Source organism: Phocoena phocoena, chromosome 8 (genome assembly GCF_963924675.1).
Source record: "Phocoena phocoena chromosome 8, mPhoPho1.1, whole genome shotgun sequence".
Classification (NCBI taxonomy): domain Eukaryota; kingdom Metazoa; phylum Chordata; class Mammalia; order Artiodactyla; family Phocoenidae; genus Phocoena; species Phocoena phocoena.
The window spans coordinates 109,449,507-109,560,014 of NC_089226.1; the positions used below are offsets into that span (position 1 = coordinate 109,449,507).

The following is a 110,508-nucleotide window of genomic DNA, read 5'->3' on the forward strand; positions in this document are numbered from 1 at the left end:
CACACTGTGGCGCTTCCGGGCCCCCGTGCGGGCCGCCACTTCGTGCCCCCACCTGCGCCCTCTGGCCAGCGAGTGGCCCTGGGGCTGCGGGCAAGCTGCAGGGAGGGAACAGGGTCCTGGGGGGGAATCCCCACAGACTCAGGCGGAGCCTTAGTCTAGGGTGCAGGGGCGGGGGCTGCTGCCAGCCTGGGGGTCTGCAGGGACCTGGCGGTGGACGGGGGTCAGCTCTGAAACCGCACATCACCCTGGGGGGCCATGAGCAGCGCGGGCAGGGAACCGGCCTCCTGTGTCTGCAGTCTGGTTGGCAGCTGCCCCTTCTGCACTTCCAAAAGCAAGGGCGGTTCGGCACAGCCATGGGGAACTTGGGACCCCCTGGAGCCCGACACAGGGCCCGCCAGGCCCGGAGGTCCCCGGAGCCGGGCGGTCCCTTGCCCCCCAACCCCGATGCCACCTCGTCTGCCCATCTCAGTGCTTCCTCTGGGCACTGGGTGCTCCTGCGGCCACACGTGCAGGGAGCTCAACCCCCCTCCCAGTCCCGGGTGTGCAGGAAGGGTCTCAGCATCCGGGAAGGCCCACACCTCGGCCAGCGCGACCGGCCCATGGAAGGTTCCGGAGGCAGGAGGCACGCGGGATGCCGATGTGAAGCAGGCGGCGCCTAGTGCCCGCACATCTTCCAGGCGGAGAGCTGCCCGAGCGCCCTCGTGTGCCGGAGCGTGGGCGGGCCCGAGCGTGTGTGGGTGTGGCTGTGAGTGAACGGGTTACGCCCACTTGGACGGACCTTCGTGGGCGTGGCTTGAGTGGACCACGCCCACTCGGAGGTTCCTTGCGTCTGCTTCTGGGCCTCAGCGGCCCTGGAACGGAGTGGGGGGCGCTCGGTCAGAGGGCATCCCGCGGTCACCTGACCCCATCTGTCTCTGTACCGCGGCCCCTGTGACAAGTGGGCGCCGTCTGCTGCCGGGTCTGCATCCTGCATGCGAGGCAGGCACACAGGCTGGGCCGGAGGGAGTCGGCCCCTCCGCTTCCTCCTGCCCGACCTTGGCCTCTCTCATCCGCAGTGATGGTCAGGAAGCATCAGTCACTCTAAGCATTACACCCGATGGGGACCCTTCCCCAGCTGGGCAGCCCTGCTCGTCCTGGCCCCGAGGCCTCCCTGCCCGGCCCTGCCCCACAGAGGGCCGCCCATCTCTGACCCTGTGCTTGGGGAACTGGGCAGCAGCGAGCAGGTGCAGGGGAAACTCCTGACGTTTGGCCAGATGTGCGCACGGAAGGCCATTGGGCATCCTGGCGACCTCCCTCCTCCAGAGGGGAGCCCTACTCCACCCGGAGGCCCTGGGGCTCTGCCTACAGCCGCCTGGGGATAGTCAGGGCTCTGAGGCCTCAGCCCACACCCTAGAAGGCCCTTCATGACCAGGCTGCCTGGGGCCCACCTGGCCTGAGCCCCTCCCTGGGAAGCCAGGGGGCAGGATGCAGGCAGAAGGGCCACGCCGGTGGCCAGCCCCTGGGGCCGGGGACGTGGGAGGGTTCAGAAGTGCCCGGAATGATGGCCCCAGCTCTGGGGGTGGGAAGAGGTGGGACCCTGCCTGGAGTCGGCCACAGCGCCACCCCCGCCCGTGGGCTGTGAAGCTTGGATGACTAGAATCTGCCCCTCCCTCCCTCAGAAAGGGGGTCTGTCCTCCCCAGGCATGGCCACGTCTGGCCTCGGCACAGCGACCGTACGGAGAGCCTCTGGTGTCCCAACTTCCTATGATGGGGAGTGCAGCTGTGAGCGGTGACCCCCCAGGAGGGGCCAGAGCCCCACACAGCAGGCCCAGAGCTGGACCTGGAGCCAGGCCTAGTGACACAGCACCGCGGGAGCAGGGACATTCCTTGTGCGCAGGCCTCGAGGAAGCGGATGTGGCCTCTGCTCTAGCCGATTACAGAGCTGGCAAGGGGTAGAGTCAACAGAAACCTCTCAAGGAGCAGCTGGGGGGAACTGCCCTACCCCGTCACCTGTGGGCCAGAGTCACTCCGGGGGCAGCAGCACGGGAACGGGGCCCAGCGGGCAGGGCCGGACTCCAGGTGCCCCCACCAGCCACAAACACTCAAAGGGCAGAGCCCGGCACAGGGCTGTAAGCATGGACTGCAGTAGCAGCCATTGCCATGTTTCTTGTTATTATTGCTGGGAAGCCTACCCTTGTTCTACAAGCCGTGTGTGCCCAGTGAGGCTACGGCCAGAGGGCTGGGGGCTGACTCAGGACAGCAAGGCCCAGACCTGGGGGCACCGCATTCATCTCAGTGATACCCAGGAGGAGGTGAGGGGAGACTCCTACCCTGCGTGGTCCCCCAGCGGGTGGGGAGGCCTGAGGGAGAGAGGTCCAGCTCAGAGGGTGTATCCATGGCCCTCTGGAGGCCCCACAGCAACATCGGGTAGGACCCCCTGAGATGGGCATCTCCTTCGGGAGAGTGGTCCAAGATATCTGCAGGATGGAGCGTACGGGCAGAGCCTTGGGAAGAATGGGCCTGCCCCACCCGCTCCCCACAGAGATGAACAAGGTGCACAAGGTAGCCCCCAAAACAGTCTCCAAAGGAGAGAGGAGTCCCTGTACGTGGCCTCCTGTGGAAATGCACAAATTTCCAGGTCGAAGTCCTGACCCCCAGCACCTCAGAAAGGGACCTGACGTGGAGGTAGCGTCCTTGCAGATGCAACTGCTTAAGATGAGGTCACATTGGAACAGGTGGGCCCTAATCTATACGAGTGGTGTCCTTATAAAAAGAGTGAGCATTTTAGTCAGACACGCACACAGGGAGAAGGCCACGTGAAGATGCAGGCAGAGATGGGGGTGATGTGTCCACAGGCCATGGAACCCCAAAGGTGACCAGGAAGCGGCAGCAGCAAGAGCAGGGTTGTGGACCAGATGCCCCTCCCAGCCTCAGGGGAGCCAAATCTGTTGACACTGGGTCTCAGACTTCAGCCTCTAGAACCGGGAGACGATAAATTCCAGGCATGAAGGCGCCCTGGAAAAGTAAGAGGTGTCACAACAGTATTGCCCGATGTCTCACACAGAAAACAGCCAGGAGGAGACACTGCAAAGGGCTAATGGCTGACAGGGTGTGGGTTTGGGCAGAGGGACTCCGCGGAGCAGCGCTTATCTTCCGGCTACTTTTCCGCATTTGCCCACATTCTGTTAGTGACCATGAACCACATTATAAGGTTTTTAGATTCCATCTCATCAAGTGCTTCCAGCTCCAACTTCCAAAAAGAGTAACACAGGCTGGATTCAGTCCCGCCTGAAACAACTAAAAGATGGGACAAAATATGTGAAACAACAGTGGTCAAGATGCTGGACATCAGGCAATGAAGAGCAGGGATCCCAGGGGAGGTGGGGCATGCACCAGGGGGCCCTACAGCTTCCCGGGCCACGCCCTGAGATCGCTTCCAGGACAAGGTGCAGGGAGGGGGCCAGGAGGAGCTCAGCTGAGTCCCCTGGACACCAAGGTAGCTGGAGTTCAGGGGATGCCAGAGAGGACAGGGCCGCAGAGAGTGAGCCCTGGGTGGGCAGAAGCTGCCCGAGACCCACGGGGCAGGACACACAAGGGAGGATATGCCCAGGCTGGGAGGAGCCACTTGCGAGGACCGGAGAGAGCAGTGGCCAGGGCTCCCACAGGCAGGGAGCAGCCTCCCCGCCCCCGCGCCCAACCAGGCAATGCTGGAAAGCCTCAGGATCACAATGCAGCGGGTAGACACTCCCCAGCCCTGCCTGGACAGAGCACTGCTCCAGCCCCATCTGATGGTTCACAAAAGTAAGACCCGAAAGACCGAACTGCATCCACGTACCTTAACCGTGTCCCAGAGCAAAGCTCAAGAAGACAAAACTATCCACAGCCCCCACGAGGTAAAATGCACAATGTCTGGCATCCGACCAAAAAGTACCAGGAAGGCACAGAAAAAGGACAATTCAACCCGCAATCAGGAGAAAAATCAGTCATTGGAAACCAGCCTAAATCTGACATGGATGTTGGAATGAGCAAAGACATTAAAAGTTATTATAACTGTATTCCCTGTGTTGAAAAAGCCATAGAAAAGACTGACCATGTTAAGCAGAGACCAGGAAGATATATAGATAGATAGATGGATGGATAGATAGGTGGATGGATAGATGGATGGATAGATAGATAGATGGATGGATAGATAGGTGGATGGATAGATAGGTGGATGGATAGATGGATGGATAGATAGATGGATGGATAGATAGGTGGATGGATGGATAGGTGGATGGATGGATAGATAGGTGGGTGGATAGATGGATGGGATAGATAGATGGATGGATAGATAGGTGGATGGATGGATAGGTGGATGGATGGATAGATAGGTGGGTGGATAGATAGGTGGGTGGATAGATAGATGGATGGATAGATAGGTGGATGGATGGATAGATAGATGGATGGATAGATGGATGGATACATAGATAGGTAGACAGATAGATAGAGATATATTTTAAAGATACAAATTACAGTTCTAGGGATGAAAACCATGACCACGTATGAGATGAAAAATGCACTGGAGGGGTTAACATCCAATTAGACCTGACAGAAGAAAAGATTAGTGAACCTGAAGACACAGCAACAGAAACTACCCAAAATGAAACAGAAAGACAAGAGAGTCCAAAAACAAACAGCTCGTGAGTAAACAGTGGGGCAGCTTTAGGCAGTTTAATTTACATGTAACTGGCTCCACAAAGGAGAGAGACAGAAAACAGACTGCAGAAATAATGGCCAAAATTTGTCCAAAATAACGAAACACAGACGTGAGACGCTCAACACCCCCAAGTACAGGAAACGTGAAGAAAACTACACGAGACAAATCACCAGATCGCTCAAAACCAGTGATGAAAAGAGACTCTTAAAAGAATCCAGAGGGGGGAGCACAAAGAAGGTGACGACAGAAACGAGCAGAGAAAAGGACAAAGAAGCAACCATCCTGAAAAGTATCTTCCAAAAACAGAGGCAAGGTGACAGTGTTCTCAGATGTGCCACCATCGCACAGGAGAGGTTCAGGCAGAAGCGAACAACACCCGATGGTTGCGTGGGTTCGGGAGGGAGAAGGGGGCACAGCACTGCGGGTTCTCATCCCACATGCTGTGTCTCTAAAGGTGGGATCTGACAAGTCAAGGCAAAAACACTATAACCCTGAAGGCGACAAAAATAACAAGACAAAGGATTCCAGCAAAGAAGGCAGCAAAGGAGGTAAAAACCAAATTGTGAAAAACTATACTCAGTGGATCCGAAACAAGGCAGAAGAGATGGAAGAAATAGAAAACAAACAGCAAGATGGTGGGTTTTAACTGAACTGTGTCAATAAGAAGGTATGGGTTGTCAGGCTGCATAAAAAAAGCAAGGCTCCTCTATTAGTTGCTCACTAGTCGTTCAAAGTAAAAGGATAGGAAAAAGACATGCAAACAGATGGGAGGGAAACGGAGGGACAACTGTTAACATCAGACAAGGCCGATTTCAGAGCAAAGAGTATCACCAGGGATAATGGAGGTCACTTCATGATAAAATCCGATTTCTTAGACGCAACACTGGAAAAGCACAATCCGTAGAAGAAAACTTGGTACATTGGGTTTGTCAAGATTAACAATGTCTGCTCTTTGAAAGATACTTTTCAGGATAAAAAGACAAGCCACAGACTAGGAGAAAAATCTTTGCAAAGCCTCTATCCGGTAAAGGACTTCTATCCAGAATAGATAAAGAACCCTCAAAGCTGAATAACAAGTAAATAATCCAATTTTTCTAATGTGGAAAGATTTGAAGGACACGTGACCAAAGAAGACATAGGGATGGTGAGTAAGCACGTGTGTACGAGACGCCACTACCTGTAAGAATGGCTAAAGTTTGAAAGACTGAGGGTGTCAAGTGCTGACGAACGCGGAGGAACCAGAAATCTCATCCGTGGCTGGCAGAGATGCAGGCGGTGGGGATGCAGGTGGTGGGGTCACCCTGGAAAACAGTTTGGCTTAAAAACTCCAACAGATGCCAAACGTGCAATCTCGCCATGCCACCCCCAGGTATTTACCCGAGAGAAACAGGAGCGTATGCCCAAGTGAGACCAGACACACCTGTTCCAGCAGCTCTATTTGTAACGGCCCCAAACTGGAAACATCCCAGTGGCCACCAGTGTGGGACAGAGAAGCAGGCCGGCTCACACAAACCATTAAGTACTGCTCAGTGATAAAATGGAGCCAACGATTGGATCAAACTACGACATGGATGAATCTCAACATAATTTCTCTCAAAAAGCTGAGTGAAAGAAGCCAGACCAAAAAGGTACATATTGTATGATTCTATTTACAAGAAAATCTAGAAAATGCAAACAACTCTGCAGGGACAGAGAGCAGGGCCGCAGCTGCTGCGGGTTTCGGACGGGTCGCTCCCAAAGGGGCACTGGACGCTTCTGGGGGTGGAGGAGGTGACTGCTGTCCTGGTGGTGGTGATGCTTTCGCGGGTGTGTGCTTGGGTCGAAGCTGATCAAACGGAACTCTTCAAGGACAGGCAGACCCATTTTATTGCGTTTGGCAAATATCACGCTTTTTTTTTTTTTTTTTTTTTTTTTTGCGGTACGCGGGCCTCTCACTGTTGTGGCCTCTCCCGTTGCGGAACACAGGCTCCGGAAGCGCAGGCTCAGCAGCCATGGCTCACGGGCCTTTTTTTTTTTTTTTTAAACAAACTGAAGGTTTGAGGCAACCCTGCGCCAAGCAAGCCTCTTGGCGCCATTTTTCCAACAGCATTTGCTCACTTTGTTTCTCCATGTCACATCCTGGTAATTCTCGCAGGATGTCAGTCTTTTTCATTATTATATGTGTTGCGGTGACCTGTGATTAACGATCTTTGCTAAGGGATCCGATGATGGTTAGCATTTTTTATCAGTAAAGCACTTTTTCATTAAGGTATGTGTAGTGTGTGTGTGTTAGAAATCACGCTGTTGCACACTTAACAAACTACAGTAGACCATCCCTAGACGCTAAGATCACAGGGTCACAGGGACCCAGCGTCAAGCCTGGAGCAGACGGGGCAGCAGCTGGGGGGTGTCGTGCCCCTGCAGCTGGCCTGGGACTGGGGCCCCGGCAGCCCCTGAGCCCTCCTGCGCCTGCCTCCCATCTGAAACGCTGTGGAGTGAGGCCACGGAGGCCACGGCTTGTATACAGCAGGTGCTAGAGCCCCGAGCCAGGCTCCCAGGTGAACCGGCCCCCCCGGTCCCAGGGCCGGGCCATGGGGCTGCCTTCCCTGCGACCCAGGCTAGGCCCTCCAGTCCCGCGAGCTCTGGAGCCCCTGGCAACTGCCTCCGTGCCCACAGCCCAGCGGCCACTCGCTGTCTGAGGCCTGCAGGTACCTGCATGACACCTCCCCCAGGTGACCAGAGCGACACCATGGCCGCTGGACAGCAAGTCTGGGCCCCAGGGCTCCCCTGGGCCAGTGCCCGGCATGAGAGGCCCCGGACGTCCACCTGGTCCCGTATGGCACGTGCTGAATCCCCGTGACCAGCCAGGCAGACTGGCCATTGTAAGCCTGGGAGCCTGGCCCTGGGCCCCTCCCGACCCGGCCCTGCCCGCCCTCCCTGCTTCCCGCCGGGTACCTGGATCGCTGCCCCACCACTTCGTGCAGGACCCCCACCCTGCCGCCCATCTGCAGTTTGCCCACTTCTCCCAGCTCACGCTAGGCCCAGGACACCCTCTGGCCTGGCCCCGGCCCCCTCACCAGTGTCCCCACAACTAAGCAGGCACTTCCGGCCTCGGCAGGGCCTCTCCCCACCCCAGCTCCAACCCCGGGCTTTGAGGGCCTGGTTGTCCCTCCTCTAGCCCACCTCCTCCAGGAAGCCTTCCTGGGCTGCTCAGGGCCCTCCAACCTGACAGCCCCCCACAACCTGGTACCACCTGTTTGGGGCTGCGCGTTTGTGTTTCCCCAAAATTCATACGTTGAGGCCCTGACCCCAGGGTGATGGAATCGGGCCTTTGGGAGGCGATAAGGTCGTGAGCGTGGGGCCCCACGATGGCATCAATGCCCTCCCCCCTCTTCCCACCAGGCACAGGAGGAGCCCCCACCAAAGCCCGGCCCCGGGGGGACTGCGAGAAGAAGTGTGTGTGGGCGAGCCACCCGGTCCGGGGCTCTGCTCAGCTGCCCGACCCGGACACCCTGCTGAGAACACCCCCCATGTGCTCCCCGCCACCCTCCCACCCCCCAATGGAGGGACGGATCGTGTGCACCACCCACACCACCACCTGGCCACCAGCTCCCGGGTCACACCCACGGCGGCCGGCAGCCCCTCACGGCCACCGGCGGAGAGCAAACACTCAGTACCCGCCACGTCCGCACCTGGAGCCACAAGCAGCCCGATAACCCCTGGCCTGGGGTGAGGCTCCCGGCCCGCTGCTCCTGACCAGCCTTATCTGTTTGCTTTCCACCCAGCATCCGCTGGCACCCAGCTCAGCACAGCAACGGGCGGGGGCCGGGGACGCGCGCTGAGCCGGCCCGCAGCTGAGGGGCAGAGCGGGCACAGGGCTCTGGCCAGAAGCTGAAGACATCAGAGTCGCCTCCAGCACCTTTGGAGGTGGTGGAGACTTCGGGACCCTCAGCTCAGGGCTGGAGGCCGGGGGTTGGGGGGGAGACAGGCCCAGGAGAAACGTGACTCGGAGCCCCTGAGGGGCAGCCCCAGGTCCCGAGTGGGGTGGGAGTGGGAGTGGGTGCCGGTCGGGAGGGGCCGCTCCACCCCGTGGGGTCAGAGGTGCCCAGACTCAGGGTGGGGGAGGGTCGTTCAGAGCACCGGGGCCAGGGGGCACCCCAGGTGCTGCTCAAAGAGCTGGGCCGAGCACTGCCTCCTGGGAGCACGTCTCCCCGACCCCAGCTACGCCCCCCCGGTGGGAGGAGCAGGTGGCCAGGCCCCCATCCCGCCCGAGCTGCCTGGGCAGCAGGTGGGCATCCAGCCCCAGGCCTGCTTTCCCAGCCCACCATGGCTCAACCTGCCCCTCAGCCCCCTTGTTGTCCCCCCATCAGGCCCCAGCACAGGGCCAGGCACCTAAAATATACACAAAGGACCAGAGGCCCTGGACAGGAGAGGGGTGGAGCTGAGCCTGTCCATGAGCACGGTTCCACCAAGCCTGCGGCAGTGACTCCCCCAACCCGGACCCCCTAACCTGTCCCAGGTCCAGTCCTATGCCTCAGCCCCCTCCTGCAGCCACAGCCATGAAGTTCTGACAGCTACTCGATGGGGCTGTGGGCAGCAGTCAGCACTGGGGCTGCCCTGCAGGGGTGGGGGGCCGCACACACCCCAAATCCAGGCCCAGGAATTTTGGGGGAGAGCTGGGACCCAGGGGTAGGCGCTGGGGCTGGCAGGGAAGCCCTGGGCCCCCAGAGAAATGGCCCGCCCCAGCCCCTTGCAGCACCCTCCCTGGCTGCCCAGGCCCCTCGCCTGTGTCCCTGGCTCAGTGGCTTCACTTCTGCCCGGCAGCGTTGATCCCAGCAGCTCAGGATGGGGGTCTAGAAGGGCCAGCGAGAAGCAGGAGTTGGCCAAGGAATGGACAGGAGGCCAGGGAGCTGCGGGTAAGGTGGCTGGGATGTGGCGGGGAGAGCCTGGGTCTCCCTCTCAGCCCTCACGTGGCCGGTCCCAGCTGGCTCCAGGGTGGGGGTCTCGAGGAAGGGGCTGTAGGAAGCTGGAAGCGGTGTGTAGGGCCCTCTTCCTGGACACTAGGCTCTGGGGCTGGGGGTAGGCTCAGAGCAGGCTTCGGCCAGGGCTCAGGCCCCCTCGGGCTCCCTGCCTCACGGCACTGGCCACACAGGCGGAGGGAGCGAGGGCAGACAATCACCCGTGTGTCCGGGGTTCCGCTCCCTGAGGCCGGCCAGCGGGACCGCTCCTGTCGCCCAGCCTGCAAGGGGACAATGGCGAACGAGGGCCACACACATGCTTATCTCCCTGCCACCATTTGCTCAGCGCATTCCAGCACCCCCAGGTCAGCAGACAACAATGCCATGCTCTGTGGTTTCCCGCCAAACCACTGTGTAGAAAGGGAAAAGCGGCCTCAGCCCCGCCTTGCTGGGAGGGAACAGGACCCGGGTGCCAGCAACGCTGAAAGGTCAGAGCTGTCCGCTAATTTCAGGACCTGGGCCGCCTGCGGTGACAGATCCTGGACCGCACGGCACAACTTTCCCAGGAAACTCAAACCAAGTCACACGCACACATACATGGGCCTCTGATCCAGGCCCCGGGGGCAGCCGATTGCAATCCAGTGACATCCCACACCAGCCAGGGCCACCCCTGCAACCCTCAGGCTGCTGGGAGGTGAGCCTGGGCCCCAACGAGGGAGCCCCTTGCCTGCCACAAGCCCCACCCCACCCAGGACACAGGAGTGTCCGGAGACCACAGTCTGCCCCACCTGTCCCCTGATGTGTCCCGAGGCGTGGGCCCCCTGCAGGTGCTGGGACACACGGAGAACAGTTGGACGGGCCCGTGGGGGGAGGACCTGCTGGGAGACACCACAGCACCCAACGTGCAGGGCGCAGTCTGGAGAAGGGGACGGGGGAGGCTGTCAGAGGGAAGGGGAGGAGCCAGGGGACACCTGGGGGCCGTGTGCGGGACACCAAGGGCAGCCGACGCCAAGGCCCTGCGGTCGGGCGCCTGCCGGGCAGGGGCTAAAGCAGCTGGGGGCCCGGAAGGGTCAGGGCAGAGGGATGGAACGGGGGCCATGAGAGAGAAAGGCTTGGGGCTTGATCCCACAGCCGGTCCCGGTGGCAGGGGACCTCTGGGGGACAGCCCCACCCGGCCCCTTCTGGAGCCTCGAACTGCCCACCATGGGCTGCACCCAGGCCCTGGGGATGGCTGTGTCTGGTGGGAGACGGCCCGGGTGGCCTGTCGGAGCGCCTGCCTCCCTGCTTGTCCCAAGGTCCGAGGGGCCGTCTCCCTGCAGGCCTACAGTGTGCTCACCCTCCCGGGGCTCTGGCCAGGGCTGAGGGCCCCACCCACCAGCCTTCCCTGGCCCTCCGTCTGGAGCTGCACGAGTCCCGCTGTGAGCAGGAGCTCCCCGAGGGCAGGGGGAGCCTCCACGGAGGCCCCTCGGCAACGCCCAGGCAGACGGCCACGTGAGCCCACTCACGCCCAGACCACAGGCCCCTTTCAGCACCATCCCTCCTGCAGGGACCCCGGCTGGGAGGGTCCGGGGTAGGGGCACCCAGGGGGGCCTCCCTGGGACGCCCTCTGCCCAGCCCTGCATTCCTAGGCCTGGGGTTCTCCGAACGGGGTGCCAAGAGCATCGTGGAGAAATGACAGAGAACAGGGTGCCCAGAACATCCCACCTGCCTGCCCGCCCCCCAGGGCTGAGGCACCCGCAGGCCAGCAGCTCGCCGAAAGCTGTTTCCTGTTAAAACAACTTTCTATTAAAACTAACATTTATTTAAGGTAAACACACAGCATCTTCTGTACCTCTGAGCCGGGAGCGGGTGGCCCCGCGGAGCTGGACGGTCTGTGAGGTATGGGGAGGCCCCAGACACAGTCTCTGTGGAAGGAGCCCAGGTCCATGTGGGGCAGAACCGCCTCAAGAAGGCAGAAGCTCCCTGTGCCAGGCCCCCGGGGCTCCTACTCAGGGCCAGGATGCCCTGGGGAGGTCGGACCCGCCCTGCCCCCTGACTGCGAGACAGTCCCGTGGAAAATTCGAAACACCTGTGCCCCGACCCGCGCCTCACCCTGACCCTGACCCTGACCCTCGCCCTGACCCCTCGCATTGCGGGCGTGTGAGCTGCCCGTGGACAAGTGCCCACCGGCCTCACCGGCCTCCCGCTCCCCAGGGTGCCTCCCCCAGGAGCCATGTCCTTCTGTCCTTCTCCCAGGGGGGTGTGGGCACAGCCCCTGCTTCTCTGCCTGAGCGGGCCGGGCACCCTGAGGCTGCACAGGAGATGCCCCCCCAAGGCTGCCCCATTCCTGCCGTGCCTGAAGCAAGTAGCTCAGAGCCATGTGGGTTCAGACAACCGTTAATTAGGGGCCCCGGGGCCCAGCAGGACCGCTCCGCCCCTCCCACGACCCGAAGTCCCAGGCGGCCAGCTGAGAAGGTGGTCTCCAACAACGAGCTGGCCAGCCAAGGCCCTGCACCCCAGGGATGTGCTGTCAGCCCCACAAGCTCCTCAGGCCTCCAGGGAGGCCTCCATCTGAGCCACAGGGCCAGTGGCCCATGCGTGAGCGCCCCCCAGCCGGGACCCCACCCCGAGGGGCTTGCCCTCCTCTGGAGAGTCCCTGCCACTGGGCAGTCTTTCCTCCCAAGGCGGGGGTGGGGGCCAGTGTGCGGGCACCTTGTAGGGGTCCTGGGTCCAGGTGAGGATGAAGCACCCCCCAGAAGCTCTCTGTGTAGCACCCTAGAGGGGGTGCCCAGGCGTCTCCCCCCACGTCCTGGACAAGCCCCCTCTCAGTCCCCAGGTGCCCACGCTGACTCGCTGGACCGACCCCCAGGGAGACCCCTGGCAATTGAGGTTTCACCGGAGATGTGTGCAGGGCCCCGGAGGGTGTGTGCCAGCCCCCTGCTCAGAGGTGAGTGACAACGGGGCCGCTGCCCGCTGAAGAATTTTCCGAAGGCCAGGTCCTGATAAAGCAGCGCCCCAGATCCTGTTTGGCCACCACTGGACTGGCTGGCCGTGGCAATTACCGGACGGGAGCGTGGGGCACAAGCAGGCGGGGTGGGGCAGGGCCCCTGGCCCCTATATAAGGCGTCGGGGGAGGCCACTCGGGCCGCACAGGTGCAGCAGCCTGCCCAGTGCCCCGTGGTGGCCGCTGTCCTCTCCGCGCCATGCTCGGGCCCCAGCTGCTGCTGCTTCTCTCCTGCGGGGGTGCCCTGCTCAGCGCCGGTGAGTGGGGGGCTGCAGGCCGTGCACCAGGGTCGGCCAGACACCCTCAGAGGGCTCCCGCACGTGGGATGTCCTCCCAGGCCTTCTCGCCTCTGCGGCTTGGCCGTGGGGACACTGATGAATGGGAATGGGAGGCGAAGCCAGGCCCGGGAGGCTTCTCCTCGCTCTGTGGCTGCCCCACACTTGCCGAGGCCCAGGTCTCCGCCGGCGGCCTCGGAGCCTGGCCCAGCCCGTGGGAATCAGAGGGGACGGGCAGTCTCCTCCACAGTAGTGGGTGTGGCAGACGTGGGCGTGCGAGGCAGGGACAGTGCTGGGGCCTCAGCACTCAGAGCCTGGCCCTGTCGCTCTCCCCACTGGGCCCTGGGTCCCGAGATGCCTCTGGGGGTCCCCAAGGGGCAGCCAGAGGGCGTGAAGGGGTCCTTGTGGGCCTTGAAGTCCAAAAACTCAGGGAGAGACCCCGGCTCCACTGGGTCCTGGCTGCGAACAGACACACCACGAAGTGGGCTCTGGGCCTCAGTTTCTAGGTCTGTACGAGTGCGGGCGATGCCTCCCTTTCGTGTGGCTGCCGTGAGGACTGAAGACCTGGGAGGCTGGAAGGGGCCACCCCACCCATCGGGCTGTTGGGACGGGGGTCCCCTTCCACCTCCCCCAGGTCCCTTCGGCCAAACAACCCAGGCACGGGAGATGCCGCAGGTCTAGGAGGCTCTCACCCCAGCCCCGCCCCACAGGAGGGGCCGGCCCCAAGGGGTGTCCAATGGCCCAGGGGAAGCCCCTTCCTGCCCACCGCAGGCACCCACCCCAGAGCTCCGGTCTCCAAGCCAGCGGGACTCCTCCTGCCTGCCTCCTAGGTCCTTGCCCCACTGCCCGCTCCTTGGCGGCCCCAGAGCCCCACCAGCCTCAGCTAGCAGCCAGGGAGAAGCGCCAGGCCTGCCGTCTGGCCATGGCCCAGGCACTGGGGGCAGACTGGGGGCTCCGAGTAGAGCAGGCCTCCCCTGGGCCCGTTCCACCCCTTGCCTCCCACGAAGCCCCTTCCCCACCCCCCAGACCCCAGCTTTCCCACGAGGGGTGGTTCTGAGCACTCAGGACCCCTGCCCATCCAAGGCCGCCTCCCTGGGCCCATCCCTCGCCCTGGGGACCCCCAGACCTGGACCCAGAACCAGGGCGAGAAGGGAGGTGTTCGGGAGCCAGTGGGGCAGGGTGTAGGCCAGCAGGTGTAGTGAGGGGCATGGCTTTGGGGAGCCATGGGGGTCCAGGCTGTGAACGCTGCACGGGGCAGGGGTGGGGCCTCTCCACGTTTCAGCAAATACTCTTTGAGCACCGATTCCGTGCTGGCGTGGGGAGGCGGGGAGCGAGAGACAGGCCCTGCCCTCCTGGACCAGAGGCCTCAAAGCACAAGTTCAGACATCAGGATCTTGGGGGCTGGGGATTAAGGGACAGAGGCCCCTGAGCCGGGCCAGGGTTGACCCAGAACGGGCAGGGCAGGCAGGGCTGCCAAACGTGCAGAAGGAACAAACAGCGTGTGCCCCAGCCACCACAGGGCGCATCCAGGGGCTGAGAAAGGCCAGGGGCGGCGGACCGGCCCACCCTGCAGGCCCCGCAGGTCCCAGCCAGGGAGCTGAGCGCGGTGGGAAGCTCAGACAGTCCTAGGCGAGGAGCAGTGACGCCGCTGGGGGGCTGTCGTTCAGCCAGTGGGGCCGCAGGGCCGGGCGGGGACCAGGCAGAGCCGAGGGCCGGAGCGCAGCGAGCCCGGGAGGCTGGTGCTGGGTGACAAGGCGAAGCACGGGAGGAGCCGCTGCGAGTGGGCACCTGGGAGTGGCCCTCGGGGAACAGTGGGCGCGACTCTAGGCATCGGGGGGCCAGTGGTGAGGCGAGGAGGGGCCCCAGGCGTGGACGGGCGTGGTGGGCACTGCAGAGGAAGGCGGCCAGGTGTCACCTCCCGCCCGGCCTGGGGACCCTGTGCCTGCTCCCTGGCGTCACCCAGAGAAACAACACCAGCAGCGACCAGCACCGTGACTCGGGAGGTCAGTGTCACCCAGGAAGGCACAGACCCCGGGGAAAAGGGGGCGAGGCGGGGAGCAGCAGGGACGGGACCCCGGGGGCCGCATTCAGCAATGACTCTGCCACCCGCCGGCGCTGGGCCTCATCTCCCACGGGGCCCACGGGGCCCACGGGGCCGCAGGGAGGACTGCAGCAGGGCAGGGAGAGGGGAGGTGAGGCTGGGCCCGTGCCTCCTGCCCCGACAGTCGCCGCAAGCAGCGTCACCGGGCATTTCTCCGGCAACGGCCAGAGCACCGGGAAGCTGACAGGGAGGAAGGAAGCAAAGAAACAGCCTCTTTTAGGGCCCAGAAGAGGGAGGAGTCCTCCGCGGGCCTCAGCCTCACTCAGGCTCTGAGCTGGTGGCAGAACGCGCACAGACCCCAGAGGGAGTGGACCCGAGGGGGGCTGGGCTGGGAACTCGGCGGGTGTAGCCGGACAGCGGCACGCCGCTGGCCAAGTCACCCACAGACGCCCGGGCACCCCTGCCCAGCTCTCCCTGGCCCTCCTGCCACTTGCAGACCACCGAACCCCTCTGGGCTCAGGGCTCCTCACCCCCACCTGCAGCTACTACCCCCCATGAGGCCCACACGGGAGCCCACTGGGAGCCAGCGCAGCCAGGAGCCCCTTTATCACACGCCACCTGTGTGCACGGTGCCCGGGCTTCTCTGGGGAGCGAGCCAGTGCCTGGAGCCCGGCGGGCAGACCTGCAGGTGCCGCGGGACAGACGACGCCACGGACAGCCGGGGCCCAGCTCGCCCAGCCCTGAGCCCCACTCTCGGGACCCCATCTCCGCAGGGACCTCCCGGCTCCCAGCGCCTGCGGCCGCCGCCCACTCACTGCCCTTCCACGCGTGCGTGTGCCTGGGGGCGGGGCCTCATCCCCACCGTGTCCCCAGCCCCAGCAGGTGACAGCTCAGAGAGGTCCCTCTGAGGCAACCAAAGGAAAGGACGGCGGGGACGGCGGAGCTCGTACAGCCCAGGAGCAGCCCTGCTGGCACTCCCCGCACTCCCTGCCGTGCCCCGGGCCTGGCTCACCCGAAACACGCTGCCGGCCACAGCCCTCAAGCAGAGCTGGGCAGCCCCACACTGACCGCGGGCTCTGTCCACGCAGGTCTGGACGACAGCTCCTTGGTGCCCCCAGGCCTCCGGAGGCTGAAGGACTCCCCGCAGACAGGTGAGGGTCACGGCAGCCCACTGTCCCCGTGTCCACCGGCCATGGCCCTGCTACAGGGTAGCCGTGTCTGGTGTTTCCACAAGGGCCCCCAGCTATGGAAGAGCCTCAGACCACCCTCCCCTGGGGGAGACAAGCCCCTGCTGCCCCCTGCTGGATGGGGGCTAAGCTGCAGCTTCAGCGCCACAGACCCCAACCACAACAGAGGCCTGCGCTCCCGTAGGCAGGGGGTGGGTGTGGGGCGCGGGACCCTTCTCCCGCCCACCCCAGGAGGGCCTGGAAATTGGGAGGCCTCTTGTCTGCCAGTGTGGGCTCCCCGGGGCCCCAGACCTGCCCCACCCGAGACCCCGCCCGCTCCCTCCACAGCTCCAGACAGGGGCTGGTGCTCCACGTGGGGGCCCGGCCACTTCACCACCTTCGACGGCCACACATATGACTTCTCGGGGACCTGCAACTACATCTTTGCGGCCATGTGCAAGGATGCCTCGTCCACCTTCGGCGTGCAGCTACGGCGAGGGCCCAGCGGGAACATCTCCCGGGTCATCGTGGAGCTGGGGGCCTCTGTGGTCACTGTGCGGAAGGCGGTCATCTCCATCAAGGACGTGGGGTAGGCTGCAGAGTCGGGCCGGGCGGCTGGGGCCCCGAGGGGCGGCCGCTGACTGCTGTCACCCTGCAGGGTCGTCAGCCTGCCCTACACCAGCAACAGGCTCCAGATCACACCCTTCGGCCAGAGCGTGCGGCTGGTGGCCAAGCAGCTGGAGTTGGAGCTGGTGGTCATGTGGGGTCCAGGCGCCCACCTCATGGTGAGGACGCGTCAGGGGACTGGGCGGTGGAGCTGCCCTCCTGGGGATTGGGGCCCTGAGCCCGGCCAGGAGCCTGGGCTTTTTGTTGGCTCAGTTCCCTCCAGCGAGCACGAATGGAGGTCCCCTGGGAGGAGCCGGGCGGACAGACCCTGGGGTGGCATGGCGCCAGGACCCTCCCCGTGAGGGGTGCTCTGGGCCCCTGGAGCAGGCGTGAGCAGCTTCCGAGGGGTCCTGGGGCCCTGGGAGTCCTGTGCGCCTCCCCGCCCACCCGACGGCGGTGCCTGACCCCTCCAGGTCCTGGTGGAGAAGAAGCACATGGGCAAGATGTGTGGGCTGTGTGGGAACTTCGACGGCAACGAGGCCAATGAGTTTCTGAGCGAGGACGGTAGGTGGGCGGAAGTGGTGGGGAGACCCCTCTGTGGCCCAGCAACCATGGTGCTGACCCTGCCCCACCCCTCACCCCAGGGCAACTCCTGGAACCCCCTAAGTACGCCGCCCTCCAGAAGCTGGATGACCCCAACGAGATCTGTGCCTATGAGGCCATCCCCAGCCCCCGGGTCCCGCAGGCAGAGAACGTACGTGAGGCGGTCGGGCTCCCCGGGGCCAAGGGGGCCCTTCAGCCAGGGTGGGGCTGGCTCACGGGATCTGGCAGGGTCCCGAGGCCAACGACACCCCCAGACTGCCAAGTCACACGCGTGGTGTGGGATGTGGCCTTGACCCCTATGACCCTGAGTGTCCCTGTGCCCAGGCCCAGACCTGCATCCAGTTGCTGACCCTGGTGTCCCGCGAGTGCAACGTGCCCAAGGAGCCCTTCCTGCTGAGCTGCCAGGCGGACATGGCCACGTGTGCCCAGCCCGGCCGGCACCACTGCAGCTGTGCCACGCTATCCGAGTACTCGCGCCAGTGCAGCATGGCTGGCCAGCCCGTCAACAGCTGGCGGGGCCCTGGCCTCTGTTGTGAGTCCTGGGGAGGGTCGGGGGGAGGGCCAGGGCCCCAGACACGATGCCCCCAATCTCCCCTTGTTTGAGAGACAGAGAAGACCCAGGTGGAGGAGGGGCTGGCCTGAGTCCTCGGCCAGGGTCGGGTGGGTGGCCAGGCCCTGGGCGCCCGACCCCTCTCACGAGGGCCACATGGGCCTGCAGCTGTGGGCCAGTGCCCAGCCAACCAGGTGTACCGGGAGTGCGGTGAGACCTGCGTGCAGACCTGCTCCAACCCGCGGCACAGCTGCTCCAGCTTCTGCACCTTCGGCTGCTTCTGCCCGGAAGGTGAGGACAGCTGCTCTCCCAGGACCCTTGGAAAGGAGCCTGGAGACAGGGCATCCGCTCCGCCCACACCCATGCTCGGAAACCCCAGACACTCTGCGGGTACTTGGCCCAGGGAGGGCTCTGCCTTCACGGTGTTCACAGACGCCCCGGGCCAAGGCCGCATGTGCCAGTCAGCAGGGAGTAAGGTGGTGGGCAGAGGCGGGGTTTGCGCTGGACAGGGCCCACTGCCCAATGAGGAGCGGCACCTAGCACGAGAGGGCGGGAGGCGGCGAGGCAGGCGGGGCTGAAGGCGGAGGCTCTCCTGGGGCACCCCCAGCCCCCTCCCCCCGGGCGGGACAGGGTGGGGGAGGGGCTGCCCAGCAGGAGGGCGGGAGGGGTCTCCGCGCCCCGCAGCCCCAGGAAGCCCCTCTCCCGCAGGTATGGTTCTGGACGACATCTCCAAAAACCACAGCTGCGTGCCTGTCCCCCAGTGCCCCTGCATGCTCAGTGGGGTAGTCTTCGCCCCTGGGGAGGTCACGACAGCCGCCTGCCAGACCTGGTGAGCGCAGGGCAGCAGGAGAGGCGTGCAGGCAGGCTGGGGGCAGGGAGGGGGATGCTGCGGCCTCAGCCCTGGGGGCCATCTGGGTCACGCCTCCTCGCCCACAGCCGGTGCTCTGGGGGCCGCTGGGAGTGCGTGGAGCAGCCCTGCCCCAGGCGCTGCGCCCTGGAGGGCGGCTCCTTCGTCACCACATTCGACGCCAGGCCCTACCGCTTCCACGGCACCTGCACCTACATCCTCCTCCAGGTAGGAAGCAGCCTCCGCCTGGGGGCCGCCACGGCGGGTCGCCGTTGACAGCCCGGGCCCCCTGTGCTGAGCCGCCCCTCCTCCCAGAGCCCCCAGCTCCCCGACGGGGGCTCGCTCATGGCCGTGTACGACAAGTCTGGGTACTCGCACTCGGAGACATCGCTGGTCGCTGTCATCTACGTGTCCAGCCAGGTGAGGCCACCCCGCCTGCCACCTGCGCCCACCCGGGGCCCCAAGCAGATGCGTCCCAGCTCCCCCTCCACCCTGCCTGGCCCCAACTCCCAGCCCCCCGTAACTCGGCCACCCTCCCCGCAGGACAAAATTGTGATTTCTCAGGACGAGGTGATCACCAACAACGGAGACACCAAGTGGCTGCCGTATGCGACTCGTACGTCCTCAGCTCCCCCCCCCCGCCCCCCGCACCCGGGGCCTCACGAGCCCGCTCCCAAAGCAGGCCGCCTGCTGAGGCCCCTATCCCCTCAGGCAACATCACGGTCTTCAGACAGACATCCACCCACTTGCAAATGGTCACCACCTTCGGGCTGGAGCTCGTGATCCAGCTGTGGCCGTTGTTCCAAGTGTACATCACTGTCGGGCCCCAGTTCAGAGGCCAGACCAGAGGTGAGTCCCTCCCCCGGCTGCCCCGTCCCTGCCCAGCTCAGCCACTCCAGAAGAGGAGGGGCCCAGCAGAGCCCTGCACTGACCCAGGGTGTCGGGCACTCACGGCCCAGGCCAGCTCCACCTGGCCGGCTGGTCCTCCCTGGGGTGTAGCCAGCCATGGCCTCTCGCCCGGGGTGTGGTTAGGGGAGAAGATGGGCTTTGGGGAGGGCGGGGCAGGACAGGGGCCTGGGCCGGTCCACCCTCACGTCCGGCCGGCCCAGGGCTCTGCGGCAACTTCAACGGGGACACGACGGACGACTTCACGACCAGCGTGGGCATCACCGAGGGCACCGCCTCGCTCTTCGTGGACTCCTGGCGGGCAGGGAACTGCCCAGCCGCGCGCGAGCGTGAGACCGACCCCTGCTCCATGAGCCAGCTCAACAGTGAGTGCCGTCCAGGAGGGCCGCGGGGTGGGCGGGAGGCCCCGGCGGACGGCTGACCCACGCCGGCCTGCCCCCCAGAGGTGTGCGCGGAGACCCACTGCGCGGTGCTGGTGAAGAAGGGCACGGTGTTCGAGAAGTGCCATGCCGCCGTGGACCCCAAGCCCTTCTACAAGGTGGGCGGCCCCGTGGGCAGCGGGGGCGGGGGGGTGGCGCAGGGGGCACCCTCGGGGTCCTGGGTGGGCACCCACGGCCCCTGTCTGCCCACAGAGGTGTGTGTACCAGGCCTGCAACTACGAGGAGACCTTCCCGCACATCTGCGCCGCCCTGGGCGACTACGCCCTCGCGTGCGCCTCACGGGGCGTCCTGCTCCAGGGCTGGAGGAGCCGCGTGGACAACTGCAGTGCGTATGGGCCGGCGGGGCTGGTGCCACCCACCACACCCCCGCACCGGGCCTGACTCCGGGTCCCCCGCAGGCACCCCTTGCACAGGCAACCAGACGTTCAGCTACGACAGCCAGGCCTGTGACCGCACGTGCCTGTCTCTGTCCGACCGCGAGGTCGAGTGCCACCCCAGCGCCGTGCCCGTGGACGGCTGCAACTGCCCCGAGGGCACCTACCTGAACCACAAGGCTGAGTGTGTGCGTGAGGCCCAGTGTCCCTGCCTCCTGGACAGCTCCAAGTTCATCCTGGCCGACCAGTCCACCATGGTCAATGGCGTCATCTGGTGAGCGAGGGGTCCAGAGGGTGGCCGCCCGCCCTGCAGCCCAGCCCAGGCGGCGCTCACGGGCCTCTCTCCTGCAGCTACTGCGCCAACGGGCGGCTGAGCTGCCCGGCACCGCCTCAGATGCTCTTGGGTACGTAGCTGTAGCCGAGGCTGGCGGAGCTGGACTGTGGGTGCCTCGGCCCCTCTGGGCCCACCTCACCCCATGCCCCTTGTCTCTGCAGCTACCTGCTCGGCCCCCAAGACGTTCCAGTCCTGCAACCAGTCCTCGGAGGACAAGTTCGGGGCAGCCTGCGCTCCCACCTGCCAGATGCTAGCCACCGGCACCCCCTGTGTAAGACCAGGTGGAGCGAGGGCAAGAGTGCTCCGCGGAGGGCAGGCTCCACTGCCCGGGGTGCCGGGGACACCCTGGCTTAGACGTTCCCACGGCGGACGCCCCGACATCTTCTCCTTGGCCCACAAGAAGAGTCCCACAGACCCCTCACGAAAGGCGGGCCATGCTCCATCCCCACCGTCCCGTGATGCGCGTGACCGGTGGCGTGGCCGCCGGCTGTGCTCCTTTGTGGGCTCCCTGAGGACCGTGGGCCCTGCCAGCTTGGGGTGAGGGTACACCAGCCCAGCCATGCCGCAGAGGTGATGCCCCTCAGAGAGGGGCAGCTGTGCTAAGGGAAGTCCCAGAGCAGGACGGACGCAGGGAGCAGGTCTGGGGAGAACGCTGGGGAGTCTCAGAAGGTCCCAGGGCTGCAGCGGCAGCAAGCAGGGCCACCCTCCAGGGGCCACTGACCCTCCTCCCTGCAGGTGCCCACCAAGTGTGAGCCTGGCTGTGTCTGTGCCAAGGGGCTCTACGAGAACGCCGGCGGACAGTGTGTGCCCCCCGAGGAGTGCCCGTGCGAGTTTGCAGGTGTCTCCTATCCCCAGGGCGCCGAGCTCCACACGGACTGCAAGAGCTGGTGAGCCACAGCCCTACCCACAGACCTGGTGGCCCAACTGTCCTTAAGCCCTTGGGGCGGGCAGGGGCCCCTACCAACCCATGAGGTCAGGGTCCTACGGGGGTGCGTGTGCCCCAGTCACCCCAGAATGCCCTGCTCCTCCCACAGCATCTGCTCTAGGGGGACGTGGACGTGCCAGCAGAGTGCCCACTGCCCATCCACCTGCACCCTCTACGGGGAGGGCCACGTGGTCACCTTCGATGGGCAGCGCTTTGTGTTCGATGGCAACTGCGAGTATATCCTGGCCACAGTGAGTGCTGGCCTGGGCCACAGGGGGGCCATGGGGGGCCCAGGGGTCCACAGGGCCGGCTCCTCCTCGGCGCCATCTCCCCACAGGACAGCTGTGGTGCCAGCGACTCGCAGCCCACCTTCAAGATCCTTACAGAGAATGTCGTGTGTGGGAAGTCGGGTGTCACCTGCTCACGGGCCATCAAGATCTTCCTGGGGGTGAGCAGGCGGGTGGCCTTCCCAACCTCCCCCCAGGGCCCCAGGGCCTGGCCTCTCGGGGCCCTCACGGCCCTGTGCCCTGGCCTCCACGCCCACATCACGGGCAGCAGTGTCCCCGGAACTGGACAACCGTACAGCAGGTAGGGGTTCTCCCACAAGCCTGACCCTCAGTCCTCGACACAGTTTCCAGCATGTTCTGGAACCTTCTGCCGACAGAAGGCTCTAGAGGGCAGACCCCCCCAGGCCAGGGCTGGCCCTGCCATGGAGAGCTCAGGCCGGGAGGCAGAGCCCAGCGGCATTTACTGGCCACCCAGGACGTGGGCAGGCATCCTGTGACAGCCGCACCCCACAGGGCCTGTCCATCATGCTGGCGGATAGGAACTACACAGTCAGCGGGGAGGACCCCAGCGTGCACTTCCGGGTCAAGGCCAGCTCCATGCACCTGGTGCTGGACGCCACCATCAGCAGCACGTACAACCTGACCCTCACCTGGAACAAGCACATGACCGTCTTCATCAAGATCGCCCGTGCCTCCCAGGTACCGCCGCCCCTGCCCCGCAGCCCCAGCGAGTGCTGAGGCCCTGCCCGCGGCCGCCTGACACCAGCCCCCGCAGGGCACCCTCTGCGGCCTGTGCGGCAACTACAACGGGAACATGAAGGACGACTTCCAGACACGCAGCAAGTACCTGGCGTCCAGCGAGCTGGAGTTCGTGAACTCCTGGAAGGAGAGCCCGCTGTGCGGGGACACCACCTTCACGCAGGACCCCTGCAGCCTCAACACCTTCCGTCGCTCCTGGGCGGAGCGCAAGTGCAGCATCATCAACAGCCAGACGTTCGCTGCCTGCCACGGCCAGGTGCCCCCCCCCGTGCCCGTCCTCCCCTGGCCGGCGCCCCGGGCTCAGCGGCCAAGCCGTCAGGGCCAGGTGCCCCCCCCCCGTGCCCGTCCTACCCTGGCCGGCGCCCCGGGCTCAGCGGCCAAGCCACCAGGGGAGGGCTAGCCGGGAGGAGCCTGGCCCCGCCCTGACGCTGAGGGCCGGCCCCCGCAGGTGTACCACCTGCCTTACTATGAGGCCTGCGTGCGCGACACGTGTGGGTGTGACACCGGCGGGGACTGCGAGTGCCTGTGTGACGCTGTGGCCGCCTACGCCAAGGCCTGCGTGGACAAGGGCGTGTGCGTGGACTGGCGGTCCCCAGACTTCTGCCGTGAGTCCCACTCCTGCCCAAAGGCCTCCACAGGGCCACAGGCGGAATGTCCGGCTGCAGCGCTTCCCCAGGGCAGGGGGCGGGGGGCGGGCAGCACCCCCAGGGAGGCAGAGGCACCCTGAGCCCACTGGCAGGTGCGGGCTCCCGGGCCAGCTCTGCCGCCTGACGGTGCCCTTCCCCACAGCCATCTACTGCGACTTCTACAACACCCACACGCAGGTGGGCGGCGGCAAGTACCAGTACGCCCAGGAGGCCAACTGTACATGGCACTACCAGCCGTGCCTCTGCCCCGCGTCACTGCGGAGCTTCCCGGGGACCAACATCGAAGGTACTGGGCGCAGAGAAGGAGATGGGAGGAGGGGAAGGCCTGGAGGGATTGGGACTGCTGGCGGGTGGGATGTGGGGGTGTGTCTGACAGTGCGGACCCAGGCAGGCACCTGCGCCTGGGGATCGGGGGAGAGGCCAGGAGAGCCGGGGCTGGGGGGGCGACCAGGCCTGGGGAAGAGGGGCTTCTGGCTCTGGACACTGAGGTCTGGCTGTTCTCTGCACACCCCCCTCAGGCTGCTACAACTGCTCCCAGAATGAGTACTTCGATCACGACAAGGGGATGTGCTTGCCATGCAGTAAGCTCAGTCCACTGCCCAAGAGCCCCCCACGCCCCCGCCCAGAGTTCACAGCTCCTGCCCAAACCTCTGGCCAGCCTCCCAGCACCCCCACTCCCCAGGGGCACAGCCAGAGACCAGGGCAGCCAGAGACACAGGAAAAGGGATTGGCCCTCGCCTCCCTTCCCCTCCCCAAACATCCACTCACCCAGCCTGCGGCCACAGGGCACACCCAGGCCCCGCCAGCCTGCTGGGGTGTGTGGGTGCAGAGCAGGGACCTCCTGGGAGTTCAGCAGCAGGCAGCCCAGTGGGCACTGGACACCACCTGCAGCTACCCTTGGGCAGCACCCCGGCTGGCCCCTCCACTCCCTGCCAGGCCATCGGTGCAGAGGTGGGAGGAGGGGAGAGAAGACGGGGAGCAGGGGTCCCAGCACTTCTGCGGTAGCTCCATCCCCCGTGTCCTCTGCCTCACACCCTGGGGACACAGCCGAAGGCTCTGAAGGGCCCAGGCAGGCGGAGACGGGGCCGGGAGGCAGCACCGCCAACCGCCCCTCCTCTTGCGGCGTCATCACCCACCGTGCCACTGCCCACGGCAGGTGACTGCACACATGCAAGGTGCCGAGGTGAAGCAGGCTCTCTCCCGGGGCTCCTTCCCGGCTCCACCAGCCAGGCTGCAGCCAGCCCAGCCTGTGTCTGTCCGCCCAGCGGCCGCAGCCAGGCTTGCAGGTGTGGGGCGGGGCAGGGTGTAGCTGCGCTGGCCCTGGGCTGCTCGGCACATTGGGGGCGGCAGATGCTGACCAGGAAGTCAGACGGGAGGGGCTCGGTAGGCCCCACTGGGCCCTGCTGCCTGGCCACCAAGCACAGCAGGGCCAAAGGATACACGCCCTGCCGGGAGCCCCCACTGCCATGAGGGCCGCTGCCCGGCCCGCGTGGCTTGGGGGCCCAGCAGGGAAGTGAAGGGCTCCTCCCAAAGGGTGTGCCAGAGCAGCTCCCTACCCAACAACAACAGCATGTGTGCCACACTCAGGCTCCCACAGCACGGAAACCAGGCCCACCACAGCCGCGGCCAGCACCACAGTGACCCCCAGCACCACTGGGCTGAGCTCCACCAGACCCTCGCCAAGCTCCCCGGCCACACCTGAGGCCCCGATCCAGACACCCAGCCTTCCGGCCACGCCAACGGCCACAGCCACAGCCCCCACCACCCAGACACAACCAACAGTCTTCTCAGGAGGTAGGGCCCCCGGGCCAGGGCCCCGGGGTGGGTGAGGAAGCACCCGTGGCAGTGCGGACGGGGCTGAAGGGGATGTCGGGCGCTGTTCCCTGCAGATTCACCTCGAACCACCTCCACCGTCACCACACGGGCCACATCGGTGCCGGCCACCACGGCCACTCGAAGGCCAACAGCCACGGCACCCACCGTGACCCAAGCCACAACACAGCCCACAGGATCCTCCCACGACACAGCCACACGGTCCACAGCTCGGTCCACAGCGCGAACCACAGCAGCCCCGCCAACCCCGGCAACATCAGGGACCTCCACAGTGTCGCCCGCAAGTAAGCATGCCACCACTGCCTGTCCCCACAGAGGGGCCTCAGCGGGGCAGCCCCAGTGCCCAGCCCAAGCTGTCAGGGGCCGCGTGGAAGACAGCAGCCTTGGGCCACCCCCACGACCACACAGGACCAGCTCAGGCCCGAGGGAGGCAGCAGCTGGCCTGACTCAGCACGCTCCTCTTTGCACATCTCCCCCGCCACGGTACCCAAGCGCCCATCCACCACGGCCACCCCCACCAAGGGAATCCACAGGCCCCAGAGGATGCCGGGGCTCCAAAAGTCCCCTGACCCAAGTGCAGGTCCCAACTCTGGGGCAGGGCCCCAAACCTCCGATTACCCTGACAGCAGGCGAGAAGAGAAGCCCTTTCCCAAGGCCAGCAGCAGGGGAGCCACGCAGGGATAGCCGAGCCCACCTGAACAACGGCCGTCCTGAGAGTAGCGTTGGGGGACAGAGCCATGCAGGGCTGCCGGGGAGGGACCCCAGAGCCCACTACAAGCAGCTAAGGGCAACAAGGGTCCACAGAGAATGCCGGGGTGGGGCTTGGGAAAGGAACGAGACAGTCATTCAGAAAACTCCTGGACACACCACCAGGGACACACAGAAGCCACACGGGAGGAGGACGATGTGGAAGGTGTGGGTGATGAATGAGTCACACCCAAAGGCAGGGTAACGAGGAGGAGTGAACTGACCACCACTGTTTTCTACAGCGTTCTCAACACACCGTTGGACCCCTAAAAGCTCTGTCAGCCAGGAGACACAGCAGACGGACCTCCCACGACCCCCGGAGAGCACCACAAGCCACAGCACAATGCACACCAGTCCACTGTCAAGAGCCACCACTGCTAGGGTCGAGGCAAACACCAGTCACACCACACACTCTGCATCCAACCCCCTAACACACACCGCCACAGCCACACCCCCCATGCCACACACCCCTATCACCACTCACTCCACCCCCATCCTTTCTGTCCCCACTACCACCCACACAACAGGTCCGCCCACGGGAACACCCTTCTGGACTGCCACCACCTACCCCACCCCATCACACCCACAGACGCTTCCCACCAACGTGTCACCATCTGCCACCTCCTTGGTGGCTCCAACCTCTCACCGAGTCACCACGTCAACAGAGTCCCACGCTACCTCCTCCAGCCCAAAGCCAACTGGCACCCCACCCACATCGACACATGTCCCTGTCACAGAAACAGAGCCTACACCCACAGCCCCACCACTGACAAAGACCACGACAGGTACCGCCACACCCACAGCCCCACCACTGACAAAGACCACAACAGGGACGGCCACACCCACAGCCCCGCCACTGACAAAGACCACAACAGGGACCGCCATACGCACAGCCCAGACCACAACAGGGACCACCACACCCACAGCCCTGCCACTGACAAAGACCACAACAGGGAGCACCACACCCACAGCCCCGCCACTGACAAAGACCACAGCAGGGACCGCCACACCCCCAGCCCCACCACCGACAAAGACCACAACAGAGACCACCACACCCCCAGCCCCACCACTGACAAAGACCACAACAGGTACCACCACACCCAGAATATCACCACTGACAAAGACCACAACAGGGACCGCTACATCCAGAACATCACCACTGACAAAGACCACAACAGGTACCACCACACCCAGAATATCACCACTGACAAAGACCACAACAGAGACCACTGCACCCCCAGCCCCACCACTGACAAAGACCACAACAGAGACCGCTGCACCCACAGCCCCACCACTGACAAAGACCACAACAGGGACCGCCACACCCACAGCCCCGCCACTGACAAAGACAACAGGAACCGCCATACGCACAGCCCAGACCACAACAGGGACCACCACACCCACAGCCCTGCCACTGACAAAGACCACAACAGGGAGCACCACACCCACAGCCCCGCCACTGACAAAGACCACAGCAGGGACCGCCACACCCCCAGCCCCACCACCGACAAAGACCACAACAGAGACCACCACACCCCCAGCCCCACCACTGACAAAGACCACAACAGGTACCACCACACCCAGAATATCACCACTGACAAAGACCACAACAGGGACCGCTACATCCAGAACATCACCACTGACAAAGACCACAACAGGTACCACCACACCCAGAATATCACCACTGACAAAGACCACAACAGAGACCGCTGCACCCCCAGCCCCACCACTGACAAAGACCACAACAGGGACCGCCACACCCACAGCCCCGCCACTGACAGAGACCACAACAGGAACCGCCATACGCACAGCCCAGACCACAACAGGGACCACCACACCCACAGCCCTGCCACCGACAAAGACCACAACAGGGACCACCACACCCACAGCCCCGCCACCAACCAAGACCACGATAGGGACTGCCACATCCACAGCCCCGCCACTGACAAAGACCACAACAGGTACTGCCACACCCAGAACATCACCACTGACAAAGACCACAACAGGGACCGCCACACCCACAGCCCCACCACTGACAAAGACCACAACAGAGACCGCCACACCCACAGCCCCGCCACTGACAAAGACCACAACAGGGACCATCACACCCACAGCCCCACCACTGACAAAGACCACAACAGAGACCGCTGCACCCCCAGCCCCGCTACTGACAAAGACCACAAGAGGGACCGCCGCACCCACAGCCCCGCCACTGACAAAGACTACAACAGGGACCGCAATACGCACAGCGCAGACCACAACAGGGACCACCACACCCACAGCCCTGCCACTGACAAAGACCACAACAGGGACCACCACACCCCCAGCCCCGCCACTGACAAAGACCACAACAGGGACGGCCACACCCACAGCCCCACCACTGACAAAGACCACAACAGGGACCGCCACACCCACAGCCCCGCCACTGACAAAGACCACAACAGGGACGGCCACACCCACAGCCCCGCCACTGACAAAGACCACAACAGAGACCACCACACCCACAGCCCCGCCACTGACAAAGACCACAACAGAGACCGCGACACCCACAGCCCCGCCACTGACAAAGACCACAACAGAGACCACCACACCCACAGCCCCGCCACTGACAAAGACCACAACAGAGACCGCCACACCCACAGCCCCGCCACTGACAAAGACCACAACAGGGACCACCACACCCAGAACCCCACCACTGACAAAGACCACAACAGGAACTGCCACACCCAGAACCCCGCCACTGACAAAGACCACGACAGGGAGCACCACACCCACAACCCTGCCACTGACAAAGACCACAACAGAGACCGCCACACCCACAGCCCGGCCACTGACCAAGACCACATCAGGGACCGCCACACCCACAGCCCCGCCACTGACAAAGACCACAACAGAGACCGCCGCACCCACAGCCCCGCCACTGACAAAGACCACAAGAGGGACCACCACACCCAGAACCCCACCACTGACAAAGACCACAACAGAGACCGCTGCACCACCAGCCTCACCACTGACAAAGACCACAACAGGGACCGCCGCACCCACAGCCCCACCACTGACAAAGACCACAACAGAGACCGCTGCACCCCCAGCCCCGCTACTGACAAAGACCACAAGAGGGACCGCCGCACCCACAGCCCCGCCACTGACAAAGACTACAACAGGGACCGCAATACGCACAGCGCAGACCACAACAGGGACCACCACACCCACAGCCCTGCCACTGACAAAGACCACAACAGGGACCACCACACCCCCAGCCCCGCCACTGACAAAGACCACAACAGGGACGGCCACACCCACAGCCCCACCACTGACAAAGACCACAACAGGGACCGCCACACCCACAGCCCCGCCACTGACAAAGACCACAACAGGGACGGCCACACCCACAGCCCCGCCACTGACAAAGACCACAACAGAGACCACCACACCCACAGCCCCGCCACTGACAAAGACCACAACAGAGACCGCGACACCCACAGCCCCGCCACTGACAAAGACCACAACAGAGACCACCACACCCACAGCCCCGCCACTGACAAAGACCACAACAGAGACCGCCACACCCACAGCCCCGCCACTGACAAAGACCACAACAGGGACCACCACACCCAGAACCCCACCACTGACAAAGACCACAACAGGAACTGCCACACCCAGAACCCCGCCACTGACAAAGACCACGACAGGGAGCACCACACCCACAACCCTGCCACTGACAAAGACCACAACAGAGACCGCCACACCCACAGCCCGGCCACTGACCAAGACCACATCAGGGACCGCCACACCCACAGCCCCGCCACTGACAAAGACCACAACAGAGACCGCCGCACCCACAGCCCCGCCACTGACAAAGACCACAAGAGGGACCACCACACCCAGAACCCCACCACTGACAAAGACCACAACAGAGACCGCTGCACCACCAGCCTCACCACTGACAAAGACCACAACAGGGACCGCCGCACCCACAGCCCCACCACTGACAAAGACCACAACAGAGACCGCTGCACCCCCAGCCCCGCTACTGACAAAGACCACAAGAGGGACCGCCGCACCCACAGCCCCGCCACTGACAAAGACCACAACAGAGACCACCACACCCACAGCCCCGCCACTGACAAAGACCACAACAGAGACCGCCACACCCACAGCCCCGCCACTGACAAAGACCACAACAGGGACCACCACACCCAGAACCCCACCACTGACAAAGACCACAACAGGAACTGCCACACCCAGAACCCCGCCACTGACAAAGACCACGACAGGGAGCACCACACCCACAACCCTGCCACTGACAAAGACCACAACAGAGACCGCCACACCCACAGCCCGGCCACTGACCAAGACCACATCAGGGACCGCCACACCCACAGCCCCGCCACTGACAAAGACCACAACAGAGACCGCCGCACCCACAGCCCCGCCACTGACAAAGACCACAAGAGGGACCACCACACCCAGAACCCCACCACTGACAAAGACCACAACAGAGACCGCCACACCCACAGCCCTGCCACTGACAAAAACCACAACAGGGACCGCCACACCCACAGCCCTGCCACTGACAAAGACCACAACAGAGACCGCCACACCCACAGCCCCGCCACTGACAAAGACCACAAGAGGGACCACCACACCCAGAACCCCGCCACTGACAAAGACCACAACAGAGACCACCACACCCACAGCCCCGCCACTGACAAAGACCACAACACAGACCTCCACACCCACAGCCCCGCCACTGACCAAGACCACAACTGGGACCGCCACACCCAGAACCCCGCCACTGACAAAGACCACAACAGTGACCGCCGCACCCACAGCCCCGCCACTGACAAAGACCACAAGAGGGACCGCCACACCCACAGCCCCACCACTGACAAAGACCACAACAGGGACCGCCACACCCAGAATATCACCACTGACAAAGACCACAACAGAGACCGCCGCACCCCCAGCCCCGCCACTGACAAAGACCACAAGAGGGACCACCACACCCACAGCCCCACCACTGACAAAGACCACAACAGAGACCGGCACACCCACAGCCCCACCACTGACAAAGACCACAACAGGGACCGCCACACCCACAGCCCCACCACTGACAAAGACCACGACAGGGACCGCCACACCCACAGCCCCGCCACTGACAAAGACCACAACAGAGACCGCCACACCCACAGCCCCGCCACTGACAAAGACCACAACACAGACCTCCACACCCACAGCCCCGCCACTGACCAAGACCACAACTGGGACCACCACACCCAGAACCCCGCCACTGACAAAGACCACAACAGAGACCGCCGCACCCACAGCCCCGCCACTGACAAAGACCACAAGAGGGACCGCCACACCCACAGCCCCACCACTGACAAAGACCACAACAGGGACCGCCACACCCACAGCCCCGCCACTGACAAAGACCACAACAGAGACCGCCACACCCACAGCCCCGCCACTGACAAAGACCACAAGAGGGACCGCCACACCCACAGCCCCACCACTGACAAAGACCACAACAGGGACCGCCACACCCAGAATATCACCACTGACAAAGACCACAACAGAGACCGCCGCACCCCCAGCCCCGCCACTGACAAAGACCACAAGAGGGACCACCACACCCACAGCCCCACCACGGACAAAGACCACAACAGAGACCGCCACACCCACAGCCCCACCACTGACAAAGACCACAACAGGGACCGCCACACCCACAGCCCCACCACTGACAAAGACCACGACAGGGACCGCCACACCCACAGCCCCGCCACTGACAAAGACCACAACAGAGACCACCACACCCACAGCCCCACCACTGACAAAGACCACAACAGAGACCACCCGAGCCCAGAACTCAGTCAGCACAGCACTACCACAAAGCTCTAGCTTTAGCTCTACATTATCTTCTCCATCTCCTCTAAACCCAAGCCAAAGTCCTTTCACCACTTCTGTTTCTGTGTCAAACCTTCCACATTACCCCTCGTCTTCATCCAGCACCTCCACTCTCTCCTCCCTGCCCACTACTTCCTCTCTTCCTTCTCACACGTCCTCACACACCACTCCTCCTTTTATATCATATTCCCCATCACCTTCGGCAGTTTCCACTTCACAGAGCATCCCAACCGCTAGTTCAGCTCCGCACAGCCCTTCCCCCTCTACACCCGTGACCATATCACATACAGCCCCCCTGTCTGCCAGCCGCTTTTCCCCAGCCACCATTGTGTCCGTCAGGCCCTCCCTCTCACCCCCATCCTCTCCCACGCTGTCCCCTCTCCCCACTCCCAGTACCATGGTCCTGTCTACATCCCAGACCACAGCCAGCAAGCCCGCCTCCTCAGCTCTGTCCTCTCGGTCCACTACCTCAAAGTTCACCTCTCTCACGACCCGAGTCCCCACGCAGGGCCTCCTGTCTTCTACCCTGGGAGTGACAGCCATCCCAAATTCCCCAGCCACCAACCTCACCACCAGACAGCCAAGTACCACCAGGCTGCCGGCCAGCGTATTCCTGACCGGTTCCATCACTGCGCATGGAAGCGCCTCCTTTCCCACTGCCGGGTCCTCTTCCACCAGGGGCCAATCCATCTCCTCTCTCGTCACATCTCTACCCAGCTCTCCAGGTGAGTGACGTCTCTGCAGCCACCTCACGACCCGTGGCGCACGCTTCTTCTCAGTCTTGCCTCTCCACTCTGGACAATACTCTGGGTCACTCCCATGGGATCTCCGCCTTTGCTCGTCCCCTCACATTTCCTGATGACCCTACGGGCACTGCCTCTCGGCCTCTGCTCCCACCTCTACTGCACCCCATCATGACCTGCACACACCCACAGAGGCTGGCCCAGCCCTTGCAGCAGGTGTGTCTCCTTTCCTCCCCCTAAAGCCTTCACTTCCCTTGCCTGGGGATGGCCAGGCAGTGCAGGGCACTGAGCAGACTCGGGGTCGGGCACAGCCTGGGGGAGCCGCAGCTTGGCCTCTGACCAGCCCTGGAGTGCCATTCCAGGCCTCTGAGCTTTGGTGCTTCAGCTGTGTCCTGGGGGTGTCTAGAAGGACAGGGCCCCCACCAGCAGGCAGTGGCCAAGTCACATCTCCCCCAACCCCCTCTCCAGCCTGTCCTCTGCTGTATGTTGCTTACGTGTTCTCGGGGTCTCTCCTCAGCCTTTCTTGGCCAGGTCCCAGATCCTTTCTCCCCTCTTCTCAGGGCACAGCTCCAGTGAATTCCAGTCTGGCCTAAATGGGCACCTGGCCTCTCCCAGGTGGCCCCCTTCCCCACCTCAGGGCCTGACTGTCCTGCACCTGCCTCCCTCAGCCTCCCACCCCTCCACGTCCCTGCTGCAGTCCTGGCCTCCCTTTGAGGTGACCCTCCCTCAGCAGCCTTCCACGGCAACCCTCTGCAGAGCTCAGAAGGACCTTGAGTTTCAACTCTCGCAACCCTCCCCCCAGTTGCAGAAAGCAGGCACGCGCCTCACCCCAGGTGATCGTCGGGGCCCGAGCTGGGACTAGCGGCCGGGGCGCCTGCACTCCAGGGTTGGCGCCCACCCAGGTCTCAGTGCTGCAGATGCCTCCGGCTCTGCTCTACCTTCCTGCCCCAGGCCTGCCTAAGCCCACCCTGTCCTCCAAGGACACCCCCTCCCCTGCACGGCACCCGTCCCCTGAAGCGGGCTCCCCTCTCACACCCCCAGCCTTCCCCCAGCAGGACTGTCCACCACTGCAGGACAGTATTGAAAAAAAATGTGTTTTTTCTTGTGGGACAAGGACTGGGTGGAGACTACCCAGGAAGAGGCGACCCAGGGCGTGGGGCAAGGGAGCAGGAGAGCAGGAGGGGAGGAGGGCTGGGGGCAGTGGGAGCCACAGGGAAGACCCCCGTGCCCGCCAGGCCTCTCGTCCCACCTCCAGTGGAAAAGCAGGGCAGGCTCGAGGCCACAGGGAGGCCTTGGAAGGGGGCAGGTGGGAAGGCAGGAGAGACCGCGCAGGCTTTGCTTTCTCACTCAAGTCCCACTGGCAGTTTCTAACGGCAGCAATGCTCTGCCAGCTGTCAGGGCGCCCGCTACAGTCTGTCCACTGGGACAGATGCAGGACGGAGCTCACAGCCAGGCCCACAGCCCTGCAGGGAGCTCTTGTGATGCCAAACGTGCCCTCAGGGGATGCTGACATCCTACCCCATCCCTACCGCAGGTACTGAGCCCAGCAGACCAGAAACACCTGTGCCCACAGGTTGGTGTCAGGGCAGGAGGGGAGGTGGAGAGGGAGGCCGGGGCCAGTGCTGGGAATCTGCCTCGTCCTCTGAGAAAACCCTTGACCCTGGGGGACTCCCAGTGTAGCCAACTTTCAGGAAGAAAACACACAGTGAGAGACTTGCTATCAGGCTTTGTTCCCATGCAAAGCCGTGAGGTCTGAGCTCAGCGGGGCTCGGACAACGGGAGACGGCCTGGGGCAGGGGCTCGAGTGCAGGGTGGGGACCCAGGGAAGACGCCACGGTGGGCACTAACGTGCTGGCGGCGCCCACACGGCCGCACCCAGATCATCTAAGCTGTCAGGCAGCTGGCAGCCTTCCCTTGGTGGCGCCGGCACTATCCACCGTGCCACAGGAAAAGGGGTTTAAAAACCCGAGGCCCAGAGCCGTGTGTGTCAGCTCCTGCCCTCGAGAGGGCCAGGTGTGGCGCCCCCAGAGGCCACACCTGTCCTCCAGCCCCACCACAGGGCCACCATCTGATGCCTGCCTCTCGGCTCCCAGGGACCTGCAGCGTGAGGGAGTTTGAGGAAGAGGTCACTTACCAGGGGTGCACGGCCAACGTGACGGTGACCCGCTGCGAGGGCGTCTGCGCCTCCTCGGCCAGGTGAGCCGTCGGCCCCGTGCAGCCCTTGTCCAGCTCCCGGACTTGGAACCCGCCCTGCTCGACAGAGGCGCTCCCGGTGGGAGCTGGGGAAGATCCCCTGAGAGGTCCCGGCCCAGGCAGCATGCTGCCCCATCGGGTGGCCCCGGCCCGCACCCACCTCCACCACACCTGCCGGGAGCCGGGGAGGTCAGCGACGCAAGGCCAGCCCCTCCGCGAAGGCGCAGCGACCGGGGAGGGGCAGGAGCGCTCCCGAGGCCGCCGGCCTGACCTGCGCTCCCCGCCACCGCCCCTCCGCAGCTTCAACACTGACACCATGCGAGTGGACGCCAAGTGTAGCTGCTGCCGCCCCCTCAGCTCCCACGAGAAGCAGCTCGTGCTGCCCTGCCCGGACCCCAGGGTGAGGGGGCGGCGGCTGACGCTCACGCTGCAGCTGTTCAGCGGCTGCGCGTGCCGCTCCCAGCGCTGCGGAGACTAGAGACCTGGCCCCGGGAGCGAGGACCGAGCCGCGCCGCCGGCACCCGCTCACCCCGACCCACTGTGCCCAGCAGCCCCTTTCCTAGGCACAGGGCATGGCCTCAAAGAGCCCTCAGACGCAGCTCACCCGGGCACCTGAAGAGAAAGGGGCTGCAGGCGGGGGTCCCGCAGACCCTGACCAAACCCAGCCGGCTGCGCTGGACTGCCAGCCTCGGGATTGCACAGGGCACTGCCCACCGCCCAGCCACACAGCCTCCCGGCCTCCGAAGGCAGCCTTCCCGTCCTGCTGGGACCAGAACCCCACCCCCAGTGGCAGGAGTGAGGAAGGCTGCTGCAGAGGGGATTCCTGGGGAGACGGGGGCCGCCCAAGCAGAGAAGGGTTGGGGAGAGGCTCGGGTCACAGTGAGGAGAGGGGCCCTGCAGTCGGGGAAGGGAAGGGAGAGGCAAGCGTCACCGCCTGCCCACCAGCAAAGCTCACCCTAGGGAGGGGGCACCAGGCACTGTGCACCGTGAGCCCACCATGAACAGACGACAAATAAACTGGCACTTGTCAAGGCACAAAGGCTCCTGAGCTCTGCTCCTGCCATCTCCCGCGCCCCTCGGGCATTTGTGAGTCCCCAGACCCACGTCCAGCTCACGGGGTCGGACCCGCACAAGTATGGGCCAAGAAGGGGTGCCATTGTGGGCCCCCGGCCTCCCCTCTCCCCCTTCCCAGCTCAGGACTACTCTCCTGTGAGGCCCTCCGTCCCATGGGACCCTGTACCCTGCCTGTGGCTGGGGTCACCCCGCCTGAACTCGGCAGGCTCGCCCCCCAGGAAGGAACCCCTGGGCCCACTTGCCCCCTAGATGCAGGCCCCCAGAAGGCAGGCCCCCGACGCGCACCACGGAGTTGGGGGAGCCAAGTCCAGGCCGCAGGCCTCACCAGCATGAGTCCCACAGGCTCAGCCCACGTCCTGAACCCAAGTGCAGAGCAAAAGGCATGTCACCTCGACACGCCTCAGCTTCCACCCCCGTGACTGGGGAACAGGTTCCGGACGACGGGCCCGCGTCATCGGTTCTCAGCGCCCCACAGGGCCCCACGGGACGGGACCTTGAGCTGTATGCCGGGCGCCTTTCCCTCCAAAGACTACACACGTTCCAATCGCCACCCCAGCATTTGTTCTTCTTTGCTGATGGACGCGCGCCCAGAATGGTGGGTGGAGGGCGGGCGTCGGCTGACATAAGAAACCAGCCCCGGGCTGGCAGTCCAAACACTGGAGCCCAAGAACCGTGTACCGTCCCGCACCTTGAACAAAAGCACGACGGCCACGCCATCCATCTGCAGTGCACAGCGGTGCCACCAGCGGCCATGCTGCCACCACATGCGCAAAGCCTCAACCTCCACCACTGCGCGCTGCAGGGGCTGCACAGGGTGGTGGGTGTGGGAACCTTGAGTGGGGCGTCCGCAGTGTGGGGGGCCCCAGTACCCACATGGCGACTCCCAGAAGCTGCCTCCCCGCGACCCGCACCACGGCACAGGGCCACCGTGTTCCCCTGCCCCACGTGGTTCTCCCCACCGCGCGGCGGGGAGCCCAGTCCCTGCTGGAAAACCAGGGTAACCAACAAGGGCCCCAGCTCTTCCTGGGCCCCTCAGTGTCGAAAGCAGACGTGCCTGTCGAGGACAAACCTGCAGCCTGTGCCTGCCGCCCACCTGGCGCATCTGCCGCTAACAGGACACAGGCCTCGCCTCGGCATCTCGAGGCGCAGGGGACGGCACGTGAGAGCCGCGCACACGGAGGGGTGGGGGGACAGGTGCCAGCTCATCCCCACTCTGCTCTCTGCTTCCCGACCACACGCAGGCCCCCCTCCTCCCACTGCACCGGCCAAGGTCCACAGCACCCTGGCCTGCAATCATGACCCCGGCACATTTAGGTCACTGCACGGGGAAGAGACCAGCTCGCCTTCCAGAAATCTTCTCTGTTGGCCCACGACAAACCCTGCCATCACAATCGGGAACCAGTCCTGGGCCACTGCGGTGACAGTGCACTCATTTGAAACCCAAAGATGCATGAGGTTAGGTACACCCCCTCCAGAGCCACCAGGAACCCCCCACCCCCCGGCACTGCACACATAAGGTCTCAGTCAAATGGCTTTACAAATCTCGCTTTGAGAACACAGTGCTGGGAAAAAGGAAAATAGAATTAAATCCAGCCAGGATACGTGTTTTTGTTGATCGTCATTGAGAACACAACCCTGTCTAACTTCTAGATTCAGAACCCGGCCCCAGCAAGCCCCCAGGCACTGTGCTCTCACCCTGGCCGAGGTCGGCGCTTGGGTCCCGTGTGGACATACCCATCAGCCCTTGGGCTGCCTCCCCGTCTCCCATCCAAGTAGCCAAGATCTATTGCCATGGCAGACAGAACGCTGCCTCTCCTCTCGGAGCATCAGAGATGAACTGTCAGTAAGACAGCATTGGCATCTTGATAAAATTTCAAACAGCTTTCCATTTTCATTCAAACTTCTACATTCCCTTTAATTTGAAGACTTAGCCACAGAACTGTCTTGATTTCTATAAGAGTTGATCCCGCGATCCACGCCCCTCTCCTCCTGACTTGGCAGGACGGCTGGGTCCAGGCTGAGCCTTTTCTTCCTCAACGGCACACAGGCTCCCCATCCATCCCCACAAGGGACGAGGCCAGAGAAGCAGGGCTGGGAGGCACCCGGGGCTGCGACACTAGACAGGGCATGGACTTGCAGCGTGGCAACGAAGACGATAGTGGAGATGAAGAAAAACGCAGACACAGGAGCCTGACCCTCCGTCCTTGTTGATTAAAACTGTTCCGAAAGCAATTCACACAATCTCTGAGAGACGGTTTCTCTACTCGTCCGCAGCGTGAGTCGGTACATCTGAAACAGAGGACACAGAAGGTCAGTGGCGGTGCCAGGGCAGACACTGCGGGGCCAGCCCCGCCCAGCGGCCCCTCAAGGCCCCCTGCTCAGCCCTTCCCTGGAGGTGCCACTGTCGACGGGCTCAAGCGACGAACGTGCTCTCAGTGGCAAAAATAAAACAGTTTGACATCAGCAAGTGCTCGCGTGCACGTGGACCAACTGGAAACTTCGTGCGCAGCCGGTGGGCGTCTGAGACCCGCATCGCGGTCAGAACAGCAACGCTGACCGTGCCCAGACCCCACGAGCCGGCAATCCCACCGAGTGTTCCCCACGTGAAATGAAAACGTGCCCACACAAAGGCATGTCCGGATGTCTGCGGCAGCCGTATTCAATGCCTCCTGAAACAGGGGCAGCCTGATGCCCATCGACAGGAGGGCTGGGCAAAGCAGAGTGGCAACTCCCCACAAAGGAGGGCTGTGTGCTCCACGAGGGCCCACCGTGGGTACAGCAGCAACACGGTGACTGCTGGAGCTGGGGCCAGGCGGGTCCCACGCTGGCCACACGGCACTGCCTCCTAGGGAGGCCGGGGCTGATGCGGGCGTGCCAGAGGACTTTCTGGGGCGATGGAAATGCTACACACACCAACGGGTGGTGGTGGTTACACAGGTGTACACATCTGTCGAAATACATCAAACTATCACATCTGGGATCTATCTGCATATCTCACTGTGTGTGAATTACACCACAGTTAAAAAAAAAAAAAAAAGTAAGCGTATTCAGCGATTCCCTCAAGGGGCTTGACCTGGGCTTGCAGATTCGGCTCCAAACGCAGTAAGCATCCAATCTGGGTGGTTTTGGTGTGTATGATACCGGCTCCCACGAAGTTTGCAGGATTAGGATCGACTTCCTCTAGGAGTGCAGAACCAAAGCCAATAATCTGTGGGAAGAACCAGGAGAAACAGGAGCCCCTTGCATCGGCGCCAGCAGAGGTGGAGGGTTCTCCGAGGGGAGAAGCCGCCAGCCTCCTCTGAGGGCTCCGGTCGTGTCCCGACCCTGGGAACGTCCACAGCAAGACCTTTACCTTGGCTTTGGTGATCTCTGTGTCCATTGGATGCTTCGCCTTGAAGATATTCTGCACTTCCTGCTGGGGACTGTGGGAAACCGAGGCCAGCGCGAGTGCCGTCAGCTGAGCCAGAGCCGAGGCCCCCCATCCACCCGGTGTGGGGGGACAGGGCGCCACTCACTTGCTCAGCTGCTTCCAGCGCTGGAAGAAATCCTGAGAAGCCATCTCCGTGGGCTGGAAAAACTTGTTGAGTGTGATAGGCAGCTTCACAGACACATTCTGAAAGGTTCCCCCATACCTGTGAGCAACACAGAGGCACGCTGGGAAGAGTCCACGTCCCGAGCGTGCCACCTCCAGGGCACAGAGGGGCTGCGTGCAAAAGGCGGGGCGGAGAGATCTGGACGGGCGGCCCAGGGCTCCAGGGAAGCTGGTCCATCTCCGGCGCACCGTCATCGATGGCCAAGGACGTCGGGGAACGTGCCCCCGCCACCCCCGGCCGAGGCTGCTGGGCCGGTCGCAGCGCCGGGGACAGGCGCCGCCTCTTCCCGTTCCCCAGCAGTCCGTGTCCTACAACTCCAAGTTTAAATCGTGTGGGTTTTTTCTTTTTTCCATGAAAAGACTAAAAGAAAACGGTGTGCCTACGGAATGAAAGAAAAATTCTGCACGTCTATTTCCCTAAATTTTACAAAGTACACCATCTGCAGGTCTCTGTATACTTCGTATTTGGAAAGGTGCTTTTTCAAAATTTAACCTTACAAATACCCAACAGGGAAGGCTGAGATGCACACTCTACCACAGTCGCTGAAAGATGGCAGAAACGAGCCGAGAAGCAACACAGACACGTCAGAAAAAACAGTCAAGCCGGCGTGTACGCTCAGAGTACAACACACAGGCGCTCACACACCAGACGAGGCCCTGGTAGGCCCAGCGCCGGGCGGCTGGCCTCTGGAGCCGCAGGCTGCGCAGCGCCCGCAGCGGGACAGGCCCCTCGGTCTCTCGCCTGAAAGCCCCGGGCCTTGGGAAGAAGGCCCTGCCCACCCGGCGCCCCAGACCCCAGGCACCCTCTCCCTCCCCCACTTCCCACACCCCCCTGTAGCAGACGCCTCTGGAGTGTGTACGGCAGGTCACCCCTCGGTCCTCACCACACCCTCTGAAGGAAGGATGCAGAGGTCCCGCGTCACAGCCACGTGCCGGCCCAGCCTGACACCCCCACGTCCAGCAAGAGCGGCTGCTGCCTCGGCCGGGGCTCCCACCTGAACTGGATGTTGAGGACGGGCGCCTCGGTGAAGTCGGACACGCACTCTATGTTGACAGCCTGCTGCACCTGTGCGCCTCCGTCCACGGTGGGGTCCACAGGCTTGGTCTGCAGGCTCAGATGTACATGTGTCAAGGAAGCTGCGGCGACGCTGGGAACATGGGCTGAGCCCAGTGAGCCCCGAGTTCAGAGAGGCTCCAGAAGGGGCCCGGCAGGAGTCGGAGCTCACATCCTGACCTCGGACGAAACCTGCCACACGTGTGTCTTTAATGACTTAAACATTTAGCTTTAACGGTCCACGTTTAAAGCGTGTTTATCTTAAAATAAAAATAGATCTGGCCTGTAGTAAGGAGGTTCCTGCTTCACGGCTTTTCCAGGGAAGGCGGCATCCTCGGTGGCCAAGCTGGGCCTCCTTCGCCCTCACTTTACCCGGGCAGCCCATCATCGCGGGAACAGGACACCTGGATGGCAAGGCTGACGGGCTGGAGAAGCTCACGTCCCAGTTCTGTCATTTATATGGGACCGTCTCCGGTCGCAGCTCGTCCCAGGTGGCCCATCACTCGCTCTGCCTGGGCAGCAGCTCCCTGGGAGACTCCCCAAGGAGACCAGAGCCCCAGCGGATGTGGAGGCCGGAACAGGCCTGCATGTACTTCACCAGCGTTATAAACAAGCAACCTGAGTGTGGGAAGGTACCCCGAGGCCGCGTTAACAGCACCTGGAAACGCCCTCCTAGTCTATCCTCCACCCGCTTCTGCCAGGGGCCTAGGGGCAACGGAACCAAGGATATTGGCCTGGAGGTCGTCCGAACAGATGAGCGTAGGAGTAAAGCTCAGGAACTGCGTGGAGGTCTTATTACCGTAAAATATGAACATCCGCCCTAGAAGGAAGCAAAGTAGCTTGTTCCCACGACACGCCACAGCCTCCTGAGCTACACGGAGGAAAGCAGAGCCCCCGGCCCACACAAGTGACGCCCAAGCCCTCGGCCTCGGCACCTGGGGGGCTCGGAGCCAGCACAGCAGAAACCGCCACACAGACTTCTGTGAACGTCTTTACACCCTCAGAATTCAGAATGGAATGTGAACTTCACATCTCCTGAAGAGGACGCACAGGTAGGCAGGCCTCCCCGACAGCTTAAGAAACACCACGGCTCCCGGGTGACGCCACCGTGGCCTGGAGTCTAACCCCTTCATCCAATGAGAAACGAACACCTCCGTCCATCCTCAGTGAGAAGGAGTCTGAGGGGCCCCGCGGGGCAGACACGCTGCCTTCCCACCCTCCACTCGTTTCTGCAGACAAGGCTCCACGATGGTGCCAAGAGGGAGGCGGGGCCAGCAGCCCACAGGGCCCCTCGGCAACGGCCCCAGTAGCCAGTGGGCATAATTTGGGGGGGCTGGGGGGAACAGAAAGCTTTTTTAAAAAATGTGGTAAAACATACACTATATACCCTGCAATTTACTGTCTCAGCATCTCTAGGCGCACAGGGCGGGGCACGAAGCACATTCACGTGGTCGCGTTACCTTCCCCACCTTCATCCCCAGAACGTTCCATCTTCCCGAACGGACGCTCTGTCCCCATGAACACTCACTCCCCTCCCCTCCCCCAGCCCTGGGCCCCACCGTCTACTTTTCTGTCTCTGTGGATGTGACTCCTCCAGGGACCCCTAGGGAGTGGAATCAGACAGGATTAGTCCTTCTGTAACTGGATTATTTCACTGAGTGTGATGTCCTCACGGTTCACCCTGTGTAGCCTGTGTCACAAGTTCCTTCCTTTTTAAGGCTGAGTAATGTTCCATTGTGTGTTTAAACCACATTTTGTGTATCCACTCAAATGGATGGACACTTGGGTTGCCTCCACCTTTTTGGTGACTGTGAACGTGGGCGTGTGAGTACCTGTTCCAGTCCCTGCTTTCCTTTCAATTCTTTTGGGTAAATACCCAGAAGTGGTATTGCTAAGTCATATATATGAGAGTTCTATTTTTAGCTTTTTAAGAAACCTCCAGACTGTTTGCCACAGCAGCAAATACATCCCGCCAGCGCACAAGCTTCCAATTTCTCTGCGTCCTCGCCAACCCTCGTTTTGTTTTTTATAGCAGCCGTGCCGATGCGTATGAGGTGGTACCTCGATGGGTCTGACTGCATTTCTCAGACTATTGGTGACGGAGGGCGCCTTTGCATGCTCTTTTGGACGCCTGCATGTCTTCCTTAGAGAAACGTCTGAGACTTCTGCCCATTTTCTAACTGGGTTGTTTTTCTGTTGTTGATTTGGAGTCCTCTATATATTCTAGAAACTAGACCCTTTTGAGATTTGTGATTTGGAAATACTTTCTCCTCATAACTTCTAAGAGAAGTTTTCATTAAGTGAAGTAAAATACATACCTAAATTCTGCCGAAACTCAGACTTCAGTCCAATCTGAAGAAGCTGGTTTTCAAACAACACACCATTATTTTTACAGACAAACCTGGGGGACAAGGGACAGCATGTGAGTCACTCAAAGCCACCCACCCACCGAAAATACCAAGATCAGTTTCGAAAAAGGGTTTAAAGAACACTAAGACCAGGAAAACCTCTCTGGGACAGGAGGGAAGGGAAAAGCAGCAAATATTCCGACGAACACCATTAAAAGCGCCCACCAGAGATGGGAGGTAAGTCGAGAGGGTGACACGGCACAAGCAAGGAACGACCACAGGAGCAGGTCGTCTGCCTTCCACGAAGGTGCTGCTCAAGCGTGAACAGCTTCCACTGACGCAGGACACGCGCGCCACGGCAAAAGCACACACGTTTGTTCAGGTGGGCCCACAGGCTCGGCCACTTGACACGCGGCACTGGCCTCCAAACGGCCTCCACCGGGGCTGTCCGCAGGCCACGTACACCCACGCCCACACCCAGGCGGCCCTCCCTGCCCCTCCTGTCCTCCCCTCCCCTCTCCCCTGCTCTCCCTTCCCCTGGTGCTGGGAAAACTGGACAGCTACATGGAAAAGCATGAAACTAGAACATCTCACACTGCATATAAAAATAAACTCAAACTGGATTAAAGACCTAAATGTAAGACCTGAAACCACAAAACTCCTAGAAGAGAACATAGGCAGAGCACTCTTTGACACAAACCACAGCAAATATTTTCTTGGATCTGCTCCTAAGGCAAAGGACACAAATGCAAAGATAAACGAGATCTAATTAAACTTAAAAGCTTTTGCACAGCAAAGGAAATCATCAACAAAACAAAAACACAACCTACTGAATGGGAGAAAATATTTGCAAATGGTAAGACCAATAAGAGGTTTAATTTCCAAAACATATAAACAGCTCATACAACCCAATATCGAAAAACCAAATGACCCAATTAAAAAACGGGCAGAAGACCTGAACAGACATTTTTCCAAAGAAGACATACAGATGCCAACAGGCACATGAAAGATACCGAACATCACTCACCGTCAGGGAAACGGGGATCAAAACCACAAAGAGACAACACCTCACACCTGTCAGAACGGCCATCATCAAAAAGACCACATATAACAAATGCTGATGAGAGCGTGAAGAAAAGGGAGCCCTTGCACACTGTTGGTGGGGATGTACATTGGTGAAACACTGGAAAACAGTATGGCGGTTCCTCAAAAGACTAAACATACAGCTACCACATGATCCAGCAATTCCAGTCCTGGGTATATTCAAGGAGAATGAAAACACTAATTTGAAAAGATACATGCACCCCAATATTCACAGCAGCATTATTTACAAAAGTGAAGATACGAAAGCAACCTAAGTGTCGGTCAGCGGATGAGTCGATAAAGTTGTGGTATAATATACGATGAAACACACACACACACACACACACACACACACTCAGCCAATACAAAAATGAAATTCTGTCATTTGCAACATGAATGGACTTGGAGAGCGTCATGCTAAGTGCAATAAGTCAGACAGAGAAGACACATACTGTATATGCTGCCATTCACATGTGGAATCGGAAACATAAACGAACGTCACGAAACAGACACAGACTCGCAGATACAGAGAACAAACCAGTGGTCACCAGCAGGGAGAAGGAAGCGGGGAGAGGGAAGACAGGGTACGGGAGTAAGAGGTACAAACTGCTACGCATAAGATAGATAAGCCACAAGGATATATTGTACAGCACAGGGAAATACAGCCACTATTTTGTGATAACTTTAAACGGAATATAACCTAAAAGAGTTGAGTCCCTACGTTGTACACCTGACACTAATATGATGTTGTAAACCAACTAACTATACCTCAGTTTAAGAAAAAGAGTCTGTTTTCCGCCACAGACGGACAACTGGCGGCACTGCAAACCCGCCCTTCCCCAAGTCACTTCCAACAAGCGACAGGAAATACGAGTCAGTGTGCGGGGCGAACGGAGAGAGACTGGAGAAACCAGAAAACCACAAGAATTCTTCCGCAGTCACAAAGACCAAGACGAGCAGCCGCTCCTTGGAGACAACAGAACTCACACCCGCTCTCCTCTCGGAGGGGGAGCCCCCCACCTCCTGGCTGGATCTAGATCAGCAGAGACAGAGGGGCAGACAGCAAGCAGGGAAAAGGGGCAGGATCCACGCAGCGAAGCGCGGGGAAGAGCAGCCTGGGATTTCGCCTTCAAAGTGGGGGAACAGGGCCAAGTCGACCGCACGCAGGACTCTGCTGGCCCACAGCAGGGGTGTGAACATCGGGACACCGGTCAGACAGAGGTGACAAGGACGGAACAGGTCAGCGGAGGAGCAGGAAGCAGGCTTGGAAGCAGACCCCACAGGACAAAGCAGTGACTGTGAACTGAAGAGCGTTTCTTCAAGAAAAAGCTAGGTGCCTGGAGGGCAGACACGGGGCGTGATTAGAGAGCCCAGGGGCACAGCACGGAGAGCAGAGCACAAGCGTCCTGCAGGGCAAGCGCAGCCCACGGGAGCAGACAGCACACAGGGCGCCCACCACTCCGTCACCTGCCCAGCACCTGAGCCTCCTCCCTCCCTGGGCGCCCAGGGTGCAGGCCTGGCCGGGCGGGGGGAGCCCCTGTCCTCCGGATGCAGGAGGCAGACTACCTGGCGAAGTTGTCCTCGGAGCCGGGAGCCAGGGGAGCGACCGCGGAGGGTGAGTCTGAGAAAACGTCCACGAGCAGCCCGCCGGAGGAGGGTGGAGGTCCCGTGGGGACGGGGGGCGCAGCCCCGAGCCCCAGCAGGTCTGCCGACGGAGAGGGCGTGGACTGGAAGACAGGGAAGGAGAAGGTCAGCGCAGACCCTTCTGGGCACCACGCCAGGCAAGCGCAAGGGCCTGCGCCCCACCCACACCCCGAAAAGAAGTGTCTGGTTTCAGAGACAAGACTGTGCGTGTCACTGTCAACCATGTGAAGAAGTCTGGAAAGATGAAAGAAGTACAAGCCAGCAGCTTACTAGGGCGCAGCCTTAGTCATCTATGTTCTACTTCGTTACAGAGGAAGAGCAGACAAAATGCCTGCAGAACAGGGTATTTTTTAAATAATTGCTTTTTTCGTTGTTTTGTTTTGTCTTTATTTTTTTTTATCGAAGTGTAGCTGATGTAGAACGTTGTACCTGAACAGCTGCTTTCTGATCCTAGGCAAAGACAAAGAACACGAGCCAAAGCCCTTCCGAAATCTCTCCAAGCTCACAGGACACACAACAGTGCAGCGCATCATACGCTCACTCCCCAGGTGTCCCCCCACCAGCTGCACAGAGAGCTGGCGCTGCCCCTGCACGGGTGCACGAGTCCAGAAACGCGCAAGGTCCTGAGGACCGAGAGGTCCCTGTCGCAGCAAGAACCAGGCCTGTGAGAACTCATCTGGAATGACTCTTAAATGTCCCACTGGACCCTCCCGAGGGCAAATATCCACTTACAGTCACCTGAGACTACATCCGAGAGCTGCTTTTCGTCACTGCAGTGAACACCTTGCTCGGATTTACTGAGCACTCACTCATCTTTCCAGGAACGCAGCCACGCCGGCAGCCACGCTGAGAGCCAAAGGAGGCCAACGCCCCTTCTTTCTCAGGAGTGTGGATGCACCCACCCCGGGCACTGGCCAGTCCGCCCTCAGGCCATGCGGAGGACGTCCACGTGGGAATCACTACATTAGCATAAATAACTACTTGTTTCCCTTTCATATTTAGAGCATTGCACTGAATTTCTAAAACATTACACGCGTAGGCAGATATCTTCTGTATGGATTCCACGTTGAGACAAAAGAGGCGTTACAGAACACGTGTCCCGTCCCGCAGAGAGGACGTGGGCCTGAGCGCCGGGCCCTCCTTCCTGGGGCTCCAGGGCAGGCAGCGCGCCAGGCCCACCCTGCGGCCGGAAGCAGCCCGGAAGCGGACGGCTCCGGGTGAAAGGGGCTCCTGGGTAGAGCTGACAGGCCAGGCCGGGCTCCCCAGAGGAGCTGTCAAGCTTCCTCAGAAGCTTCTGCGCCATTGGGGAGAGTCGATGAAATGGCCACGGGGGCTCCTGGCCCTGCACCTGGGATGACACTCCCGCACACACAGCCCCTCACAACAGCCTCCCGCCAGCGAGGCCATCTTCGGGAGCCCGCCCACCCAAGGTTAGGAGCTGCTCCCGAGGCGGGGGGGCCCCAAGCCTGCTGTGAGTGACGCGAGAAAGGCCTCTGTCTGGGCCACAGAACCCACAGCCTGACGAGGTCACTGCACCTCTGCCACCTACTGCACAATGTCTCCACTGGTTCCCAAAGAACAGTGCAAACGCTTTTTAAAGCAGGCAAACCCTTCTGTCCCATTAAGTCAAACACGGACAGACAAAAGCAAGGCTGCTCCTTCGGGAGGCCCCGCTAAGACGCCTGCTCCCTCCCCAGACCCCACGTGCAGGCTCTACCCTGCAGCACTGGGACCCCCCGCCGCTTCGCCGCCTCCCCCTCTTCTCAGGACTCGGGGAGACCCTCCCCCAGGAGCTGGCCTGGCACCCGGCTCTGCACAGGTTACACCTGCTCGAAGCGCCGCACACCACAGGGCGCAGGGTGGCTCTGGGCTCCTCCGCCAGCCCAAAGCCCCAGGAGGACCAGCAGCCTCCAGACACCCACCCTCACGGCGCACAGGCAAGCACCCCAAAGCCACAGCAGAGCCGAGCTCCCAGGAAGGCCACAGAGAAAATCACCTCCTGGCATGACCTGTGACCCTAAATAAAAGGCATTCTGGCCACTACTGCCCAAAGTAAAAGGCATCCCAGGTGTTCTTGTAAGATCCAGACATCTCGATGCCACTTTGCGGCGGGGCCTCCTTTCTGAGTTTGAAGACAGGAGAGAGGAGACACCAGGAGGAGAATCCCAGCCAGGAGGGATCCCAGCCTCTTTCCTGTCCTGCTGCTTCTGCCTCAACTCCCCAGCCCCGTCCAGGCCTTCCCCCGCCCCAGCTCCCTGAGCCGTGAGGACAAACGGGAACTCACAACCACAGGGCCATGAAGGGTGCCCCTGGAGAGAAGGTATCAGGGCTCAGGTGAGAGGTCCTGGCTGTGACGGGGCCCCAAGTCAAGGGCCAGGCCAGGTCTGAGCACAGGCCTCACGGCGGGCCCGAGGCCCCGGGGCACACAAGGAGACGTGGAGCCAGGCAAGCGGCCCCCCAAGGAGCAGCAGGACTCAGACACGAGCACGCTCTGGATGAGCAAACCAGCCGGGCCCCGGGCCGTCCACACGCGGGCACGCGCCACCGGTGGGGCCCGCCCTCACAGAGGCCGCCGCACAGCGTAAGCAGCACCGTCCGTGGCGCCGCACCGGCGTCCTGGAGGGGAGACACAGCTCTCCAGGCTGCCTCCCGACGGGCCAAGCATAAAGCCCAAGGCCCTCGGGAGCCGCCTGCAGGGCCGCAGGGGCTGCTGCCCAGCAGGGCTAATGCACCCGCTCCCCGGGCTCCCTCCACTGAGCCGAGAAAGGAAACACAACTCTCAAAACGGCATTTTCCTCGACGAACGTCAAAGGACACATCCTCAGGGCATCGTGCGTGAACAGGACGCTCGCTCTAATGCGCTCACTAGTGAAAAACCTCTGAGGACAGCAGGAGGTGGGTCCACTGGAAACCAGCGAGGGGTGCGGGACTATACGGTAGTCGTGCAAGAGACGGGTGACCACGTCTTCTAAATCCAAAGCCGAGGGGAGACGTGGGAGCTGACCGCGGACCCCAGACAACCATCCGACAGACACAGTCTGGCTGACAGACACAGGCGTCTGGGTCAGCCCGCCCCCAACGACAACAGTCCAGGGTCACGGATCTCGGGGACCAGGTGCCCCAGGAGCTCACGCAGGGTACGGCCCTCAGGAGGGGACCCACCGCAGCGCTGGCACTGGCCGGGGCGGGCTCGGGGCCCCCATTGACGTCGGCGCTCCTCTCCCGCTTGGCCTCCTCCAGGTCGGTCACCGTGCTGGGGCCCTTCTTCTTCTTGAGCTTGGCCAGGATAGAAGACTCACGTTCTGGAAACGGAGGCATCTCCTCCAGGACAGTCGCCTGGGGGGAAAGGAGCCCTAGGTCAGCGCAGCACGAAGCCCCATGGCCTCCGGCCCCCAGAAAGGGTGGCCGAGGCGAGGCGGGGGCAGTAGAACAGCGTGGCGCACCAGGATGTCAGTGCTGGCGACAGTGCTGAGCCGCAGGTACTCGACGGCGCGCTGCTGCAGCTCCACGTCAGCGTTCTTCAGCTGGCTGTCACTGCGCAGCACATCCTGGATGGTGCCCTTCACCTCCGGGAAGAGGTTCACGAACTTGATGTAAGTGGACAGGAGGAGCGCCCTGGTGGGGACGCTGCACAGGTGGAACTTGGAGTGCAGCAGGTGAAACTGGGTCAGGGGGCTGGGGGGCACACATGGGGCACAGCGTCACCTCCACGCTTCACTCCCCGCCTGGAGCACCCCGCCTGAGCCTGACCCCCGTGTGTCCCCACAAGACGGGGAGCGAGCGCGGAGTGACTCGGGGAGATGAGCCCACACTCAGCCAGAACCTGTGCGTTCCAGCTCCAGGCCGAGTCCAGGCTCCCCTCTGAACAGCGCTGGCCATCAGCCATGCCTCCTTTCCCCCCAGAATCCCTGTGTTCTGTACAGTCAACCAGAGAGGATGTCCCCTCGCTACGGGCTGTCCTGGGGAGCCCGGGACATCAGCTGGCCTCTACTAGGCCATCGGGTGTGAACCAGTGGGCACAGGCCCAGCACTGGACGCGGGACTCCCGGCCCCCGGGTGACTCACCTGGATCTCGGGTCTCCTGCTATCAAGTTCCCAAACTCCCCTAGGATGTAGCCACCGACTTTGACCAGGTTCTCGTGGCACGCTGGGGCCTGCAGCGCCTACGGAAGAGCACGCGCGGTGAGCCTGGTGCCCAGGCAGAGGTAGCACCAGTAGTGCTCGGCCTCTGGAGAAAGCCACCAAGCCGTGTGACGAGCCAGGAGAGCGGGCTCAGGCTGCCTTCCCAGGGAGCCTGCTCTGCACGCGGCCGCAGCCCCCAAAGCCTCCTGAGCCCCTCCCGAATGCACTCCCCGCCCCATCCTCTCTCCTGGCCACTTCGGCAGAGGGATCAGTAGCAGGGGAGCCCCACGGGCAGGGCCACGGCCGATCCCACCCCTGGAACGAGAGCTGCTCCCAAAAACTGACGCGTGGGCCCTGGGCAGGGGTGGGGGCACACGGCCCTCACCGACAGAGACCACAAACCCACCGTGGCGGCCCCACACTTGCTCTCGGACACACAGAGGCCAGCCCGAGGCCCCAGCCCGGGCAGCCTGCTCAGGAGGCCACTCGCTGACCGAGAGCCTCCCACCCGGGGTCGCTGTGTTGAAATCAGGGAGAGAGGGCACCGAGACTCCAGCGGAGGCAGGAGCAGTGCCGGAGCCCGGCCTGCGGGAAGGCTGGCGGGGGCGGGGCGGGGCCACACCTCAAACACCGTCTTGGCGGCGTAGCCCTGCACATCGTCCCGGTTGACGACGATCTGGATGACGCGGTACCACACCTCCTCGCTCACGTAGTCTCCAGCGATGCGGATCAGGTTCAGGATGGTGTCCACGTACCACGTGTAGTCCACGGCGTACTTCTCCGCCAGGATGGCGACCTTCAGCACCTGCAGGGCACGGCCACTCAGGGAGGGCCTCAGAAGGGCCTGAACCCACGCCAAAGCGACCCCCACTTGTCAAAGGAGCCCGTAAGTCTAAGGTTCCAGGAGCAGACGTGGAAGGACGTGTCGAGAGAGGCACAGCGAGCCCCGCCCTCCCCCCCAACCCGGCCCGCAGCCCAGGCAGCCCCGCTGGCAAAGCGCCGCCCGCGCTTGCTGGGCCTCCTGCTCCGACAGCCCTTCTCCCAGCTCCCCAGGGCACCTGCTCCGGGCTGCGGAAAGCAGGCCCCTCACCTCCCCCGGGTACAGCCTCCTCCTGCACCGAGCCTGCCCTGAGCAGCATCGGTCGCCAACTGGAGCCCGGACCCCGCGCTGCCACCCGCACGCCCACCTTCCCCAGAGTGACCTCCTGACCGCGCCCCAGATCCCCCATCCACCTGCTCTGCACACCCTCTGGCCTCCAAGTCGACCCTCCGTAACGACCCCAGAGCGCCGTTCCAGAACACCCACCTTGTCACCGCCCTAGGCTTCGAGTCCTTCAAGCCCAGAGCTGGGCCCAAAGCTGGGCGCTGGGGGCCCCTCACTGCCACACCGGCCTGTGTCCCCGCTGCGCCCACCGCCCACGCACGCCCCGCTCCCTCCGTGCTGAGCACCTGCCTCCCGGGACCTCCGCACGCGAGGGGGAGGGGGAGGGGGAGGGGGAGGGGGAGGGGGAGGGGGAGGGGGAGGGCCTCTGCAAAGTGATTCTGGAAGACTGGAAGGCTCCCCTGAAAATGCTGATAAAAAAACTAAAGCAAAGGCCTCTCGTCCAATACGTAGTAGATTCTCAACAAGGCTGCAAGGACGCACTTCTGTGAGACACACAAGCATCGGTGCCGGTGACGACACACAGGCCAACAGAACTCACAATCTCTTCTCGGATAGAGTAGTCGGCCGTCTCCAAGTAGCTCAGCATCTCGGCCACGATCTGCTGGGCATTGCTGCGGTCGCACATGGCGTAGAGGAGGTCCACGGCCCGCTGCCGCACGCTCACGTCCCGTTCCGTCTGGGGAACGAGCACAGAGCCAACAGCCACATGAAAGGAGCCTGGGCAGGGGACGGTGGCAGTCCGCTGTGACACGTGCCCTCCCACGGTCCCCAGCCGGGTGGCTCAGGCACCCCCCCCCCCCGCCCCCGTCCCAATGCTCACTCGGAGCTCCGCCCACTCAGCACCCAAATCCAGGAGCCCGAGAGCCCCTCACTTGCCACCCCACTGCCCCCCTCACTCCGGCATTCAGACCCCGCAGCTCTGGACCGGCCACGATCACGATCACACTCCATCCCCAGGGGGTGGGTCAGAGGCCGCCTGCTGTGTGGTCACAGACCGGCCCCTTCCACGTCACCTGAGAGCCTGTCCCCGTGCTGGCTCCCAGCCCCACCCCGGACCCTCAGAAACAAGAACACGGCCGCTCCCCAGCACAGGACAGCATGAGAGGCACTGCCATGGGCCCAGCCACAGGCACGGCAAGAGCAAGTCTTTCTGATCCAGGCAGTGACTGAAAGAGATGCCAAAACCACCCAGGAGGAATTCGAAACACCAGAAAGCGAAATCCCAAGCCTTTGTACGGCCTCTTGTTCAAAACACACACCAAAGATGTCTATTAAATACACGCAAACCCAAAGGAACAGGGTCAGACGTGTTCTCAGCAGTAAGCCCAGGACCAAGACAGTGGGTTCTGTAGCTTCCCCATCTGCCTTCAGTTTTCTAACACGCAGGGACGCAGTGGATGTGGCTGTGTCTGACCCTGAGGAACCAACCCTCGTTAGAGCAGAAGACCTCAGCTTGGCTCTTCCAGCTCTGGAATTTCAATTCCCTGACAAAAGCAAATATCCTTCTGCAAGGAGTGAGTTTTCTCGGAGACATGGACAAAATATTTCATCCTTCTACCAAAACGAACAGTTTCTATTGATCCCAATTTTTACTGCGACTCTGCTCACGTGCCAGGCCCAGCGGGAGATGCCCTGTGTGGTCATGGTCTCTCGCGGGCAGAGGGCAGAACCGCCTGGGGACGCACGCAGCCGGCCAGATCGCCCGGGGCCCGAGCGCACGACCCCAAGTGACCGCGGGACCCCCCGGTAGCTCACGAGTGACAGCGTGAGTGACACAGGGACAAGGCGCCCCCGTGGCCAGGCAGCCCCAGAAGAGCACACTTGCCTTCAGGGCATTGATGACCGTCTCAATGTGTGTCTTCACAGCCTCGTGGGAGAACTCGGAGCTGGCCAGCGTGCACATGCTCTCCAGAGCCAGGTAGCGCAGGTTGGTCTCCCGGTGCTGCAGGAACTGGCCCAGCTGGTTACAGGCGCGGACCAGCAGGTTTGGCTCGCTGTGCGGACGGGAGAGGTGGGTGGGCAGGGGTCCTCCACTCGGCCTAGGCCGTGCCACGTTCACGGCCACCACGGTCTCCCGGGACGCAAGACCTGACGCTCACTCTAGTTGGTACCACACAAGGACCCGTGCCTTGCGTCCCCCAGAGCATTTCTGAGTGCACCTGCAGAACCCCGGACTCCAGAGGGTCGAGGGCAGCTGAGACCCCCAGCCTCCACGCCAAGCTGGCGGGGCGGGGGTTGGCAGGGGGACCCGGCTTTCACCAAGCCTCAGCCAGGGGTCGGCTCTCAGCCAGAGAACCCGCTTGGCCAACAGCTGGACGAAAGCCGCGACACCGAGAGACAGACGCACAGACGGAGATGATATAACAGAGGTTACTGGCTATTTAAGTACCGACTGCGTGAAACTCGGCGTTAAGTCTCTGCTTGCTCTTTACTCTGCCCTCTGAAGAGTTAACAAGGACAGGGAGGCCACTCCGAGAGGGAGAGTCTCGTCACCGGTGCCCAACCCCGTGGACCGCAGAGCTCAGGCAGCTGCACCCGGCGGAAGCGCTGCAGGAAGGCAGGGCCGCGGGAGCACCCCCACCCCCTCCCCTCCCCATGCCACCTCCACACACCTTCCCACCACAGCCTCGGCCCAACAAAGCCCACAGGACACACGGGCGCATGCCGCACTCCCAGGTGGCCCTGGGAGCAGCGGGTCGGGCAGGATGCCCAAGAGAAGCAGGGCAGCCGTCTGGGGGAAGTGAGACCACGGCAGTCACGCTCACGGCGTGGAGGGTCTGAGACCAGAGTGCGCACGGGGCGGCTCCGAGCACCGCGCCCTCAGGCCCGCCAGGGACCAGGCCGCGGGGGCCCACCTGTCGTGGTGGATGATAAGGCTGATGGCCTCGAAGAGCACGGCGTTCTTGGCGTTGGAGTGCTGCACTTTCTTAGACTTGGGCGGCTCCTGGGCTTTGTTCAGAATCGTCTCCAGGCACTCGGTCAGGCGGCCTCGCACTGCAGGGTCTTCTGGGCGAGACAGACAGACGTTGGCCCGGCTCCCCTTGGCCCACACGGCCGCCCCGCCTGCGTATTGGTACCCTTCATCTCACAACCCCAAAATGAAGGGCGAGGACCCCTACTCAAACCGTGTGGCTGCTTAAAATAAGAGGATCTGCCAGCCAGGGTAACTACACATACATTTTAACACAAATAACACACACAAGTTTTTGCTGAAATATAGATTATATAAGTCAAGGAAAATAAAATCTCAGAGACGTGGACAAAACACATGATGTCAAAGTTTGAGGGAAGGGGGGGCAAAAGGTTTTTTCCTCTCCCTGCTATTACCAATAGAAATAGAGAAAACACTCTGAAGAGCAATAAAATGAGAAAGAAAACTTTTAAGTTCTAGTCAAAGCAGAAGAAAAGAAATAACGCACCAAAAAAAAGACTAAGAAAGCAATAAAAATACCAGGACTCCAGAAACCGCTGCAGCGCATCTAAGGCACCTGCCCAACCACCAGCTGTTCAGGGAAGGCGGGCCCTGCGCACCTGAGCGGACGGAGGGCAGGGCTCCCAAAGCCGCCCCGGGGTTGGGGGCAGGGGGCTGAAAGGAGGAGGAGGGTGATGAGATTCACCCCCATCGGGGGTCGGAGTCGCCCCAGGTCTCGGAATAAAGGAGGCAGAGGTCAGTTCCACAGAGAGAACTACTGCCGCAGGGGAGACAGGGGCAGCCGGTGGGCGGGAGTGGGAGGCAACGGCGGGGTCCCGCTCCCACGCGAGGGCTCTGCCGCAGGGCGTGCGGCTCACGCTTTAGTATAGAACAGACTCAGAATGGAAAGTTACTGGAATTTAACAAAGACGTACCTTGTAGAAACACAAATGAAGATTAAAATGTAAAGGTTACAACAACAAAACCATCTCTGTAGAGGCAATGTGGAAGCATTGAACACAAATTCTCTTGTGCATTCTTCAACCAGGAAATTCTGTTTCTAGATACCTACCATACTAGTCAAATGTAACGTTTTAGAATAAAACACGAACGTGACAACATCCGTGATGTGTACTTTAAGGTTACACAGATTGTTAACAACTTAGGATGTAAGGTTTCAAACAGTTTCCAGAATTATTCATAAAAGCAGAGATCACCCTGAGCCGTACCAAAATTGTGATTTCTCTACCAGCTGCTGGGGAAAGCCAAGAGCCATGGCAGCATCACAGAAAGATCCAGAGGACAAGAGCCAGCACCGGAGAGGACTTTAAAGATAGCAAACGAGAGACCTAACCCTAAAACGCTGCAGTAAACCCCTGCGGAGAGGCCTCTGCTGCATGGCTGTCACCTGGGGGCGGGTAGCACTGCAGCAGCCTCAGAAGTTTGACTGATAGCCAGGGAGCCGGGACGAAATAGTACGTGTAATCCTGGAGATCTGTGGAGGCCGACGTCACGATCTGCAAAACAGCACAGGGGGATGAGACACCACGGGCAGGTGTGCTGAGAACGTGCGGCACACTTGTCTGTGTCTGCAGGGCAGGGGCACAGGCGCCCAGGCCCAGGAGGGGCCACTGCGCGATGACGCCCCTCCCCTGCAGGACACAAACCCTGGGCGCCCGACCCTCGAGAGCGCAACAGCGACGCTGCACTCAGTACAGAGTTCTCGGAGCCTAGACCGGGAAAGTGCATTAAACGCAGAAGGGAGGCCTTCAGTCATCAGCCCTGCACCCACGCCGCCCCGAGCACAGGCCCTGCCGTGAGCTGCCCAGGCCCGAAAGCAAGCGACCTCCCATCACGCTGCCACCGGCCTGTCCCACGCAGTCTGGGCAGGACAGACACCCCCTCAGCCTCCTGAACACGGGACTGTCCCTTAAGGCAGCACACGCCCACCGACACGCAGCCCGGCACCACCCCACGTCCTGCGTCTGGGAGCTCGGAGCGGCTCCTGTCACAAAGCTCGCAGCGGCGGGCGACACTAGGTCATGAGTGACCTGGGACGCGGCCACTCCTGCAGTGGGTGAACTCCAAGCCGTGTAAAGCACTGACGGGACCAGCAGAAGCAGGTGCGGGCGCACCGAGTGGAAGAAGGACCGCGCCACCGCACGGACACAGCCGGCCTTTTGAACACATCTCATGCAGCTAACACCACACTTAGAGACAGACTTACAGCTTTAAACGCACACAATGAAACAAATACAGAAACAAAAGCATGAAGAGTTCATCTCGAGGGTTCGGAAAGAGACCAGCACATTAACCCAAAGAAAGCAGAGAAAACAACAAAGATATAAGCAGGAAGTAATAAGGTAGAAAAATCAAAACAGGGCCAACAAAGTCCAAAGAAATTCTTACACAGGATTTTACACCTGGTGAGATTCATCAAGCAGAGAATGAAAAGGGCGAATACCCAGCGTCAAAATGGAGAAGGGAGGCCTCACCATGAAGCCGGCACACAGAACAACTTCCAGCCAATGTGTCTGAATATTCACACAAGTTAGCAAATGTCAAGAACTGAATTTGAATCGAATGCATAATTAGAAGTTGTCTCACAAAGAAAACGCTAAATTCAAACGGCTTCACCAGTTAACCAATGATAAAAATGTTAGCAAAGATATAGAAAGGAATTTCCTTAATGTAGCAAAGAGAAGGAACACTGACAAAACCAGCCTAAGTCGTGCTTAACAGTGAAACATCGCAGACCCTCCCTTCGAGAGCAGAAACAAGACACCGATTATCTCTCATATTCAACACTGCAGTGGAGGTCGGGATTGGAGCCGTAAAGCAGAAAGTATAAACAAACATGGCCTGGGAAAGGGAAAAACTGCCACTGTCCACAGACCACATGACGGGGTACAGAGAAGACCCAAAGCAATCCACGTATAAATTACCAAAACTAATAGGTGAGTTTGGCAAAACTGCCAACATCAAGGGCAATATACAAAAACCAACTGTGCAAACCAGCATACACTATTGTATAATAACATTTTTAAGGTACCACTGAGAATAGCATTTTTTAAATGAAGTATATAAAGACAAGTTGAATAAAAAATAAAAGAACCTCTACTCGAGAAGCTGAAACATTTTGGGGAGAAATTAAAGACTAAGTAAATGGAGAGAAACACCATGGTCACAGATTGAAAATCTCAATACTACATAGATTTGAATTCTCCCAAAACTGACCTACAGATTAAAGGCAGCCCCAGTAGGATTCTGTTGAGTGGGGGAACACTGGCCCCACTAAACATCAAATTAGCCCAAAGTCACACCACTGGTGCAAAGATGTACAGAGAAACCAACGGAGTACAGCACAGACCCGGCCGCTGGTGTGGGACCAAGGGGCAGCGCAGTCTGCAGGGAGAAAGCAGCACCACAGAGACACCTGCCCCAGGTGGATCAGCAACCTGCACGCGAGCCCTCAGAGGAGGGAACAACTTCAGACATTTAAGGACACGAAGACATTAACCATACAGGAAAGGATTAGTAAGTCTGACTATATTAAAATGTGGAATTTCTGATCATAGAAGACTTCATACGAGACTGAAACGGCAAGTTACACAGCAGGACAAGACTTTTAAACACAGAGTAGGCTGAACTACACGAAGCTGGCATCTTTGCAGATCAACAATGATTAAAAGTTGGCAATTTTGTTTGGTTCAACCCAATCTAACCAACAAAGTGCTCATATCTACAATATATAAAGGGGGCTTCCCTGGCAGTCCAGTGGATAAGACTCCTCACTTCCAGCACTTCCACTGCAGGGGGCCCGGGTTCGATCCCTGGTCGAGAACTAAGATCCCACACGCCACATGACGTGGCCAAAAAAATAAGTAAATATAAATGTAAAAATAAATACAAGGGGCTTCCCTGGTGGCGCAGTGGTTGAGAGTCCGCCTGCCGATGCAGGGGACACGGGTTCGTGCCCCGGTCCGGGAAGACCCCACATGCCACGGAGCGGCTGGGCCCGTGAGCCATGGCCGCTGAGCCTGCACGTCCGGAGCCTGTGCTCCGCAACGGGAGAGGCCACAACGGTGAGAGGCCCGCATACCAAAAACAAACAAATAAATAAGTACAAAATTAAGGTAAATTAACAAAATAAAGAACTTCTATAAACAACAAAAAAGACAACGCCATGCGAAAATAGGTGAAAAGACTGAAGAGGCTCTTCACAAAAGAAGGTATTCAAAAAGCTAGCAGACGTGCAAAGCTGCCCCAGCTCGCAGATAATCAGGAAAGCGTAGACCAGATCACAACATGAGGTGGCCCCCGGCGCTGGGCCGGGGGCAGGCCCATCACAGTCACCTCCAGGGGGATGGCTAAGTGCTGGACGAGACGAGGCACAGGCGGGTGGGGCACAGACACTGCATGGCAGCAGGGATCAACCATCGGCACTCGAAACAATTCGCCAACTTCACATGTCGAGCAAAGCAAGCCAATCATAAAACAACATATACTGTGTGATCTTGTCACACAAAATTTAAAGCGCAGCGCTGAACGCAGTTTGAGGACGCTCCCTCCCTGTAGTGGGGCCAGGGGCTGAGCTGCTCTGCTCTGTGCACGTGGCCGCGCGAACAGGGCATTTCTGACAAAAAGGTCGAAAGAGAGGGAAGGGTGAGCTGTGACAAAGCGAGAGAGTGGCATGGACATATGTACACTAGCAAACGTAAAACAGATAGCTAGTGGGAAGCAGCCGCACAGCACAGGGAGATCAGCTCGGTGCTTTGTGACCGCCTATAGGGGTGGGATAGGGAGGGTGGGAGGGAGGGAGAAGCAAGAGGAAAGAGATATGGGAACATATGTATATGTACAACTGATTCACTTTGTTATAAAGCAGAAACTAACACACCATTGTAAAGCAATTATACTCCAATAAAGATGTAAAAAAATATATATTAAAAACATTAAAAAAACTTTTTTTAATTAAAAATTTTTTTTTAAAAAAAGGTCGAAAGAAAAGCCAATCAGCTATGAACCAAGACACATTTCCACCCCTGAATTTACAGACTGACCCAAACATCTTGCATTCCAAAAAGTACATACATCAATTAGAGAAAATAACTAAGACCAAAACCCACCGAGTTCCGTTCCCCTCGACGGACTTACTCTGCTTAACCTGGAGACGGCCAGAGACACAGAGGTTTTAAACTCTTCCGGGTTCTTCTGTGCTAAGGTGGTGATGAGGCTGGCGGCGGCAGTCACCACACCCTGAGAGGAGACACACACACATTTAGACACCAAAGCTCCTGACGACACCCTCTCATTTTAAACTCCTTTTCTAAACAGAACTTTAAATGCAGAAGAACAAACGCAGAGGCAGCCCAGGGCCACCTAGAGCCCACTCTGATCAGCTCTCAATGTGCTTAGAAAGCAAGGTGCACACATAGGTTGTTTTCTTGTTCTAGTGTCTCTCTGAACACTGGGAAATCCAGCACCCCTCTAGCCCAGACCCTGCCTCAGTGAAGGCCAGCGCGGGGCAGCGGCTCCGGGCCCCAGGCTCCACCCGCCCATCGCCTGCCTCTGCGCTCGCTGCCCCGATCTAGATCATTCCGGGTGGACACACCGTGTTCAGACTCACATCAATCTTTACAACCCAAAACTGAGATTGTGTGAAATAGCAACTGAAAAGCCCATTTTTCCCCATTTTGAAGGGTCGTCCAAGCCACGTCTCTGCCCTCTGTCCTGAAAGCACCACCGGGCCTGGACGAGACCTGACCCTCCCCACGGAGCCCCGCGGAACCCTGGCCTCAGCACACGGGGACCTTCCACGCAGCCCAGGGGAGTCTCTACCGTCATCCTGGGACACTAGTATTTACTCCCAGTAACTCATGTCTCCTGGAGGGAGACAATGGTTAGGTAGAGAAGGTCTCTTGCAAATATAAGAAAGAAAAGACAAAACGAATGACACCCATCGACAAAAACAGGTGTAAAGATGCAAAGCTCCCTCGAATCATCACATAATTCCTCCCGCCCCTCCCCCACCCCCACTCCCGAGCAGGCGGGAGAAGGTGGCAGAGTTTCTGCAGCCGAGGCGGGGTCAGGTCCAGCACCACAGCGACCTCATCAGAGGCCACCGCTGTGCTGTTCTTTCGTCTTTCTGATGGAAACGCGAAAGCCACGCTAAAGAAACGGGTCTAACTGGCCTCACTGTCCACATCTCAGTGGGCGATAAGGGCCAAACACAGAGCTTTAACAAACAGGCGTTTACAACACGCAGATTCCGCAGGGCAGAGTCTCTTTCACCGTGGCTTCTGAGTGTTTGGGACACAGCCTGCTTCCCCAGGAAGATTCACCTGCGGGATGAATCAGGAAACATTCTGACAGAAGTCAGTTGGGGCTGGTTGGCTCCCGAGGTGCAGCTTCTCACCTTCCCTGCGCGCCCGCAGGGTCTCTGCAGGAAGGCGGTGTGAGGAGAGGGCTGGGGGGCCCACACAGCCGTGGCTCTGCCGGGCCCCAGCCCCCAACCCCCGACCCGGGCCGCCTCCTCTCCCCCCTCGGGACACCGCTCGGGCCGCACACGACTAAGGGAGGGCCAGGCCTGGCGCAGGGCTCTGCACATCACAGCCCTCCCGCCTCTTCCGCTGCTCTCGGAAGGGCTTGCTCCCTCTGAGTGGGCAAGTGACACTCTTCCTGAGGTTTCCTGACCTTGAGACCAAAGAAGCCAAATCTCACACCTTTGGTGGCAAAGTCAGGAGGTGTGCGACAAGAAGCCGCAGCCCCGCAGAGGGCAGAGAGCAGGTGCAGAGAGCAGCAGAGGTGAAGGGAGAGCTGGCCGGTGGACGTGGCCTCACCCTGGGCTGGCTGAGACGCCCCTCCACCTCGCCCAACGCAAGCTGGGCTCCTGTGGCCTAGAACCACAAAGGCGCCAAGCAGTGCACCTGGCAACAGAGCCGGGTACGTGAAAATACAAAAGCGAACCAAACAGCCGGGCACAGAAGCGTCCAAGGAGGAGAGCCTCCTGGCCGGCAAGACACGGCTCCACCACCCTGGAAAGCGCTCGGTGTGGGCGTCGCTGGCCTTGGGCCTCGGCACCTGTCGGCATGTGGCTGCAGAAAGCTCCCCCGACAAGGCAGGAGTGATGACAACTCCTGGTAAAATGCCACGAACCATAACCAATTATGCCTGCTCAGAGCACTGGGCCGCGTCCCCGCCACACCTGGGCTCTGGACGGCCCTGCCCCGGCCCTGCCTTGCCGTCGGCTCCGGGTTCAAGCCCGGACCTGTGTGACGCCGTCCAACCTCTCTGAGCCTCAGTTTCCTCGTCTGCAAAACTGGAAAACGCCCCACGGCCTCCAGCCTGGCCGCCTGACTCCACGGCAGGGCCTGAACCCGAAGAGGTGGAGCATGGCCCTGCACGCGAGGCCCGCAGGTGAACGCTGCGGCCCGAGGCCCCCGCCCCCGCAGCACGGCCTGCAGACACCCCCTCCCCTCCGAGGAAGGGCTGCCCTATGCAGACTCGAACGTTCCTGGTAAGCGTGGGAAACGACGGAGGGCCAGCTCGCCGGGCAGCCCAAAAGGCAAGCCGCCCAACCACCAGCTCTCGTCTCTGAGTCTACATATGCCGATGGGTTACTTTTCATTTAATCTTTAAGGGAAATTTCTCTTCTGGGAAACAATGGAGTAACCAGCTAATGCGCTAACACCTATGAGCTCAGCAGGAAGTTCTGTGTGGAACCTCGATTCTCTCGTTCGTACAGCGGGATTCCGGCAGGACAAGGCCACTCTGTCCAGCATCGTTTCCTACTCGGCCCCGCCTCCCGGTGTCAGCGTGGACAAGGGCCCATGACTCACGGCCAACCACAGCCAGCGAACCACTCCACATCTCCCTGCCCTGGCCTGCGACACGGGGAGGGCTCGGGCCTGGCTCGTGCACCAGCTATGTGCCTTAGGCAGCCTGCACGCCAGAGCCTGGGGGGCTACAGGACAGCCCTCTGACAGCCTTGAACAGGGTGAAGACAGGCACGCCTTGTGAAGCCCTCAGTGGACGCAGTGTTTCCAGAAGCTGCTGGGCTGTGCCTTGTTCGTCCCTGCAGCCGGCAAGCTGGAGACCCTCCAACGCCTGGTGACAGGGTGAGCCAGAGACCCTGTCTAGTCCACCCTGTCCCCAGGGCAGGGGCTCCCGACCCCTAACCACAGGCGCTCCCAGGCTCGATGGACGGGTCGTGGACGTCGCCCCAAGCATCCCGGACGTCACACACAGCTGCTCACACCGCACTGGCCTGAAAGAGGCTGCTCCACGGGAGGGGCTGCACACTGGCCCAGAGGCACCTACCAAATGCTGGTCGTTGAGGAGGTGCACCACGCGGGACGTCCAGTCGCCCATGGGGACGAGGTCAGGAGATGTCCTGTACAAGCGCAGCAGGCACAGGGCGGCGCTCTGCTTCACGCTGTCCATGGTGTCTCTGAAAGACAGACGGCAGTCACTCCTGGGCACAGCGGCGAGCCCGGCCCAGAGCCCACGGACAATACCCCAGAGTCACCACAGAAGCAGAGGTGCACCCGTGCGGGGGCTGGAGGAACACTCAGGACAAGGCCGCTTCAAGCTCTCCACACAACAAGCTCAGGCCCACCTCTCGCGAAGGGTCTTGGTGGGGACCACGCCTGCACAGTGACAGGCAGCCATCTGCTCGAGGGGCCACCTCCACGGACGTCGCCCTGAGCACGGTGGACGGGAAGGGGTCCCGCCACCGCTAACCTGCTCCTCGTCAAAGCAGCAATTCCCAAGTGCCGTGCACGACCTCAGCTACGCAGGCTGACAGCTAACGTTCCAATAACTAAGAACTGAATTTCAGTATTTTTTTTTCATTCCTTTTTTAGTTATTTTTATGTTTGGCTGTGTTGGGTCTTTGTTGCTGCACGCAGGCTTTCTCTGGTTTCGGAGAGCGGGGGCTACTCTTCATTGCAGTGTGCCGGCTTCTTATTGTGGTGGCTTCTCTTGTTGCGGAGCATGGGCTCTAGGTGTGCGGGCTTCAGTAGTTGTGGCAAGTGGGCTCAGTAGTTGTGGCTCGCGGGCTCTAGAGCACAGGCTCAGTAGTTGCGGCGCACAGGCTTAGCTGCTCCGTGGCATGTGGGATCTTCCCGGACCAGGGCTCAAACCCGTGTCCCCTGCATTGGCAGGCGGATTCTTAACCACTACGCCACCAGGGAAGCCCCCAATTGCAGTATTTTTTTAAGCTCACTTAATAACACAGAGTCCAAAGGGGAGAGTATCAGAGAGCCTTGCACGGCCATGGCGCCCCGTGTCCACCTAGAGATCTCCTCCCCTACACACCCGGCAGGCGCCTGGGGAACAACCGCAGCCACGCCGGGCAAGGGGCGTCTGGAGGGCTCCTGTCCTGGTTTTCGTGCTGACCGAGGACAGCGACGGTCCCAACGCTGTTTACCCCTCCTCCTCCCAGACCCTAGCCAAACGCTGCCATGCGGCCGGGCAAGCGGCAGGCCCACCGACGAGCGTTCCAGAGGAGGCCACCAAAACACGTCTGAGAAGAACCTGTCCACGCCCCCTAAGTGCTGACAGAAGCAGTGGGGTTCCCGTTCCGTGGAGGGAAGAGCAGGGTTTGGGGGCTGTCATTACCATTTACCTCCTTTTAGCTTTTTTATTTCTAAATAACTCCCAACGGGTATGACAAACCCCTAAACTGCCCCCCATTCCATGCCAAAGACAAATTACTTCAGTAAAAGTTTCTCTCTTGGATGTAAACCCTCTGGGGAGCAGGGGCAGATGCCTGTGCCTCGCTCTGGCCCTGCGCTGCATGCTCCAGGAGCGGCAGGCAGCAGCAACCTCCAGGCCTCACGGCCTCCTGGGTGTCTGCCGTCTGCGCCCACACACTGCGGCTGAAAGAAGCCGGCCGGTTTCTACCGCGGGGCCTACCGGCTGGCAGCCCACCCTACCCGTACAGCCGCTGCTGGTGGGAACACCGGAGGACGGTGCGAAGCAAGGAGAGCGCTGTCCCCTGAACTTCAACTCTGTCTCCAGTCAAGGCCCAGAGCTCAGTCCCGGCCTGGAGGGCGCCCCATCGTCCCTCCCTCCCCGACCTCCCGGCTCTGCCCCGCCGCCCTCAGCCTTGCAGCTCCACGCCCAGGCACCTCCGTCCCCACAACTCCACTCTGAGTCTATTTGGTCGCTGGATTTCAAGCGTTGGTCATTTGTTTCAAGGAGGGCTCGCAGGTCCACACAACCTGAGCTTCTGGGGCGAGAGCGGCTGCCTGTGATGCTGACACTGAGAGAACGAGGCTCCCCGCACACCCCTCAGCAATCTTCCTGCTGCAGGCTCTCTTCTCCACCTTGGGTTCCGCCCCTCCAGGCTGTGTCTCGGCACACACCCTTCTGTGTCCTTTCAACCTGCAGTGCAATCCACCCTTTACTTCAGGGAAGTGTTCTGGAATTATCTGAACACTTTCAGAGATTACCTCTATTTCACATTCCACTCATCCAACAGGTATTTACTGAGCGCTTACTATATACCAGGCATTGTTCAAAATGCTAGAAAGAAGGCAACAGTCACAGTGAGCAAAAGCTCTGACCCCAGGGAGCTTGCTTCTGAAAGCAGAGACCGGCAACCCGCAGCCAGGTTAACTGTGCACCGGGCAGGGGCGGGGCTGGAGGAGGGGGTCAGGACCCTGAGGCACAGCTGCCCCCTGACTGGCTCCAACCTCCAGCCCCGCCTGCCCCTCCGGCCCACTCTGATCATACCACGTCTTTCTCCCACCTCGGTGACTTGATTCTCGGGGCACCCGCCATGTTCTCTGCGTCTTCCGGTTCACAGGTGTGTAACGGTGTCACCTTGGTTCTCCACGTGCTTCCAATCAGCTCCGCCACCCCTCCCCTGTGCTCGTGCTACTGTGGGTCCACCACCTCTGAGCTCTCACATTCGGGACTGCTTTTTCCATCAGGCAGTTCCGTGACCTCTCTTCCAGCCTGGCTCCTCCGTCTGACTGGTGTGACACCCCGGTGGCACTCCTCCAGGCCTGCAGCCACACATCCGACACTCCCCGGGCCTGTGGCCACCCTGCCACTGCACTGCTTCTTGCTCACGGCCAAGGTGCTCTGTCTGGCACAGCTGCCACCTCGGGCTGATCATTCTCTGTGCACCGTAGGGGGTGTAGCTGCATGCCTGGCCTCCACCCATGAGATGCCAGGAAAACACCCTTTGTGGTGACAACCAAACGTGCTGGGGCAACACCACTCATTGAGAACCAGGCGTCTACACCCACGTGCTCTGGTGAGGTGTGGGGCGCTTCCCGACAGCCTCCCAGCCTCTCCACTGCGCTGTCTGAGGGTCATTCCCACTCCCCCGCGGCCCCACCCCCCGCGGCCAGAGGAGCTGGAGTTGCCGAGTCCTGCTCCACCTGCTCGCTGGTTGTCCCAGAGAACCCAGTCCCCTGAGTCCTGACGAGCCCCCTGGACTGGGACCCTATTCAGCCAGCCGTGCTGCCCAGGTGTGGGCTGTGTCACCTTCCCAAGGTGCAGCGCGTCCTGGAACAGGAGGGGGGCCCGCCTCCGCCACGCCCCGTGGCCCAGCCCGGCACAGCTGGAAACTCTTCCAGACCTGCCTGCTCAGCCCCACTCAGCTCCCCTCCAGATGGGACAGGGTGGGGGTGTGGGGTGCTGGGAAGTCTCAGGATTGGGGTGTGTGAACGCTTCTGCGAAAGGGCGAGAAGGGGCCCCGTGCCCGCAGGACGGCCGCGCTCCCTCTGCCTGGACGGAAGGTTCACCTGGCCTCCCCGTCTCCCCACCACGTACGACGTGAGACGGGGAGGTTAGCTCACTCCATAAATCCTTCAGCAGTCACACAGCTGATCTGTTTAACGTGAGAGATGGCCACAGTCTCAGCAGCAGGGCACCGGACACATACCCGGCTACGAGGATCTTAGGGATCTCCCCCGCGAACGCCTCGGCCATCTCCCGGCTGCCCACGTTGGCGATGCAGTGCAGGGCCAGGCCCGTGAAGGTGGGGTTGCGGCTGCCCAGGTCGTTCTTGACGGCGTTGTTGACCAGGCGGATCAGCTCCGAGTTGGAGTTCACCAGCACCGAGATGAACAGGTAGCCCTGGGTTCCAGAGGGGCGAGAGAGCACAGCGCTCGTGACAAGCCGAGTGCCTCAGACAACGGGCAGACGTGCTCGGCCGTCGGCAAGCCCCAGCACCATCTCATCTGCTCGGGGCGCTGCGGCCGTCAGGCCACGGGGGACCCAGCTGCCTTCTGCTGAAAATGCCAGTTCTGTCCCCGGATTCCGCTGTGAACGATTCTGTGGGACGCACCCAAGAGGCACTGTCCCCAGCGGCATCAGACACCTTGGTGCCCCCCATCCCACTCACTCATCCATGGGCACCTGTGCTCAGCACGGCCTGAAAAGGATGGAAAGGCCCCACCTCAGCTGGAATGGGGCCACTACGGCGATTTCCAGCAACCCGGCCGACTGCCGCTGTCCCCTCTCTCCACTCTGTCTCCGGGCCCCAGCTTCCGCTTACCACCAGGCCCAATTCCAGCCCCTTGTCACCCCCGCTGTCCACGCCCTCCCCACGCAGGGACACGCTGACCTCTCAGCCCCCGTCGGTCTCAGGAGGAGCTCACCGTCTTCCCTCCCGCGTGCGCGCCTTGACTGGTGCCGCGGCTCTGTCCGCCCTGGTCCCCGGTGCCCCCTTGGCCTCAGTCTCATCTCAGGATGCCCCCCGGAAGCCCCCCCTATTAGCCACCCGCTTCTCAGCGTCTGGAGGGTTCTACACGCCTCTTTCACTGGGCACTGCCCACAGCTCTATTCTCTTGTGTACAGGGCTGTCTGATGCCATCTCCCCCCTGGAACAGAGCAGGGTCCACATCTGCTTATGGTCATATGTCTCCAGGGACCCCCAGCACACTGCTGGGTCCGTGGCAGACACTCGATAAATTCCTGTTGAGTAAATACCAATACTTAACAGAACTCCTGGGGCATCTAGGGTATTTTTTCACTTTCTGTAAGTTAAATTTTTGGACAAGAGGAAAATGTTATTTTGTAACACTCAAGAAAACACACAAATAAGGTTACTCCAAGAGAATGCAGGGCTACAATTACAAAGCCTGGGGTGGGCAGGGCCCAGGCACTGGGCCAGCTGGGAGCAAGGCGAGGCCCGCCACCTGCGCTTGGCTCTTAAACCACGTGGGTGTGGGGCCTGGTTCAGAAACAGGCAGTGGCCGGAGGGGCCACTGGGTGAACTCATCTGTGACACGCGTCAGCAAGGCACTGAGGAAATGCTCTTCCCTGCCCTCTAAGGCGGACCCAGGGGAAACGGCACCCCTCGCGTCGAACAGGGGTTTGGTGCAGCTCCCACTGGAACCCACGGGAAATCCCCAGACTAGATGGAAGGTGCAGAGAAAAAGCAGGACACTAAACGGCCATCTGATGAGAAGAATCCCCCGCCCCGCGCACTCACGATCTGCTTCTCGGTGTATCTGTTGGAGCTGAGCAGGTTCACGGCCTCCATGTGCCCGAAGTCGATGTCGTGGCCCAGCAGGAAGATGAAGAGCAGCTTGCACACATACTTCTTCTTGCTGTAGCCGTCCAGGGCCTTGTCGCCTGCGGAATGGAGGCGGGGGCAGGGCAGAAACAAGAGAGCGGGACATGAGGGGCCGGCCTCCAGGAGGCCAGTGTCGTGAGCGCGCGGTGTTGCTAAACCAGGCGCCGCACGTCGGAATCCTAATGTCCGGCTTCCCTGACGAAACAGAAGCCGGAACCCCTGCCTTCCCAAGACGGCCCCAGGGCCTCATTCCCACTGGCCACAACCTTGCCGGGGCCGCCCTGTCTTAACCAGCAACTTAATCTTTTAAACATGTTTATTAATTTAGCCAGGCGAACACATTCTAAATAATCTTCCATTACACCCAGTTTTAGAACAAATCACCCACCCTAAAAGGACCAGAAGGGCTTCTGTGTCTTCACCCTAATCACAGCGCGACTACGCCTCCCACAGGAGATCACGGCAAGGCACCTTCAAGACGTGTCGCTGGCAGAGTATAAGATGCCATTTTAAAAAGGACCACTAAACCCTGCCATTTTAAATACCAGAGGTTCTTATTTCCCCTGAGAAGTGTAAAACGCTCCTTAGCAGATTACAAAGATGACAGCCAGAAAGGCTGCCGTCTTCCGAGCTGGGCATCACAGTGACGCCACTGCCACACTGTCAAGGGCCGGACATGGGAGCCAGGAAGACAATGACAGCAACGCTCCTCATGGTACGGGGGTCAGGTCACTCGTGCTCCAGGGACAAGCGCTGGCCGGCCTCAAAGCGTTGTCTAGAAGAAAGAGCCACCCCACCAAGATTCCCCAGGGTGACAGTGATCACGAGTCGGCCAGCCAGCTGGACACCTGGCACTGGGGAGCTCTGAGAAACCCTCCCTCCTTCTGAGCAGCAGACCGGCATATGATTCAATGACCAAACAACATAATGTCAGACCAGGTCGGGCTCCCACCCCCACCCCCACTCGCTCATCTGCCCGCTGCACCCGAGGAGCCCAGCTCTGTCACTTCCTGGCTGGGACCCGTCCCCGTCTCCGTGGGAAAGCATCTGCAGACGCAGGACACGCAGCCCACGGCAAGCAGCAGCCCCCATCTCCTACCCGCCCGGCCACCCCTCAAGGACCAGCCTGAATTCCATCACCTCTGAAAGCCTCCTTTGACAAGCAAGCCAAGAGTGCCGCCCCCTCCTCTCACCCCCTGGAGAGTGGTCCCTGCCACTCAGAGCCCAGGGAACAGCCAGCCAGACTGTGTGCTGGATGCTGCCTGGAGGCCAAAGGGGCTTTCTCTGCTGCTTCAGGACATGGACCCAGCGTCCCTCCCACAGCCCTGCCCAACGCTGGGAGACTTACAGACGCACACACTTGAAAGCCAAGCACACAAGAAGGTGAGGGCCACAGCGCAGGCAAGGACAGTCAAGGGTCTCGGCCCCGGTGCTGCCGCGACACGGGATAAGAGCCAGTGTCTCTAGGGAAACGCGTCTGAGCCCTGGTGACCGAATCCTTCTGGAGGACTTTTGACTGTGATCCTTTTTCACCCTTTCTCTCACTGAGACTGGCGTTCAACCCTGACCCTAACCCTCAACGAGTATCTTCTTATGTTCAAAGAAGTAAAAAGACTAAGATGCCAAGGATGGACAAGGAGGGCGCCCCTGTCGTCTTCTGGAGCTCAGTTAAAACACACTGCGGGCTGTGAGATGCTTCAGAACTGCTGGCACCAGGGTATTAACTCTTCCCTCCCCAGCATCCCCACAGACCTGGGGTATCTTCTTCATTCTCCATAGCACTTAACTGAATTCAACTGTTAAAAAAGGGAAATGCAAATTAAAACCACAGTAAGGTGTCACTGCACACCCACTAGAAACACCAAGATTTAAAAGATTAACCATACCACGTGCTGGTAAGAACGTGGAGGGACTGGGAACTCACACACGGCTGGCGGGGGCACAAAATGATGCAGCCACTCTGGAAAACGTGTGGCAGGTTCTTAAAAGGTTAAACATCCACCACCCACGCGGCCCGGCCACTCCATCCCCAGGTACCTTCCCAATGGGAACGACACCAGGCGTCCACACAAGGCCCGCACACCAGGACTCACAGCAGCTCCACGCCTAGCCGTCAGCACAGGAACAAACCCAGACGCCCACCCTGGTGAGCCAGCACACCGTGAGGCAACCCACCACGACGCGGGCAAACCCCAAACGCAAACGTAAGTCACAGCAAGCAGACCAGAGGCCTCACACTGCCCGATTCCCTTCATGTGAAATTTCTAGGAAGAGCAGAAGTGCGGTGACAGAAGGAAGACCAGGGGCCATGTCCTCCCTCAGTGGTCGACAGCGCACATGAGGGCATGGCCCGGCTCTGTCAAGGGCAAGGCTTTCACACGGGCACTGCCCTGAGGCCCCGGGCCCTGCCCGAGCATCACCACCTCTGTGTGTCTGCCGCCAAGGACTCCACCAGATGCCATGGCCACCAGCAGCCTGTACACTCACCTGCACGCCCACCTCACCTTTCCTCCATCTGTGTCCAGGACCATTTGTCTCTGGTCCAAAGCACATCCTTTAGACTCTCCTTCAGCACAGGCCTTCTGATGGGAAACTCTCCTTTTTTGTCTGGCAAAGGTCTTTTTTAGCTTCATTCTTTTTTTTCTTTTTTTGCAGTACGCGGGCCTCTCACTGCTGTGGCCTCTCCCGTTGTGGAGCACAGGCTCCGGACGCGCAGGCTCAGCAGCCATGGCTCACGGGCCCAGCCGCTCCGCGGCATGGGGGATCTTCCCGGACCGAGGCATGAACCCGTGTCCCTTGCATCAGCAGGCGGACTCTCAAGCACTGCGCCACCAGGGAAGCCCCTTAGCTTCATTCTTAAAGGACATTGTTAGCCAGCTGTTACTGTCCAGCACTTTGGGACCATCCTCCGCTCCGCTGCCCCCATCCCTGTGACAAGTCGGCTTCCACAAGGACCCTGTGAAGACGGCCCATCTCTTCCCCCTCTGGCAACTTCAAAGATTTCCTGTCTTGGGTTTCTGCATTTTCACAATAGTGCGTCTAGGTGTAGATTTCTTCTTATTTATTTATTGTAACTGTGCTCATTGAGTCTGAGGTTTAGTGCATTTCATGAACTCTGGAAAGCTCTGTCACACCAGCTCCCCTTCCCTCCCAGGAGGTCACTTAACCCTGCAGGCCTTTGAACCGCGCGCCTGTGTCTCTCACCCACCCTGCTGCTTTGCATTCGGGACGGGCTGTTTCCTCACCCATCTTTCAGAACGTGCCTGTGGCTATATCCACCCGAGTTCTTCATTTCAGTTCTGCATCTTTCGGTTCTAGGATTTCCATTTGGTCTTATTTCAAAATCTGCTATGGCACTTTTTATACTTCCCAAGCTTCCCACTGAAATTTTCAAGTTCGTCTTTTATTTCTTTAAAAACAGTAAACCTAGTTCTTCATTGTAATCTGAATCTGGTCTCGGAGGCCTCCGTGATTCTGTTTCTGTTTTCTCTGCTGGTTCTTGCTGTGCAGTCTTGATTCTTTGTGTGCCTCATTATCTGTGACTAGGTGCTGGACAACATCCTTGAGAAGTTACCTGGAGGAATCACTCAGCCTGTGATGGTAACCTCTTCCTCCAGAGGACTGCGTGTGAAGTCCCGCTGCAGGCCTGGGGCAGGACGGGCTCACTCCCGGGTCACTCCTGCCCTAAGGGCAGCCGCCTTTAGGGCCTCAGTTTAAAATGGAAGAAGGCCTCACACTGGGGGCTCTGGGATGACCCTCCTCCTAGACCCCAGCTGCTCAACCTCAGCACTGGGCCTCCTCAGGCCAGGTGGTTCTGGGGGGCTGTCCTCTGTGCAGTGGGGTGTCCGGCGGCCTCCCTGGCCTCCACCCACTAGATGGCAGTAGCACGCCCATCCCCAGCCCCGATGGCCTTTGTCCCCTGGGGTCAAAATCACCCCGACTGACAACCGCCCCTCTAGACACTGAAGGTCACCCAAACCAGGCTCTGTTTCAGGGCTGCTCCTCTGGGGTTAGCAAACTCCCTCCCAGCACAGAGAGATGAGTGCTCTGCTTGCTTTTGTGGGCCAGGAGTTCTCTTCTCTTCTTGCTCTGTGATGCTTTCAAGATTGTTTTAATACTGTCTCTTTTTAAGCCACTTCCAGTGGAAGAGTTGGTTGAGATGTGCGCTAGCCGATGTGGCGGCTTCGGCCACATGGGGCTACTGAGTACTTGGCCTGCACTGGTCTGAACTGCATGTGTTCCACGTGGTACCTTCCAAAGACTGGGCATGAAAAACATGTAAAACATCTCAATAACCTTTGCTACTGACTACATGCTGCAATGATAATATTTTAGGTACACTAAATCAAATAAAATATATTAAATGTAGCTTCATCTGCTTCTTCTTACTCTTTTCTAATGTTGCTACCAGCCGATTGAGAGTTCAGCACGTGCCCGTGTTTCCGGTGGACAGCACGGATGGAGAAGTGCAAGTGCAGCCCCCAGAGCATATACTCCTGAGAACAAGGAGTAGGTTTTCCCTTGTCTGCTGCCACTCAGGGCACACACGCTCCATAAATGCCAACTGGTTAACAGAGAAGAGCGAGCCTCCTTCCCTACCCAGAAGGGCTCAGCTGAGACAGGCTCGGGGGCAGAAGAAACTACAGAAGTCTTGTTTGTCCCCAGATATTTAAAGACAGTTTGAAGATTCACCCTCTTCTAACCACATGGTGAACATCTCTTAGGCACTGCGTTCCTCCCCAGGAATGCGCCTGTGTTTCCACACACACGCACACAGTTGCAGCAGCAGACATCATCCACCCCTTTGACGAAGGCCTGGAGGTGCCAGGAGTGGGTCAGCTCTGTCGGGGTCAGGATCTGCCCGCCTCGGCTTACGAGCCATGGCCAAGCGACGTCCCCAGCCCATGCCAGACCCTCTACCAGACAGTCTGCACGCCGAAGCTCCCTCGAGGGCTGGTGACAACGCTGACAGACCAACGCCTCTAACTGCGGCCTCCTCTGCCCCCAGCCAACCTGCTTCCTCTGTTTATATTCCGCGGTGTCACTCTCTCGTCAATCTTCCGTCCTCCAACCCCATCACAGGGTCTGCTTCACAGAGAACCCAGCCTGAGGCCATCAGCACCCCATTTAAAGGCGCAGAGGGGTAAGTCACTCAACAGGGTAACCCAGCTAGTAACTGGCTATCAGAGCAAGTGCGAGCTGGGGGTAGTCAGGGCAGCCTAGCTCTCATCACCACATTATACGCTCCCTTTTAGGAAGTAGTGGACGTTCCAGACCCCTCATCAGAGAAGATATACAGATGGCAAATGAACACATGAAAGAATGCTCCACACCACGTGTCATCAGGGAAACGCATATGATAAAATAGCAACGAGATACCTCTACTACCATCGCAACAGCTCAGATCCAGACACCGACAACACCAAATGCAGTGAGGACGTGGGGCACAGGGACCCTCACCCGGCTCCGGTGGGGCTGCGAATGGCGCAGCCACTGTGGGGGACAGCTGGGCGGTTTCTTACAAAACTACACATACCCTCACCACGTGATGGGCAATCATGCTCCTTGGTATTTACCCAAAGGAGTTGAAAACTTATGTCCACACTAAAACCTGCACACTGATGTTTTTAGCAATTTTATCATAATTGCCAAAACTTGAGAACAACCAAGACGTCCTTCAATAGGTGGATGGATAAAGAAACTGGTACATTGGACGGTGGCATATTATCCAGCTAAAAAGAAATGAGCTGTCAGACCACTAAAAGACAGGAAGGAACCTTAAATGTGTATAACTAAGTGAAAGAAGGCAACGGGGAAAGGCCATATAACCATATGCTTCGAACTCTATGACATTCTGGAAAAGGTAAAACCACCACGACAGTAAAGAGATTAGTGGTTGCCAGGGGTCGAAGGGAGGGAGAGATGAATAGGAGAGCAAAGAGGATTCTTAGGGCAGTGAAAGTGCTCTGTGTGAGACTATAACGCTGGGCACTGTCAGGATACGTCCGTCCACACGCACAGAATGCACAGCAAGAATGAACCCTAACGTGAGGTATCGATTCGGGCTGACGATGACGTGCCCATGTAGGTTCACTGTGACCAATGAACCGCTCTGGTAGGGAAGCAGATAATGGGGAGGCTGTGCATGTGTGGGGACAGGACGGGTACAAGAAATCTCTGTACCTTCCTCTCAATTTTGCTGGGAACCTAAAACTGCTCTACAAAAAGTTAAGTCTAAATTTAAAAAAATTTTTTAAGCAATGAAAGTTATAGACAACCCCTCACATACACACACACACACACACACACACACACACAAATAAATATAACCAAACCATTTCACATACGATTTCAGAGTTTCACAGACCTTCTTAGCGGATCCTTGGGCCTGGTTAACAGTAAAGCATAACACCTTCCGAGGGCTCAGCAGGGGATACATGTTGGTAACAACTCAAATTCCACGAGTGTTCGCATCATCTGATCACACAGGATGTCCATTCTCAAACCCTGAAAAAGCTCCGACCCCAGAAATCCTGTCTTCTCCTGCCCCAAGTCCCCTGGGTCTTGGTCCTGGCCCCCTCCTCTACTCATTTTTTCTGGGCAATTTCAGCCACTCCCGTGGCTAACGTCTGCTCAGAGACTTGAACGAGGTCTCAAATCTGTAAAACTCAACTGAAAAATTAAGGCTTAAGGGATTAACCGGTCTTTCATAAACATGTCCCAAGACTGAAAATCTACACTTGACAATTCCTCAAAATGAGGATGCTCAGGGGAGGTGTCCGCCCCAAAACCTGGCTCGCAGAGAGGCTGTCTCCCTGAGTGGGTTAGACAACATGGTGCGTTATTCACTAACGCAGAGGAAGACACGTCCACGTTGGAAGAGCTCAGGTGACCGGGCAGGACTTCTACGCAGAGCAGTTCCCCACCCGAGACGCACACTGTATCAGGTCCACTGGCTCACGAGCTCCCGCACCCTGCGGAGCAGAGTCCAGGGCTGGGGGTGGGGAGACAGCTGCTCTAGACAAGCATCCTTCCAGCTCCAGGAAAAGCCTGGTCACAGGAGGGGACCCGCTATCTGATCAATTCTACACAAACCATCAAACGACTCCAGAATAACCACTGGCTTGACTTTAAACACCAACAAAGCCAGGACAGTAACTGTACTGAGACCTTAACTTTGGTTTGAAGTGAAAAAAAATAAAGATGAGATTAAGTCCCTACTTTATAAAATTTACAAAAGAACATCTCATGACAAAGATTAAACACTTACCTTTAAACTTTGATCTAATGTTTGCCAGCTCTTTGTTTATTCTCTTTATTTCTGCTTCTTTACTTTTGCCTAAAAAAAGAGAACACAAATGCATCTTGCTTTAAACTGATCTCTAAACAAACACCCACTCCCTGACAAAACTGACACATCAGAATTAAATGCAGAATCACGGCTCTTAGGATCCCAAGGAAAGAAGCAACCGGCCTCCACCTGAAGCCAGGCAGGAGGTGGGTGAGGCAGAAGCCGGGCTCTGACACAGTCTGGTGCGGCTGCTCCCCATCAGGACCGGCAAGTCCACGAAGCCCCCGGGAGAGAGGGGTGTTGCCACCCCACATCACATGTTTAGCTCTGCCTTTTCGCCACCGTCGTGGACCTGGAAACTCTCAAAGCAGTGCTAGCTATCATCAGCAGCTAATAGTTTACTCCTAAAATTGACTTTTACTGCCACAGATAATTTTAAAAATTATAAAGGTTTAACTACTGTAGGCTTCGAATTTTCTTTCTTTATGAAATGCACCAACCTACAAAATCTGATAGGTCCACTTTTTTTTTTTTTTATGCGTTACGCGGGCCTCTCACTGTTGTGGCCTCTCCCGTTGCGGAGGACAGGCTCCGGACGCGCAGGCTCAGCGGCCATGGCTCACGGGCCCAGCCGCTCCGCGGCACGTGGGATCTTCCCAGACCGGGGCACGAACCCGTGTCCCCCGCATCGGCAGGCGGACTCTCAACCACTGCGCCACCAGGGAAGCCCTAGGTCCACTTTTATAATATCCAATGAAGTTTGGGAATCATCCAATATATTAAAAAAGGATGGAAGGTACATTAAAGAAACACATGACAGTCCCACTTCCCCTACATCCTGCATCTAGTGCTAAATCGGCCTTCCTTCAAAAAGCGTCGGCATGTGTGTTCAGCTTCAGTCCACCTTGACTAGGTGTGGAAACAGGCCTAGAGAGCAGAGACGACTTTTCCAGGGCCACACATCCTAACAAGAACTGTAAACATATAAGAAGCCATTCGTCACACAGGGCAGGTGAGTTGTATCGTCACACAGGGCAGGTGAGTTGTAAGTTCGCACTTGAGTAAATTTCCATCGCTTCTGGCAAGCAGGAATTAAGTTCACTATTAAAGGCCCTCCCCAGGCTAGTCCCTGGCTCGGTGACTCTATTCCCAGGGGAAGGAAAGGCTGCCACAGCAACCGCCCGCACTGGAGCACTGCCAGGCTGGGGCCTCACAGGTGCCCACACGCTGGGCTCACCAGGCCGTCCTGCAGACTCGCTGCCCACCCGCCCAGTCTCCGTCACTGCCACTCTTGGAGCTTATCTCACCTCGCAGTGAGGCAGCCTCCCACTCCCCAGGGCACTCCCACAGCACCAGTTATCTTTCACGACTAACTCGCTAATAAGCAGGGTTTAACATCTGCCTGAGTGTAACGGAACCCTCCTTTGAGCCACTCCTACCCTAGAAAGCCCCTGGCCCAGACAGGGCACAGAGGCAGGCTACCCCCGAGATGCTGTTCAAGGTGCCAGGACTTAGGTTAAAACAACACATCCTGCCCTCAGGAGCTGCCGTTCCAAGTGGGGGGGAGGGGGGGTTGCAGAACTTTAACAAAACAAGCCCGGCAGGCGGATCTGGGGAACCAGGGGGGATCAGGGGGTCAGGGAGGGGATCCTGACCCTCCTTCTCAGCCCTGAGTGCACTGCGGGGAGGCAGCTCCCAGCTGTGCCAGCTTCATCATCTGGAAGAGGTGCCCCAAGAACCCAAGGGGGCACCATGTAGAGCAGCGGGCCTGATGCCCCGGAGCGGCAGGTTAAGGGCAAATTTTTTCTTAAGTTTTCCTGAAAAAGTAACACCTTTGCTGAAGTAGGCTTTTCTGACCTGACTGAAAGGGCCACGAAAACAAGGTCATGGGCACCTTCTGCCCACAGCCTGGCTTGAGTGTGGACAGAGCACGGCGCACTCTGGGGCCCACGTGTGTGTGCAAGTGTGCGTGCCTGCGTGTATGCATTTGTGTGCGCGTGTGCTTCTCACAAGGGTGCAGGAACCTGTGTGTCTGTGCTGCTCTCCGGTACTCGCACTTTGCTCTACCCGCCCACGCCCAAGGGAAACAGAGACCCCTGCATGGCAGGAACTTGTGTTGTTCAGAGTCAAGACGGGTCAGAACCAGAGCAGAAATCATAAAAAGATTAGGAGGTACTGGATAGGGGGCAACATGCTAAACAAACTACGGGGATCTATAGCTACTACCCCAGACGGGTAAATCACAAAATAAAACCAAAAGCATGTAGTTTGGAGTTTAGGTGTAGCCAGCAGAAGAAACAGAAGCGAATGGATGCTGCACTCCCTCCGGGCAACAAGACCGGGGCTGGGGCAAGAAGCTAGGGCTTTCCAGCCAAAGCTGTTTTAAAATCAGCCAATTTATAGCAAACACACACACACTTGTTTCAATCAGGGGAGGTCAGGCTCCTCCAGAGGAGAGGCACAAGGGTCCAAGGACAAAAGCAGACTCTGATTCACTCTGCAACCAAGGGGAAATTACTCCGCATCTCTGAGCACAGTTCCCTCAAAAGGGAAACTACTAAAAGCCACAAGACCTCACAGCAATACACCTGGGCAAGGGGAGGTAGAAGGGAGAGCCCCAAAGAGACCCTGGGGACTACACGGGGCGGAGCGTGACCGGGGGCTGGCACAGTGACGAGGGACAGGGAGGGCCACAGAGACCGGTGGACAGGGCCCAGGAAAGCCTGGAAGCACCGCCTGGTGAAGACGGTGGAGGAGGGAGTCTGTGCGACAGGAAAGCCACCTTGGACCTTGCCCCCCAACCCTGCCACAGCCCAGAGGACGAACTCCACGTAAGACAAGCAAGTTACACTCCACACAGAGACGACAAGGAAGGGGAGAAAGAGTAAAACAACACCCGGCAGACAGGCAGCGCACAGACCACAGCAACACTGGAGCCTCTATCTCCAAACAAGCTGGAGAACAGTAAGAAAAACAGGGAAGACACTTAAAAACCCACAGAAAAACTCAGACGTTAGTTAAGAGAAACCAGGTAAATTAGAAATTTAAAAAATCGTTTCAAAAATGAAGAATAAGAGGGACTTCCCTGGTGGTCCAGTGGTTAGGACTCTGCGCTCTCACTACTAAGGGCCCAGGTTCAATCCCTGGTCGGAGAACTAAGATCCCACAAGTTGCGTGGCACATCAAAAAAAAAAAAAATGAGGAATAAGAAACAGAAGGAGGGCTCCCCTGGTGGCTCAGTCATTAAGAATCCACCTGCCAATGCAGGGGACACGGGTTCGAGCCCTGGTCCGGGAAGATCCCACATGCCGCAGAGCAACTAAGCCCGTGCGCCACAACTACTGAACCTGCACTCTAGAGCTCGCAAGCCACAACTACTGAGCCCGTGTGCCGCAACTACTGAAGCCCACGTGCCTAGAGCCTGTGCTCCACAACAAGAGAAGCCACCGCAATGAGAAGCCCGCACACAAGAGTAGCCCCCGCTCGCCGCAGCTAGAGAAAAAACCCGCGCGCAGCAACGAAGACCCAATGCAGCCAAAAATAAATAAATTTTTAAAATAAATAAATTAAGAAACGGAACAGAAGAACAAATATACACAACAGAGGTCTGGAGAGAAACAGAAGATGAAAAGAATGAAAAGAAACAAAATGAGTTAAAGCAAAAAGAAATGAATAAAGAGATAAAGGATACAGGAGAAAGTAGCAAATACTGAAAATGGACAAAGATGCAGCTTATGGACAGTAAGAGTTCCTGAGGAAGACAGCCAACTGGGCAGTGGAACGGCCTAAAGCGCGCCATTTGAAAAAGCTTTCCTGAAATTAAACCAAGTAAATAAAAGATTTAAAACCACATAAAAAACCACACCACATACCTGGGAACACCGACCCCAAATAACACACACCAAAACATATTCTAATAAAACCATTGGACTTTAAAGAAAAAAAAAAAATCCTGGGAATTCCCTGGCAGTCCAGTGGTTAGGGCTCTGCACTCTCACTGCCAAGGTCCAGGTTCAATCCCTGGACGGGGATCTAAGATCCCACAAGCCACACAGCACGGCCGAAAAAAAGAAGAAGAAAGAACTCTTTTGAACATCTGGGGAAAAAAGCAGCTGATACAAGGAAGAAAATCAGGCTTCCTCAAACCTCAGACTCGGGCAGGCTCAGGTGTGGGCTGGACACCTGGTCCACTGACTGGACTGAGTGCCCTCATCACACAGGGAAACAAGACCTCGGGGGCCAAGGACACAAGCCCACAAACGCTGGCCCTTGCTGGCTGGTGGTGGTGCTCCCACCCGACGGGGCAAGGCTGTGCCTGAGCGGCAGCCCTGGGAACACCCTTGGGAATTGCTCCAGTTCCCACACTCCTGTCCAAGGTGAGGCTTTAAAGAAAGTCGAGTATGGCCGTGGGGGACTGACACCACACACAGATCAACGCGTTCAAATCAAACTTATGCCCAAAATTTACCGAACTGCCATCCTCCTCCAGGTGGTGAGGACACCTGGGAGAAACGCACGCGCTGGGGCCCTGGGGGCCTTCCCCACCCCCAGTTCATGCTCACTCAAGCTGCACTTCCCTCCCGACAGAAGCCCAGCCACCCCACACTGCTGGCAGCAGATGTAGCGATAAATCCGATCTTTCTAGATGCAGCATCAGCTCTGGGAGAACGGGAGAGGTCACTGCCCTACCCTGACTTCTGAAGCCCATTCTAACAGGGTGAAGCATCGGCCAGTGTAGCTGGGACGCGGTGACAAGCCTCGCCATGCCTGCAGCTTGATCTCCGTTCCACAGTGAAGAGGTTCTGGTCTCTGCCACCCTGTGCTGTCTCCACCTAAAACGCAGCAGGTCTGTCAGCCACAGAAAATACCAAGCTTCTAACAGGCAATTCCCACAGTGGATGTCGGCGCTCTGGTAGCTAATGAGTAACCTAGACTGTCCCACAACCACTGCCAAAAACAAGCTACAATTTGCGTCCAGTAAATAGCAAAGAACGCACTCTAGGGGGACAAGCTTTGAAAAAAGCCCTTGGATTTCTAGAATTACCGCCCCTGGTCGTTCTTCCGGAATAACATGCTGGTTGACGATTTCTTCTTGCCTGCAAGCTGAGCTCATCAACTGACAGTGCTAGTGTTCTGGGAACAGCCTGATTCCAGACAAAGAGCACAGGGGCCTATCACAGCTTATTATAACTAACACACCAAACCGCCAAAATCGCACGGCAGGAAGTCTGAAATTTACAATAAAATTTGGTCGAAATAAAGTTTAGTCTCTATGTAAAATGATTTCACTGAGTAAGCCAAAAGCTCAAAATTGAGCAAACAAAAGCCTATTTTTGAAGGACGGTATCACTGTTAAAATGATACTGAAGGCGGTCAGCACAGCAGGAAGCAGAGCGAACTCTGGAAGCAAGCCTGCCCTGGAATGCCATTCCATGTGCCCAGGCCAGCAACCTAACCTCGCTGAGCCTCAGTTCTCCTTCGTCACATGAGGCACCACAAAGTGCTGTGATGAGGGCTGCACAGATGACCATCAAAAAGCACACACAGGGCTTCCCCGGTGGCGCAGTGGCTGAGAGTCCGCCTGCCGATGCAGGGGACGCGGGTTCGTGCCCCGGTCCGGGAGGATCCCACGTGCCGCGGAGCAGCTGGGCCCGTGAGCCATGGCCGCTGAGCCTGCGCGTCCGGAGCCTGTGCTCCGCAACGGGAGAGGCCACAGCGGTGAGAGGCCCGTGTACCGCAAAAAAAAAAAAAAAAGCATACACAGAGCAGCCGCCTGCCCACGGGAGACTGTCATGAACATCATCAGGACTATTCTCTATGTTTTCTCTTTATTTGTGCACAGGAAGGATGGGCCTCCAAGCAGAAAGCCTCAACAACAGCAGACTGGAACAAAAGATTTCAAAGAAATTAAAAGTTGCTATGCCACAGAAGATAAAACCACGTTTGACCCTGACAAATGTTAACAGGTATATCTTATTTTAACAGCTTTAGTATGATATAATTCACGTATCAAACCATTCACTCATTTAAAGCATGTAACTCAATGACTTTGAGTATATTCAGAGTTCTGCATCCATCACCACTATCTAATTCTGGAAAATTTTCATCTCCCCCAAAAGAAACACCACACCCAACAGCAGTCATGCACCAACACCTCCCTCCTCAGCCCCTAATCTCCTTTCCACCTCCACAGACTTACCTCCTCTAAACATTTCATATAAATACAATCTTTATATGTTCTTTTGTGATTGGCTTCTTTCACCACTTACAAAAGATAGCGTGATTTTTTTTTAATATTTATTTATTTATTTGGCTGCGTGGGGTCTTAGTTGCCACATTCGGGGTCTTAGTTGCCACATTCGGGATCTTCATTGCCGTGTGTGGGATCTTTAGTTTTGGCATTCAGGATCTTCAGTTGCGGCATGTGGGATCTAGTTCCCTGTTCAGGGATCGAGCCCGGGCCCCCTGCATTGGGAGCTCGGAGTCTTAACCACTGGACCACCAGGGAATTCCCAATGATTGTTTTCAAGATAGCATGAATCAGTACCTCATCCCTTTTCTCTGTTGAATAATATCACATTATATGGATACACCAGAGTTTGTTATCTGTCCATCACCTGATGAACTGGGGGCTCTTATGAATAATGTTGCTATGAACGTTCGTGTGCGAGTCTCTGTGTCAACGCACACTTTCATTTCTCTGGAGTGGACGGACACCTAGGAGCAGAAATGCTGGGTCGTACGACAATTCTATGTCTAACACTATGAGGAACTGACGAGATGTTTTCCCAAAAGGCAGCACCATTTTACATCACCACTATCAAAGCACGAGGGTTCCAATTTCTCCACTTGCTATTGTCCATCACTTTTATTCTAGCCATCCTAGTTAGTGTGTGTGAAGTGGGATGTCACTGTGGGTTGTTTGGTTTGTTTTTTTTTTTTTTGACTGCACCACACAGCTTGCGGGGATCTTAGTTCCCTGACCAGGGATCGAACCCAGGCCCTTAGCAGTGAAAGTGCAGAGTCCTAACCACTGGACCGCCAGGGAAGTCCCTGGTGTATTGTGATTTTATTTTCATTTATTTTTTTAATCTCCCTTGTGTTTTTACCTTTCACCCACTGGTTATTTAGGAGGGTGTTTGATTTCCACATATTTGTGAATTTCCCAAATTTCCTCCTGTTACTGATTTCTAACTTCATTCCATTGTGGTTGGCGAACACACTTCGTATGATTTCAATCTTTTTAAATTTACTGAGGCTTTTTTTTATGGCTTAACATACAGTCTATTCTGAAGAAGGTTCCATATGCACTTGAGAAAAACGTGTATATTCTGCACTTGTTGGGTGAAGCAGTCTATAGATGTCTGTTAGGTCTAGTTGACTTAGTGTTCAAGTCTTCTATTCATTGCTGATTTTCTGTCTACTTGTATCTCTTACTGAAAGCAGGGTATTGAAGTCTCCAATTATTATTGTTGAAATGTCTATTTCTCCCTTCAATTCTACATGTATTTTTTTTAATTTATTTTTATTTATTTTTGGCTGTGTTGGGTCTTCGTTGCCGTGCGCGGGCTTTCCCTAGTTGCAGCGAGCGGGGGCTACTCTTCATTTCAGTGCACGGGCTTCTCACTGCGGTGGCTTCTCTTCTTGCGGAGCGTTGGCTCTAGGCGCGCGGGCTTCAGTAGTTGCGGCACGCGGGCTCAGCAGCTGTGGCTCGCGGGCTCTAGAGCGCAGGCTCAGCAGTTGTGGCGCACGGGCTTAGTTGCTCCGCAGCATGTGGGACCTTCCTGGACCAGGGTTCGAACCTGTGTCCCCCGCATTGGCAGGTGGATTCTTAACCACTGCACCACCAGGGAAGTCCCTCTTCATGTATTTTGCTTCATGTATTTTGAGCTCTGTTATTAGGTATGAATATGTTCAGAATTGGGAATTCCCTGGTAGTCCAGTGGGTAGGACTCGTCGCTTTCACTGTCATGGGCCTGGATTCAATCCCTGGTCGGGAAACTAAGATCCCGCAAGTCTTGAGGCTTGGCCAAAAAAAAGAAAGAATTGATATATCTTCTTGAGTGCCTGACGCTTTACCACAGTAAAATGTTCTATAACTCTAATAACAATTTTTGTCTTAAAGTCTATTTTGTCTGATACTAGTATAGTCACTCCGCCTCTCTTCTGGTTACTATTTGCAAGGCACATCATTTTTCTTCCTTTCACTAGTATCTTTTGTTTGTATCTTTTGATCTATAGTGTCTTTCAAAGAAAGCATTTAGTTGGATCATGTTTTTTTTAACCCATTCTGCCAATCCTGCCTTTTAACTTGAGGGTTTAATCCATTTACATTTAAGTTAGTTTCTGATAAGGTAGGGCTTACATCTGCCACTTTGCTGTTTTCTATATATGTCTTCTGTCATGTTCCTGCATTCTTCCATCACCGTCTTCTTTTGCATTAAGAAGTATTTTTCAGTGCACCATTTCAATTCACTTGTTTCTTTTACTTTTTTTTTAGTTACTTTCCTAGTAATCGCCTGGGGATTATAATCAACACTTAACTTAAAACAATCTAGCTTGATACAAACTTAATTTTAGGGAATTCCCTGGCAGTCCAGTGGTTAGGACTTGGTGCCTTCACTGCTGTGGCCTGGGTTCAATCCCTGGTCAGGGAACTAAGATCCTGCAAGCCGTGTGGCGCACCCCAAAAACAAAAAATTTTTTTTCCTTTGTCTTTCAACAGTTTGACTATGATGTGTCTAAGTATTGATCTCCTTGAGTGTATCCTATTCGGAAGTCATCTTGGATATGTAGATTAATGTTTGTCACCAAATTTGGGGAGTTTATGTCTTCAAATATTCTTTCTGCATCTTTCTCCTACTTCTTTCTTTAAGGGACTCCAGTTATGGGTATATCAGTATACTTGATGGTGTTCCACAGGTCTCCGAGGCTCTGTTCATTTTTCTTCATTCTTTTTACTTTCTGTTCCTCAGATTGGATCTGTACTTACCTTAATAGAGATCTTAACTTAATTATATTAACAAACCTATTCCCAAATTCACTGAGTTCTTTCTTCTATCAGTTCAAATCTACTGCTGAGCCCCTCTAGTGAATTTTTCATTTTTTCATAGTTATTTTATTTTTCATAGTTATTGTATTTTCAACTCCAGAATTTCTATTTGGTGTTTTTTTAAAAATAATTTCTACCTTTTTATTGAGAGCTTCTACTTGGTGAGATATTCTCATACATTAATTATTTAGACACAGTTTCTTTTAGTTCTTAGAACATACTTACAGTAGCCAACTTAAAGTCCTTGTCTAGTATTATTAAGTCCAACATCTGGACCCTTTCAAGGATAGTTTCTATTGACTACTTTTTTCCTGTGTATAGACCATATTTTCCTGTTTCTTTGTGCATCTCACAAGTTCTTACTGAAAACGAGTATTTCAGGTAATACACTGTGGCAACCCTGGAATTCAGACTGCCCCTTTCCCAGGGACTGTTACTGCTATAGTTATTTGTTTAGTGACTTTACTGGACTAGTTCTGTAAAGTCTACAATTCCCTACAGTTTACAGTTACTATAAGTCTTTGCTCAGTTAGCTCAGTGGTCAGTTAATGATTGGTCAGGAATTTCTTTAAAAGTGTTGAACTAATAAGTGTCCCAGACGCCAAGAAACTGTGCGAGTGCTGACGCACACCTTCGGTACTCAGGGAGCTATAACTCTGCCTTTGCCTTCACTTCTTATTTGTGGAGGGGCTCGAGATTAGACAGAGGTGAGAGACTAGGGCCCTCTCAAATCTCTCCTAGGCGTATACACAGTCCCGCCTCTGTGCAGCCTTCGAGATCCACAGGAGTCTATCAGAGCTTTTCAAAGCCCCCAGTAGCATGTCATTCTTCGTATCTTTCTTCTAAGATTTTGGCCAGACTCTTGTTTGCCCCCAACTGTGATATTAACTGCCACTGATCGTTTGCCACAAAGACACTAAGGGTAGTGCTCTTCCCAGCGAGTGAGATCAAATAATGACAGCTCTGCAAATAGGGCTTTTCCAGAAAGCTGCAAGGCCAGTCAAGAGTAACAACACTCTGAGAAGAGGACTTTTGAGGGGCTTCAAATCTCATCTGTCCCTTCCAATGGCTGCAAGGCTGCTGGTTTTCACAGTTACCATGGCTGCGAGGCTGATGGCTTTCAATGCTACCACAGATCATGGGAGAGGAGAATGACAGTAGGTCAAGTTGGAGGTTCAGCAGTTTTTCCTGAATAAATCTTCCTGAGATTATGTCAATTTTTGGTTCATTTCCAGAGTTCCAACAAAGTTTATTTTGACCATTTTTACCAGTGTTTTCACTGCTTTTATGGAGGAGTAGATTTACAGAGGTCCTCACTCTACCATTCTTACTAAATGGCATTTCTGCTATACAGTCAAAGCAACTATGAGTAAAGAGTACTTTACCCATTCGTCCCTCCTGTCAATTATGATTTCTGTATCTCCAAAATCCACCCCTACCTTCCCACTCCTACTGCCTTGACTCAGACCCTTGCTATCTCCTCTAGACCAGAGCAATCAATCTCTCCCTAACTGGCTTTCCTGCCTTTAAACCTAGTCTAAAATCCATCCTTCGCATTCAAAATTACTATTCTACTAATAAAAAAATAAACTGTATAGTGTCACTCTCCTGTTTAAGATATGTCCATGGTCCACGTCCCACAGAGAACTTCCCCATGATCTGGCTATGGCCTGCTCCTCCCACCTTGTCCTCCTGCCACATCTCCCGACCCACCAGGCACTACTCATTCCAGGAACCACCCACAACTCCTTGAGTGCGTCCCGCTGCCACTCATGTCACTCCGCAGGGTGATGCCTGACGCTCCCCCCTCTCACGGATCACCCCCTACACCCTATCAGCTCAGCAGACCTGACCCAGGCATTACCCCATGTCACCACGCCTGCCCACCCTCTCCTGACCGTCTGCAGCTCACCCTGCCGAGCTGATCATCCCTCATTTTCACCATTCATCTCCCACACTTACCACTCTGCGTTACAAGGGCTTGAGCTACTCTGAGGAGAGAGATCATGTCTCATTATCTCCAGTGTTTGGCATGTGAGAAGAAAACAGCCACGACCTCTACAATGCGCTACACGGGCCCTGTGACCCCTGTCTCCCCACCTCCAATACCCCCGACCTAACCTTCTACCTAACCTCCTTCTTGGCTCCCTATTGCAGACACACGGCCTCCTACTATTTCCTCCACACACTGGTTGTCTCTCCCCCCAGTGAAGGCCTTTGTACCTGCTGTTCCCTCTATCTAAGATGTACCCCCCACCCTGCAATTTCTACATGACCCAGTGCCTTCAAGTCTTTTGCTCAGCTGTTACCTTTAAAGCAAGACCAATCCCGGTCACCCTCTTTGAAGATGAAAACCCACAGCCCCAGTGTTCCCCATCCCCTTCACTCCTTAATGTTTCTCTCTCGTACTTACTGTCTTCTAACATATGATACGACTTTCTTTTTATTGTCTAGCTCCGTCCACCAGAATGTAGGCTCCACAGGAGCCGGCAGTTCTGTGTGTTTTATTCACCACTATGGCCCCTGGCATTTAATAGGTGCTCAATAGATATCTGGCGAGGAATGTCTCAATGACAGCAGCAGACATCTGAGTACCTGTGCTAAAAACTGCCCCAAGAGCTCTTATGCAGTTGAGCTAGGAAACAGCTAACATTTACTGAGCACCAGAATTGCCACCTATGCGGGTGACGTTTTCACCTCCAACAGAAAACTCTCTCGAGGCCCTCCCTCTCCCTCACATCCATCCATCAAGGAGTCTTGTCCATTTTTCCTCCAGAAAAATACACTATTCTCACCATCTCCACTGCCACCAACGTCTCTTGTACGGACTGTAACAACTTTCACCTTCCGCTCTGGCCTCCTCCGATCTACTTCCTCACAGGAGCCAGGGTGATCTTCATATACAGGTGTACCTGTCACTCAGCTGATCCTCTTCAGACGCCTCCTCCAGGACACCTAAGAGGAACTCAGACTTCCTGCCAGGGAAGGGCCTCCAAGGCCCAGCAATCTGGCTCCTTTCTGCTCCTCTCCCTCTCACTCATGACGCTCCAGCTGCACCTGGCTTTCGGGTCCTGAAGCAGAACTAGCCCTAGACTACCGCAAGCCCTTCTCCCCTCAGGACCCAGCTCACATACTGCGTCCTCAGAGAGGCCCTGTATGAATACCCTACCTAAGGCAGTCTCCCTTTCATCCTCCACCATGATGAAGTATATTCTAAAAATATTTCTGTTTTTAAAAGTTTCAGTCCAGGGTTTAAAGTAACTCTTCGGAAAAGTCAGGTATCCAAACTCTCCTGGATTGACTCATCATTACCCATAAAAGAATCCACTGACTTCACCACAGAAACAAATTTCCATTTACTATATTCCACTACCGGCAAGAAACTGCCTCATTAACACAGACCACGTCTATGAAACAAAATCCTATGAGACGCCTATCTCCCCTGCTTTGATTTCTGGGTCTCAGAGCCTTATAAACTGAACCATGAGAAGTAGGTGTGCAGAAGTACAGCCGGCAGTGTTCTGTTAGCGGAGAACAAGGCCCACCCTGCCTGCCTTCGTCAAGGAGGAAGTTAGTGCCACAGAGTCACAGGTTCTCTTTAAAGTTCTGCTTAGAAACTCGTGCCAAACAAACTGCATAGTGAGAACCACCCGCCCAAATTAACTTAGTAATAAAAGGTATTATTGTTCCACTTAGGCAGTAGAAGGTAAAAGTGCAGAAAGTGAAACTATTCTCTCCCAAGACCTTCCCTCAAGGAGTGGTTAATCCAAAGTAGTATAAATCCAAAGGTTATGAAGGTCTGCACGGTTGGGGTGTGTGTGTGTGTGTGTGTGTGTGTGTAACATATAAAATTAGTCAAAAACTTATTTAAAAGGAGAAAGCTGTATGACAAGAGTGCAAGAGCAGTCACCACAACAGCTGTGGACACTGGAAGGAGATGGCCAAGTGGTTAACTGACTCAGCCTGACACAGCAAACTGGGACCCGGTCGCCCGCAAGAGGGAGAACCAGTAAAAAGCAAACCCTGTCCGTCACAGAACCTGACGCCAGGTGCCTCGGGAGGGGGCTATCAGGAAGACGAGCTGGAAGTCTACGTAAGGAGCCACAGGCCCCTCCACCAGACCCCAGGGCCAGGCCACCTATACCCCTAATCCCAGCAGAAGACAACAGGCCTACTCGCTGGAAAAGCAGGAACACAGGAGCTCTAGGCCTGGTGACACCACCACGTGCTAGGGTGAGACCCCACACTCAGAAAAACACAAGTGAGCGACAGACTCCCTGCACGGTGGGACACCCACACCCAGAACAACGGCAGCCACACCCCCCACACTCCCTGACCCCACCGAGCAGGAGAGGAGCCCGGAACTGCTTCCAAAGAATACGTCTGACACACAGCTTCCCTCCGTGAGACAGAGACCCCTCACCCATCACCACACAGTGAGGCCTCCACCAAAGCCCTACCCATGCTGGCTGACACTGGTCCACGTGAGAGAACAGACACTGACCACCAGACATCCAGGATGGTCTCACAGCACGAGCCAGAGACCAAAACAGACCTACAGGAAAAGAACTCAGAGTAAAGAGGCTATGTAGAGATGGAAACTCCAAAACAATCAATATTCTTATAAACAAAAGAAAACACAGCTTTAAGAACCAGATGCCACCAAAAAGGGAGCACTCAGACAATAATAAAGCCCTCGGGGGGGCAGGGAGGGATAAATTAGGAGTTTGGGATCAACATATACACGCTACTATATACAAAACAGAAAACCAACAGGACCTACTCTATAGCACAGGGAACGCTACTCAATATTTTGCAATAACCTATAAGAAAAAGAATCTTTTAAAAAATAGATATATATGTATGTATAACTAAATCACTTTGCCGTACACCTGAAACTAACACAACATTGTAAATCAACTATACTTCAATTTAAAAAAAAGAGAGAGAGAGAAAGCCCTCAAAATGTGGAGAAAAGGGGGACTTCCCTGGCGGTCCGGTGGTTAAGACTCCACACTTCCAATGCAGGGAGCACAGGTTCAATACCTGGTCCCCCGGTCGAGGAATTAAGATCCCACATGCCACACGTGGGGCCAAAAAAAAAAAAAAATATGGAGCAAAGAGAACCCTCTTCCACTGCTGATGGGAATGTAAATGGGTGCAGCCACTATGGAGAACAGCTATCACATGATCCAACAATCATACTCCTGGGCATATACCCAGAGAAAACTCTAATTCAAAAAGATACACGCACCCCAATGTTCACAGCAGCTCTGTTTACAATAGCCAGGACATGGAATAACCCAAGTGTCCATCAACAGAGGTACGGATATACATATGGTACATATATACAATGGAATACTACTCAGCCATGAAAAAGAGTGAAATAATGCTATTTGCAGCAACATGGACAGATTTAGAGATGATCATACTAAGCGAAGTAAGTCAGACAGAGAAAGACAAATATTAATGGTACCACTTGTATGCGGAATCTAAAATATGATACAAACGAACTTATTTACAAAAAAAAAAAAAACAGACTCACAGACGTAGAGAACAGACTTACAATTACCAAAGGGGAAGGGCAGGAAGGGGAGGGATAAATTAGGAGTCTGGGATTAGCAGATACAAACTACTATATACAAAATAGATAAGCAACAAGGTCCTACTGTATAGCACAGGGAACTATATTCAATATCTTGTAATAACCTATGTTGGAGAAGAATATGAAAAAGAATATATATGTATAACTGAATCACTTTGCTGTACACCAGAAACTAACACAACATTGTAAATCAACTATAATTCAATAAAAAAAAAGAAAGCCCTCAAATTGTAAAAGTGACAGGAGAAAGAAAAATTCAGAAGGGCCGGAGTCACAGAAAACAGAATACCACAAAGACAAAGAGATGGAAGACGAGAGATAAGACAGTAAGAAAATGTAAGCCAAGAGGTCCACATTTCAACTATTATTAGAGGATTACTGAAAAAGGAGAAAGTGAAAAGAAATTATCAAAGAAATAAAACAAAAACATTTCCCCCAAGCCGAAGGACATGAATTACCAGAATGAATAAAGCCACTGATGCCACACCCGGGCACAGCATGTCAACATTTCAAACCACTAGGAACTAAGAGTAGAGCCATGCCTTCAAAACTGAGGAAAAGGGCTTCCCTGGTGGCGCAGTGGTTGAGAGTCCGCCTGCCGATGCGGGGGACACGGGCTCGTGCCCCGGTCCGGGAGGATCCCACATGCCGCGGAACAGCTGGGCCCGTGAGCCGTGGCCGCTGAGCCTGCGCGTCCGGAGCCTGTGCGCCGCAACGGGAGAGGCCACAGCAGTGAGAGGCCCGCGTACCGCAAAAAAAAAAAAAAGAGAGAAAGACAAATACCGTATGATATCACTTATATTTGGAACCTAAAATACAACACAAATGAACTTATTTACGAAACAGAGTCACAAAAAGAACAGACTTGTGGTTGCCAAGAGGCAGGGGGGTTGGGGAGGGATGGACTGGGAGTTTGGGATTAGCAGATACAAACTATTATATATAGAATGAATAAACACCAACGGCCTACTGTATAGCCCAGGGAACTATATTCAATATCCTGTAATAAACCATAATGGAAAAGAATATGAAAAAGAATATATATGTATGACGGAATCACTTTTGCTGTATAGCAGAAATTAACACAACATTGTAAATCAAATATAGTTCAATTAGAGAAAGAGTCAAACCGTTATTCTCAGCTAAGAAGAATATTTTCAGACATTAATTAAATGTTACAGATTAGTTAGATAAAATATTGTGACCTACTAGACAATGGGAAAAGGAAAGCTTAGCTAAGTTAAATCCTCATCTTCCACAGTAAGAAGTTAATAAATAATGACTAAATGGGGAAAAACACCCATGAATGGTATGTAATTTAGAATAATCACATTTTTTTAAAGTAAATATTAGAAGAGATGGATAAAAATGAAAATAACTGACTCCGAGGTTAGGAATGGGGGAATGAGGTGAGGGTCAAGTGTTTTATAATTAACTTCTTAAACTACATTCTTGATTTTCATTTTTTTAAACATTTAATTGAGGACAAGAAAATAGCAAAAATGAATATAATTCGGAAGACCTGCCCAAGCACCTACTATAACCCTAGCCCTCTCCCTGCCATTCCAAGATGAACGACCCCCAAACCCACTAGCCCTGATCTTGGCTCCTCAGAAGATCTGGCCCCGCCAGGGCCACCGCGCCAACCGTCACCCTCCCCACGCTCCACTGCAGGGACCCCACAGCCCGTCCTTTCAGCTCACTATATCAGGTAAGCAAACTCTGAACCCAACTGCGCCCCCAGGACTTACGACCCTCTCTCTCTCTGTCGCTCTCCCCGTCCTCACGCCCTCTTACCAGCCTCAATCCCATCACATAAACCAAGCCCCGACACTTCTCCTCCATCTAAGCACTTGCTGGCCAAACCCCTCCCTGCTGAGTCCAATTCATGGTCAACTGGCAGGTGAGCCTGGAGATCTGAGCGTGCCTGGTGACACACCCCCCCAGCTCTGCTGGGCTGGCCTCACATGTGAAGCCCAGGGAGGCCCTGGTCAGCTCTTCCCAGGGGCCCCCTCACAGCTTCTCCTCCAACACCTCCTCCCTCCCCCATCACTGGTGGCTGGGGCGCCTGTTCCCTCACCAGCACCACCTCCCCCTGCACCTCTGCCCCTCCACTTTCCCCCTGGCCCTTGTCATTCCCATCAGCTAACAAACACGGTCTACCTCCCACCTCCTAGCAGGTCCTCACCTTTCTTGCCTGGTTCAGAGCCTCCTAACCGGTCTCCCCTGCTCTTCTCAACCCAGCAGTCAGGAGTTCTCCCCAGAGGTAAGTCCCGCCTCTGCTCACCCTGCACTGGCTCGGCCTGTCACACAGGGTGAAAGCCAGAGTTCTCCTAACCGGCTCCAAGATCCCCACCATGCACCTCTCCCCGTCCCCCGGCTCTGAAGTCCAGCCCCTGTGGCCTCCCCACCTGCCCACCAGCACTCCAGGGACACCTGACCCCCAGCTTCCCTATCTGAATTGCAACCCCCTTTTATTTTTCCCTTTATTCTCCCCTTAATATAGTATGCGATGCACTGCACATTGTACTTATTTATAGTGTCTGCCTCGCTAGAAGGTAAGCCACATGGCAGTACTCTTATCTGTTTTTTTGCTCACTGTGTAAAACAGGAACCCAGTAATTTGCTGAGCAAATGAATTAATCTTAAAAAAGCGTTCCTGACCCCACTGTGATAGGAAGAATGCCCCCCCAAAGACACCCACAGCCCAATACTAGGATCCCGTGAGCTACCTTCCAGGGCAAAAGGAACTCTGCAGATGTCACGAAGACTGGGGAATGACCCGGGTCATGCAAGCAGCCCAGTCTACTCGCAAGAGCCCTCCGAGCGGAGGCTCTCCCTGCCTGGAGGGAGAGGTCAGGGAGATCCAAATCTGGAGAGGGACTCCCCTGAGGGGTCCGGGGAGGGGCCGCGAGAGAAGGCGTGCGGGACCGAGTGGAAGCAGCGTCACCCAGTCTCCAGAAGGGACCCTGGTTTCAGCCTGGGAGACAGGCAGAGCACCCCGCTGCCAGGCCGTGCCCACTTCTGATGCGCAGAACACGAGTTGTTACGGGGGTGGGGCTGAGCACTGCTAAAAGCATGCTCCAGTGTCAGGGCAGCAACAGGGGCCAACCTGCCCTCTACCCTCTGCGTCACCACCTCTTTACAGCAAAGCTCCGGGAGAGCTGAGACTCTCATTTCCCAATTCTTCTCTTGTAAACCACCCCGTCGGGCTCAGCCCTGCGCAGTCCTCTCCTGTGACCCACCTGACCAGCCCTCCTCGCTGGCCCAGGCTGCCCAGCTGCTTAGGGCTGGCACGTTGGGAGCTCTGGCCGTCCGCCTGGAGAGCTGGCCCAGCACTGTGGTTCAGAGGAAAGACCTGGAGCCCAGCAGCTTGGGTCTGGGTCCTCGCTCAACCACTCCAGAGACAGGGCCTTGGGCTCCTGGGCCTCGGCTCCCTCCTCCATGAAACAGGAAGGAACTTAGTGCCTGCTATACAGTATCATCATGAAGATCCGATGTGTAAACAAAAGTAAAGCGCCTGTGATACTTCCACCCCCTCGGTCAGCTTCCCAGGTCGGCTTCCCAGTCTCCTGGTATCAAAAGCCACCTATAAACAATGCAGCTGTAGTCTTACCTCTAGCTCAGACCTTGCCTCTGAATTCGTCTTGGCTATCTAACTCCCCAAAACCTACTGGCCAGAAACAGGGATAGGATTTACCCTCCCACCTTAGGCAACTAAAAACCTGAACAAAATTATATGAAACAATAGTTTTCAGACACTGGACAACAGACTATGGAAAACAGCGGTCACTGAGAGTCAGGAAACAAACAAGAGGAGCCTTACGACTGCCCGGCTCACTGCCTAGGGACAGGGGACCCAAATGGAGCCCAGAGGTGTCACTGAAGTGAGGAGACGGACACAGGAGGCTAGAACGCACATTCTTGTGAGAGCAGACAAAGTAAACAAGAAAAACCCATCTTGTCATTTATTCTGTCTACTCCCACAAGAATTTAAGTTTCTGAAAGTACAGGGATTTTGTCCATTTGGTTAAGCACTGAATCCCCGGTGCCTAGAATAATGCCAGCACACAATGGGCACCCAAAAGATTTCTCGAATGAATGAATTAAACAATTATGTCAAAAAATAGAATCCAGAAAAATAAAGAAATAAATTTTGAAATACACACCTTCAAAACACCCTTCACTCTTGGGGTTGTATCAAAATTATAGCAAAACAACAAGAACATAATATGAAAAGCAATGTTTCCTTGGCTACTTACAAAGCAGATTTATATTAGATCTACAGCAAATGCTACATCAGAGAATGCACATCAGACAGACATCAGCTCCAACAAAAGAGCATCTCCTCCCTCTGTGACCAGCTTTCCCGTAAGACAGTTCAAGAAGCCATAGACGCAAGGGACCTACGGCCCCACCCCATGGACGACAACCTCAGAAAAGCCAAGCCTCGGGAACTGAACCACTCAGCACCAACGGACCCTCAGACAATCACCCTCCCACCTCCCTCTGCCTCCACGTTCTCAGTGCTGGGAAAGCTGGCTGTGCTACTCCAGGCAAGGACGACTCAAACTGTAGCAAAGTAATGAGGCGACGGAAGTTTGAACCCGGGAATGAACTGAACAGAAGCTGCAAGCTAACTGACAGAAGTCCCTGAGACTGTGAGAAATGTGCTCCAGGGAAGGAGGGCTTATGCAGACTACCTGGCCCAAGTCAGCACGCGCTCCATCCCAGGAGACTCTCGCTCTCACAGGCACAGTGAGGTTCAAAAGAAGGTTCTGATCTGGTTGTACCTTACAAGACTCCCTCCCCCCCAAAACAGCTACTGAACTGCATTTTTCAATAGCAATAAATGCAATCCAGAAGTATTCCAAAATACTCATTTTCTTGCTCTATTTTTCCTACTGTGCTTTAAAAAACTGTTCAACATCAACATAGTGCCCTTTTGCAATGCTGTTCAAACGGCAATAGAAACACATAACTGCCCTCTCAACCCCATCACACAAAGGAAGGCCGGCCACGGAAAAAGCAAAACACAAATCCCCACAGTACTGCCCGCCCTAAGGAGCTCAAGGTGCTCTAAGTACACTAAATAACTAATCCTCACGTCGCCCTTCTGTTGCCGTCAGAAAGGATTTTAAAGGAAAAAAAACTGACCTTGCAATGCAAAATACAAGCCAAGCAACCCAATTTGGATTCTGGTCTCCACACTTTTAAGCAATCCTGCAGATGGGGGTAGGTGGAAAGAACCGCACACGGGAAACATCCCGAATACAAGAAGAGGGCTGAACGCAAAACCCCTGCAAGTCTCACTGGGGGTTTTTTGTTTGTCTGTTTGTTATGGCTGCACTGCATGGCTTGCAGGATCTTAGTTCCCCGACCAGGGCTCAAATCTGGGCCCTCGTCAGTGAAAGCACTGGACTGCCAGGGAATTCCCTCACTGGGTTTAAATGTCGGGCAAAATGAAGACTCCAGGCTGTCTAGGGCCACAATTTGCAAAAGTGAGAAAAAAAAAGGGACAGAATCAGGATCTGACCCAAACCACTGGCCAGAAGTTTCTGCCTTAATGAACACATCCAGCAGTCAGCCAGCCACTCCCTGTTTCCTGAGGTACCAGGAGGCTAAGGGAGCTACACGGGGCCAGAACCGCGCCAGGGAAGAGGGTGTCAGCCTCCCTGCATAGGGGTTCCTCTCTTTCTTGGGCACAGGGCAGCTGCAGGCACATCACCGCCCTCCTTAATCCGTCGCACCCCGACTCACACAAACTGCAAGGGCCAGACCACGGGCCCACCCCACAGCTGCATGTCTCCCGCCGTCCCAGCAGAAGCCTCGGTGGCCCCACCTCCCTCGCTCTCATCTAGGTGGTCACGAGCCCTGGCCCTCCTCCGCTGCCCTGCCGACAGTGCTGCGCAGAGGCTGTGCCCAGTGGGCAGTGACAGCGCCTGGGGCTAGGCTGGGCCTCGCCTCTCCCTTGCTGGCACCCCACAGCGCCATCCCCATACCCTTCTAGGTCCTCTTCCCAAGTCGGTCTCCAAGGCCCCGTTTTAAAACAGGGCCGCTTCCTCCTTACAAGGTCTTTATTCAACGCACCTTGGCTGAACCCTTACAACCCTCTCTCCAGCACAGAGGGCGAGAGCTTATCTCTTCACACAGCCTCAGCTCCCACCTCCACGAGGGAATGCCCACTGGAACCTATCCTGCAATTCTCCTCCTAATAAAATGACACGTTTCAACTGTGTCAACCTTCATACCAAAGTCAGGACGATTCTGCAGAGGGAAAACGCCAAGATCAGTAAATACAGTTTTGTAATCCAACATTTTAGGCGTCACGTGGCCTAGTGGAAATTGCTCATTTCTGTTTTGCAGTGAGTATCATCCCGTCTACCGTGCTGAGCTGGCAGCGAAGTCATTTAACTTACTCCGCGCTGCAGCCGCCAGAGGCTGACAGAAGGCATGGACATTGTAGCTCCCAATGCGGCGTCCGTGTCCAACGCCCGTGCTGACCAGAGGGAGGGCAGGACGGGAGGGGTGCGTGCCTGTCGCAGGAGTCCTGAGCACAGGAGGTGCTCGATACACACGGACGTGCTGATAGGAACTCACCTCCCACCCTGTCTGTCTGTCTGTCTGCAAGCACCTCAGGAGACCAGGGCTGCGTGCTCCATTTCTCAGAACCCCAGCAGCATTTCCACAACAAGCCCAGATGCCACCCATTATCCAAAACCTGAGGCCCACCTTGTCCCGGAACTCAGAACCGCTCAGCCTTTCGGAGGAAGCACAGCATGTGACCGTGGGCCCCCAGGGCGTCCCGGAGGCCAGCTCACGGGGAACGGACCACACAGTTTCGTGGCAGCGCAGCGCCAGACAAGTCTGCCACAGACTCACAGAAAGACTTTCCATCCTTGGCAGCTTAGAAGTTTTGAAATCTGAGCTCTGGGAGGCCGGCCTTGTGCCCAAGAACCTGCAAGTGACATTCAAGGAACACAGAGCCCCTCCTGCTCAGAGCTCCCGCCAGAGCCCCTCTCTCTGGTCACAGTAACGCAAAACGCCTTTTCCCACGGCATTCCGGAATCTTACCCTCGGGTCTATTAGATTTTTTTAAAGCCCAGAAATGCCTTTTAATCCCACAAAGATAGCCTTTCCAATAATTCCGCAACTACAAACTCCTGACACGTGTCGGTGCCAAAGAAAACAGAGCGAAATCATTTTAAGAGGAAAGAAAAGTAATGCTGAGTATGTGGCATGAGAACACTTATCACCAGGACATTTCAACGTCTCGTAAGAGAAGCAGTGACCCACCCCCACCCCTTCAGAAGAGCCAGAAGGGAAACACAGGGAAGAATACACAGGTATTTCCTAGAAGCAGCAACCACCAGCCTTGGCAGAAACATTCAACCAGACCAAAGCCTTCCTTCCTCCCCCAGCCTGGTGGTCCGTCCCTCCCAGGAGCCTCGTCACATACTTCCTAAATCGGTTTCTAAGGAATGTAAATTATGCAGAAGAGTGCAAAAGAAAATATGCAAGAAGAGCAATTTTTTCAAAAAGTCAGCATTTTTTAAATGTACAGACAAGAAAGAGCAAAATGAACCTTAATTTTTTTTTTGGGGGGGGGGCTGCATTGGGTCTTCGTTGCGGTGCGCGGGCTTCTCATTGCGGTGGCTTCTCTTGTTGCGGAGCATGGGCTCTAGGTGTGCGGGCTTCAGTAGTTGTGGCTCGCGGGCTCTAGAGCGCAGGCTCAGTAGTTGTGGCTCACGGGCTTAGTTGCTCCGCGGCATGTGGGATCTTCCCGGACCAGGGCCTGAACCCGTGTCCCCTGCATTGGCAGGCAGATTCTTAACCACTGTGCCACCAGGGAAGTCCCCAAGTTAATTTTGGGGGCACTGAATTGGTTCTCTACCTGAGCCACAAAGCTCCACGGAACACGAGGACACGGGCACCTCTCAAACCCTGGGGCACAGTCACTGCCACCAGCGCAAAGAGGCGCAGCCCTCCAAGCCCGTCCACCGCAGCGGATCCCAAAGGGAGGCACAACCCGAGGCAGAGCTCACTCCTAAGGGGGACAGTTAAGAGACTACGTTGTGCAGAAAGGGAAAAGGGAGCTGCGATTTTAGAGCTGAAATGCTTCAGTGATACTTCAGCTCCAAACCCACCCGTCCATGTCAGTGGAGGAAACCGAGCTCCGTGGCCAGGGCCCCGGCTGCCCTCTCCCCACAGAACCCGGCCACCTGGCTCACCCTCACAACAGGGAAGCAGAGCCGGCTGGGCAGGGGGCAGCAGGGACCCCTCTCCCCGCTACTAAGGGCTCGGCTCGGGGCAGCTCCCACCAGGGCTCGCTGTCAGATCCCACCTCCAGCCAGACCTGCTCCTCCTCCCTGCCGTGGGCACACCCTCCGGCCTCGGCCGCCGATGCCCTTCGGCCAGAGCAGGCCCCAGCTGGGCGCTGTCTCCTCATCCACTGGGTGTCGTCTCACGCCACACTGCCAGCCGGGAAGAGTGACGTGGTGGGCCAGACAGACGTGGCCCCCACCCCGTGGGACTTCCACTGTGGGGTGGGGGCAGGCCACGGGGCCACGAGCTGCTGACGCTGCTCTGAGGGGAGAGGACAGCGCCGCTGCTGATGAGGGGGTAACAGGACGGCGAGGAAAGCTGGCTCTGAGGAGGGGCCGTATTAAACAGCTGCCCCCCCCACGCCCTCCAAGGGATTAGGCGCATCTTCTTGCAGAAGCTCTGTCAAGGAAGACACTGTCTTATTCATGGGTCTACACCAGGGGCTCAGGCTGGGCGTGGCGGGGGCAGGGGTTGTGCCCTGCAGGGTAACAGCTGGAAACATTTTTGGTTGTCACAACTGAAGCATTTAGGCGGTAGAGACCAGGGATGCTGCAGAGCACAGGACAGCACCGCACGAGTCATCAGCCCCAAATGCCACCGTGCAGGGTGGAGAAAGTCTGTCTACACTCAGTCAACAGCCAAGTCTCCACTATGTGGCAGACCCAGCACAGAACACATCTAGTTTGTAGATGATCACTTGTCCAAGAAAATGGGTTTCAATCTCAGTGACCTGCCCAATGCAATTTTCTTCCAAAATGGAAGGACAGATGTGATGGCTAATTTAAGGCGGCTAAGCTTTGGCCCAAGGGGTCTCCTGAAGCAGTAGCACACCCACACTTAGCTTTCCAAGACGCATTACGATTACAAATATTATTGTCTATGAAATCACATTACACAGCAAAGAAAGAGAGAAAGGATACTGCCCGACTTGTAAAAGCACAGACCTCAGGGTGTGTTTCCACACCGATTTCTTGCAGAGAAAGGGAAGGGACAGAAAATCTAACCTTCCACAGTCTGGGTCCTCCATTCCAGTCTAAGGAGATGACGGGATCAAGGGAGGGTTCAGGACAACAGCATTTACCAGTAGATGAAGTCACAAGCATTCTTTAAAATATACGGAAACCTCAGGTGTTGAAATCCACAAACGTCTGGTGGATAACAAACAAGAAATAAAACCAGACAGGAAGCTGGCTTTGTGTCTATTTTTTTAACTAGATAAAGGGGACAGCTACCTGAAAAGCAACAGGAGTTTCTGCGCACCAAAGTCAAATGTATCGGTGGACCAACAGTGCACCCACCGGCCACCCGGCCGTTGCACTTTTTGGGGTGGATTTTTCCACTCAGAGGGGACACATGTCGTTAAGAACCCTGTCCCTGATGGAAGACAGCGAGCAGAGCAGCAGTTCCCCTAAGCCATCCCAACCCCCCACCGCCCGGTGTCCAGATTCCCTCGGGAACGAGTCATTTTAATCAGGGCCTAATAAGCCGCCAGAACCCAGGTCAAGGAGCTGCTTCCCCGGCAAGACGCGGGTTTCGCTAGTCCCACTCCCAGGGAAAAGCCACGCTGTTTTGGAAATCGCTGGGTTAAATGCTCCATTGCTAGAAAGACGGGCCGACTGCTCGAGATGACATCATGCTGGGGAGGGGCGCCTTCGCCAGAAGCCCCTCGGCGGTGCCCGGCGCGGCTGCGGAACGCCGCCCTCACCCCCGCACCCCTGACCCCGCACCCCTGACCCCGCCCCCACGACAAGTCCTCACCTCGCCTCCCACCCACCCCCCGCCCGCCAGGTCCGCGCCCCGGACCCCAGCCCCCAACCCCCGGACCCCCGCCCGCCAGGTCCGCGCCCCCGACCCCAGCCCCCAACCGCAGGACCCCCACCAGCCAGGTCTGCGCCCCGGACCCCAGCCCCCAACCCCCGGACTCCCGCCCGCCAGGTCCGCGCCCCGGACCCCAGCCCTCAACCCCCGGACCCCCGCCCGCCAGGTCCGCGCCCCGGACCCTAGTCCCCGAAGGCCCCCGCCGGCCAGCCCTTCACCCCGGCCTGCGCCCCCACCCCACGCAGGCCGGGTCCGGCTCCCCGCCACTCACAGTTGCGGATGTCCGAGATGAAGACCGCCAGGCCCCGCATCCCGTCCCCCTTCGACACGGCCGGCATCTTCGGGCCCGGGGAGCGGCCTGGGCAGGCGGGCCCGGAGCAGGAGCGAGCCGCGGGCCGCGGGAGCGGGAGCGGGAGCGAGAGCGGGGAGGAGCCGCCTCAGCAGAGCCGCCCCAGGCTGCAGCGCCGCTTTCGGGGCCGCCGCCGCGCGCGCGCACGCACGCACGCTCGCAGCCCCACGCACGCGCACGCTCGCTCGCGCGGCCACAGATGGCGGCCGCGGCGCGGGGGCGAGCACGTCGGTGGCGGGCCCGTAAAGGCAGGCGCGGGGCTGCCCAGAAGACCGACGCCGCGGGTGGGGCTGCGCTGGGAGTTGCGGGTTCTCTTGCCCCGGGCCACCGACGCCCCGACCCCGCCCACCAGGCTCCACCGAGCCGGATCCCCAGTACCCTGACTCCCAGCAGACACCTCAGCGCCCGACCCCTGACCGGGACGCACCGCCGCCCTGACCCCACCGCCCTGCCCAGCCGAGGTCCTGGGGCAGCTTGCTGCCGGCCTCGGGGGACCAGTCTCCATCAGAGCTCTGCCGGCCTGCTGCACATCACCTGGGCTGTGCAGAGCCAGCCCCTTTCTTTACAGAGGGCGAGCCGAGAAAACTCTCCACCGCCATCCCTTGACAGCACCAGGTGACCAGGGCCCAGTCTTGAATCCGATTCCTCACTGACCTACCACACCCTTTGCCACTGTTGGCACCACGAACCTCTGCAGCCTGGGGAGGTGGCGGTGAGGACGGCCACTGCGGCCCACCTGCAGCACACTGCAGGGCCCTAGGCAGGCACAGAATCCAGGGAGTTTGTTTGGAGAGCAAGGGGCCCTGCGGAGCTCTCCTTCATGAAGCAGAATGGCTTTGAAGAGGATCCTTCCTCATCTGGTATCACCCAGGCCGTGTACCTGGAACCAGCCCAGACCCACCCTGGCTCACTTCCTCAGCTCCCGCTGAGAGGCCAGGCCCGGGTGGACCCTGGCCAGGAGGACGAAGCACCCAGGCTCTGGTCCTTTGGGACCCCTGGGGGGAGCCAGAAGCCATGGGGACCGGAATCCTTACAAGGCAGCAACTTCACCACCTTCCAAGACCCTCCAAAGGGCTGGCCAGCAGAGGGCTTCCTGAGGGAGAGACCCCTAGGGCCGGCATCCCCAGGCCAGGAGATTATCCTACCACAGCCAGGCCAGGGGACTCAGAGGAGGAGACTGTGACCCACCCCTGGCAGCCACTCACAGGGCAGGGCGATGCAGAGAGGCTGCAGGGGCTCATGCGGGGCATGGACAGAGGGCAAGCTCAGCCCAGGGTGCAGGGGCTTCTGGGAGGAGGGGCTTGGAGATGGGCAGGCATCCCACCTCCTCTCACTGCTGACCCTGGGCTTCCCAAGCCTCCTGGGATTGCTTCCCACCAGCATGTGTGTATGTTGTGGGGTGGTCCCAGAGCCTGGTGAGACACACAGCTGGCTGTGCGAAAGCCCCCAGCCTCCTGCCTCCTGCCCCGCCTTCACTGCCCTGCAGATCACTTAGTCGTCAGGCTTCGGGCCTGAGTCGATGCGGCCCTCCCTGACCACGGTCACTCCTCAGCGAGGGACAGGTCACTTTCGGCAGCATGCAGTGCTTCGTTTCTTGGGGTGTGTGAACTGGACATGTGTCCCATTGTAGCCATTGCTGGTTCCCAGGCTCCCCTTCCGTGTCTAGCGGGAGGGGAGGGCCCCAACACTTGCATCGTAAAGGAGAAGAAATGAAAGCCAGGGAGGCCAGAGCCCGGAGCCACGGTGTCCAGGGGGCTCCTGTGACGTTAGCTGGCTGTGTCTCTACTTGTACCTGGGCCTGTCAGTTTTATGAGTGACCCAGTTTCCTTCCCATAATCTCTGGAGTGCGTTGCAGACAATAACCTTCCAGAAAATTGGGGTTGGCAGCCTGGTCCAGGCGTGGCTAGAGGCCCTGAGCAGCCATGCGTGTTCAGGGACAGGATGTGGCATCCTGGGGCCCCAGTGGCTACCTGTGTTGACCAGGAATGATATGCCAATGATACGAACTCTGTGGTGGGTGGGGACTTCGAAGGAAGCCCAACCACCTGGCAGACAGGGACGGGCTCAAGCCCCTGACCGCTCACCTTAGGGAGGTGGGAACCTGCCTATGACAGCGGGTCTCCTCTCTCGCAGCCATAAAACTGAGCCCAGAGCCACACACGGCAGATTCGGATTGTTACAAAAGAGACGCAGATGGCACGGTGGTTAAGAATCCACCTGCCAATGCAGGGCACACGGGTTCGAGCCCTGGTCCGGGAAGATCCCACATGCTGCGGAGCAACTAAGCCCACGAGCCATAACTACTGAGCCCGTGTGCTGCAACTACTGAAGCCCATGCACCTAGAGCCCATGCTCTGCATCAAGAGAAGCCACCACAATGAGAAGCCTGCACACCACAACAAAGACCCAACACAACCAAAAATAAATAAATAAGTAAATAAATTTATTAAAAAAAAGAGAGAGACACAGAAGATGAATCTATGGCCTCCCCGGCTGCGCTCAGTAAAAGCTGGCACGCTAGTGGGGCCCAGAGAAGGGGGGTAGGGGGAATATGGCAGATCAGGGGACCCTAACCCCTACTTTCCAGGAGCCCCCATCACCCTTCACAGCCCCTTTCCCCTCTCTGGGCAAAGTTGTCCCCACACTTGAAGACCACGTCATGACATCCCTTGAAGGGGTTACTTTGTAAGAGAAAAGTCAGCTCCCCGCAAAGCTCCCTGGCCCGGCTCCATCCTTACGACCTGGGAGAGTCAAGTCCCAACACAAAGTCAAACCCGGGGACTTCCCTGGTGGCACCATGGTTAAGAATCCGCCTGCCAATGCAGGTGACATGGGTTCAAGCCCTGGTCTGGGAAGATCCCACATGCCACAGAGCAACTAAGCTTGTGTGCCACAACTACTGAGCCCATGTGCCACAACTACTGAGCCTACGTGCCACAACTACTGAAGCCTGCATGCCTAAAGCCCGTGCTCCGCAACAAAAGAAGCCACCGCAATGAGAAGCCCACACACTGCAACAAAGAGTCAAAGAGTAACCCCTGCGCACAGCAATGAAGACCCAACCCAGCCAAAAATACATACATACGTACATACATAAATAAATTAATTTATTTATTTATTTATTAAAATTAAAAAAAGTCAGACCCGGATTGGAAAGGCTTAGCTGCCAGGAGAACTGCAGGAAGTTGAGTTTCTGTTGACCGAACTCTGCAGAATGTGTGTAGGATGGATTCTGAGAGAGTGGACCAGTCCCACAGGGCACCCAGCGATCTGGGTCAGCTGAGTCTGCCTGGGCAGCCGACTGCCTGGAAGCTGGACTCAGTGGCCCTGTGTTAAAACAAGGTTGAGATGCCAGAAATTCCTGCTTATGATGTAGAGAAAGGAATTCAGAGATGTATTATCTCCCAGTTCTGGAGGCTGGAAGTTGTTGATCAAGGTGTCCTCAGGGCTGGTTCCTTCTGAGGCTGTAACTGAGGATCTGACCCAGACCTCTGTCCTCGGCTTGTAGACGGCCGTCTTTGCCCTGTGTCTCTTCACACCATCTTCCCTCGATGCATGTCTCTCTCTGTGTCCAAATTTCCCCTTTTAACAAAGACACCAGTCATGTTGGACCCGGGGCCCATCTTACCCAGCAGGAACTCATCTGAATTAATTACATTGCAACGACCCCAAATAAGGTCCCATTCTGAGTTCAACATGTGAACTTTCAGGGGACACAATTCAACCCAAAACACACGTTTGGTGACACGCTTTTGAACCCTTGCCCCTCCTTTTCCATCCTACCTACTTGGAGCACGGTTCTGATGGCTGGAGCTCCATTTTGGACCACACCCTGCACTGCACTAGCTCGCAAGCTGCCCGTGTTTGTGCCACAGTGGCTGGGGGCTCTGCTACACCTGCCGAACCTAGATACTAATTAACACCTATTCCCATGCCCGAGGGTTCTGTGTCATTGGGGTTTCTGGTGCTCTGGGGGCCTAGGACATGTCGGGATGCACCCCACCATCCCGTCCTGTGGCTTGTCGTCAAGACCACTTCACGTCCATTCCCCTGTCAGCCATCCGCCTCAGGAGCAACGCAGCTGATGACGCCAACCAGGGGAGGGGTGGAGCATCCCCCCAGGATGCTGCCAGTTCAGGCATCCTGCTCACCCCCAGAGCAGGGAACCATGACCTCCAGTCTCCCTAAGGTACCCCTTGACCTTAAAGGCCGGATCAGCCATGCTGGCAGCCAGCCAGCCAGCACTGAATGGGCCTCATACTGTAGGGTGTTCTGTGGCATCTCAGGCCGACATTCACCCACTGCAGCTCCTTCCTCTAAGGGCCCGGCCAGGGTGGGCTGATGGAATATAACCCAATTTTAAGATTAGCCTGAGAAAAACAACTTCAAGAAAGAAAACATACCTAAAATATATCAGTTCAGGCCTTTCAGCACCACTAGAGTAGTTTCCTGCAGCTGCTCTAAGAGATAACCACGAAGCTGATGGTTTAGGAACAGCAGAAATGGATTCTCTCACGGTTCTAGAGGCCGGAAGTCCAAGATCAAGATGTGTGCAGGGTTGGTGCCCCTGGAGGCTCTGACGGGGACTCCATTTCCCGCCTCGTCTAGCTTCTGGTGGCTGCGGGACCACTCAGCCCGTGGCCTTCTCCCCTGCGCCTGTATCTTGGACCTTCCTCTCTCTCCTCTTATAAGGATCCCAGTCGTTGGACTGAGGTCTCACCCTAAATCCAAGACGAACTCCTCCCGAGATCCTAAGTCACATCCGCAGAGACTCTATTTCCAAAAAAGGTCACCATCACAGGTGCTGTGGCAGGGACGTGGACTGCCTCCCAGGGTCCACCACTCCACGTGCCCCGTGACAGCCACCGAGAAACTCTGCCCATTTGGCTTCGTTGACACATGTACCACCCCTCCCCTTCATTATGGGGCATTTGCACGTGGGGTGTGGGATGACGAGAAGCATTAAAACCCATGACTGACACCACAGAGCACGCAGCCCTGTGCATGGCCACTTGCCCATCGCAGAAGCCTACCTCGGAGTTTAGCACCTGCCCGGCCACTGACTGGACACCTACACGCCAGATAGCACAAGATGCCCAAGTCCCAGCAGTCACCCCGGTCCCGGCCAGATGGGCTGGTGGGGGTGGGACACAGCAGATCTGCTGTGCTGGCTCTGGAGCCATATCTGGAAGCTTCCGCTGCACGTGACATGCCCTGCTCCCTCTCCCTTCTTGCTCTGGACTTTGCTTATCCCAGCACCAAGGGAGGGTGTCTCCATCCACGAGCTGGAGAAGGGCTCGGCAGCAGGAAATCCTTGCATGCGTCCCTCTTCCTGGCCCTCCGGCCTCAAAGCTGAATGTTTCTTGGCCCAGGAGTGATAGGACAGTGATAGTGGCTTGGGCCCTGCCCTTGGCGTGACCCCCAGCCAAGCCTTCCCCATTAAAATAGGACAAGTCACGGGTGGCCCCTGCCAGGAAAACAACTTACCTTGTGCTGACTTGGCAAATGAAGAGGGGCTCAGGGCTGCCCACGGGGCCAGGGACCCCATCCTCGCCCTACCCGGGAGCACTGGCCACCCCAGGGAAGACACAGGCCTGACCCCAGAAGCCCCATGGCCACCGGGCACCTCCAGCAACAAGGTATGAGTGCTCTTGGGGTGTCGACCAGGTACTGGGCTCCCCATAGTAAGACAGAGATGCCCTCCAGGCCCTCCTGGAGAGGCAGCCTCAGACTGGGGATCCTCGGCTGGCCGGGTGCCCCCGAAGTGGGGTGCTCTGGCCCTGCAGGTGTCCCCAGAACATGGGGGAGGGACCCAGTGGCAGCAGGAGAGCTTGGCTCTGAAGGCCTCTCCACGGGGCCTGTATCTGCCCTTGCGTGTCCTCTGGTGCCCACTGCGACAGGCGGGGGGCAAGGAGGAGGATGGAGCAAGCGTGGGCCAGACCTGGGCTCGCAGCGCAGAGCGTGGACCTGGCAGGGCAGGCAGCTCCTCAGGCTGCCAGGGCCTGAGGAAGGGCCAGGGATGGGGGCTGAGGGTCAGGGTTTCGGGCCTGAGCAAGGAGTTTATACTCAGATTTACATTAAATTTAAATAATTAGGATTCGACTTATTAAAGTTATAATTTCAAAACCTAATTTTTTAACCTGCTAAGTTCCGTTTTACAAGCCCTTATTCCCTTCATAAGCCTAGCAGATTTTATGGTTGTTTTTAAGGGGCCTCTGCATAACATTTTGTGCCATCGACATACTCAAGCATTTTCGGCATTTCAAACCAAATTTATAAATTAAGTATCTTTCACTTCCATTTATGTACTCTAGCTTGTCTGAACTGACAACAAAATCTCGGGTGCTTCAAGAACTCATACACTCAATAGATTAAATATTTAAAATGGTGAACCCCAAGTTGTCCCAAATGTTCCAGGAACACGCACTACCAAATGTGTTCAAGTTTCACTTCACCTGTAAATGCTAACACTTTGGTTCGGATTCTCTTAACCCTTCCTATGCCTCATTCTAAATCTTCCTGTGGCTGGACCCATTTAAAGAAGTCAGCTTTCAACCGAGGTGCTGGGGCCCCTTGGCACCAGCTCTGCCAGCTGGGAGGCTGACAGCTCTGTGCTCACGACTCCAAAGACCCCCAAACCCTGCCCAGTGGGGGCTCTGAAGAGGGGGTCTGGCGCCAGGTTCGCTGTCCCTCCTTCCTGCCTGCTCTCGGGGTCTGCCGTGCAGGACCAGAGTGAACCCTGAGTGGATTTTGCAATTCTTTTTTTATTTTTTTAAATTTTTATTTATTTATTTATTTTTGACTGCCCTGAGTCTTCGTAGCTGCACTTGGGCTTTCTCCAGTTGCGGCGAGTGAAGGCTACTGTTCGTTGAGGTGCACGGGCTTCTCATTGCGATGGCTTCTCTTGTTGCGGAACACAGGCTCTGGGCGCGCGGGCTTCAGTAGTTGTGGCGCATAGGCTTAGTTGCTCCGTGGCATGTGGGATCTTCCCAGACCAGGGCTCAAACCCGTGTCCCCTGCATTGGCAGGTGGATTCTTAACCACTGGACCACCAGGGAAGTCCAACTTTGCAGTCCTTTAGCTCCAAATATCTCTGCTTTCAAGGGATCCTAAGGCAACTAAATATCTTCCTCACTAAGAGAACTTTGCCCTTGCTGGGATCTCCTTGGCATTCCTAGGGCTGCATCCAGCATTGCCTCCTGGGGCTCTCTCCAGAGCTCTGCCTGACCTGGGGTCACTACCCACAGGTCAGGCCTCAGGGCTGAGCTGGGTGCCAGGAACGCAGAGATGCCCAGTGACACTTGACGGTTGGTACGTGACATGCCTCATCACACCCACCAGCCCCCAGCCCCTGGGAAGACCGTGGGGGTCGTCTGGTAGAAATAGGGGGAAGAGAAAGAAGGAAACCTGAGTAGGAAGAAAGAGAACGAAGTTCAGTTCCGGGAGTAACCAACCTGAGGAGCAGAAATGGGGAAACAGCCGTGCAGCAAGTCCCAGGGCTGGCCGAGCAGGGACGGGCTATGCGGTTTTCTGCAGGAAACTGCCAGGAACAGCTAGGGATGGGTGGAGGATCTGTCAGCATGTATCAAGTGTAAAATGCCTTGTGATTAAAACCGCTGGCCACTGTGCCCTCAATCTGTCCCAGAGGCGCACTGACTCCCCTTGCTGGGGCTGAAAGGTTGGGGGACGGGGGCGGTTACTGTTAGCCTCTGGAGGGTTCCAGATTTGTGGGATTTGCATGTGAGAAGTGCCACAGTTCCTGGAGGCAAGGACAGAGAGAGCACTGACTCTAGAATATGTGGGATTTATGATGTTCAGGGGCCATCCAGAGGGCCTGGAGCACGTGTCCCTGCTCCAGACAGCGTTGTGGGCACCACCGGCCCCTGGATGGTGACCAAAACCAGAGTGAGAAGAGCTCACCCAGGGCGACACGGGGGCTGACGGAGGAGGGCTAGGCTGGCGGGCGGCCACCAGGCGGTAGGAGGAAAGCCTGGAGAGGCGATTCCCGCGTTCAAGAGAGAACGTGGAATTCCGGATGTCTAACCTGCACCGCCCTCCGGGCCACCTGCGGCCCTGGAACCCACGGCGCGCCCTCGTGGTCACCCACGTGGTCGCAACGCGGACGTCGCACCGGGAGCCCAGCCCTCCACCTAGCGTGCGCTGCCGGGGCGTGGGGACCGCGCGCTCCCCCGAACCCAGACCCCGGCGCCAGCTGTCGAGCGAGGGCGTTAGGCTCCCAGGCGAGTCCGGGTCCCGCAGAAGGCCGGGGTCGGCGCGCGCGACCGCCTCTAGATCCTCCCATCGCCCAAGTCTGGACCCCACCCGCCCCGGGCGGGTCTCCTCCTCTTCGCCCGCTTCCCCGCCCTGCCCAGTCCGGCCCACCCCGCCCCTTTCCGCCCACATCATCAGCCCCGCCCTGTCCACGAGGCTCCGCCCCGCCCCGGTTCCGCCCCTCGACCTCGCTCCGCCCCCATTCCCGCCCTTCTGCCTCGGCCCCGCCCTCCCCGTCTAGGCTCCTCCCCTCGGCTCCCCCCCACCCTCCCTCTCGGCCCCGCCCCCAGCGTGTCTTGCGTGGCGGCGGCCCGGAAGCTGGCGTGGCGCGGCGGCGGCGGCATGCGGGCTTTCTGAGGCGGGACTTCCGACGGCGTTCGCGAGCGTCCGGTCTCCGGGACATGAAGGTGAGCGCCGCGGCGCCGGCTGGCCGGGGTGGTGTCCGCGTCCCGCGTTCCGGCGTCTGCTTCCCCGCCTCCTACGGCCTCCGTTCCTCTCCGCGGAGTGAGCGCGCGGGGGGGTGCGTGTGAGAGCAGGAGGCGCGGCACGAGGGAGAACGGGTGTGACAGCGGTGTGGACGAGGGAGTGGTATGAGCGGGTGTGAGGGAGTGTGACAGTGGGTGTGACAGCGGGTGTGGACGAGAAAGGGGTGTGACAGCAGGTGTGGACGAGAGGCGGTGTGTGAGTGGGTGTGACAGCGGGAGTGGACGAGAGGGGATGTGAGAGCGGGTGTGAGTGAGTGCGTGTAAGAGCGGGTGTGGACGAAGGACGCGGGGCGGGAGCTTGCGGGCGCGAGCGGCAGCACGTGGCGTGGCCGGCGTGGGGCCGGGACCCGGGGCACGATGGGCCGCACCGGGCTGGCTCCTTCTTGACCTCGACCCGCTAGTATCCTCCGCTCCCTGCTCCCCCTGCGCAGGGCAGGCTGCCTCAGGGTTCCTCCGCTGAGGGAACAAGACGGTGGCCCACAGTGTGGACAGAACCCGAGGTTAACGTCCGCCGGGGCTGGGGTCTTCCTGCTCTTACGACGCCTTCACTTCCAAGTGCACTCGGCCCTCCCCGCAGGAACACAGCTAACTCCAAAATTTGTGCTCACGGGCGAGAATCTGTGACGGACCTTACCCGCGCTGTGGGGACGGCAGCATTCTGTTCACGGGACAGTCGGCTCGGGGTCCTGCCAGGTGTTGGTGATGGTCGCTCAGGGCACGGTGGTCAGCATTTCTCAAATTGCACATCACTGAGCAGAGACAGGTTTGATGGATTAAAACCAGTATCTTAAGAATGAAGTGGAGGGCTTCCCTGGTGGCGCAGTGGTTAAGAATCCGCTTGCCAACGCAGGGGACACGGGTTGGAGCCCTGGTCCGGGAAGATCCCACATGCTGCAGAGCAGCTGGGCCCGTGCACCACAGCTACTGAGCCCGCGTGCCACAACTACTGAAGCCCACGAGCCACAACTACTGAGCCTGCATGCCACAACTACTGAAGCCCATGCGCCTAGAGCCCGTTCTCCGCAACAAGAGAAGCCACCGCAATGAGAAGCCTGCACACCGCAACAAAGAGCAGCCCCTAGTCGCCGCAGCTAGAGAAAGCCTGCGCACAGCACCGAAGACCCAACGCAGCCATAAATAAATAAATTTATAATAAAACAGGACCCCGCTGTGCGTGTGCACTTTGTGACGTTTGTGCTAGGGGGTCATGAGCACCGTGGTGCCCTCTGTATTCTGGCGTCTGGGAGTGCAGGGTATTAAACAGCGCTGCAGTGAGCATCTTGGAGCGTTTTCGACATAAGTGGGATGTCCCCCAAAGTGGGATTTTTGAAAAAAAAGAAACACATGTTGGAAAGTATAATATTTGTGACCACGTTGTCACCCGAAAAGGTCTGATCAACATGAATTCTCAGGAACAGCTCTGAGAGTGAAGCTGCCCCAGGTCCTCAGGTCGCATCAATCTGTTAGTCCTTGCCAGTGCCTGGGGGTGGGGGGGACCAAAACGCACAGCTCGCTGTCTTACCTCAGCGTCCGTTCCTTTGGTTGCTGGTGATGGTGGAGGTGGGGTCTGTGTGTTATGGGGGGGGTCTGTATTATGGGGTGTCTCTGTGTGACACCTTTTCACGTCCTTTCTGTATTTTATAGTGGGGCATTTTTTATTGGAGTGTTTTATTTTCAGTTTGTAAGAGTTCTTTGCGTGTCATGTGTAGATGAGGAATAGAAATTCATTGTCAAGTACGTTCCAAGTATTTTCTTGTTTTGCGTATTATTTCTTTAAATTTGCTTTTCGTTGGGACTTCCCCAGTGGTCCAGTGGGTAAGACTCCGTGCTCCCTGTGCCGTGGCCCGGGTTCGATGGCTGGTCAGGGAACTAGATCCCACATGCCTCAACTAAGAAGTCCACATGCTGCCACTAAAAGGTCCCACGTGCCACGACGAAGGTCCCACGTGCCGCAACTAAGACCATGCACAACCTAAATAAATATTTTTTTAAAGC

The 110,508-nt window shown here is 57.7% G+C and overlaps 2 protein-coding genes across 3 annotated transcripts; one reads left to right on the top strand and one right to left on the bottom strand.

The window, feature by feature from the left end:
• Positions 1–7,403: 7,403 nt before the first annotated feature.
• MUC6 (mucin 6, oligomeric mucus/gel-forming) lies at positions 7,404–35,259 on the top strand. Its single transcript, XM_065882496.1, has 43 exons — positions 7,404–7,488; positions 7,833–7,900; positions 8,264–8,383; positions 10,365–10,681; positions 10,969–11,103; positions 11,659–11,751; positions 11,820–12,115; positions 12,428–12,538; positions 12,745–12,852; positions 16,000–16,062; positions 16,426–16,666; positions 16,736–16,862; positions 17,157–17,247; positions 17,328–17,437; positions 17,611–17,818; positions 18,005–18,127; positions 18,545–18,665; positions 18,773–18,911; positions 18,999–19,103; positions 19,227–19,299; positions 19,395–19,532; positions 19,793–19,954; positions 20,033–20,127; positions 20,222–20,354; positions 20,428–20,677; positions 20,755–20,807; positions 20,899–21,008; positions 21,473–21,624; positions 21,772–21,913; positions 22,000–22,110; positions 22,463–22,648; positions 22,725–22,964; positions 23,157–23,313; positions 23,498–23,641; positions 23,874–23,936; positions 24,403–24,511; positions 25,245–25,472; positions 26,463–28,178; positions 28,398–29,111; positions 29,331–31,810; positions 32,166–32,570; positions 34,682–34,784; positions 35,082–35,259. The coding sequence occupies exons 1-43, from the start codon at positions 7,404–7,406 to the stop codon at positions 35,257–35,259; spliced, it is 10,803 nt and encodes a 3,600-aa protein (XP_065738568.1).
• Positions 35,260–37,753: 2,494 nt separating this feature from the next.
• On the bottom strand, positions 37,754–99,880 carry AP2A2 (adaptor related protein complex 2 subunit alpha 2). 2 transcript variants are annotated; one of them, XM_065883272.1, is made up of 22 exons: positions 99,680–99,880; positions 74,588–74,656; positions 67,234–67,376; positions 65,680–65,873; positions 62,097–62,226; positions 58,932–59,033; positions 55,183–55,291; positions 53,719–53,869; positions 52,689–52,857; positions 51,402–51,539; positions 50,321–50,503; positions 49,642–49,739; positions 49,020–49,251; positions 48,739–48,912; positions 45,499–45,659; positions 42,820–42,902; positions 41,232–41,321; positions 40,443–40,566; positions 39,371–39,487; positions 39,208–39,277; positions 38,929–39,063; positions 37,754–38,144 (listed from the first exon to the last, which is right to left on the bottom strand). In XM_065883272.1, the coding sequence occupies exons 1-22, from the start codon at positions 99,744–99,746 to the stop codon at positions 38,067–38,069; spliced, it is 2,817 nt and encodes a 938-aa protein (XP_065739344.1). In that variant the 5' UTR covers positions 99,747–99,880; the 3' UTR covers positions 37,754–38,066. The 2 variants fall into 2 exon arrangements, with proteins under 2 accessions (XP_065739344.1, XP_065739345.1); XM_065883273.1 differs by having other exon boundaries at positions 38,067–38,144; positions 53,719–53,866; positions 99,680–99,746.
• Between the last annotated feature and the right edge of the window lie 10,628 nt (positions 99,881–110,508).

Coding starts and splice junctions, on each gene's coding strand:
- MUC6 (XM_065882496.1), top strand. CDS start 7,404: ATGGCCGCTGGACAGCAAGTCTGGGCCCCAGGGCTCCCCTGGGCCAGT. Junction 7,489..7,832: donor CCGGACGTCCACCTGGTCCC/GTATGGCACGTG, acceptor TCCCTCCTCTAG/CCCACCTCCTCCAGGAAGCC. Junction 18,128..18,544: donor CGGCTGCTTCTGCCCGGAAG/GTGAGGACAGCT, acceptor CCTCTCCCGCAG/GTATGGTTCTGGACGACATC.
- AP2A2 (XM_065883272.1), bottom strand. CDS start 99,746: ATGCCGGCCGTGTCGAAGGGGGACGGGATGCGGGGCCTGGCGGTCTTC. Junction 67,377..74,587: donor CATTAGATCAAAGTTTAAAG/GTAAGTGTTTAA, acceptor TCCATTCCGCAG/GCGACAAGGCCCTGGACGGC. Junction 53,870..55,182: donor GCAGTGCTACCCGCCCCCAG/GTGACAGCCATG, acceptor TGTCTCGCCCAG/AAGACCCTGCAGTGCGAGGC.